This window comes from Podarcis vaucheri (assembly GCF_965113315.1).
Source record: "Podarcis vaucheri genome assembly, chromosome: 17".
Classification (NCBI taxonomy): domain Eukaryota; kingdom Metazoa; phylum Chordata; class Lepidosauria; order Squamata; family Lacertidae; genus Podarcis; species Podarcis vaucheri.
The window spans coordinates 39,678,302-39,790,436 of record NC_138755.1 but is presented as its reverse complement, the minus strand read 5'-3'; the positions used below and the strand labels follow the sequence as shown (position 1 = coordinate 39,790,436).

The window sequence follows — 112,135 nt, the reverse complement described above, 5'->3', positions numbered from 1 at the left end:
GTTTAAGGTGCGTTCAGGCGGCTACCTTGGAAGCCTGGAGATCGAGAGGGGTCGGCGTGCACTGACCCCTCTCGCTCTCCAGGCTTCAGGTTCCTTTCGACCTGCTCTTTGGGGCTGGGGGGGGGGAAGCCCACCACCAGCCCCAAAGAGCAGGTCAGGGAGCAGCAGAAAAGCGCAGCGGAGAGGCTCCTGCCATAGCCGTGCGTCACCTCTCCAGCCGGGAGAGGGTCACGGGGGGCTGCTTTAGCCCCGCGCGCGCTCTCCCGGCTGGGGAGGTGATGCGCAGCTATAGAGGATCCTGCCATAGCCGCACGTCACCTCTCCAGCCGGGAGAGGGTCGCGGGGCTATGGCGTCTTCGCTCCATAGGACGCACACACATTTCCCCTTCATTTTTGAAGGGGAAAAAGTGTGTCCTATAGAGTGAAAAATACGGTATAAGGGCAGCAGGGGGCAGCATATCACAACTTAAAGGGCACCATCTCAATTGCTCAAATGACTTTGGAGACCAACTCTCTCTCAGCATGTTCCACTGCCCCAACTTCACCGAATCTCAGCTAACAAGGTTAAGAGCTTGTTGAAATCTGTTTGCAACCCCCAAGCACAGAGTACAAGAGCTGGAGGGAGAAAGAGATTTGAGTCAAAGGTAACAAAAGGGTTGGGACGCTGGTGGCGCTGTGGTCTAAACTACTGAGCCTCTTGGGCTTGCCGATCAGAAGGTCGGCGGTTCGAATCCCCATGACGGGGTGAGCTCCCATTGCTCAGTCCCTGCTCCTGCCCACCTAGCAGTTCGAAAGCACATTAAAGTGCAAGTAGATAAATAGGTGCAAGTAGATAAATAGTTTACCTTCCAGCAGGAAGGTAAACGGCGTTTCCGTGCACTGCTCTGGTTCACCAGAAGTGGCTTAGTCATGCTAGCCACATGACCCGGAAGCTGTCTGCGGACAAACGCCAGCTCCCTTGGCCTATAGAGTGAGATGAGCATGCAACTCCAGAGTTGTCCGCGACTGGACTTAACGGTCGGGGTACTTTTACCTTTACCTTAACAAAAGGGTTTGCTTTTCTCTGACAAATGCCAGGATTTAATTTGTGTTCCATAACTACAGGTGCTTCCACACTAGAAGCAGGAGGCACCTCAAGAACCTTGTTGGTGGAACATTTGTGATAGCACCGGCGTTGAATTCCACCCTGGGTGGTTACTCCAGAGTCAGCATGCTTTATCGACTCACTTTTTATGATATGATAATCCAATCACTGCCTGCCTTTTATTTTATTTGAGCCCCTTTTCAGACTGCAGAAAAGCTGGGGTTTTTTTGTGGGGGAGAGAGAACAGAACAGCAGAACAGGTATGGATTGTATTAGTCCTACTCTTCCATCTATTTTTAAAGATTTATTTTTACCTGTAGCTACATTGTAACACAAATTCAGTATCAGCGCTATCATCACAGCGTACCTTTTGATCTATTTTTAAAAAATGATATATTCATGTATTAGGGCCTAAATGCATAAGTGTTTAGCACAAATTAAAATGTTGATTCCCACCCCCACCCCAGTACACTCTCTCCCAGTCTTTCTGTTCAGTGCTATTTTATTGTCTCCGTGGGATTTGAACACCACTCTGAATTACAGCAATTTTATTCAGTAGTATTGATGGATCAGACCAAGTAAAGTACTTTAAATGCATGGTGTATATATATAGCCTGAGCTTGAGTGCTGGAAGATAAGAGGAAAAGATTTATTTCTCCACATCATTCGTAATTTTATAAGTTTCTGTCATGTCACTCCTTCCCTTCCTCCATGAGATAACAAAATAAAACAATAAAAAGTCTTCATATTCTCCAGTCATTTCTTGTAGGGAAGGGGCCCAAACCTTTTGATTCTTAACAACTCTGAGAAGATAGGCAAATTATTATCTCCACAGTGCAGAGATTTCTGTGGAGATTTCTGAAGATAGTATCTTGCTTAAGACCACTCAGTGAATTCGTGATGGTGATCTTTGAGTCAGACTTTTTCCCAGACTTTTTCCCAGATGAACTTTAACAGGGAGAAATGTAAAGTATTGCACTTGGGCAAAAAAAATGAGAGGCACATATACAAGATGGGTGACACCTGGCTTGAGAGCAGTACATGTGAAAAGGATCTAGGAGTCTTGGTTGACCACAAACTTGACATAAGCCAAGAGTGTGACGCGGCAGCTAAAAATGCCAATGCAATTCTGGGCTGCATCAATAGGAGTATAGCATCTAGATCAAGGGAAGTAATAGTGCCACTGTATTCTACTCTATTCAGACCTCACGTGGAGTACTGTGTCCAGTTCTGGGCACCACAGTTCAAGAAGGACACTGACAAACTGGAACGTGTCCAGAGGAGGGCAACCAAAATGGTCAAAGGCCTGGAAACGATGCCTTATGAGGAACGGCTAAGGGAGCTGGGCATGTTTAGCCTGGAGAAGAGGAGGTTAAGGGGTGATATGATAGCCATGTTCAAATATATAAAAGGATGTCATATAGAGGAGGGTGAAAGGTTGTTTTCTGCTGCTCCAGAGAAGCAGACACGGAGCAATGGATCCAAACTACAAGAAAGAAGATTCCACCTAAACATTAGGAAGAACTTCCTGACAGTAAGAGCTGTTCGACAGTGGAATTTGCTGCCAAGGAGTGTGGTGGAGTCTCCTTTTTTGGAGGTCTTTAAGCAGAGGCTTGACAACCATATGTCAGGAGTGCTCTGATGGTGTTTCCTGCTTGGCAGGGGGTTGGACTCGATGGCCCTTGTGGTCTCTTCCAACTCTATGATTCTATGATTCTAGGTCATTGGTTGCTTTCCTAGCCACCAGATAAGACTACTTCTTCGGAACTGAGGAATATTAATTCTCTCTACACAGTCACTGGTCACCGCCTTTGTTTCCACCAGCGCTGCTGTGTTTTTAGCAGATGCACAGTCAGCAATGCATGTGCAAGTCGCCTTGAGACCGTGGTTGAGAAGGAGATTGATAAATCACTTGTAATTAAAATTATGATGATGATAAACCCAACCCCTAGTACTGAAGCTTTGCCCATCCACTCCATCTTGGCTGCCGGGAAGCCTGCACCATTTGAATTCCTGCCTTCCAGGCAAGCGCTTGAAAGGTAAAGAGTAGGGGTGTGGGGTGGGGTGCCCTGAAAATCCCATTAGCAGCCCCTCCTTTCCTCCCAACTAGTTCAGGTTGTGTGGACTCTCACAGCATACTGCCTCTTATAAGTGGTATGTAAATGGCTGAAATACATAAAATTCCACTTTCTCTGAATATATATGTATACAGAGACTCCATCTCCTCAGAGTATTGCAAAAGAACGATGTCTTTTTTTAAAAAAAAGTATTAGAAATTTCAACACAATAATTTTAACAAAAATACATCATTGATGATCTCCTTCTACCGGTCCGCAATAGAAAGTGTCCTTTCATACTGCATCACGGTGTGGTACGCTGGTTTGACATCAACGGATAAGAAGTGCCTACAGAGGGTGGTGAGTACAGCACAAGATATTATGGGCTGTCCCGTGAATCCCACGGATGACATTGTGGAAGAACGTTGCCTCAGGAGAGTGAGGAAAATTCTCAGGGATGATTCACACCCTGGCCAGCACTTTCTTGATCTCCTGCCCTCAGGCAGAAGACATAGAAGCATGATTAGTCGCACCAACAGGGTAAAGAACAGCTTCTATCCGTGGGCTGATAGGCTGCTGAATGAAAAGATAACAACAGGGCAACTGAGTTTCGGGTTTGGTGGGTGTGCATCAGTAAACGATGGGAATTAAGACTAAGAGAGCTGAGTGGGGAGTGCTCGTGTAAACTCACTGTATACAAGTTGTACAAGTGACAATAAAGAATTTTTTAAAAAATGCAGTCTGCCTTGGTAAAGGAGAAAACTGAGTTTCCCTGAAAATTGTGGTTGCTGAATGTTCCAAACGGCCAGTAGCCTGGAGTTATGATTTGTGCTGTTGTGAACATTCAAAACAAGCTGCATTCTAACTGCCAAGGAACTGAAAGGAGCTGCAGTTGCTACAGTTACCGGATCAGATGAGCTCCAGTCTTTTCAGATCTTTTAGGTCAGACGCAAGTAAGGAAGAACTGGGAAAAGCCCTTGAGTACTAGAGTGCAGTTGAAGAACCCAGGGTGGGATACAACAGGAATAAAACAATAATTTGAATGGAATGTACATAAGAGCAACAAATTGGATACTGTAATATCCAGGATTGGAGCCATCCCATAGCCACAGAAGTGAACTTGGCATATATTCCATTTTCATTTGCCTTTTATATCTCCCTGAAGTAGTGGAGTGGTCTTTGAACTCAAGTTTCACAGCAGATCCACATGGCCTTCAATTTAGCCTCAGGGTTGGGCTCTCAATTTCCATGACGTTTTCTGGATCAGTGGCCATTGCTTCCTTGGAAGAGTCTATTTCCCTGAATCTCCAGAAATGGGGGTGTGGGGAAGAGAATAAAGATGAAACCTTTGTGTTTTCTGGGCTTGAAGACATTATACAGGGCATTCAAGAAACTGAGCACATTCGCAGTGGAGGCTAATGGCACGAAAGCCTGAGCAATAATCATTTCGGAGGGGAAGGACTCATGATCAGCTAGTTCTGTGCACAGTACGTTTATCTTCTTGATGGTAACTCCATGCAGAGAACAGGTGCCCCAGAGCCCAATCCCTACGAGGCCAGGGCTGCTGATGCCCACAATGTTGTCGACATACCACACCATCCACTGGACACTGGCAGATGCACATAACGCAGCTACGAGAGCCGAGACAAACGCATCTAGTTGGAAGCAAGATAGCCTGCAGAGCAACCATACAGGAAGTGAGCCATAAGCCGCCTCAGGTGATGCCTTAAACTCAGGTATCGGCAAGGTGGGCAACTGAAGGCGTCACACCTGACAGGAAGTGAGCATGGCCACTTTGTACCACCTGGTGAGCCACTTCTGCATGTAGAATGGGGCAAGGAGCCTGTTCCAAACCAGAAGCCACATTCCCCCATGGCAACGTCAGCAGGGGACTGCTGACAAAGTCGGTAGTGCAAAAGATGTGGCAGTTCTCATGGGACAATGGCGTGTGGTCAGTGGACCAGGGGGAGTAAGCTAGTCTCTTAAATGTTTGAGAAGTGTTTCCTTCTCAAAGCCTGGGAAGCTTCTTCCTGGCTTAGGGAGGGAGGTGTGTGACGTCGCTCCCACATCACATTTGCAAACTGTTTCCCTACGAAAAAATTCGGGGAGTCGGGGACTGGAGCAGTCCTTCCAAGGTTTGATTGGCTGGAATGTGTCCTTGGACCATTCGTCTTGCTTGCTTAAGTGAGGGATGGAGCTGTGAGTGCACATGTAGCAGTGGCACGCGGTGAAATTTCTCGTAGGGGAACAGTTAGGGGCAGAGGCACCAGCTTGAGGGCGTGATTGGGGGGAGGCGACGTCACGCGAACGGTCAAGCATGTGGGCATCGTGCCTCCCTCCCTGTGCCAGGAAGAAGCTTCCTGAGCTTTGGGAAGGAGGTGCCAGGGAAACATGAGGGAAACTAGCCTAGTCCACTGACCATATACCGCTGCTCCAGGCTCAGGCTTTGATTTTAACTGGAAGGGGCCATTCCGCCCCAAATTCCTGTATGGTCACTTACTCTGGTCTTGCTTCCCAAATCCCATCCCCACGGCTTCCCACCAGATTTCACTGCACCCCCCTCCGAGGAAGCCTGGTGAAGGTCTCCAAAATGCGTCTCAGTAAAAATTAGTTTCATGCAAGTTTCTGAAACTGGCAATAGTCAGGCTGTGAATTCCGGCAGGGGCTTCTCTGCATCTGAGACTGAAGAAATGAGAAAGCACAACACTCCCGGCTTCTTTGTTTGGCCTTTGGGGCTATTCCCAGGTCACATGCCAGGGCCAGCTCAATATATTTTGGCAGCGGCAGCAGGCAATGTGTTTCTTGGGAGGCTGGATTTGCCCCTGTGGATCCTGCCACCCTAGGAGGTCGCCTCACCTTGTTTCATGGGTGGGCCAGCCCTGCCAGACCATCATTGCAGCTTCTCATCACCTTCCTTGAATGCTTTTGCCCAGCTGGAATGTGTCCTTGAATTGTAATAATGCCTCTTGCTTGCCTGGTTGGCTGGATGTACGTATATCTGTGTGTGTAGGAGTCGGTGACATTTGCATTGCTGGAATGTAACCTAGTGAAGAAAGATAATTGTCACATGCATTGCTATACCGACTTCTGCCTTTGAATCCAGCCACCCCTGGCAGCAAGGGAAAGTAGCCTCTGGCGGAAAGCTCTCCCCCACCTTTGTCCTATGATGGGCCTGCTTTCTCCAGAAATGTCTTCTCTTCTTTCTTAGTCAATATGATCTTCATTGGACCTCAACAATTTGTGCAGAATAAAGCTTCTGATGGAAATTATGCATTCCCTTCAGCAAACCTTTGGTTTGGACTCAGTCTGACCCTTATGTTTCCCTCCCCTTATGGTTTTGATTTTTAAAATGAGGCTGCATTTTAAATTGCATTTTAACCTGTATTTAATTTTTTCTTTTCTTATTTTGTTTTTACTGAAATGTTATTGGTGTTAGGCGTCCTGAGCCCGGCTCTGGCCAGGGAGGGCAGGAGAGGATGTGTGCCAGGAGAGGATGGCAAATGTGGCAGGAAGATTCAGGGGCAATCAAAGAAACATTTAAACATTTCAGTGTAGTCTAGTGTTAACATTTTTTTGTTAATCGAAGAATATGGGTAGATTTCAAAATGAGAGCAATCTGCAGACAATCCTGGTTGTGATGCAAAATTGCCGTTCAAACTGCAGTGCTGGAGAATAGTGTTGGCTATTCTTCTACAGTTCTCCATGACACATTCTTGTGAACGGTGATTTTCAGCCTTGGCAAATCGCAAGGGATCGATGCCTTAGAAGAGCGAGAAAAATTCTCAGGGATGATTCACACCCCGGCCAGCACCTCTTTAATCTTCTACCCTCGGACAGGAGATAAAGAAGTATAATCAGTTGTACCAACAGGCTAAAAAACAGTTTCTATCCATGGGCTGTTAGGCTGCTGAACGGAAAATAATATAGTGCAACTGACATTCGGGGTTGGTGTGTTGTGCGACAAGCACACAGAGTGCAATGAGATTAAGTGTTTGTGCAAGGGAGGCTCTGTTAATTTCATTGTACACAAGTTGTACATTGACAATAAAGGTATTATTATTATTATAAAATAAGAACGATCAGAAAAGAGAGAGGCTGCTTTGCACTGATGAGGAGATGGGAGTTTGTTTGTCTCAAATTAGACCCCACAAAAATGAAATTACCGAACAAAAACAAGCTCACACCTCTCATTGAGTTTGTGTACATACTTAAGGTACATATGTTACAGGCTCGTTCATAATTGTATTTGGGGAAGTGACTCATCTTCTTATGTAGCTGCATCGCTTTATACTTTTTGGACGTCCCGTGATCATATTATGAAGAAGTTGTGTTCTGTGTTACAAGTCAAGCCCTGCTAAGAGTTGTTGCTTCTTGTTTTTCAATGAATCAATAAAAAATTTGGTGAGGCACAAGGAAATTTTTATTCTGGAAGTGTGGGCCAGAGAAAAAAGTTTGAGAACCAATACCAATTTGAGTGGGGGGCTTGTGAGCAGGAGACAGCTGTTCTGTTTTGGGTTTGCCCACCCTTTGAGGGGCCTTTGGTTTGAGTCAGCAGTCTGGTTCCTATGATATTCTTATGGTTGTGGGATATGTTAGCGCTACCACTCGTGTGTGTGTGTGTGTGTGTGTGTGTGTGTGTGAGAGAGAGAGAGAGAGAGAGAGAGAGAGAGAGAGAGAGAGAGAGAGAGACTGCTTGCCGTAACTGAGGCAATACTTACCCACATCCCCCTGAAGGGGTTGCAGTGGAATGCAGCATGAAGTGACAGTTTGTTCTGCTTCGTGCGCCTGAGCCGTGTTCCTGTGAGGCAAACATGCTCATATAACTAGATAGTTGGAGTGCTTGGCCTTTGCCAGCTTATCTGCGTGAGAGACACAGCTCTCGGCTATCACAGGGAGACGGCGTGCTGGAGTGATACAGCTGAAGCAAAGTTGCAACTTTCACCAATGGCAAAGAATTGCAGCGAGGGGCGTGGGAGACGGTTGCAGCAGCTGTAGCATGGATTCGGCTTTGCCTTGCTCACTTGTGTGGGGTCAGAGGCAGTTTTAGGGTAGCACGACTGGTTCGGCCACACTGGGCACCTCGCTGCAGGGGGCACCACAACAGTGCTGTTGAGATTTCGGGGGGCGTAATTTTAGTGCCACACAGAGCGCTGCTGAAATTTGAGATCACAACACCAACCACTGATGGGATACCCGTGTGCATAGGAGCCAACTCCTAGGGGCCAAGGGGTCTTCACCCCCTACAATGAAATATTTGAGATGGCCGACCCCCCCCCCAAGTTGATAGGCATTGCCATTCAAATGGTGCACATGCACTGCGTCATGTGATTATGTGGGTGGGGCTTACATGCCCCCCTCCATATTTTATTCAAGTTGGCACCCCTGCCCATGAGAGTTTTAGGAAACGTTTGAGGAATTTGCTGTTCCTGCAAAGCACTTTCTTGTTTTTCCTTGCCCCTGAGGGCCGCCCCGTTTCCCATCCCCCACGTTCTTCTTTGTATGCACATGAAACTAGAATAAATACAGCCCCATGCTGCGCACTGGGTCACCTGAGTTATTATGGGTACCTTGCGTGGGGTTTAAATAGGGGTGTTGGTGTGCTGTGATGGGGCTCACAGTTCTGCCATATCCTCAAAATGGGGGTGTGAGCGGAACAGTTGGCTGGTGCCCCCCTCTTCCGTTGAGTTTTATAGGAGGGGGTTGAATGTTGCAGTTCTGTTGTTGTGTACAGTTCCACCATTGTTGGGGGCATAGGAGGACGCTGAAGAAAGATAAAACTGAGAATAAGTCTGTTCCCCTCCCACGTTCCCCACATCCCACTGACATCCTTGCCCTGTTCTGTTGACAGAGTTGTTCCCATCAGAAAAGATACACCAGTAGGATGTTGTGCAAGCCTATCATCTGTGGCGCCAACATTCAGTATTTCATGTTCTGCTGGTACAGCAAGTCTTCATAGCCAGTAGCTCAGACTGAGCAACCTAGTCATTTAGCCTAATTTGATGCTGACTTGGATGGGAAATCAGATGCACAGACAGGGCCCCTGAACATAGCATGGCTTAACCTTCTCTGAAAGGTGGAGGGGCCCTTATTTTTTCCACCCCCCACCTGACAACCTTGGTCCTCCTCTGCCTAACTTTAAAAGCCTTCCTCAAGTAGTCATCTCAGAGCTCTGGCAAGAGTGATCTCCCTCCCTCCCCCCCCCCGCACCAGAAGTCTGCTGAGATTGGGGTGTTATGATAATTCTGTTGTTGTTTAGTCGTTTAGTCGTGTCTGACTCTTCGCGACCCCCTGGACCAGTGCACGCCAGGCACGTCTGTCTTCCACTGTCTCCTGCAGTTTGGTCAGACTCATGCTAGTAGCTTCAAGAACACTGTCCCACCATCTCATCCTCTGTCGTCCCCTTCTCCTTGTGCCCTCCATCTTTCCCAAAATCCGGGTCTTTTCCAGGGAGTCTTCTCTTCTCATGAGGTGGCCAAAGTCTTGGAGCCTCAGCTCCAGGATCTGTCCTTCCAGTGAGCACTCAGGGCTGATTTCCTTCAGAAAGGAGAGGTTTGATCTTCTTGCAGTCCATGGGACTCTCAAGAGTCTCCTCCAGCACCATAATTCAAAAGCATCAATTCTTTGGCGATCAGCCTTCTTTATGGTCCAGCTCTCACTTCCATACATCACTACTGGGAAAACCATAGCTTTAACTATACGGACCTTTGTTGGCAAGGTGATGTCTCTGCTTTTTAAGATGCTGTCTAGGTTTGCCATCGCCTTTCTCCCCAGGAGCAGGCGTCTTTTAATTTCATGACTGCTGTCACCATCTGCAGTGATCTAATAATTCTAAGGTCCCAAATATAAAATAAACGTTCATAAATGTACAAGGCAAACACATACATAAGTATATAAACCACGTGTCTGAAATAGTACAGGAGAGCAATCCTGAAACCATTTTGACTCTCCTAAATTGACCTCAAATATTTACCTGCAAGGAGGAAGCAAACGAGAAAGCCTTTCCATTGTCTTTTCCTTACCTGTCTTAAGAGCGTATTTGTGTATGAATAGGGTGAGCCTGTGACCTGGTTTCAGGAATTAAAATATTTACCATCATGAAAGAATGGCCAGGCCACCCAGATAAAACAACCAGTGACCATTAACAGATATCCTGGCAAACAGGATTTCTGCTGCAGACCACCTCCTGTGATGTATTTCTGCTGTAGACCACCCTCTTCTGTGATGTATGTATGATGCTTGGGGAGTGGTGGTCTTGAGCTACAGGGTGGGCAATTTCAAAAGTCTATATAAGGGCTTGCGCACCATTTTTTTTTGTTCCTCCTCCCTCCTGCATGAGGTGAGTGAGAACTCTGTTGCTTCTCAGTATACTCTGGTTGGCCTCTGTTATTTTCTCCTACCAATAGGGGACGCACCTAAGGACTCTATACGGGCTCGGGAATACCCCATGAGGAAAAAGGCACAGGTTTTTTTTCTATAACAGGGGGAAGAGAGAAAGAAAAGGGGGTGGCAGAATGAGAGAAAACGGTATCTGTGCCCCCTGACATATTACCCATATGGCAACCTTATGCAGAAGGCTGGCTGGCTGAGAGGCTAAGGAAGGGTAAGCAGCCTATCTGGAGTATAGAATGATGTTCTTAAACAGCAAGTGAAAATTCATTTTGTTTAAGCATACCTCGGAAGGAAGCCAGGGACAAAAGCTTTAGGGAAATAAGTTTGCTGCTTAATGGGCCTTCCTTTTTAATCAGTATTGCCCTTTTTAAGAATCTGCATTGTTAGGAAATAGCAGAACAGCAGAAGGGAAATAGTTATAAAGCAATAACATGGCGTCGTTTGTATCATCTAAAGCATGCCATTTTTAATTTTAAAATAATTATAGGCCAGACAATTTATAGGCAAGTCAGAATGGACATCCTTGCCTTTAATAAACTGAAGGACAGCATCGGCTGGGATATTCTTTCTCCCTATCATCTCTGCTTCCTGCACATGTTGTTGTTTAGTCGTTTAGTCGTGTCCGACTCTTTGTGATCCCCTGGACCAGAGCACGCCAGGCACTCCTGTCTTCCACTGCCTCCTGTGGTTTGGTCAAACTCATGCTGGTAGCTTCGAGAATACTGTCCAACCATCTCGTCCCCTGTCGTCCTCTTCTCCTTGTGTCCTCCATCTTTCCCAACATCAGGGTCTTTTCCAGGGAGTCTTCTCTTCTCACGAGGTGGCCAAAGTCTTGGAGCCTCAGCTTCAGGATCTGTCCTTCCAGTGAGCACTCAGGGCTGATTTCCTTCAGAATGGAGAGGTTGGATCTTTTTGCAGTCCATGGGACTCTCAAGAGTCTCCTCCAGCACCAGAATTCAAAAGCATCCATTCTTCGGCCATCAGCCTTCTTTATGGTCCAGCTCTCACTTCCATACATCACTACTGGGAAAACCAGAGCTTTTACTATACGGACCTTTGTTGGCAAGGTGACGTCTCTGCTTTTTAAGATGCTGTCTAGGTTTGTCATTGCTTTTCTCCCAAGAAGCAGGCGTCTTTTAATTTCATGACTGCTGTCACCATCTGCAGTGATCATGGAGCCCAAGAAAGTAAAATCTCTCACTGCCTCCATTTCTTCCCCTTCTATTTGCCAGGAGGTGATGGGCTCAGTGGCCAGGATCTTAGGTTTTTTGATGTTGAGCATGGAATACGGAAGAAATCAGGAAAGGGTTCTGGAGTTCAGGAAAGGGCTGTCATAAGTGACTAGGCAATTCATCAGCCTGATCCAATATGCCCTCCTTATTTTCTTACGTGCCTTTTTTTTAAAAAAAAAAAGCCAGATGATGATGATGATGGGTTTTATTATTTCGACGATGAAACTTAATTTCCATTATAATGATGGGTTTTTATTATTCTGGAGATGACGATGGTTTTATTTTAAACACCGGTGTGGAATATATATATATATATATATTCTTTTTCCAGCGGCTGAACGTGCAATGCCAGCCCAAAGGCCGCGCGGCCCCTTCCTCCCGCCTCGTGCCCGACAGTAACCCCGGCAACGCCTCCTCCTCCCTCCCCCCTCCCTCCCTGGGTCTCTCCTGTCTGAAGGGAGCCAATGAGAAGCGGGGATCCGCCTCGCGCTCGGGACGCCGCCCTTCCTCCCCAATAGGAAACGGCTTCCCCCCTCCCTCTCCCCCCGCCCACTCCGAGGCGCCGCCCTCTCGCGTTTTGAGGCGTGAGTAACCTTTGCCTCAGTTACGCTTCGGAGCCGCTCGCTCCGCCCCCTGCCACCTGCTAGCCAATGAGGCGCGGGAGCCGGCGGCCCGGAGGCCAATGGGCCCGAGAGGCGGGGCGCCGCGGTGGGGGGGCGTGGCTTGGGTGAGGGGGCCGCCGCGCCGCCGCCGCCGGTGCTGCCAGTGCCGTTTGCCGGGCGTCGGAAGGGGTCGCCAGAGCGGGTCCAGTCGGGCGGGCGGCGGAGAAGATGGCGGACGAGGGCGGCGGCGCCGGGGCCGGTTTCCACATAGCCACCAGCCTGGCGGAGGTGGCGAGCTCGCTGGGCACTTCGGAGCAGGCGCTGCGCCTCATCCTGTCCATTTTCATGGGTGGGTAAGGGACGGGGCGGAGCGGCGGGTGGCGGTGCTGCTGTTGTGCGAGAGAGGGGGGGGAGCGGGTCGTGGCTTGCGCGCGGGACACCCCGTTCCCACGTACCCCGCGCACACGTGTCTGGCAGGGAGGAGGGCAGGCGGGCCCTTCTCACCTGTGGCGCGAGGGATCGAGCCACGCCCGCCCAAAGCCCATTCCTCCTTCCTGCACATGTTCCAGATGCTCCTATTTTCGTCTTGAGCCCCTGTCGGGGGGGGGGGGTAGCGGTAGGAATAAACAGAATAATTATAACAACCCGCATATTCTCTGAAATGCACTTCCTGGGAAAACTGGGAGGGAGGCTGTAGCAGGTGGTTAACATGCAGAGGAAGTGGGGGGGCGGTTGTTGGGTTTTTTTGGTAGCCCGTTGCATCTGGAGGATCGTAATTGTTTTACAAGTAAAGTTGTAAGAATAAATCTTGAGGAGCAGGTGCTGGGAAAGGACTCTGCTGGAGAGCCACTGCTGCTACTTCTCAGTAGGCCACTGAGAGCTGCATGGAGAAATAGTCTGATTTACCATAAGGCTGCTTATCCTAAATTGCAGTTGCAGTGTGTGTGTGTGAGAGAGAGAGAGAGAGAGAGAACAGGAAATGGTGGGCTGCCCTTCTGTGTGGGCTTCTTAGAAGCATGTGGCTGATCACTTCGAAACAGGGAAAGGTTCTTCTGTTTGATCTAGCAAGGCTGTGTGTGTGTGTGTGTGTGTGTGTGTGTGTGTGTGTGTATATACTGACCTCCATAGCCTTTCTGGTCTCTGTTCCCCTTGCCTTTGTTACAGATGTCTGCCATAGAGATTGGGATCAGCAAGTTGTTTGACTGACTGTCTGCCAAGGAAGGGGGCAGCAAGACTTGCCTACTTTTAATAACTGTGCAGAAGACAGAACTTGAGTTAAGCAGTGTCTTTTCTGAGTCCCATGCAGTGGGTTTCACATACCGGTCTTCTTTCTCGGAATCCATAAAAGCTTATGCTGTAATAAGTCAGCTAGTCTTAAGGGTCCTGCAGAACTCTGCTGTTTGTTTTACATAGCTGTCAAAGCCATGGGAACCCTCCTGTCCTTCATTACATGTATGGCAAAGGTGGGTAGCCTCTAGGCCTCCAGATGTTGTTGCAGATGGTGTGCTAGCTGGGGGGGGAGTACCTCTGCTGGGGGACACACCATGCTCCTTCTGGGGTAGTTTGTCCTGTCCACCTTTGATCTTCACCCTGCACTCAGTTTCTCACCTGTGGCTCCTAGAAGCTGTTGCAATGTGATAGCAGCCACACCCCAGGAAACGGCTTCAACTGGCTGGCTAAACCAGGTGAGGGCAGTTGATGGGTCTCAAATCCTTGGTGAGTTAGGGACTTCCCCTGCATGCGAAGACAGGCTCCGGCGGGCGGAGCAGATCAAACCAATGGTGTGTGCAGTGGTCAAGTAGGCAGTTTCTACACATGCCATAGAGGCAATTGAGGGGCAGATGAAGCTTGTCAGCTTGGAAAGGTAGCCCATCTAGGAGAAGGAAAACTCTGATCCTAAACCTCAGCTGCCTTGCCGGACACCTTCAGGAGATGAAAAGGCTAAGGGGGTAAACCCCACAAATCCAGAGTGGAGTTCCCAAAACAGTTGGATGTTGCCTTGTACACTTCATTTCGGCAACTCCTGCAGCCAACCTGGTGCCCAATGTATTGCTTTGTTTTCCTTTGGACCATATCAGCAAGGCTGAGAAGGGAGTCTTCTCGTTTGGGCAGCCCAGGACCTCCACACACACTGCCCAGGCTTGCGCCCCAGGAAGGCCGCTTCGGTGCTGCTAACGTAGTGGTTTGGCAGACAGACACCAACAACAATTCCCATTATCCCTTGAGCTTTGCTAACTGGAGCTAATGGGAGCTAAGAGTTCAACATCTGGAGGATCTTAGGTTAGCCACTCCTAATCTACAATCACTCCTTGCGTACAGGTGTGTGAAATTAGCACTGATCTGCCATTAAGAGTTAGAGCAGTGAGCACTGAATAAGGGCAGCGTGGCTCCTTTCCTTTTTTCATGATTGCACAGAAGAAGGAAGCAGAAACAGGTGCAGTTACTTTTCACTCCTACAAATGTTCTGTGCAGTTCTTAAAGGTGCGTGAGTTCAGCTGCCTACCTTCTGAATCAGCATTCACCCCCTGGCTACAGGTGCTTGAAACTCCTGGTGGTCTGCCTGCAGCCCAGGTCTAGGGCAGAAAAATATATGAGTGACCTTGGGAGCAGCTATGCATGTCATAAAATGAATAGTGCTGGAGTTGTAACCTGTGACACAGTTCTAAGCCTACTTCCATTGACATATTTCTAAGTAGACATGGTTAGGCCTGGAGAATTTCTAGTTCTGTCTGCCCTATTCCAAGTCCAGCACAACGCAAGAAAAGAAAGGGTGGAAGGATTCCAGGTTATTTTTAGATGAAAGAAAGGTTATGTCTCCAAGCATCAGTGAAGATTGTGGGGGCACCATGTTGAGTGCTGCACATTGCTGGGCTCATGGCACCACATGCAGATTGATAGGCAGGCTTGAAAGTAAAGGATGAGTCATAGCTATGTTTTGGATTTGTGGCTTCCCAACAGCCTTTACAATGGATATGGATGGCTTAGGGTGGTTTTTCTGAATTCTGACAGTCTTCTAAGTCTAATTCACCTAAAACAAAACAGATACCCCAATCACTCTTAGTTCTCTCTTTGGCAGGAAAGTGCATACCATCTTTACACCATTGAATTTGTGTGTGCCATCTGCTGCTGTGCATAAGGATCTGTAAGTTTGGGCATGAATCAAACTTGGCATTAGAAGTGAACAATTACAGGACATCTCAAATTTCCTCCTAAAGCCAGCTAGCCAGACGGCTTGGAGAGGCACTGCTATGGCAGAAACTTACATGTATTCTTTATCTCTCTCCAGCTCTCATGGTTAATATACGTTTTGGTGGCACAAAGCTAAGTTCTGCTAAGAGGAAAGCATATCTGTGTTCCACAGAAGCCATCTTTGCAGTTTTGTGTGTGTGTTCCCAGGCCAAAATAAATAGTCCCTCAATTCAGAGCTGCAACGTTGGAATGTCTTTTTCTGTGTTCCTTTGGATCTCTTGGCATTCTGAAATGTGGATGGTGGACTCTCTTTTTTTCCAGGGAGACCTGTTCAGCTAAATATGAATCACTATCACCAGGCTTAATTTTAAAATGTTTTGGTTTTTAGATGTTTAGGAATGCATATCAAAGGAAAAAGATAACTGGCTGTGTTCAGTTTAACTAGGAGGGCTGTATCTTAATTGTGCAAATGAAAACTAGCTCTGGGTTTATGTAAAGACCTCTGATGGGGAAACCTGAGGTGGTAATACTCCAAGATGGAACCACTGTGCTTTCAAACAGGATAGTGGTGATGCTTCCAATGAAGCAATGCTCTGGGGACCTATTTATGGTCTCTCTGACTTGCTTTTGCCAATCACTTCTAAAAACCAACTACTTCAGTTTAAATTCTCCACATGTCTTAGTCTCAGTTTAGACCAAGCATGATCATGTGTGTTTTCTCAGAAGTAAAAGGTTTGCATTGCACATCCTGTGGAGAAGCATCCAAACCTGACTGGAAACTCTGCTAAGGTGTGGCTGTCTTAACTAACAGGATCGTGTGGGAAAGTTGGATCACTGTTAATTATTGAGTAGGGCGAGGCAGATCTGCTGATCTTGCTATCAACTGATCTCACGTGAGAAGTATTGTGTAAATGTACTGCACTCCAGAGGTTCAGCGTTGTCAAAATGCAGCACATCTTTCTTGAGCCACACAATTCCTTCCTTACTTTGATGGCCAAAAACATTATTGCTAATTTCAGGAGGCTCTTACTAATTTCTTTCTCTTGATCCTCACTTGCAGGTATTCTGGGATGATTTTGTAAATGAAACTGGAACCACTCTCCTCTTACAGAACCTCCCAGTTTGCCAAACCCACAGTGGCCATCCAGTTTCCAGAATGTGCCAGAGCCAGTGACCATGATCAGCATGTCACTTGCACCGCCACACTCTCACACCTTAGGTCAGGGAGTAATTAACTTGTGGTCCTCCAGATGCGGTCCTACTATTCCCAACACCTGTGACTATTCACCATGCTTCTTGGGGCTGATGGGAGTCCAGTAACATCTGGAGGGGGACAGGTACCCACCTCTGCCTTATCAGGTAATGAAATGAAAGAAGACAAGTATCCACCGTGTGGTGTAGTGGTTAAGAGCAGTAGACTCGTAATCTGGTGAACTAGGTTCACGTCTCTGCTCCTCCACATGCAGCTGCTGGGTGACCTTGGGCCAGTCACACTTCTCTGAAGTCTCTCAGCCCCACTCACCTCACAGAGTGTTTGTTGCGGGGGAGGAAGGGAAAGGAGAATGTTAGCTGCTTTGAGACTCCTTCGGGTAGTGATAAAGAGGGATATAAAATCCAAACTCCTCCTCCTTTCCCAAACAAGCTTCTTGCCCTCTTTTCCTTCTCATTGGGGCACCAGATTTCTCCTAACCCCTGACACCTGTCAGCAGTTTCTTCCCACTAAGGCTTGATGCAGAGCACTCCTTCCTTTTTTTTTGGGGGGGTGCTATTCCCTTCTGGTCAGTGCAGAATACTTCACTCCCGCAATAACTTTTGCCATTTCTATCCATGCGTCATGTTTTGATGAACAGTGAGAGAGGAGACTTAAAGGGATTGACAGAATAAATCTTAGAAAAACCACTTGGACCTGTTTTAAATCTAGACCAATCATATTTCAAGCTTTTTTCCTGTATCCGTTTTGAAGTGTGCGCCCTACTCTTGTGTTCCGTACAAAGATAAAATAGCCTGTCTATCTCAGATGTATATGATGCTGGCTACACCAGTCTTCTTTATAAGATTAGTGATGGTGTGCGTTATTGCCTATCTCCTCCTCCACTTGCCAGAGGTGCCTCACCTGCTCTGTCTCTTGCCTTCTGTTCCCTGCCCCAGTGTTTCCCAACCCTTTCCCGACCCTGGCCCCCTTCCCACCTTGTTTCCTTCCTGTGCCCCCCCCCCCGGGGGACAGCTCCTCCTCCAATAAGTAAAAATCAATACAAATCTGAGTTTCTGCCTCCCCCCAACAAAAATCCTGGCTATGCCCATGCCCCGCCCCCATCCTACTGGTAGAAAGGTAGCTATTTAAATGTTTTGTTTGTAAATAGAACAAGTTTTATTTATAATTTTAATAACTGATACAAAACGCAATTACATAAAATGATAGGAACATAATGAAATATTGTTGAAGCAGAAGAACACAGAATCATGGAGCTGGAAGGGACCCCAAAGGTCATCTTTCTAGTCCATCCCACTTCTATGTAGGAAACTCGGCTAAAGGATCCATGAGAGATGGCCAGCCAACCTCTGCTTAGAAACCTCCAAGGAAGGAGAGTCCAGAACCTCCCGAGGGAGATCCATCTTCTGTGAATTATAAAAACTAAACAATGATTATTTGACCCCAGTTATTTGACACAGAGGAGGAAACCTACAGATACAGTCCAAGAGGCGCACAGGGAGTTCTGCGTATATGGGAGAATTTTAAAAGGCTTCACTGACCTGGTGCAAAAAGATCTTGTCATCCGGAGGTGCCCTGGCTGCCTAGATAAAACACTGCAGCCCCAAACACACTTACCTGGGAGTAAGGTCCACTGAATTCAGTACAGCTTTCTTCTGAGTAGACACTTACTTACCAGATGCAAGTCATCAGCATCAGATCCCCCTCTGGGTTGCACCCTGCACTTTGCAGAGTCAGGCCCAGGCTGCCACTGGGCCCAGCACTGGCAGCAGCAGCAACAAGCAGCTCCGGCTCTCCCAGCCCTACCATTGCCACCCCACCACCACGCCTGAGCTTGGGGGCTCTGGATTGCAAGCTCTACTGGTCAAAAGGGGAGCCTCAGCGATTGCCCTCTCCCCCCCCCCCCGAAACAAACCAGGACTGCTCCAAGAAAACACACGTGGCAAAAAGGAGTGCTAGGCCCTGGTGGGCCGCCCCCTTACCCGCTGTGATTGGCCAAGTGGATAGCCAGTTAATCAGGATTTTAAAAAATAATGATTTCCCTCTTCTCACTTCCTTCTGTGGCCCCCTAGGCTGGTGCTACGCCCCCCCCCAAAAAAAAATTGTGCGATTTTATCTTGTGGCCCCCTTGGAATATGCTGGGGGGCCCCAGGGGGCCATGTGGTTCCCAAGTTGGGAAACACTGCTCCGCCCTACCCAACTCCATTGCCTTTAAGTTGTGCTAAGCTAACGGCTCTGCAGGGCTGCATATGTGGGACACTGTGACTGTTCCCTTGTCTGCAAACAGGCAGTTCACTATCTCTCTGCCAGGCCAGGTGGTTGTACTTGAAGGTGCACCCTCAGGAGCCACTGTGCACACGGAACTCCTAGGAAGCATAAGCTACAGCACTTTACAAAATGCCCTGTACAGCCATTCCTTCTGGAAATGCAATCCTATATGGCACAAGCTGTATCGTAATTGGATCTTGCCCTAGCTTCACCTGTGCTTTCAGCACCACACCTTATTGGAGGCAGCTTTACTCATCTCAGGTGAGCGTTGGATTAAAAGTGCATTTATGTCAATGGGCATTGTGTAAGATCTACAGGAAGACAGCATTTTGAACTAATATCCAGCACTGTCTGATCATGCTCCTCACATTTTTACCGAATGAATGCTTTCATTTACTATGTAGTACTTCTGCTTTTTCCATGTCAGGTCTCCAGCTAGCTTCTTAACTGTCACAATTTTCCATATAATAGTTTCTGTATTCATTTGCCGGTAGTGTTTTTGGCCCTCTAGTATAAGGTTATCAGTTTTTTTCCAATGAATCTGGGGACACTTTTCAACTTCGGTGGATTTTGTATGGGGACTGATTTGTAAATCCGGGGACTGTCCCCGGGAAACGGGGACGTCTGGTAACCTTTCTCTAGTACTCTTTTGGTACTTGAAGTGGAAAGTTAGCCTTCAGCACTAGCATGTCGGTTGCCTTTGATGCCCAGCATTTGGGGCTTTCGTTCTCAGCTGTCTAGTGATACTATGATATCGGCATTCTGTACTTCTCACGCTCCTTCTACATGTTTTCATGTCTCTGGATGCATTGATATGGTTGGATGTGAACAAGATTCGCAGTGCACAAAGTCTGCTATGTTTCCACCAACTCACTTTTGACTGTGTGCTCGTTCCACAGCCTGTCCCTGAGAAGAAGGGTTTGCTACTGATAGCTCAGTTGGTTAGAGTGGTGCTAACAATGCCAGGGTTGCAGGTTTAATCCCCATATGGGACAGCAGTGCATTCCTGTATTGCAGACGGCTGGACTAGATTATCCTCAGGCTGTACGATTCTATGATCTTGAGTTGGGTCATTGGTTTATTAGCCCAGTACTACTCACTCTTGATTGGCATCAACTTCCCAAGGTGTTGGAAAGAGAGTGATATTTCCTAGCGCAGGAACCTGGGATGTTTTTACTGGAGGGGCTGGAAATACAACCTGGGACATTCAGCTTGCAACACCTGTGCTGTACCACAGACAGATGACCCTTCCCAGGTGAGCATTGCCAGGTCCTCAGGAAGTCTAATGTTGGATTATATAACATTCTTTTGGATACATGTTGAGGTCAGGGATGGCCATGCCAGGAGAGAATCTGAGGGGGCAGTTTGGGGTCACTAAGAAAGGGATCAGAATAGGAGGAATACAAATTTGACACACAGCGTACAATCGATTGGGGAGTTCTGTGCAAACCCCATTGGCACGTACCGCTGGTGCAGCTCTGAACTGTATCAGATAGGGCCTCGACAGGATAATTTCCCCCAACATTGATCCCTCTTATCTTATTTTTATTACAATAAAGCCCTGCTTCTCAAACAATTCCTAGGGTGACTTACGGTACTGTAATACAAAATCCAATAAAACATTTAAAATGTATGAAAGCACTCTAAAAATATAAGAAGGTAGCAACAAATCACCAGCCGAGATAAAAACTGATTGGGCTAAGAGGCCTGGAAAATAGCCTCGCTGCTGAAATGATTTCAAAGGAGGCACCAGGTCAGCCTCCTTGAGGAGAGCGGCCCACTGTTGGGTGGCCACAGCCAGGAAGGGCCAGTCCCCAGCTGGATGCTGGTCACATCTCTAGTAGAACGGAACCCAGAGACGGACCTCACTGAAGATCTAATGGGAGTGGACAGGGAAGGTGCTAGTAAGATCTCCTCCTGGTCCAGACTGTAAGCAGTGCTCTGTGTAAATACTGCCTGCTTTTTCTTCATCAAGCTCCTAGGCAAAGCCTCTGGTATTATGAGTACATTGGAATCATGACTCTCAGTTTCATGGTATTCAGAGACTCTTAGTTTATGGTTGCTCTACGTCCTCAACTTTGCCAAGAACTTTGCCACCTACCTCCTACCGTCAGGAGCATTCTGAGAATCAGCATTTCTTTTGGAACTCCTTGCTTTTATGGCTGCAAAGATAAGTTTGGAGTGAATAGTGCCTGTGATTAACGGCATCATTGCATTGGCAAGGTGTGTCATAAGGACAATAATCCACATTGCGTACCAGAACACTTGTGTGTGAATTTATCCCTTAAAATTACTGCTTGGTCCTGGATCTTGATAGCTAGTTATTTTTTTAGTTTGAGAGACGAGAAGCAGTGTATCTGTGGCTGCATTAGTTTGTCTTCCGCTTTCCAGGAAAGTTGAAGTGTGACAGCCCTTGTAGCTCAGGGTGCTCTTAGAAATCAGCGCTCACCAACTTATTTCTTTTTATCCTACAACCATTACTGGGAAACTAAGGTTTTGCAGATTTTGTACAGTGCTTCAGAAACTTGTTTCACCAGAGGTGCAAGTGTGCTAAATTGGTGTGTCATGCATCATCTCAGTTTGTTTTTTTAAAAATCTAGTGAGTATCTGCAGTCTAAAAGCTCCCCAGGATGTGGGCTGCTGCTAATTCTGCTAAAAGGATTAGGTGGCACAGAACAAGACTAATGGGATTTGAACCTTTGATTCCATTAGTAAATCATTAAACCTGAGGGTGGGGAGTAGGAAGATTTGAACCTTGAGGCTTGAAGCCTTTGGGCTATAAACTTGTGGATTTGTCGATGTGTTTCTTTAATTTCAAAACAAACAAAATAATGGAGTACAACCTCACAGGATTGGTATGAGGGTAAATGCAAGAGAAGTTGTAGCTGTGCTATATATCTGATATTAAAATAATCCAGAAAGCTCTGTGGGAGACTCATAAATAAACCACTTCTTCAGGGGAAAGGAGTGTGAGATCCAATTACAATGTCACTTGGTTACTAGGTAATATTTATAGCATGGCCGGTTGTACTGGAGAGCAATGGTAAAATATGTCTTGTGTGGTCGATTACACTTACTAGAATCTAGTTCATTGTGCAACTGGCTGAAATGTGCAACTGTCAGTCATGAATGGGGGGGGGGAGAGAGAGAGCAGAGGTGAGGCAAGGGGGAGCTCTTGGTTAGAACAGCGTTGCAGTTCAGAGCGTTGAAGGACCTGATGCAGACTTACAAAACGTTAGAGAGAGTAAAACTTGTGTAATCAGTAAACTGCCTGAATACGAAATAATCGACTCAGGAAATTTTACTGGTAAGTTTATCGTCGGCGTTTTGGAATGAGACGTGTGTGAAACAAATCATTTTAATTTACAAGGGTTCTTTGGGATGGCACATTGCATTTTGGTCTATCCTGTGCACCCTAGAATACATTGCAGCTCATCACAGGTTCTTGGTGAACTCCAGCTCCCCAACATCCAGGTCATGGGGGCGAGTGGGGGTGGCAAGTTTTGCCGCTTCTGCACCAGTGTCTCCAAATGCAGCGCTTCAGTTCTTCCTCCATAGGAATGAACTGGAAAAAAGTAAAGGTGTGTTTAGGGTGTCAGCCAAAGCTTCCCCCAGTCCTTTCTTCCAAAGCTCTGTTTCTTAGTCACTTTAAATTGTTGAGTACAGAAAGAAAGATGTGGCAGCGTCACAGTGAATTGTGCTAAAAGAACATTTTATTATTATCATTAATTATTAAATTTGTATACCACTCTGAAGATCACACCATCACACTTAGCAGAATTAGTATGCCTGGGCAGTGTTCTGGGTGTGTGGAGAAACCAAGGATACTCAGCCATTGTCAACAGCCCAGTTAAAACTGACTCAGGAAGTATCTTATGTAGTGGGTGGAGATTTTTTTCTGTCTCCATGGGGCAGATCTTTATCAGGATTGGCCTTGTGGGTCTGTTAGAAGATTGATGCAGTTTTCCAGGGTTTCTACTTCCAAAGGGTGTCTAATTTTACTTTTTCTCCGATCATTACATAGTGTTGGACATTTGATGTAGTTCTCTTGTCATTGAGAACTGGTGCTCATTTAAAAATGCTGTCATAATTTTTGTATGGTTTGAAGTCTTTATAAAATTTTATCTGTGCCTCTTTCGGGGTTTTTAATTTTGCTTTTTCCCATCAAAAAATGTTTATGGGTTCTCGCATTTTCTACTCATATTGAAATACTGCCCCTCAATGAGTACAAACTTAATTCACAAAATGTTTTGGGGTATGTGTACCCCTGCGTCCCCCAAGGAAAAGAAAAACCCTGGAGCAAGGCACTCTTAACTTCCCTGTTCCTCCTTACAGACTGGGCCGAGTCTAGAAGATAGCCATGAGCTCACAGTAAAGTCTTATTTAGCTAATGTGAGTCCTAAACGGTCAGTTTGGTGCCCCCTCTGCGTCCCCTGGATAGTAGAATAATCAAAAGGGAATGCTTTTTTAGAATCCATTTGTGTTTGTCTGGACTGATCTGTGTTCCTATTCTTTCCCTATAGGATACCCTTTTGCCTTGTTCCAGCGCTATTTCCTTTTCCAGAAAGACCTCTACCTCATACACCTGTACAACACGCTAACGGGGCTCTCGGTTGCCTACTTCAACTTTGGTAAGGGGGGCTGAGAAGATGGCTGCCCGACCAGTGAGTACCAGAGTGGGGGTGGGGGGGCGATGTTGCTTTCCCTTGCGGTTTCTAATTGTCTCACATTTACCTCCTCAGGGCCGCAGTTCTGTCACTCCCTCATATGTGTCTTCGTTCAGTTTCTCATCCTGAGGCTCATGGGCCGCACAGTCACTGCCGTCGGCACTTCCTTCTGCTTTCAGATGGTAAACCTGTTCCTTCTGTGTTCCTCTCTGAGGTTCTGATCTTGCTGTCTTTTGCTCTGCCCAGCAAGAGCTGAGCAGGAGACTGGGGAGTGGGGGCGGGAAGGCAGATAGAGGAAGCAGCGGTTTATCCTCATGGCTAATGTCTTTCAGATATATCTGATGGCCGGCTATTTCTTCACTGCCACAGAGAGCTATGACATCAAATGGACCATGCCACACTGTGTCTTGACTCTCAAGCTGATAGGTAAGCAATTTTGCTCATCCAGTTCTGTTCCATCGCCGTGCTTTGGCGCCACAGATTACCTCCTACGGTCCAGCCATCTTGCTGCTTTAAAACGTATACAGTCATACCTTGGTTTGCGAACGCCTTGCAGCTCAAACATTTTGGCTCCTGAATGCCGCAGACTCGGAAGTGACTGTTCCGGTTTGCGAACTATTTTTGGAAGTCGAATGTCTGATGGGGCTTTCGTGGCTTCCGATTGGCTGCAGGACCTTCCTGCAAACAATCAGAAGGCACACTTTGGTTTCCAAACATTTTGGAAGTCGGAACAGACTTCTGGAACAGATTCCGTTCAAGAACCGAGCTACGACTGTATTGGGAAATCCCAGGGCAGATTACATGGGGCTTCCAGTAGCCTCTCAAGCAGATAGTAACCTGGTTCATACTCACTGAACTGCAACATTGGGTTTTTCAGGCCATTCGGTGGGCTGACTTTTTGTACAGTGTTGGCCTCCTTGATTATATTGGTATCTCTTTCTACCCCTAGGTTTGGTCATTGATTACTATGATGGCAGAAAGGAAGTGGTGAGTGAAATGGAATCATTTTCTTTCCCCCATTCCTCTCAACGGGATTGTGTTCAGGGGAGTTATTGGAGATAAAGGCTGTAGCAATTAGGAAAGGGTCCTGTGGAACAGGCTGGGTATCCAGGAAAGTGTTTTTTTTCAGGGTAGAAACCATCCACTTCTCAAACAGGTTATGAGTGAACCTCTAAATTCCAAACACTTGTACAAACAAGCACAGAGGAAAAATCTGGTATAAGAAGTCAAAAGTCAGGCTGTTAAGAGAATCAGAAAGTTACAGATACAGTGGTACCTCGGAAGTCAAACGGAATCTGCTCCGGAAGTCCGTTTGACTTCCAAAACGTTCAAGAACCAAGGCGTGGCTTCCAATTAGTTGCAGGAAGCTCCTGTAGCCAATCAGAAGCCACAACGGATGTTCAGGTTCCAAAGAACGTTCACAAACCAGAACAATCACTTCTGGGTTGGTGACGTTTGGGAGCAAGGCGTTCGACTTCCAAGGTACGACTGTATTTGAAAGATGAGGCAGTGAAAGCAAAAAAGGTGCAAGTAGCAAACAGAGCTGGCAGACTTACAAAGCCCTGGTTACAAAGAAAATGGGACCAAAATTCCTAAGCCATTTTGATCACCTTAACACTACACACACAACTCACTTAAAGTTATCCTTGGGGCTGAGCAGAAAATGTGCTTCATCCAATCCAAGTGAGACTTGATAAACTTGGCCCATGAGAAGATGACTTGAAACTTCCAGTCTGAGGGGGTGGTCAGCTAGGACGTTGAATTTGCTGAAACACCTATGAAGCATTAATCCACTCACACCTGTCAACGGCAGTATCCAGATCATGATTTGAGGGGGAGGGCAGGACTCCAACTCATGCCTTTGCTTTTGTGCTGGGAACAAGGCCAGAAAAATGAAGGGCTCTTTTAAATGAAGTTTCTTTTAAACAGGCCACAGGCCTGAGGCAAAGATTACAGATAATAGAGTGATGACTTAAGGAAAAAAATAGCAAACAAAGTTGGTACAAATGCTGACTTTGTATCCTCCCGCTCCTTTGCAAAAACCTCCTGCTTTCAGGTCTATCAAGCAGTATTTCTTCAAGTTTGGACATATGTGGGTGGGAGTGGGGGTTAGTTCATTTGAGGAGGTTAGGGAGGATTGGGTAGAGAAATGCTATCTGTTACTGTGCCCTTGAGCTTATCATGGCTTCTTCTGTGCCAGTCCCTGCTTCCATTTCTAGAACTCCAGGGAATAAAGCCAGAAAAAGTTGCAGTTGACAAGTCCTTAGGAAAGCAAATACCAGAACAGTTCGCTGTTAGGATTATGAACGACACTACAAAGCATGCTATGAACCTAGAGATTTCTGTCCATGATTGACCTATGGGATTCCTAATGGTGGATCTTGTTCTTCAGAGCATTTAGAGCAAGTGAGTTAGGCAGCTTTAAGACTAACAAAAAATCTCATGCATGCAAGCAAAAGCAAATTCACGAATGCTGATGCTGTTGTTGGTGTCTTTATTATTTTTCTACAGCAGGCTCTCACTCCTGAACAACGACAGTTTGCCGTTCGGGGAGTTCCTACTTTACTGGAAGTCACTGGCTTCGTGTATTTCTATGGTGGCTTCATGGTGGGGCCACAGTTCTCCATGACACAATATCATAAGCTGACAAGAGGCGAGTTGACTGACGTTCCAGGCCAGAGACCCAACAGGTAATTTTCCTTGCCCCGCTTCCCAGTGCCTGGAGTATTCTTGTCCATAGTGCTACTAATCAAGACTCCAAACATTGTGGGGTGTGGGGCATTCCAGCTTCCTCATGGTGGTGATTCCAAAATCCATGTAAGGGCTATAACTTTATGGGGTCAAGCAAAATATTACAGACTCATGTGCAGTGCCCAAGATTTCAAGTTCTCCAGGGTTCCCCCCAAAAAGGTAGTCATTGTAATTAAAAGCACATAACATTGACCATTTAAGCCACAGTCCACTTTCCCTTTGTTCTGAAATAGTGCACCGCTGGATGACTGATTTCCTCTCTCCTCCCCCCGCTCCCCAACGTTCATTTCAGCTTTGTGCCTGCCCTTAAGCGCCTGGGCTTGGGTCTCTTCTTCATGGTGGTCTACACTGTCGTGGCCCCATACATCCCCGAGGAATACCTTGTCTCAGATGCTTACCTGGTAAGAAGGGCTTGGAGGAGAAAGAGCGGTAACTCCAGGAGGAATAGTATTAGTAATTATTATTATTATTGTTATTGCTAGAGTATTTGTATGTGGTCTAAACCACAGAGCCTAGGGCTTGCCGATCAGAAGGTTGGCGGTTTGAATCCCCGCAACAGGGTGAGCTCCCGTTGCTCTGTCCCTGCTCCTGCCAACCTAGCAGTTCGAAAGCACGTCAAAGTGCAAGTAGATAATAGCCCCTCTGCGACCAGTTCCAGTCAGGCTGGCAGACAGCAGTCCTGAACACCCTTCAGAAACGGGGGTTTGCCTCTCAAGCCCTTCTGAGCCTGGGGTTGGGCCAGGCAAAAGCTACGGTCAGGCAAAGAATCATAGACACCGAGAGACAACAGGACTGCTCTCGGTGCCCCGACTATAAAATTGAAGAAATCGAGAGAGATCTAGCTGCACCGGCAGCATATCTCTTCTTTCTCGTATCCAAAAATGCAAGAAGGGCCTTTACACTCGCCAGAAGCCTGGCTCTGCCCTCGCCGGTCCTGGAAGGATCCTTTAAAAAAGTCCCATATGCTCAGAGACTTTGTGCCTGTTCATTGGGGGATATAGGAAGCCTAGAGCATTTGTTCTTTAGATGTCCCTTTTATGAAGAGGCACATAGTGAGACCATTGATCCCCTGCTGCTGAGTCTCGCTGACCTCCCAGGAAAGCAAAGATTTGACCTTTTCCTGTTAGGCAAAGATCATAAGACGACCCGGATGGTCGCCAGCTTCTGTGTACAGATCTGTAGGCACAAACAATCCCCCGACTCAAACTAGTTTGTTAAGAAAATCCCCGAACTCGGTTCCATGGGTGACTCTGGGTCATCTCTCTGCAGTAGCTTATCTTAAAGTTTTAAGTGTCTATACGCTTATCGCATTTATAAATTTTAAATTTTTTGTTGTACATTGTTTTAAATGTTTGTTTTCCTTATGGGATTGTACCCCCAAGTGTGTTTTATAAGCTGGTCTCTGACCGTAATAAATTATCTATCTACCTTGAGTCCAAGTACTTTCTCAGCTAGAAGAAGCTTTTGTCTCTGCCCCATCTCCATGCATCTTCTTTTTCCATGAACCACCATAAACACTTGCATGAGAATGTATAATTCTAAACAAAAATCTACACTTCCACCCAAAACTACATGAGAAACAACTTGGTTTGTATTGAATGCATTCAAAACATTGCATGCCTTTAAATTTTCCTGCTGCTTTTTTTTATTATGTGTATATATATACATAAATGTGTACTGCTAACTATATGAAAGGCATCCTTAGATATTTTACACATCCTGTTTGCATCATACATCTATGAGAATATTTTAATACTAGTTTTACCTACCACAACCCAGCTTTATATGCCATTTCTCTGTACTGTTGCAACTGCACTCGAGTTTTTTGAGATGAGCCACAGCTTCTTCCCAGAGTTGCATGTTTGATTCATCATTAGGTTCTTGTTTCTTGCATGTTGCAACTGATCAGACTCTCCCATCATAGCAAGTTCATTGAAGTCTTGCCTCTGGTTTCCAGGGCAAAGCTCACCTCACAGATTTATTTTTTGTTTCCTGCAGGAACAGCCCTTCTGGTTCCGCTGTGTTTATATATTGATCTGGGGCAAGACGATGCTCTATAAGTATGTTACCTGCTGGCTGGTCACGGTAAGCCTGGAAGCTAAACTTGGCCTGCAAAACCACTTTCGCCTGTTGAGTAAGGCCAAGCAGTGTCAAGACAACTTGTTAATCTTCGCCGGTTTCGTTGCAGGAAGGAGTCTGCATCATCACGGGACTTGGCTACAATGGAAAGGATGAAAAGGGGAGGCCAAAGTGGGATGCTTGTGCTAACATGAAAGTCTGGCTATTCGAGACAACCCCTTATTTTACAGGCACCATCGCCTCCTTCAACACTAACACCAACGCCTGGGTGGCTCGGTGAGCAATGCTGATAGCTTTTCTGCAGAACAGTTGTCCCCAGACCTGGATAGAGAGGAGGTAGCCTTTTGTACAAGACCAGAAAAAGTCCCGAGGCTATCTATTTTTTTGTGTTTACTACCTTGGCCTACATTTGAAATGTGAGCAGTGTTTAATTGTTTAAAAAAGCATATATCCAGAGCTTAAGGGAAATCAGTAGAAATAACAGTGGGCAAGGACAGGGCTTCTGTGCTCACGATTAGCACAATGTAGTAAGTCTCCTTGTTTGAACTCAGTAGGATTTATTTCTTGATTAGATTTACTACTAAGTAAAGCAATCTTACTTAGTAAATGTATACCCACCATTCTTTGCCCATGGAACTCTAGGTGTAATATAGAGTGTAATATAGAAGGCTCCTTTGGTGGTTTCCCAACCAGGAAGTGAACAAGCCTGAGACCTGCTTAGCCTCAGCAAGGCACAAAAGCACCATGTAGCTTCCCAGCATGCACACAAAATCTCTGGGATGGGGGAACCTGTGGCCCTTCAGATGTTGCCACATGGTGTGGCTCCTGGCCATGCTGTCTAGGGTAGTACCATTTGGGAGTTGAACAACATTTGAAGGGGCCACAGGTTCACCATGCCTCACCTAATGTCTTTGTGCATAATCCATCTGCTCCACAGTAGATTCACATGATTACCTTCTTCAGAGCAAGGTGTTCATCCCCAACCCATTTTTCCTTCTTTACATCACCTGGAGTGGTGACGACTATGCAACTATCCTTATCTTGCAAAATGGCTTGACAAAGTCCTGTTATGAATTACAAGCTGGTAACATTTGGAGCTGGTGGGATTGTGATTTTTAATACCCTGGGTGGTATTCAAATAGGTTTGACTCAGAGGAGACGAAATGAATGGACCTAATTTAGTCACTTTCGTTAATTTCACTCAGTCTGCTCTGAGTAAATCTTAGTTGACTACCACCTTGGCTACTCTGGGAATTGTACAGCACCAATCAAGAAAGTGCTTTTACACATGAAATAGAAAATATCTGCTGCATGCCTATGATAGTGGAAATGGATTCCACACAAAGTTTGAGCCCCCAGAACCGCTCATTGAGAAATTAAGCTGGAACGCAAGTTGTTCAACTTGAGGGTTTTCTTGTGGGCAAATGATGTTTGTATTTACCTAACTGAAAAGCATTCTCCATATCTTTTAGAAACCAGTCCAATAAAGAAAAAAATCCATGCAGTAAAATAAAACCTATATGAAGGTTGTCACAACAAATCTAAGACACAGAACACAAATTATTCTAATAAGTTAGCTAATTAAGAGGTTAGAAGTGATCACCATGGCAGTCTATAGCAATAGATTTAACTTGCACAGAAATCTTGTATATAAAGAAAGCCATAGCACAGTACCAAAGCGTACGTCCCAAGTTTGATTCTTAGCATCTAATTACTTTGTTTGCCCAGTGCCTCCACCCCAATCTAACTAAAACAAGCTTTTTCCATAAAATTGAGATCAAATTATTTCCTCTACATGGAGAAAGATAACTTTGAACCAGGGCCCGCCAGTGTTTTTAAGTGCTGGTTTAAAACCCGTTTCTTTTGCTGTTTGAGCCTCCTGCAGCAAAAAACCAAACCAAAACTTGATGAAACCACCATTACCTTTTTGAGATGACACTGTTTCTTTTCTTGGGAAAACTAAATGGTGATTAATGCCTTCAGGACTGGCAACTGAAAGGATTTATTGTTTTCCATCTACAGCTACATTTTTAAGCGGTTGAAATTCCTGGGGAACAAGTTATTATCTCAAGCACTGTCCTTGCTTTTCCTGGCTGTCTGGCATGGTCTGCACTGTGGATACTTGGTGTGCTTCCAAATGGAGTTCCTCATTGTCATTGTTGAGAGACAGGTGAGGAGCTTTAAATGAGTGGTGTTAGTAGGACTGTTGCTAAAGTCAGCCTCTAGGTCAGGGCGGCCCAACTTTTCATTCCAAGTGGGCTGCAAGAGTGTTTCAACACAGAAGCCATGGGCTGCACACAGCCTTATTTCACTGGAGGTGGGAAGTGAGGCAAAAGCTTTGATGTCCCCTCCCAGCCCTTCTTAAAGTCGCTGCCTTCCCAGAGGCTTAGGGAAAGAGGCACAAGGCTCTGGGAAGGTCCTAAAGCCCACCCACCTACTCCCTAAAGTGCTAACTATACTTAGGGAAGGAGATGGGAGGACTCTAGGACCCTGTCAGAGCCTTAAGGCCTCATTCCCAAAATCTAGAGTCTCACCCAGCTTTGGTATGGCAGCAGGAGGTGGCTCACCTTGATCTAGGTACTATGCCTTTCTTGGAAAGTCCTCCATCAGATCTTATAAATTGGCAACACCAGATTGCCAGGAAGGATGTGGAATGAAGTTTCTGAATTGGAGGTTAGCTGACTTCTTCCTTGTGTGATTCCTCAGTGAGCAGCATCAGTTTCACAAAGGGTCATGTTGGGTTTTGGTTTTTCAGGCTATCTTTTGTGTTCTAGACTGGAGAATGAAAGAAAATGTTTTCTTCTCACTACAGTACCCAAGGCTAAGACTTTGGTTTTCGTAAATGCCAATGAATCAAACCGATTTAAGATTGGGGGCTATAGGTTGACAGCCATATTAAGCAGTCAATTTATTATACATGTCCCTTCGGTGAAATCTAATTCAGTAGGCCAGGCTAGGGTGCCTGTGTTCATCCTACATTTTTGTCGACTCCCAGCTCATGCCCAGCATAGCGCATGGGCAGGGGTGGGGGTTTAGTCCAGCAACATCTGGAGGTCTGCAGTTTCCCCATCCCTGTTTCATGTGTAGTCTGGTTTTAGACCACACAAAACTCTGGCTCATGCTGTCTCAACTCAAGCCTGCCCACAAACTAGCTTTTTGAGGGGTTTACTGACCACTGACAAGCCACAGCTGGGGCTGCTGTTCCACCTTAAGAGCTGCTGCTCATTAGATTCTAGTACTGAACAAATAGAAATCAGAAACACAGTTAAGACCTGTCCAGTCAGTGGAAGCTCGTACTATGGTGTGGGCCCTTAACTGCTGTTAGTACAAAGTAAGGTTTGGTGTTGTCTGATCCTAGCGATGGAGACCAAGTTCTTCTTGTTACAGCTTATTGACCTGGTACACGACAGTCCACCTCTGGCTGCCATGGCCTCGACCACTATCTTGCGGCCTTTCTTCTACGTGATTCAGCAAGCTTTCCACTGGATGTTCATGGGATATTCTCTGGTGCCATTTTGCCTCTTCAGTTTGGAAAAGTGGCTCAAGGTACTGAAGAAGTCTAATCCATGGGGAAAGTGGACTCCCCCCCCCCCGTTACTGTCAGCAGTAGCATGTCTTAACTCTCGCTTCCTCATTCGCTCCTTCTAGGTATACAAGTCTATTTATTTCCTAGGCCACGTGGTGTTCTTCACATTACTGTTTGCAATGCCTTACATGCGGAAAGTACTTGTGCCACGGAAAGAAAAGTTAAAGAAAGCAGAGTAACAACCAAAAGGTAAAAAAAAAAAAGGCATGGGGGTGTGCTACTGCTTCATAAGCAGAATCAGGTGACATGCAGCTAATTAATTTTGCTTCTTTCTCTTCTAGATTGTACCACGCGTGCATTTATTATGGGGATGGTAGAAGCATCACCTGCCAAACTTGCTGTGGTCAAACCCATGCAGAGTGACATTGGGAAAAGAGCACAGGGGCAAAGACCCCAGATTGAGGGGGACTGGGGAACTGGCTGCAAACTCCCTCCCCCCTTCTACAGGTTGCCTTATCTCTCAACTTCTCCCTACGGACACTCCAGTCTCTGGAAATGTCAGATGATTGTAAAGCACTTGACGCAGCTGCCATCTAGGAATGGAGCCACCGCCTGACTTTTTCTACTTTCCAATTCTGTTAGATAAAATTGGTCCCAGTTGGTTTTTCACTTGTGCCTCATCTGCTTTTTAAAAAACAAACCGGCTGGGGAAGCTGGTGCTGTTTCTATCTCCTAGCTTTGTAGGCAAGGGGAAAGATAGGTTGGTGGTGCTCATAAGCTACACAGGAGTATGTGGGACTCCAGATCCACCCGCATTGTTTTAGGTAAATCGAAGGACGATCCTCTGTTGTAACAACTGCTGCGACCCTCCAGCTATTGTTGGACATCTTGGCTATGGGGCCATCATAAAAGGCCAGAGACACTGGGAATGACAGCAGAGCAATATCTGAAGGGCTTTAGATTTACTGTGCTATAGGTATACACACTAAGGTTGCTACTTCATTTTCGTACTTTGCTGCATGTCCTTTCATACAACACCAACTGAGCAGAAAAATCTTTTTCCTGCTATGTTTTAACCCTTCTGCATTGGCAGTCACTTCTTTTTGCCTGCCACCTAAGAGAAGGTAAGCAGGGGTAGACTCCTACTCAGGTTTGTTTTTCCCATCTTACTTTGATCAAGCACAGCTGTATATTCAAATGACCTCTTGCAGTGCCTAATGAGGTGGATACCCAACCAAAGCAACACACAAGTGCCATCCTGCTGCTTACATACCTCTCTACTGAGACTATCCACCACAATAAAAAAACCATTTATTTATGCCTCCCAACAAAACATGAGGCAATTCTTACAGGTAGAACCCTGTAGCGCACATTGCTCCAGGACTTGGAGCAAGCAGTTAAGTCCAACTGCACAAAGTCCACATTGCATTAGTAAGTTCACACCACTCCCCACATCTCTTCAAAGGCTGTGGTGATCTTGGCACAAGTCAAAGCAGCAGAGAGTGGGTAGTTGCTAATAGAGATAGTCTTTTCTGTGTATTCCACATTAACCTGGAAAAGAACCAGCCAGCATGTCAGTGAATGTCTGCATTGTATTTTCTGTACAATACATCTTAAACTCACCAGAGCAACATATGGAAATTACTACCCCCTGAATTATGAACTACTTTATCCTCAAAAATATTCCTATAATAGGGCATTATAATCCTGTAGAGTAGACCATATGCAGCTACATGCACACACTACCTATGAACAGTGCCTTGCCCTAAGGCCAGCTTGTGCATTCAGGTGAGATTCCTGACTTACAACTGACTGATATGGAAATGGGTGTCTTACCGAGCCGTGAGCAAAAGCTCCCACAGTGATAGCTATTGGGTCTGCAGTAGGGACTATGTCACGGACGTCTGTCACAGTAGAGGCTGAGAAGGATGTGCCGATCTTCGCGCAGCCTACAGGGAGGTGATCGGTCACAGGATTCTTAATTACCTAATAGAAGAAAAATGGATGGGCTTGAAAGTAGAAGCAAAAACAATCTTCCAAAGAATCACATAGTGAACTAATAGATTTTGTTTTTTACCTTTAATAACTTCTGAGGCCCATCAGCAGCTCTGACGCTAAATTTGTGCAGCAACTGAACTGAGGAGAAAAAGCCAAGATATATTTACATTGGTATTACAGAATAGAGGCAGACTCTTAAGATAGGAGAAATAAATGGGCAGTTCTCACAACTGAGGTATTAAAAATTGGATCTTCCCATTTTTGTAATACTGTGCATGTTTGGAATAGCTTTTCTCACCCTTGTACTATTGGGGCTCACACATGCAATGATGCTGACTGTTGGAAGATTCAGACTGGAAAAAGGAAGAACTTATTCTACAAAGTGCAATTGTGAACTCCACTAATTGAAGATATCATGGCCACCAGCTTGGGATAGCTTTAAAAGGGCTTTAGAAAAATACATGGAGAATAAGGCTACTATAGATGGCTACTCCCTCTCACATACAACCCTGCATTTATATCCACTGAAAGCATACAAGTTTCTGAGGGGAAAGCAAGCCTGTCCTCTTACCCATGAGGCCACAAAAACGATCAAAGGTGCGAGGGATTCTTGTCTGGGGATTGACTTCAATTAGAACATTCTTTTCTGTATGGATATAAACTTGGAGAAGGCCAGCTCGATTCAATGGACTGTCCATGAGCATCAGGAGGCTCTGGGAAGAAGAGTGAGAAAGAAATAAGCTAAAACTATTCCGAAGCAGGGAAATTCGCAGCAGTAACATCTGTCAGAACCCTGCAATTGCGTATTTTAAAAAGGCAGTGTGAGAATGAAATTCCAGCATGCAAGTTTGCTATGAATCTTCAGTGAAAAGAGTAAAGGAAGCATTTGGGAACATTTGCAATCTGAATAATAATTTTAAAAGTTGCCAACAGTATAAAAGCTGTTGTATGGGAACTAAGTTTTCCTGTCAGAAATGCTTCAGAAATAGCAACACACCACAGAGGCGACTTAAAAGTACACTACTTTGATTATGTAGCAGATACATGAATGTACCTGGTGGGTGATGTCAGGTCGAACTGTTCCAGGGTCCCGGCCACTCCGCAGAAGCAACGATTTATGCTTGTCGCAGGTCAGTAGCTCATAGGTTTTCCCAACCTGGACGAATAATCATTTTATTTGTTTACATGTATTTGGCACAATCTACAGTGAAGTGTACTCAAGACAGCTTACAATAAAATGTAACATGATGCAAAACTTAACACAAATTGGCAATAGAACAGTAAAATGAGGCAGTTAAAATGTGCTAAATTGGGAATTGTACAGTAGATTAAAGGTTCCTTAGGTGCTAGCTGGCAAACAGAAGCCTGGCAAGTGGCTTTAGAAAGCCCACAAGGACATGAAAGTGGCAGCTCCAACTCCTATCAGAGACCCATGTTTAGAGGTACACTACCTTGGAAGGGACGCGGGTAGCGCTGTGGGTTAAACCACAGAGCCTAGGACTTGCTGATCAGAAGGTCAGCGGTTCGAATCCCCATGACAGGGTGAGTTCCTGTTGCTCGGTCCCAGCTCCTGCCAACCTAGCAGTTCGAAAGCATGTCAAAGTGCAAGTAGATAAATAGGTACTGCTCTGGCGGGAAGGTAAAGGGCGTTTCCGTGCGCTGCTCTGGTTTGCCAGAAGCGGCTTAGTCATGCTAGCCACATGACCCGGAAGCTGTACACCGGCTCCCTTGGCCAGTAAAGCGAGATGAGCGTCGCAACCCAAGTCGGCCACGACTGGACCTAATGGTCAGCGGTCCCTTTACCTTTACCTTACCTCAGAAGGTGGGGGCTCCATGCAGTTACCATGGTCAACTGCCATTGATACATTGCCCCTGATGAATATATTATTAAATATTTACTTATACCCCGTCTTTTTCCCTGATGGGACTCAAAACATCTCCCACCTCCCCACCCACAAGGCTTGATCTACACATAAAGCAGAGGTGAAATAATGTGCTGTTTTAAAGTAAATCAATTAAATGCATATACAATTTAAACTGTATTAATGTTTAATTGTTTTGTCAGGGGGTGGGTAAGCAGGGTATAAAACAAAATGATTTCTGAATGATTTCCCTCCGTGAAAAACCACCTACACACCATAGCGTGGCACATCAGAGATAGGTTTGACACCATCCTTTTGGCAAAACATAGGGCTGTGCGGGGCAATTCTTTTTCTTTCATCTGGTGTTGAAGTGACTTCAGAGCAATCCATTACAATCTACTGCAACCTAACAGGATGGCCCTTCTGGAATTCGTCACACACACGAATTTGTAAATCTGTACCTGCCTACCCAGAACTTAAATACAACATCTTTCACACACACTTTCAAACACATGCGTTTATTTGGAGAGGATCCCTACTTTGGCAGAGAGAGAGAGAAGATCTGAAATACAGGACGTAGCATTTTACTATTGAAACGCGGGACAATCCTGTATTATACATCCGTCCTTCCTTGCAGGGGGGCGATTTGATTTTTAAAAGGGGGGGGGGATTCGAGAACGAGCTATTAGCAGTTAATGGCCTTTTAGGCTTCCTCCGCGTGAAGAGTTCACTTTTTGAATAATGAGAATTGTGTGTGTGTGGTGGGGGAGAGAGATGGGGTTTTTAGAGATGCTTAGGTGGGCCATGGCCAGAAAAATAAGGTTGGGAGCCACTGCCTGAGGGGAAATCCCGTTCAGCTTTTTCCCTGGAAGGCGCCCTCGGCCGCCCCTTCGCGGCCGCCCCTTGTCTGAGGGAGCGGGGCGACCTCCAGGCCCCGCACGCGGCCGCCGCCCCGCTTCGTTCTCAGGCCCCCAGCCGCGCCCCTTCACCTTCACGGTCTCCAGCGACGCTCCCTCCAGGATGACCAGCAGCCGCCGCTTCCCTGCGCGCTGAGGGGGCGGCAGCGGCCCCCGCTCCCCTCCGCCCGCCGCCTCCTCGCTCGGGCGCTTCCTCGCGGAAGCCGACGCCATCTTGACGCCGCGCAGGCTCCTCGAGGTCGGCGAGGCTGCTTCCTGTCGCCTGCGGGTCAGGGCAGGAACTACTTCCGGTCCCCCAAGTAACCCCTCCCCTTCGCTTCCACCCTCGTTTGGGGGGAACGAAAAATACAGAGAGCGCAGCGGCGAAGCACCGCTGGAGTTCAAGCGGAGACCCGGAAGTACTGTCCCCCCGCGAGGTTTCACTTCCGGCAGCCCCGCTTGTCTGCCGGGGAAGCATTTAGCGAGCGGCCACTTCCGGTGTCCTTTTCCCAGGTGGGGCAGCGGCGTGCTGGGGAGAGGAGGAAGAAGGAGGAGGAGAAGGTGAGGGGTCTCTGCGCTCCTTCGAGCCTCTGTAGCTTCTGCGAGTCCTTGAGGCGACTCTTCTGAGGGTTGTGCTCCTGAGTAGGGAGGAGCTGGCTTTGAGGAGGCCCCGGGGTGCGGTGCTTCTGAGCATGTCAAGAGCGCAGTTCCATGAAGGGGGAGCAGCCTCTCTTTCGTTTCCCCTTTCAAAAAGTGCTCTAATTTAACCAATTAATTAATTTTTATTGTATATGTGTTTGTGATTGTATTTTTGGTTATCATTCGTTATATTTCTTTTATTTTTATTTTTCTCTTTTATTTTCGTTTCATTGATTTTTATAGTATGTGCTGTGTTTGTATGAAACTTAATATATATTATTGGAAGTCAAAAAGTGCTCTAAACGTAAGGAGTTCTGGCTCGAAATGTTATTCTGCCAGAAGGAAAAGGGGGGGGGAGAGAACTAATTCATGTTTTTAACTCAGCGCTTAAAAATGGTCAGCGCCCCCCATTGGTGCTGCGTGTAAAGATGCAGGATTCATGACTGGGAGGAATCAAAGAGGGACCTTTCTATGTATCCATGCTCAGAGAGCGAAAAATGGAAACATGTGTTTCTGTGTATCGCTGCTTTTCTGGCAACATAAGAGTTTGGATAGGAAAACCTGCAGAGCTGTGTGAAATACATGGCTTTGGTTTTTCATTCTGTGTTTCTTTCCCCATATGAAGGTTGCCATGGCTCAGAGCCTGAAAGACTTCGCTGGGCGCCTGCCCACCGGCCCTCGGGGCATGGGGACGGCTTTGAAGTTGTTGCTGGGTGCTGGTGCTGCAGCCTATGGTATCCGTGAGTCTGTCTTTACAGGTAAGTCGGTGGTATTAGTGTCTGGTCATCTCCTACCTTTTGCACAATGCTTGGTGGTAACTACTGACTGCTTTTGTCTCTCTGTTTCCACAGTGGAAGGTGGCCAAAGAGCAATATTCTTCAACCGCATTGGTGGAGTTCAGCAGGACACCATTCTTTCTGAGGGACTGCATTTCAGGTACCGGGTCAAGAACTATGTTGGAAAGTTTAGAAGAACAGGAAATCCCAAGATGTTGTCATTCCCAGACAAAGGTTTTCTAACAGCACCTCACCTCCAGAGATTCCTCATTATAAAGCATACAAGCCTTAATTTAATTTGAAATTCTTGTAGCATGCCAATATTATTTATCTGATCACAAACTCCTAAGAATCATTTGTCAACTCTTAAGAGGCACCGTATTTTTCGCTCTATAAGACTCACCAGACCACAAGACGCATCTAGTTTTTGGAGGAGGAAAACAAGAAAAAAAAATATTCTGAATCCCAGAAGCCAAAACAGCAAGAGGGATCGCTGTGCAGTGAAAGCAGCAATCCCTCTTGCTGTTCTGGCTTCTGGGATAGCTGCGCAGCCTGCATTCGCTCCATAAGATGCACACACATTTCCCCTTACTTTTTAGGAGGGAAAAAGTGAGTCTTAAAGAGCAAAAAATACGGTAAATGTTTTCTCTCGTGCTGATATAGTTTCTCCTTTGGCTAAATGTCTTACTGTGAAAACTTCAAGAAGTGCTGTTCATGAGAAAGTGAAACCCCAAAATTGAATTGAAGGACACTAAAGATTATTTGTTATTTTAGCGCGGTGTTATCAATGTGAATTGAGTAATATAGTTTACTAAGACATAGTATCAACAGAAGAAAATGCAGTTCTTGGGCAAGTATTGTGGTTTCTGTATCTTATGAGAAAAGAAAAAAAGAATTTGTAGGAATTCTTTATTTCCACATCTCTGTACTGCTTGGTTTTGGACATCTTAATTTGGTACAATCTTCGTTTTCTTCCTAGAATTCCCTGGTTCCAGTATCCAATAATTTATGATATTCGAGCTCGGCCCCGCAAAATCTCCTCGCCAACAGGCTCCAAAGGTGAGGTCATAGAGAAGCACATTGTCTTTTGGTTTTGTATTCCTCTCTTCAATAAACACAGGGTGATGCACATAGTTTATTCTACTTTCCTCTTTTTCTTATTGAATCTTTACAGTAATCCTGTAATGCACGTTAGGCTGAGAGAGCGTGAGTGGATCAAACTTACCCAGTAAACTTCAGTGCAGAGAGGGGTTTTTTCATTTGAGTCTCCCAAGTCTGAGCCCAGCCATTACATCAGATACCACGGCTACTTTATTGTCACTTCTTGAGAAGATGTGTTTTTCCATAGCCAGGTGTAAAGCAAGGGCTTCAGAACAATTTTGTACAGAGCAGCATGAATGGGTGAGATCTGGGTGCACAGTCAGCGTTGGAAGGTGAAGTAAGACAAACCACTGGGACTATGCTTAGTTTGATTCTGTCTCTAGACTTGCAGATGGTGAACATCTCCTTGCGAGTTCTGTCGCGCCCAAACGCGGCTGAACTACCCACCTTGTACCAGCGCCTTGGTCTGGACTACGAAGAGCGAGTCTTGCCTTCCATTGTCAATGAAGTGCTCAAAAGTGTGGTGGCAAAGTTCAACGCCTCACAGCTCATCACCCAGCGAGCTCAGGTCTGTTCACTTTCCATGCAGGCAGACTTACCTGTCCCAACTCCACTTTTCACGGGAGGAAGGGCTACGAAGGTGGGAGGTTGCAGGTTATTGGTGTGGATGCTACATACTTCCACTGCCTCCCTAGTTTTTGATGGTTTAAGCCTTAAGAAATTTTCCATGGGATAAAGTTTGCAAAGTTTGTCATGATTATACATTCTTCCATTTACTGAGGCAATCTTCCCTCATTTCCATGTAGCTCAGTTATTTAGTGAAAGGTAATTAACTTAGTTGGTGTCAGTTTTTAGACATTGCCATGGTAAGTTCTATGGTAAAATCGGGGGTCATTTAGACATACGGCTGGATACAATTACAAAATAATATCATTTGATGGACAACTTTAATCCTAGATTAGACTAAAACAATATGGCATTGGTGGACATAATTGTCTGGTGGACTGAGGAACTGGAAAGCCTTTCCCCAATGAAATGCAAGGGCAGTTAAGCAGTATCAATATGTTTTAAGGTCACTTCTAAATATCAGATAAAGTTTCTAATGAGATGTGATCTGGCCTTTAAAATCTCCAGACTCTTGATTTCCTCCAGTAGCTGCAGTTGGCTCTGGGCCTCTGGAAGTTTCACATAATGTAATGTGACAAGTAAAGTGATAACTCTGTAATTTAGCAAAGTAAGGAAAATTGAGTGGTGCTGCCCATGTTGCAAAAGATAATGTACCACCTTTGGAGATTTAAGCAATCACTAAAGAAAACCTGCTTCACGCATTTGGCAGAAACTAGAGTAAATCACCTGGAGATTATAGGTCCATAAGTCTGTTGGATATGACATTGGTTTCTGTATAAACATGACCTTCTGACCAAATGAGAAGAACGAACTAAATCAACATCATTTTTGAAGCATAGACTGGCTTCAGGTATGGAAGGTGTTTTCTTCTGTGTTCTGAACTATCTTGTTAATAAGTATACTGAGAGTTCTAAGAAATCTCTTTATGTATACTTCCCTAAGAGTATTTAACAGAGCTGACCACAAAAGGCTGTGCCTAGACCTAGAGCTTAAAAATTCCTTTGTCACAATTTTATTTTCTAACACATCAGCCGAGGTGACTGGGCCTGCGCTGACTACTAGCTCTCGTTTTTTCTCATCTGCATGCCAGTGACTTGAACATGAAACTCTAGCTTTTTGAATTGGATGCTTTTCAAAGCTCTTGGGGATTCTCATGACTTTCCCTGGTCTGAAGGAAGTTGCCACCTGCTCAGAATAAATGTGGAGGACAAACTGTTGGATTATTGCTTTAGGTGTCTTTGCTTATCCGTCGGGAGCTGACAGAGCGGGCAAAAGATTTTAGCCTTATTCTAGATGACGTAGCCATCACAGAACTGAGTTTCAGCCGGGAGTACACAGCAGCGGTGGAGGCCAAGCAAGTGGGTGAGTCCAAACAAGTTCTGGTCCTTTCTCTAAAGCTGTGTTTGCATAAAGTCAGCTAGGACTGCTCCACATGCACAAATAGCTGGACATAAGCCCAGCTAAATGGAGTAGGGCTGTTTTTGACTAAATGTGCACAGGACAGGACAGGCCTGCAAATCTTGTAAAGAATGAAAGAAACCCCTGGAAGTGGTTGCAGAGAGATTCTCATGTTCTCTTTGCTCTTCTTCTCCAGCCCAGCAGGAGGCGCAACGAGCTCAATTCCTGGTGGAGAAAGCTAAGCAGGAGCAGAGACAGAAGATTGTTCAAGCGGAAGGAGAAGCCACAGCTGCCCAGATGATATCCTTGCTTTGCTGTGGGGAGACAACCATCACACAGTTTTCCAAGGGTGTGGGAAGTGGTCTCTTGCAGAATCCCCAAACTCCAGATTTTTGAGCTTGGACTGATATAAGAGGCATCGCATTGCACAAGTGAAGGGCATCTGTTTTCAGTTACCTGGAATTGCTGGTGGGAGAATTGGGGGTGCTATTAGGAAGATTTTTGGGTGCTGAGATTCTGAGGAGTTACCCTGCAACAAGAAGTTAAGCAGCAACTAGAGGTTATTCACTCCTGAGGACTCTGCTTCCCTGTCCTCCCCTCTCATACCAGACAGCGTTCAAGTGAATGGGGTGCCCAGTTCTTCTCCATCATATAAAGCGCGTTTCCTTAAATGTGCAGTCCCATTGCCTGCAGAAAGATGTTGGGACTATTTTATGCCAGCTAGTGCTGTGCTAGTTGATGAGAGCTTTGGAGTGAAGCATTAGGGGGAGCACTCTTGCCAAATACATATTTCCCCCCACTGATTCATTGATTCCTGGTGTGTAGCAACAGGATGTTTGCAGTTGTACAGAACTGTCTCCCACAAGACTGTGGCTTCGAGTGGAGCAAAGTAGTGCTGTGTTGATCCCAGGTGGGTGAGTTCAAGGAGGTGTAGGTCCCAAATTCCAAAATCGGGAAATGCCACCTTAGCTTATTCACATTGGTGAAGCCCTCAGCAAGAACCCAGGTTACATCAAGCTGCGCAAGATCCGTGCCGCCCAGAACATATCCAAGACGGTGAGTTTTAGGACACTGGAGTTGCTTTCTCCCCCTCCCCCCCCCCAACAGTGCTTTTCCCGGCCAAGTGATGAACCTAAGGCGAATATGATATGCTTCCTCTGATGTGTCTCTCTGCCACACTTATTTATTACATTGGTCTGTGCATCTTAGCAGGGGCCTTGGAGCCTCTGGCCTTTGTAAAAGCAGACCCACATCATGTTCAATGTGCCATACCCAGCTGTGGCCGCTTACAGACCATAATGTGCCACAGGCCAGGAACAGGCTCACAGGAAAATAAGACACATGGAGAAGCAGAATGAACTGAAGCATTGCAAAGACTGATGGCCCTGGGCTAGGAAAAAAATGTAGGGTAGTAGATCAGAAATAAAATACTCTACATTCATTGTGAAAAAAGGGAGTAAACCTGAGTTCAACTCTTTCAAATCATCGCTGTTGTGGTTTCTTGTCCTTACTAGAACTGTACCCATAGTGGTGCCTTCCAAACTTTTTCCAGAACAGCAACAGCAAAAAGGACTAGCAAATTATTTTTAAAAAAGAGACTTTCTGAAATTTCACCTGCAGCTGCCAAGGCTGTTTTTCTTTTCCATCCCCCTTTAAGCTTTGAGACTTACTTTGGCTAACAGTTTTTACAGTTCAGTGCTGAACGTTAATTCTCTGCCATTTGTTTGGAATTGGTGTCCCCCAAATGCTGGCAGAAGGAAGTTCTCTATTGAATGCAGTTATTTGTACCTCTGGACCTTTGCTTGCACCCTCCTTGATCTGTCCCTTCCTTGCCTTTTACAGATCGCTTCATCTCAGAACCGCGTGTATCTTACAGCCGACAACTTAGTGCTGAATCTACAGGATGAAGGTTTCACTAGGTAAGGGAGTTTGTGGAGATACTTCCTAAAGCTTTTTGCTTCCTTCTGTAATGAGCCTTAGGAGCTCCATCCCCCAAATATGAGTTTCTTGGAGGAATAGCAGAGCTTAAGAAATAAACAATGCCCCTTGTTTTCTGGGTGTTACATAAATGCACATGAACTGTCAGTCATCCATGCACGCTCTCGCTGTGTGTGTGTGTGTGTGTGTGTGAGAGAGAGAGAGAGAGAGAGAGAGAGACTGACAGACACATGGACAGCTGTATTCCCAGATTTGTATAAAGATGAATAAACTGAGACAGGCAAGTCCTATTCATGGTCAGATCCCAGATCTGGGAACTGGTATGCTTACTTGTTCTGGACAGAGTTGCAATTCCTCTGATGGGAACGGTACATAGTCTGGGAGCCCTAGTTCCACCTTCGTCCTACAGAGGTCGATGCCCCTCTAGTGACAGGGGGACGAATTCAGCTAAGTAGTCGGGCTAACGGAAGCCAGCACAATTGGACTATCCCCCTTCTCCTCCTCCTGTGTGTCTGCCACGCCCTCCCCAGATCTGCCCAGGAGGGTTTGGAGAACTGAAACAGTGTGCAAGGGGAGGAGAGGCGAGAGAGTTCTGTTGGGCAACCAGAGATGCTTTCACTACCAGAATGAGCTCCTTAGTGCTATGTTGAATTCCACCCAGACTGCTTATTTCCGGTTATACCCATTCCTGCCCTTTCCACTGTTCCCCGTGCATTGGTAACTTCATTTCTAGAGTACAGAAATGTGCTCCATGTGGGGCTACTCTTTGTTTGGTTCAAGAATTTGTCACTAGTGCACAATGCTGCAACTACTCAGCATCATGTCTTTCCACATTCATGCAACACTGGCACTTAAAAATCTGCAATGGCTGCTTATCTGCTACCAAGCCAAGTTCACGGTTTTATTATTGAGTTTGGATTTGATATCCCGCTTTATCGCTACCCGAAGGAGTCTCAAAGCGGCTAACATTCTCCTTCCCCTTCCTCCCCCACAACAAACACTGTGAGGTGAGTGGGGCTGAGAGACTTCAGAGAAGTGTGACTGGCCCAAGGTCACCCAGCAGCTGCAGGTGGAGGAGCGGGGAAGCGAACCCGGTTCCCCAGATTACGAATCTGCCACTCTTAACCACTACACCACACTGGCTCTTGTGCACACAATGCCCTGAGCAGCTTGGGACCAGGATACCTGGCTGCCTGCCTCACCTATCTGTATACCACAGCAACCTTTGTGATCTTTCACGGCTAGAAGATGGTCAGATGAAACCCCATAGAAACAGGCCTTCTCCCTTTGGGATACACTTAGTTAGTTAGTTAGTTAATAAAATTTATACACTGCTTGGTTGTAAAAAACAAAACATTAAAGTGGTATACAAAATATAAAACAGTAAAACCAAGAAAAAATTGCAACTCTACAGTGGTACCTCGGTTTACGAGCTTAATCCGTTCCGGAAGTCCGAAACCGTTCTTAAACCGAGGCATGCTTTCCCTAATGAGGCCTCCCACCACTGGTGCCCTTTCACCGTTTGGATTCTGTTCTTAGACCGAGGTAAAGTTCGCAAACTGAGACATTACTTCTGGTTTTGCGGAGTTCATAAACCAAATAGTTCATAAACAGGGCTGTTCTTAAACCAAGGTACCACTGTACTTTAAAACATAATACGAAAGTTAAAAAACACTAAAATGGACTAAAATTACCTCAGCTTTGGAAAGTATATTTTTATGGTTAGCAGAGTGATAACTGTTTTACTGTTGGCTTGTCTGTTTTTAATATGATAGATTTTTGTAGTGGGCTTTTTTCTGGTATTTTTAATGTTTATTTCCAGCAATTCCTGATACTTGTAAATCTCTCTGAGATTTTGCTAAAAATGTTGTAGTACATAAATTACCGAAGTTGATAAAATAGTTCTAACTTTCTATGTCTCTCTCTCCCCGCCCCATTCTTCATCACCACTTTTTCGTTGCGCTTCTGGTTACAGAGGAAGGTAAGATAACAATGTTTTAACTTCAAGTAGAGCTGCAACGTTTAACTGAATAAAATTCCCTCCTTCCAGGGAATTGGGGGAAGGAAAGAAAGAGAGACAAAATGGGAGGGTGGTTGCTTGGAATGGAACAAGCAGAGAAAGAGAAACCAGGGCGGGGAGTGAACTACTTCTACTACTCAGAAGACTTCCAAGTTCCTTCCACACACACACCCCTGTTGTTCCTTATGTTTTCTGAGTGGAGCATGTGCTGTTATGATTGACTAAGGCTGTTTCTTCGCTGTTCCTGCTCTGCTTTACTCCAGCCTGATTCTGTTCCCCCAAAAAAGTTTTTGATTTGAGATCCTACTGAAATGAGGCTGCATTTTAATGTTGTATTTTAATCTTGTTTTTCAGTTGTATTTCAATCAATTGTTTTTATACTTTGTGTTAGCCGCCCTGAGTCCGGTCTTGGCTGGGGAGGGCGGGGTATAAATAAAATATTATTATTAGCCCCCCACACCCACGTTGTGTGAATGTTCCTCTTTGGCAACCCCCTTTTTGTTGTTTCTCTTGCAGTGACAGCCTCCTGATCAAGCAGGGAAAGAAATGAACTAGCGGCTGCCTCCCAGACCCATCAAAATGACTGGCAGAATGGGGGTTATGCACAGCCGTGGAAGAGCCTTGCACATCTCTGCTGCCCATAAGTCTTCTCTTTGGCCTGGGCCTTATTTCCAGTTGTCATCTTCACTTCCCAACGCGCCATTAATAAGCCCTTTCTTGGCTCATCATCTGGTTCCTGTTTTGGGGAACTGCCAGCCGTGAAGGCCAGCTGTGGAAACAGACTTCATGCTGAGGTGGGGGGGGGGTAAACTTTTTGCTCCCATGGTCACTGATCCCACCCCACCCAGCCTGAAGGACTGGGTACAGGTGGGCAGAAGAGACCAGCCAAGGGGTTGGTTTTTAAGTAAATCAGATTGTTGCTCTCCTCTTCCTGCTGGGGCTGAATGAGGCCTGAGTACATATAATCCCCTGCCTCCCACGTCAGTGGAGAGTTTGCTATCTTTGCCCCCTCCCCTGCCCCTGGCCCCCGCCGAGCACCTCGTCTCAGGAATAGATGGGGCTTCTGCAAGTGCTGTGATCTCCATTTATGTAAGTTCTTTTGCATCGTGATTCACAACTTTATACAAATAAAATCAGGTCCAAAACTCTTCTGATACCATTGTGAGTGAATGTTCATTTTGTATGGGGTGGATTTCTTAGAGTCAAGACAGAGAACTCATGCAAATGGCTGGGAAGCCACCCATTCATCGCCCTCTAAGTCCTCTGAAAAAAAATTTGCTAGAATAAGCTCCCTAAAGGGCTAAAGAGAGGGCAGGTACGTGATTTAGTTCTCAGTCGACTGCTGTGTTTTCCATCTGCTCATTTAGAACTTTGTTAGAAATAATATTCTCCTTTCTGCAGATGGTTGTTTTCTTTCGTTTTTGCTGTTATGCAAGAGCAGGTGGTGGTCTGTCAAGCCTGTGTAGAATACGACCCATTACCAATTTCCTTAGCACTACTTACATCCCCCCTTCATGTCTGGTATGGTCCTCAGCCGCAGTCATAATTGTTCATATGAAAACAGTTCAGAAATAATTGCTTTAAAAGTGAGGTGGGTTCTTTGCTGTTGCCATTGGGGTTTCTTGTAAAACAGCAACAACAAAACAAACAAGATGAATTTTAACAGGGAGAAATGTAAAGTATTGCACTTGGGGGGGGGAAATGAGAGGCACAAATACAAGATGGGGGACACCTGGCTTGAGAGCAGTACATGTGAAAAGGATCTAGGAGTCTTGGTTGACCACAAACTTGACATGAGCCAACGGTGTGACGCGGCAGCTAAAAAAGCCAATGCAATTCTGGGCTGCATCAATAGGAGTATAGCATCTAGATCAAGGGAAGTAATAGTGCCACTGTATTCTGCTCTGGTCAGACCTCACCTGAGTACTGTGTCCAGTTCTGGGCACCACAGTTCAAGAAGGACACTGACAAACTGGAACATGTCCAGAGGAGGGCAACCAAAATGGTCAAAGGCCTGGAAACGATGCCTTATGAGGAACGGCTAAGGGAGCTGGGCATGTTTAGCCTGGAGAAGAGGAGGTTAAGGGGTGATATGATAGCCATGTTCAAATATATAAAAGGATGTCACATAGAGGAGGGAGAAAGGTTGTTTTCTGCTGCTCCAGAGAAGCGGACACGGAGCAATGGATCCAAACTACAAGAAAGAAGATTCCACCTAAACATTAGGAAGAACTTCCTGACATTAAGAGCTGTTCGACAGTGGAATTTGCTGCCAAGGAGTGTGGTGGAGTCTCCTACTTTGGAGGTCTTTAAGCAGAGGCTTGACAACCATATGTCAGGAGTGCTCTGATGGTGTTTCCTGCTTGGCAGGGGGTTGGACTCGATGGCCCTTGTGGTCTCTTCCAACTCTATTATTCTATGATTCTATGAAAACAACAACCACAAATAGGGCACACATACATTTCCTACCACATCATTTGAGCAATGAAATGAGTTCTCTTAAGAAAACTGGCAACCTTTTTTTTTTTTTTTTTGTTAGGCAGTGAAAAAAGCTACAAGCTGGCAGGGGGAAAAGTTGCTGGTGGCGAAGCTCTTTCAGCAAAGTATGCCACAAATAAATGCAATGATTTTGTGACAGCAAGCCATCATCAGGCCTTTCTCTTGGGGAAATCATGAGTTTGTGCTGTGTCAGGGTTGGGCACCTTCAGACCACAAGTAGATGTTGTGTTATACAAAACAACTACAATTTCTGCACATAGAAAGCCTGTGTATCAGGGAAAAGGTTTGTAGCCTAACCGCCTGGGTATGCCAATTTTCTGTGGGCAGGAATTTGTTTAGTTTTGAAGATGGACGCCCCTGCTTACGTCAGCCTCCCCATCTTATAATTTGAGGATAATACTAAATGACCTTGCAGGACTACAGGAGTTTCTAAAGCAATGTCTGTGAAGCAGTCTGCACAAACTAGAGCACTATATATGCTAAAAGTTGATGTTGCTGGTATATTTTTGTGTCGTACGGTTTCAGTGTCTCCCTAGTCCTGTACAACTGCAGAAATGCCAGGCAGACTGTAGCAACTGTGTCTATGCTGTAGCCAGCCTCACAGCTCCTTTTGCTTGAAAGATTGCTACCTGAAGAGTGGGATTAAAATACATCAGTTTAATAAATGAAAAATAACTCTTAAGCCATCCACGAACCTCCTGCACGGTGCCTGGACAGCTTCCCAACCCAACAGTTCCAAATGCAACGTGGTCTGGCACAAGAGGGCAGTGCTATGTCAGAAAACACGAAAACCTATTCCAGGAAGGATGGAGGGAGGGTGCTGCCCTCTGTGTCCTCTCTTTTTGTTATGGTTCCTTAATTTTTAAGACTGCAGAGCAGGGTCAATAGTGACTCAACAAATGCCTCGCTGCTGCAGTTGTACTGCTGTGGCCTAAGGAGGTTACCTGTCGAGATACAGCAGGCAGACAATTCTCAGCCTCTTGCAGAAGACATATCTTGCCTGAAGACCTTCCTGCAAAGAGCCAAGCCTACATAGCAGAGCCCTGTGAAAGTGCAGTTATTCTTAAATTTCTAGTTCTTCTGCTGGGCTTATAAAAAAGAGGACCTCATTTTAGTCTGTACAGCCTACTGGCAACCTAGATCTGTACCCCAGTTCATTTTTTTTTTTTTTTTTTTGCCCTTAGCAATCTCAAGATTTTTGCTCTTTTTTGTAAACTCATACCAAAGAGCATGGGTAGGCAAACTAAGGCCTGGGGGCCGGATCCGACCCAATCACCTTCTAAATCTGGCCTGCGGACGGTCCTGGAATCAGTGTGTTTTTACATGAGTAGAATGCGTGCTTTTATTTAAAATGCATCTCTGGGTTATTTGTGGGGCATAGGAATTCATTCATTTTTTTCTTCAAAATATAATCTGGCCCCCCACAAGTTCTGAGGGACAGTGTGAGGATGTTTTACCCCTCCCATTGCAAGAATCTGCTGACAATGTTCCAGAAAGGAGGGGGGCAGATTTTGCTCATCGCTTCTCTAGCCTGAGTGTTATCTGTATATAGATAAGGTGACTGCTCAAGCAGCTGTAACACTCATGCAGTCCAGCGTCTCCGATTAGTCTTTAGTTAGTTTATGCAGTAGCTGTAGAGAATAAAAGAAGTTATACTTCAGAGCTGTCGTTCGTGTGGTTCATGCTCTGCTGTGCTCCGCTGACTTTTGGAACTGAGTTTGGTGCTCACAGCTCTAAGTTGTGAGTCCACAGCACTTAGACCTGCTCCCTGCAGTGGAAGGTCTCTGGGAGCGTTTTCACAGCTCGCCTGGCCCTCAAGAGGTTGAGCCCAGTCGTTGGCACTGGCTCAAAGGCGAAGCTGACACAGTGGACCGGCCCCCTGCTGAAAAAGTTTGCTGACCTCTACCAAAGAGCATGCAAAGGGACATGGGTATGTCATATTTTACTCTCGGACGTCCTTGTTGACAACCTTGCAGCATCTGTGCCCAATATTATAAAGCACTTTAGTACTGTCTGGATTTGGGACTTACACGGGAGGTGCTGTGTGTGCCCCACACCCACACCCCAGATTTCACTGCTTATTAGATCTAGGCATCTTTGCATTGGAAGCAAAAATAAATCAAGAACAAAGTTGGAGCTCTCTGAGGCTGGGAGCAGGAAACGGCTTCTGGCATGTGCTGTCCGCAGCACATTGACTGAAGAAATCTCCCTGTTTTCCAGCAGCACCAGTAGATCGTTTCCAGAGTCCCAGCAATTTTATTCACTCTCTTGCAAGTTCAGTATGGAACTCTTTTAACGATTAAAAAAAAAGTCTTCATGCAAATCAAACAAAAATCTGGTTTATTTACAAGTCAAGAAAACCAATCCACTGGATTAGAAAATTATCCATTATTTACACACAGCACAGCGGTAAGGTTCGGTGGCTGAGCAGAGGTTGGCATTTGAGCTGGAGGTTGCACAAGGCAAGGATGGCTTTGACCAGTTAGGTGAAGCATTTGAGCAGGGGAGAGAAAGACAGGGAACCAAAAAGTGAAGTTACAGAAGCAACGTTGATCCCAAGGGCACTTTATACTGCTTCTCAGCCTGACGGGGCTTGCTGTAATGGAATAGCCTAGGCTAGAGGTCATGATAAAAAGAAGACTCAAGCTCTCAAGACTAAGGGACTAAGGGGGAAATGGCAGGAGTGCTAGCCTTCCACCAGTGCGATTGTATACCTGTCTACAGTGTGGTGTAGTGGTTAAGAGCGGTAGTCACGTAATCTGGGAAACCGGGTTCGTGTCTCCGCTCCTCCACATGCAGCTGCTGGGTGACCTTGGGCCAGTCACACTTCTGTGAAGTCTCTCAGCCCCACTCACCTCACAGAGTGTTTGTTGTGGGGGAGGAAGGGAAAGGAGAATGTTAGCCGCTTTGAGACTCCTGAAGGGGAGTGAAAGGCGGGATATCAAATCCAAACTCTTCTTCTTCTTCTTCTACTCTGAAGTGCATTCAGTGGGACACCCAGCTGTGTTTTCTGGGCCCATGGGAATAACCTATTTTTGTTGCTTCTCTTCCCCCAGACAAAGAAAGTCCCCCCCCCCAGACACTTGCTCTCCCAAGGGGTCTAGATAAAAGTGAGATCCGGCTGAATTAAAACCGATCCTTGTGAATTTGCATGTTTTTATATGGAGTCCCACCCACCGCTCTGTCCCGGAAAGAAACCCATCATCAAATCAAAACTTGCAGTGGTAGATGGCACAGCAAAAAGCACAGATTCTGTGCTAGGCGGAGCTCAAAGAACATCAATCCATGGCACTTTTGCATTAATCCTTATGACTGCTGTGTAGAACGACGACAAAACCAGCCAACACATCACAGAACAGAGTGGTGACCTAGGACAGTGGTTTTGAAGGGCTCCCCTGTAGAAATTAGGCAGTCTCATAAGGACCTGTGCTTGGGATCTTATTTTAGGGTCATGGAAACACTGGAAAGCTCAGGATCAGCAGCCCATTGGTCCATCTAGCCAGGGCTTGACTCACCATTAAGCAAAACAAGCCCATGCTTAGGGAAATTTTCCATTGCCAAATTTTTAACTTCAATGCGCACAAATTGCTCAGCAGAGCATTCATTTTTTTCAGCTAAAAATCGCAACTGAACAACTATGCAACAAGGCAGGCTGGATACCTTATCTCTACGAAGTATAGAACAGATCTGTTGTGTAATATTGGTTTTGAGGATCTGATTAAAGGCTTTGCAATTAGAAAAGGTAGGAGATTTCCCCCCCCCCAAATATAAATAAAATGGAAGCGTACAGAAACAAGCATTATTTTCCATCTTACTGTAGGTTTTGTTTCAGTTCTAAACTAATTTTTTTATGGTGTGTGTGTGTGTGTGTGTGTGTGTATAGGCACCAAAATATTTTAAGTGCTTGGGGCCTCTAAAGTTCTTAATCTGCCTCTGCATCTAAGCTCAGAATTGTCAACATTGGCTGGAAGCTGGTCTCTAGGAATTCAGAGAGGGATCTCTTCCAGCCCCATCGGGAGATGCCAGGGATTAAATTTGGGATCTTCTGCATGCAAAGCAAGTGTCTTACCGCTGACCTATTGCCCTCGCCCAATAATTGTTATGGTTTGGACTTTAATGGTGGCTGGGGCATGTTTCAAGCATTCAAAAACTGCCTTTTAGAAAAGGTGAAGGCTGGAACGCCGAATGAATTTGCAAGTGCACTGGGGAGTCCAAGAGGTGTATGGGATTAGTATGTTGGGTCACAGGAGAAGCAGGAGGAATTGCATTCATTAGTAGGAGGCGAATGGAAAGGTGCCATCTGGGTTTCCCACTTCAGGCACCCAAATCTCTTGGGCTAGCCCTCCGTAGCTCAGTAAACCTTTTGGAGGAAGTTCTCAGCAGGGGTGTGGGGGGGAATAGACAATTTGTGTCTGCTGCGAATGGAGCCAGGCGGGTGGAAGATTATCTATGGCATTATTTTTTCTTCAGGGAGCCCTTTGGTTTCTTCTCCTTCCCTGAAGGCCACTGCTTTTGCCCTTTTTCCTCTTTTTTGCCTAAATTCTCATACAGGGTTGCTTCATCCTTCTGCCTGTGAAAGGAGAAAGGGAAGAACAGAAAGCAGAATGAGCACTCTTAACGATAACGGAACCTAGAATAAAGGGAGGGAGGGAGGGAGGAAGTACTGACTGGAAGATGGGGGTGGCTAAGCTGTAAGGCCAAGCCATGGCCTTGTGTTGTTTTATATGCTGCCATCTCTTAAAATACAGTGGACGCTCGGGTTGCAAATGTGATCCGTGCGGGAAGCACGTTCGCAACCCACAGTGTTCACAACCCGCAGCAGTTCATCTGCACACGCACAGGTTGCGATTTAGTGCTTCTGCGCATGCGCGACCCCCAAAACCCAGAAGTAACCCGTTTTGGTACTTCCAGGTTTAGGCGGGTCCGTAACCCAAAAAAACACAACCTGAAGAGTCTGTAACCCGAGGTATGACTGTATGAGGGAAACATATGGCAAAAAAAAACCCTAGTGAAAACAGCAGAAACTGATCGTTGAAATTGTCCATCACATCATACCATGTCCCCTTGGATCCATGTGAAAGATGACATGGTGGGTCAGGGACTGTTATTATGATTATTTTATCATTATGCTGTCTATGATTGTGCTTTGCATTATGCTATTTTTTATTATGCTCCATAACATGTATGCTGCCCTGGGACCTTTTGTCGAACAGCTCTTACTGTCAGGAAGTTCGACAGTGGAATTTGCTGCCAAGGAGTGTGGTGGAGTCTCCTACTTTGGAGGTCTTTAAGCAGAGGCTTGACAACCATATGTCAGGAGTGCTCTGATGGTGTTTCCTGCTTGGCAGGGGGTTGGACTCGATGGCCCTTGTGGTCTCTTCCAACTCTATGATTCTATGATTTATCATTACAACTACAATTTATATACCACCCTTTAACAAAAGGTCCCAGGGCAGCGTACATGTTATGGAGCATAATAATAAAACAAAGCATAATGCAAAGCACAATCATAGACAGCATAATGATAAAATAATCATAATAACAGTCCCTGACCCACCATGTCATCTTTCATGATGATGATGATGATGATGATGATGATGATGATGCTATCACAGCAGGTTGTTGTGTGAGCTCAGCTTTGTAGCTTGGTGCTGGCACACATACTGCTGAGTCAGCACCTGAATCAGCAATTTGCTTTACATGCTGTGAAAATGGGCTAGTCCTTACTCTTGCCCCCAAGCGCTCAAGCTTCAAGTGGACCACGGGTGCCAACTCCACAAAAATTCCCCATGAAGGGGTCATGCAACCCACAAATTTTGGTGTTTGGAGGGAGGACAGGAACGTCATTCCTAAAGCACCATCACTCCAAAAACATTACAGGTTGCCTTCGTCGATGTTCTATTTATCTACACCGTAAGATAGTTACAACTGGGAGAGATGCTCTAACGGCTGCCATGCTTGTGTTCTTACTTAGAGGATTTTCGTGAAGCCTTTATCTTCTGTGCGGGTGGGTAGGTTATATTCCCATATTCAGATTCGCTTGGTTTTCCTTTCGTAGTCTGCAGCAGAGAGAGAGAAATATATGTATAAATCTCTATATAAGGGGATTTATGGCATGGAGCCCAGTGGCGCTGTGGTCCTTTGGGCAACGCAGTGTTTCCTCGCACAGTGAGGGGCCCCATTTAGTCAGGAAGGAGAAGATAAGAGGCAAAGGTGCAGGTGCAACCAAGGGGGGAGGGAGCAGAAGTAGAAAGCCATTCCCCCTTTCTCCTCCCCACTCTGCCTGACCTGCTATCTCTGGGGGAAATCCTTCTCTTCTTGCTGTAACTCTGGGCCTCTCCAGGACATTGGAGGGCTTATGACTGAGTCAAATGCAGACCAAAATGGCCATGTCATTCCTAGCAAGTGTGCAGCTGGCTGCTTTGGGGTCACGCAGGGATTGTGCTTGCACACACACACATGCACACAGATACTTGGGGTACACTTTGCAATGCCTAATTATACAAGGTGCTAGAATCTAAATGTCTGTCCCCGGCAACACTGCCAGAGGAGGTGTGTCACCCAGCTAGGTAAAAGGTAAAGGTAAAGGACTCCTGGATGGTTAAGTCCAGTCAAAGGTGGCTATGGAGTTGCGGTGCTCATCTCGCTTTCAGGCCGAGGGAGCTGGCGTTTGCCAACAGACAGCTTTCCGGGTCATGTGGCCAGCATGACTAAACTGCTTCTGGCACAACGGAACACCGTGACGAAAACCAGAGCTAACGGAAACGCCGTTTACCTTTCCGCCGGAGCGGTACCTATTTATCTACTTGCACTGGTGTGCTTTCAAACTGCTAGGTTGGCAGGTGCTAGGACAGAGCAACAGGAGCTCACTCTGTCGCAGGGATTCGAACTGCAGACCTTCAGATCGGCAAGCCCAAGAAGTTCAGTGGTTTAGACCACAGCTCCACCCACGTCCCTACTACGATCTCCTTGAGGATGTGGGGCATCTTTCATAAAGCAGAAGATGCTAATGATAGTGACCACCGCATGCCAGTCCCATACCTGCATAACATCCAGCTTCTTCTTAGTGGTCTCTATGAACTGGCAGATAGCCATGTAGATGAACTTGTACTGTGCTTCGGTCTGCACCATGCCTGAGCGCTGGGAGCGAACCATCTGAATGGCCTTTGGGATGTCGATATCACAGTCAAACCCTGGAAGGAAGAAAAAGGGGGGGGAGGCAGAATGTGGATAGCTCAGTTGGTTAGAGCTAGGAACTAGAAATTCTTAAGAATAACTGCACTTTCACAGGGCTCTGCTATGTAGGCTTGGCTCTTTGCAGGAAGGTCTTCAGGCAAGATATGTCTTCTGCAAGAGGCTGAGAATTGTCTGCCTGCTGTATCTCGACAGGTAACCTCCTTAGGCCACAGCAGTACAACTGCAGCAGCAAGGCATTTGTTGAGTCACTATTGACCCTGCTCTGCAGTCTGAAAAATTAAGGAACCGTAACAAAAAGAGAGGACACAGAGGAGGGCGGCACCCTCCCGCTATCCTTCCCGGAATAGGTTTTCGTGTTTTCTGACATAGCACTGCCCTCTTGTGCCAGACCACGTTGCATTTGGAACTGTTGGGTTGGCAAGCTGTCCATGCACCATGCAGGAGGTTCGTGGATGGCTTAAGAGTTATTTTTCATTTATTAAACTGATGTATTTTAATCCCACTCTTCAGGTAGCAATCTTTCAAGCAAAAGGAGCTGTGAGGCTGGCTATAGCACCAAGGTTGCAGGTTCAATCCCCGCTTGGGGCTGGACTAGAGGATCCTCAGGAACTGTTCCAACTTTGATTCTACAGTGTAATAAATAAACGGGGGAAGAAGTCATTCAAGACTTACAGGCCAATCGTAAGCAAGTGGCACTGAATAAAACAGGGCTTGCTCGCTCCCAAGTAAGCAGGCATGGGATTGCTGTCTTTATTTTTCCTTGCACACGGCACTAAGAGCAACATATAAGTTATGAAATATAAAACATCGCATTCCATAATAAAATATTCTGTAGCAAGCACGGGAATAATGCAGGCCACGATCCAGCAAAGTACGTTTATGTCCCACTGATTTCATTAGGAGGGATGTGCAGCCCAATCCTATGCATGCTTACTCGGAAGTAGGTCCTGCTTAATTCACCCATGCTTCCTCCCAGAGCTGGCAGCAGCTTTAGACATGAGCTCAAGTCTCCCACTGAGCTCAATGCTCATCCATGAATAGTCGAGATACACCTATCAAAGACATCTAGCTGCTGGAGGTGGGATAATGCTTCCCTGATGTACAAATGTTTGTACAATGTCCTACATTGAAAAATTTTCTGGCAGAAGGTCATAGAGACGGTCGACATGACTGTACGGAACAATCTTAAATTTGCAGAGGAGACTGTCCTTTTGAGTTATATACCCAACACATGGAATCTAAGAAAAGGACAATATAAATGGACTCCCCGAGGCCTTTGTACGGCAAAAATACAGGTATTGATGAACTGGAAAAATAAAGATGAGGATCCCTTTAACAACTGAAGATATGTACAAACTCGCTACACATGAACAAGTTGTGTACAAACGTAGACTTGCCATGGACAAATTTAACAATATTTGGTTAACTACAATAACAATTTCCCCCGCTTTTTTGTATTGTATTGTTGTTCTGTTCTGTTTTCTACATGGGTACTATTTCTTGTTTCTTCTTCTTCTTCGAGTCTTATTTTACTCTGTGCACTTGTAATGTTGTATTTTTTTCTTTTCAATAAAGAATACAAAATAACAACAAGAAGAAGATGCCCATCTTTACCCAGGCTCCCCCCCCACTCCTGCTGTGCTGCTACAATGTTACTTTGCTATTGATTATTGGTTTTAGTTCATGGTTATAATGTAATTTGTACTGGGTTTTAATTCACCCTTGCGTCTCAAGAGGGCAAACAGGGGATGGGAAGTCCTGTGTCATTTACGGGACAGGCTTTGGCTATTCTCGTTTTCCCATCTATGTGACCAGGAAGGCAAGGGGCTTAACCCTGGCCAGCGGCAAAGTGGGACCAAGGAATAGAATGGCCACCAGGATTCAAAACAAGAAGTGACCTAACCTTTGATGGAGATCAAATCCACAATCATATCGATGACTATGATGGTCCCGGTGCGACCAATCCCAGCACTGTAGGGAGAGGTGGAGATTAGGGAGACATGCGGCAGTATGTTCTACATGCAGAAAAGAGACAAGGCTTCCCTTGCTAGAACCTACCAAGCCACAGTTAGTCCAAGACTGTAGTTAGAGCAGCAGTCTCTGGACATTTGCATTTCCCTTCCCAGGTTGCCTTTGTGCCCCCAACATCCAGTATAAAAGTAAAGGGACCCCTGACCATTAGGTCCAGTCGTGACCGACTCTGGGGTTGCGACGCCCATCTCGCTTTATTGGCCGAGGGAGCTGGCGTACAGCTTCTGGGTCATGTGGCCAGCATGACTAAGCCGCTACTGGCAAACCAGAGCAGCGCATAGAAACGCCGTTTACCTTCCTGCCGGAGTGGTACCTATTTATCTACTTGCACTTTGACGTGCTTTCGAACTGCTAGGTTGGCAGGAGCAGGGACCGAGCAACGGGAGCTCACCCCATCGTGGGGATTTGAACCGCCGACCTTCTGATCAGCACGTCCTAGGCTCTGTGGTTTAACCCACAGCACCACCCGCATCCCAACATCCAGTATACTTAGGTATCCATTGCCTCTATATAGGGAGGTTTCACTTAGCTCTTATGGCTAGTGGTTGCTGATAGATCCACCGCCCTCCGTGAATCTGCCTTGTCCTTTCGGAAAATTTATTTTACGTAAACATCCCTGCTTGAGAGATTAACAAATAAACTACAGTTGACATGTGGGTAGATCAAAGAAGATGGCTTTACCCCAAGTGTGGTTTAATTTCATAGCATATGGCAGTATTCCAGAAAATGAAAAATCCCTCCCCCATCAGAATTAGGCTCAATCTGGTTGATCTAAATTTAAACATAGATTTTTATATTCGCTTTGAACCCCCTCCCATGTTCATTAATATACCAACACTTTGTTTCATTGGTAACGCAAGAGGAAAAGTGACTATTACTCATACTTAATCTAAGCACAACAACCACAAGGGCTCCTGATCAGGCTACGCGATGTTGAACGTTATCTGTTAATTTTCTTCTATCCTGTTTCATATTTGTTTTTGTTTAAACCAAGTTCATGAACCAAGAACTTATACACTGACCACTAATAATGAACCTGTCAGGGAACTGACATCAGAGGGAAAGGAGGTGATAGGGCTCCCAGAGACGGGGAGAGACTCAACAGCCAAAGCAGGGACCAGCAGGGGGAGCGCGGGGTCTCTGGAGGAGGATCTCAGTAATACTGAGAGAGACGCAGCAACGCAGGCAGGAAGCAGGGGAGAGAAAGGGGTGAGAGACACGTCCAGCGAAAATAGTGGGGAGGTGTCAGAAGCAACTGCAGGGAGACCCATGCTTCGTCGGAAGCTGTCACGTCGTGAGTCCAGGAGACGTGTTTCCGTTAAGGAACTTCTTTGTTGGAGGCGTTTCCGCAAACAGCCACTGTCGGACTCTAATAGTGACTAGAGCAGACATGTCTGAGGAGCTCTGTCACACACAGAGGTTTGTGGGGCCGCACAAACTCTGAAGGGGCACCATTTTAAGCACAAGCAGCTAATCATCCCCTGATAGCAGTCCGACAGTCTCTGTACGCTGCCTGTGCAGGAGAAAGCATCATGAGCGACCCAGCCGGAGCCGGAGTAGCAGGGGGAGGAGCTGATCCAAGCTTGGAAGAAAGATACCGAGCATTGGAGGTCCAACTGGCGCTGCAGACGGCGAGGCTCGAGGAGAGGAGGGCTCAAGATGCAGACAAGAAGGGGAGAACCACTCAGTTCCCCAGAAAGGTACCAGGATTGGTGCAGAAGTTTGGGGGGGACCCCAAGGATTACCATGCCTTTAGGACTGAAATGCAATATGCCCTGAATGTCCAGTTTGATGAGTTCCCTGATGAGGAATCTCGAGTTGCTTTTGTAATTGGGCATCTTGAGAAGGGCGCGCGAGACTGGGTTCGACCCCTGATGGCAACGCACAACGATATCCTAAAGGACACTATGAAATTCTTTCGTGCAATGGATATCATGTTTTCCAGCGACATTGAGGAAGGGGTGGTGCGCAGACAGTTAATGGCTTGCAAGCAGGGAAGCAGATCTGTCCGTGAGTACTGGACTGAATTTACCATGCTGATTCACAGATTGGGGTGGGATTTATCGGCAGCACCCATTCAGATGCTATTTGAAGAAGGTCTTTCTTCAGCTGTGAAAGACGAGCTGGCCAGGAGCCCCAGGGCGGTGTCTATGGATCAGCTGACCAAATCTGCGCTGACCATTGGAGCGCGCCAGGAGGCAAGAGCCTTGGAGAGGCGGGAAGGGAGAGGGGAACGTTGGAAGGAGTTACGCATTCCAGACATTCCTGAGCCAGCTTTCCCGCCGGCAGAGCCGATGGAAATCGGAACAGCCCGCGCGCGCGCAGTTTCAAAGCCCAGTGAGGGGGCGAAGAAGGAGGGAAAGGGAGCCCGGAAATGCTATCTCTGCCAACAGCCAGGCCACTTTGCCAGAGTCTGCCCCCAGAGGAAGGAATGGCAAGGAATGGTGGGAGCTGTTGAGGGGGAAGAGCAGGGAGAAACGGAGCAGGTAAAAGCCAACGCCTGGTTGCCATCAGGGCACTGCAGCCAGGCCAAAGAGCAGTGAAAGTGCCCCTTCCCCAAGTGCCAGTGCCAGAAGCTCCTCGACCTGCTCTAGTGATTGAAGTGTCGCTAGAGCTGCAAAATGGACACCCCCTAAAAATAAAGGCACTGTTGGACTCAGGCAGCTCCTGCAATTTTATGAGCAAGGAGTTTGCTGCTGAACACCAGATACAGACTATCCCTTTAAGCAACCCCCTGCAGGTGACCACGATCGATGGCAGGGAACTGTTGGGAGGAGGAGTCAGCTTGCAGACCATCCCAATGATAATGAGGGTGGCAAGGCACACAGAACTGATAGCGTTTAATGTGGCCACCTTGGGAGGTGCTCCCATTATTTTGGGAATGAGCTGGCTAGCCCTACATGATCCGCTGGTGGGCTGGCATCAAAGAGTGGTTTCCTTCGGTTCCGCACATTGCTTAGAACACTGCAGGGGGGAAAAGGGGTCAGCAGGGGCCCAAGCCACCCTGGCAGGGACTGAAGTAATGGAGAAGGGGAAGGTGCCACCACAGTATGCTGATCTCAGCGACGTGTTCAGCGAGAAGGAAGCTGACCAACTACCTCCGCATAGACCCTTTGATTGCCAGATCAATTTACTCCCCGGAGCACAGCTTCCTGTAGGCAAGTTGTATGCCATGTCAGACAGGGAAATGCAGGAGTTGCGAGCGTTCATTGACAAGAACCTGAAGAGAGGCTTCATCAGAGAGTCCAAGGCAGCGGGGGGTAGCCCAGTGTTTTTTGTGGACAAAAAACACACGGACAAGCCGAGGCTGGTATGTGACTTTCGGGCCTTAAATGCAGTGACCGAGCCGGCGGCTTTTCCTATGCCCAGGATTGATGATATTTTGACCAGGGTGCGGAAGGGAAAGATTTTTACAAAGCTGGACCTAAGGGGGGCGTACAACCTGATACGTATAAGGAAAGGGGATGAATGGAAGACCACCATGTTCACCCCTTTGGGGGCATTTGAATACTTAGTTATGCCTTTTGGATTACAAACAGGCTCCGCGTGTTTTCAAGCTTTCATGAACCACGTACTGGGGCCTTTGCTCTACAAGAATTGCGTGGCCTTCTTAGATGACGTGTTGGTGTATTCGGAGAATGAGGAGCAACATGTGAGAGACGTCAGAGAAGTGTTGAGCAGGCTGCAAGCCAACAGACTGTGGGTGAAACTGGAGAAGTGTCAGTTTCATACCAAGGAGGTGGAATTCCTGGGGTACCGCTTGTCAGATAAGGGGTTGGCCATGGACCCCGGCAAGGTTCAAGCGGTGCTGGAATGGAAAACACCCAAGACCAAGAAGGATGTGCAGAGGTTCCTAGGGTTTGGAAACTTTTATCGTAAGTTCATCCGAAACTTCGCCCACCTGACGGCGCCCATCACGGACTGTCTCAGCAGCAAAAAGAAGTTTGTTTGGACGGGGGAGGCGGAGCGAGCGTTTGAGGAACTGAAAAGGGCCTTCGCCTCTGACGAACAACTTCTACATGTGGATTTACAAAAAAAGCTGAGGGTCGAAACAGACGCGTCGGACAGAGCCATAGGGGCGGTGCTTCTTCTGCAGCCGGGGAAGGAGGGGTCAGAGTGGCGACCGTGTGCCTTCTTTTCGCGAAAGCTGAACAAGTCTGAGAGGAACTACACGGTGTACGACCGGGAACTTCTTGCAATTTATGAGGCCTTCCGGAGATGGAGGCACCTACTAATTGGTGCACAACAGAAGGTGCAAGTGTGCACGGACCATAAGAATCTAGAGTATTGGAGAACTGCGCGAGTGCTCAACCAACGGCAGTTGAGATGGGCCCAGGAGTTCTCCAAATTTAACTTTGAGATTTGTTACGTACCAGGCCCGGAGAACGTTAGGGCGGACGCTCTCTCACGCAAACCTGAATATGTGGAGGGAGAGGGTGCACCCGAAGAGACCCATGTCATTCCCGAGGACCGCTGGGTGTGTGGGGCGGCATTGGTGGGGCAAAGGGAACTGGTAGAGGGAACGGGGCAGGATGAATACGCCCAGGACAAACTCAGGAGTCTTAGGAGGGAGGGAGACAAACCCGGGGGTTTTGAGGAGAGAAATGGGGCGTTGTACTACAAGGGAGCGTTATACATACCTGAAGGGGAATTGAGGGAAAAGGTACTCAAGCAACTGCACGATAACCCCACAGCAGGGCATTTTGGGCAACACAAAACCATGTGGCTGGTTACCAGGGAATTCTGGTGGCCCAAGGTTAGGGAAGATGTACAGGAGTATGTGAGAGGGTGTGACCGATGCCAACGAGCCAAGGGGGAGAGGCGGGCGCCGGCAGGTTTATTAGAACCACTACCCACGCCGGAAAGACCGTGGGAGGCAGTGGCAATAGATTTCATGACTGATCTGCCCAGGTCCAAAGGGAAAACAGCCATTATGGTGGTGGTAGATCTGTTAACCAAGATGGCCCACTTTATAGCCTGCTCACATGCGGTCACAGCAGAAGAAACCGCCAAATTGTTTGTGGAAAATGTGTTTAGGTTGCATGGCGCCCCCTTGAGGGTGGTTTCGGACCGAGGGAAACAATTTACTTCCAGGTTCTGGAGGAAGCTCATGAGCTTACTGCATGTAGAGGTTAATTTCTCTACTGCCCGTCATCCAGAAACCAACGGGCAGGCGGGAAGAGCTAATGGTGTCCTCCAGCAATATTTGAGGTGTTATGTTAATGACAGAGAGAATGATTGGGTGGAGAAGCTGGCGTTGGCAGAATTTGCTTACAACAATGCAGAGAACGTGTCCACGGGGATGAGCCCTTTTTTGGCCAATCACGGGTGTCATCCCCGAGCCTTCCCAGGGGGGGAGGGGGAGAACTGGAGCGTTCCAGCAGCAGAACAGTTCGTTGAAGAAATGGAAGCGATCCATCGCCAACTCCAACTTAATTTAAACCGGGCGAAGGAGGAATATAAGAGGCAGGCAGACAAAACCAGAAGGGAAGGGGAAAGCATTAGGGTGGGAGACCAGGTGTGGCTGTCCACCCAAGGGTTACCATTTAAAGGAGGTTGTAAGAAGTTAAGACCCAAAAGACTGGGCCCATTTGAAGTCACGCAACAGGTCAACCCAGTGGCTTTCAGACTCCGGTTACCGAACCACATGAAGTTGCACCCAGTGTTCCACAGATCGTTGCTGTCACCGTATATAGGGGACAGAGAGGGGAGGGTCAATAGGGGACCAGCGATGGAGGAAAAAGAACACAGCTACCATGTAGCGGAGATTCTAGATTCCAGGTGGAAGGGAGAGCAAGTAGAGTATTTGGTAATGTGGGAAGGGGAACCGGAGTCGGAAAACACCTGGGTCAGGGCAGAGGATGTAGATGACGAGGTTCTAATTGAAACTTTTCATCAGAGATTCCCTCGTAAACCCCAGCCAGTGGCGAGGTTCCGGAGGGAATACTTCGCCACCACCGACGAAGAAGAGGAGTTGGAGGGGTTCTCTGATTCCGAGGTGGAGGAGGATTCAGCGAGTCGGAACGAAGACCGATGGAGGGAAATGTTCGAGACGTCTGAAGATGAAGAGGATTCGTTTCGGGGTTTCAGCTCCTCACCGCCCAGAGGAGAGGGAGGGGGCGGGGGGGAAGGGGGCCCTGGAGGGGAGGTGGATGTCAGGGAACTGACATCAGAGGAAAAGGAGGTGATAGGGCTCCCAGAGACGGGGAGAGACTCAACAGCCAAAGCAGGGACCAGCAGGGGGAGCGCGGGGTCTCTGGAGGAGGATCTCAGTAATACTGAGAGAGACGCAGCAACGCAGGCAGGAAGCAGGGGAGAGAAAGGGGTGAGAGACACGTCCAGCGAAAATAGTGGGGAGGTGTCAGAAGCAACTGCAGGGAGACCCATGCTTCGTCGGAAGCTGTCACGTCGTGAGTCCAGGAGACGTGTTTCCGTTAAGGAACTTCTTTGTTGGAGGCGTTTCCGCAAACAGCCACTGTCGGACTCTAATAGTGACTAGAGCAGACATGTCTGAGGAGCTCTGTCACACACAGAGGTTTGTGGGGCCGCACAAACTCTGAAGGGGCACCATTTTAAGCACAAGCAGCTAATCATCCCCTGATAGAACCAAATGTTGCAGATATCACTGCGAATTTATTACACTATTTTTGTGATCTACAAATGGCATGAGAAGACTAGGTCTGCTTATTTGTATTATTTATTATTCCTATTATAATGCCCAATAAAAAGTGATTCCAAATAAAAAATAAAATAGCAGTGATCAGCACTTCTTGTGGAATGTACCTATTAAGACTTATGAGCGGTTGCCAAAATTTATCGCTGGTTTATAAACCGGCACTGTGATATTTTCCCAGTTTATTTTACTGATCGTTAGAGAATAGATTCCTGTTTGCTGCATATCTAGCAGTGAATTAACAATGGTGCCAACTCACTCACCTGCAATGAACTATGATGGGTCCAGCTCCAGGGATGCTCTCCTGCTTCTGGTTGACTTGGTCAAGGAAGCCCAGAACTCCTCCAGGCTCACTGGGCACTCCGTGGTCCGGCCAGCTCAGGTACTGGTAATGCCAGATGTCTCGCACAGCCTCACTCTGGCAGGGGGCAACAACATCACACCCTCGTGTGGGTTCATGCCTGCAACTCCTTTGTCTATCCCTCAACCCACCGGCTTGCTCTCTCTCATCACGCTTACAGTCAGAGAGAGCAACCCAACGCTCTCCTAACTCTCAGGCCTGATGCCTAGAGGAATGAGATCAGCCCAGCTCTCTGTCTGTCTCTCCGAGGCTTTGATGACTGTCTCCAGAGAGGGGAGGCAGACAAATCTGACCCCCGAGGGACAGTCCGCAAGCAAGTTCTCCTGCACAAGCCCCATAGGAGGCTGTTATTTCAAGAGGAGAACTTTAGACTGGATGCAACCCATCTCTTATGCCAACTCCCCCCAACTGAAGTCCATCTTAAGAGCCTGGTAGGCCCAAGCAGATTCCTGCTGTCTCCACATATTGGCTATCAGAGGAGCTTCATGTGTTAAGATGCATTTTGTCTGTCTGCTGTACAGTGGTACCTCAGGTTACATACGCTTCAGGTTACATACGCTTCAGATTACAGACTCCACTAACCCAGAAATAGTGCTTCAGGTTAAGAACTTTGCTTCAGGATGAGAACAGAAATCATGCTCCGGCAGCGTGGCAGCAGCAGGAGGCCCCATTAGCTAAAGTGGTGCTTCAGGTTAAGAACAGTTTCAGGTTAAGAACAGACCTCCGGAACGAATTAAGTGCTTAACCCGAGGTACCACAGTAATTGTCCCGGAGCCGATTAGTAACAGCGTCAGTGTTGCACAGGCCTTGAGGTCCCAGATTCACGAAGGTCTTCAGACAAAAATGGTAAAAATAGAAATCTGAACCTCTGGAGTCACTCAGAGAAAAGCAAATGAAGCTGCCCACAGAGGCCTTGTGGGGTGGGGTGGGGAGGAAGAAAGAGGAAACGCAGAACCAGCAGCAGACATTTCAGGGGACTAGCAATTGTTTTCGTTGAATATATATGATTCATGTGCTCTGTTATTACAGAGGATGCAGCTGGCATCACAGCCAAACTGCAGCACCCCAGTGTTTTCATGTTTTGTGTTTTTTGAAAAAAACTTATTTATTAATTTTTCACAAAGAAAAAAATAACTTTGCAAATTTTAAGATACTTTACAAATTTTATATACTTTTAAAATATTAAAAGTATGAGTAGATTGTGTGCCAGAGATGGAGATGGAATAGCAAGCATCCAGGTGCTGGGCAAAGTGCTGGGATATTTTTCCCTGCAGGTCCTTATTTTCAGCAATATTTGTAGCGATCAGGGCCATCTTTACCCAGGTGTACAAGGGGTGCGTGGCACCCGGGCACCAAATTCTGGGGGGAGCCAAATGTATACCTACTGTATACCGGTCCCTCTCGATCGGCGGCAATGGAGCAAAAGTCTCTGCCCCCCTTCTCCATCGCTTTGATACTCCGTAACATCGTTGTTACAGGTGAGCGATTCCCCCCCCCCCAAAAAAAAAGGTCAATGGAAGTTAATTTGGGGGCACCTAAACTCAATTTGGGGGCACTGTACGGATCTTTGTACCCCAGTGGCACATATGCTAAAGACGGCACTGGTAGCGATAATAGTAGTCATTGAACGTTCTGCAGGCTTGGTGTACTCACATTGTGGACTGATGAAAGGCAGAGCTGTCGGAGTTTATATTCTAAGGCATCGTGTTCTCCGATGTTTTCCACAATGTACGGCCCATACTCTTTGCTGCTGCCCACCTCTGGCCAGTAAGGGACACATTTGTTCTGTTAGGAAACAGAAAGCAGGTTTTGATGGGTGGCAGCGGGAACAACTGGGATCTTTGGCAGGCCTTGAATGACTCCTGCAAGGTGACATAACTTATGGATATATTGGATAAGTATAAACTAGATGTTATTCAGGATGCAGTTAATCTAGAATTGTAGAGGGCCCATGTTTGGGTGGTAAAAGGTAAAGGTAAAGGTACCCCTGCCCGAACGGGCCAGTCTTGACAGACTCTGGGGTTTGTGCACCCATCTCACATCTATTGGCCGGGGGCCAGCGCTGTCCGCAGACACTTCCGGGTCACGTGGCCAGCGTGACAACGCTGCTCTGGCGAGCCAGAGCCGCACACGGAACGCCGTTTACCTTCCCGCTGGTAAGCGGTACCTATTTATCTACTTGCACCCGGGGGTGCTTTCGAACTGCTAGGTGGGCAGGCGCTGGGACCGAGCAGCGGGAGCGCACCCCGCCGCGGGGATTCGAACCGCCGACCTTTCGATCGGCAAGGGTGGAGGGAAGTCTTAATACAGTGGTGCCTCGCAAGACGAAAAGAATCCGTTCTGTGATTCTCTTCGTCTAGCGGTTTTTTCGTCTTGCGAAGCAAGCCCATTGAAGGATTAGCGGATTAGCGCTATTAGCGGCTTTTAGCGGCTTATCTGCTGATTGGATCAGCTGATAAGTGGCTTAGCGGCTTAGAAAGGGGGGGGGAGGAGAAAAAACCAGCAGGAACTCGCAAGACATTGTCGTCTTGCGAAGCAAGCCCATAGGAAATTCGTTTTGCGAAGCACCTCCAAAACAGAAAACTCTTTCGTCTAGCGAGTTTTCCGTCTTGCGAGGCATTCGTCTTGCGGGGCACCACTGTACTTTACTATATAATTTTATTTTCAGCATTCAAGCATTTTTTCTTCTCTTTTTGTACATCTCTGATGGGAAATGATAATTGTGATGTATACTAAAAAAAAAATCAATAAAGATGAAATGCCTCCGCCCAAAAAAGAAAGAAAGTGGGGAGAAGATCACAGCTTGTCCTCTTCATCTAAAGCAAAACTTGGAAGGAAATCTACCACAATAACCACCTGAGGATGGTGAGAGTTCAATAACACCTTACATGCAAACAGCACATGGGAAATTAAAAAAACGATTTGACTACCGTACTCCTTCACCAGAGTGATTTGGGGGAGCATCAGGGAGACAGGAAGGAAGTCCTTAAATCAGGGATAGTCAATGTGGTCCCATCCAAATATTGCTGACTATAACTTCTGTCACCTCAGGCAATTGGCTATCCTGGCTGGGGCTGATGGGGATTTTATGTAATTAATTAATTAATATCCTGCCCTTTACCCCAAAGGAGCATTCTAAAAACATCCTCAAAACCAGTGACCTCAGGGCTGCCAGAAACAGTGAACTTTCAGGCATCCAAAGTCTGGGTGTTTATTTATTTATTTACCCCCCCCCCAAGAAGTCAATAATGAGGGAGACAAGCACACCGCACCAGGAACGGCATTTCGAAAATAAGGGACCACCATCAAAAAGGCCCACGTCATCTGACCACTGCATTATTCTCTCGGCTCTTGGTTTGTATCTTTCCACACTCCTGATTTCCCCCCCCCCACTGAAAAGCCCCCTGTCCCCCCAACATCCACTTTCCCACCTTGTGCATGTGAATAATAATAATAATAATAATAATAATAATAATAATAATAATAATAATAATAATAATTTATACTCCACCCTCCCCAGCCAGAGCCGGGCTCAGGGTGGCTAACTCCAGTAAAATTACAGTAAAAACATAATAGGAAGGAAAAAATCAATTTAAAATGCAGGTTAAAATGCATTTTAAAATGCAGCCTCATTTTAAAAGTAGCCCATAGATCAAACCATAAGGGGAGGGAAACATAAGGGTCAGACTGAGTCCAAGCCAAAGGCCAGGCAGAACAGCTCTGTCTTGCAGGCCCTGAAGAAAGATGTCAAGTCTCGCAGGGCCCTAGTCTCTTGTGACAGAGTGTTCCACCAAGTTGGGGCCAGTACTGAAAAGGCCCTGGCCCTCGTTGGGATCAATCTAACCACCTTGCAACTTGGGACCTCCAAAATGTTGTCATTTGTGGACCTTAAGGTCCTCTGCGGGGCATACCAGGAGAGGCGGTCCCGTAGGTACGAGGGTCCTAGGGCTTTAAAGGTCAAAACCAGCACCTTAAACCTGACCCTGTACTCCATTGGGAGCCAGTGCAGTTGGTAAAGCACTGGATGAATGTGATCCCGTGGCAAGGACCCTGTAAGGAACCTCGCCGTGGCATTCTGCACCCGCTGGAGTTTCTGGGTCAGCTTCAAGGGCAGCCTTGTAGAGCGAGTTACAATAATCAAGCCTGGAGGTGACCGTCGCGTGGATCACTGTGGTCAGATCAGGGCGAGAAACCCCACAGGTCAGCAAAGTGGTAGGAAGGGAAGGGTTAACATGAAAAGGTGAAGCAGTTCTCTGCTGGAACTGAGCTTTGCAGCAAAGAAATTGGCTGTTGTGCATCATTTGTGTGGAATGTTTGGCAGCACCTTCAGCCCTAGAAATCTTCCAAGGGAGTTTCTCACAATTCTGGAGGAGATGAAGACCAAGCAAGAAAGATGTAATGTATGCTGAGAAGGTGGAGGAATGGATGGAGAGGAATGTCCCCCCCCCTTGCCCCTCCTTACCCTTCCTTTCTCCACTTCTCGAGTGGTCATCACAATGATGCGTGAGTTTTCTTGCCACACCATCTGCCAGAAATCATTGGTGGTGGCATCTAGGCAACCTTGGCTGGCAATGTAAGTTTTGCTGCATTCCTCGGGGCTGAATAGCTTGTTCTGCAAGTGAGCAAACAGGTAAAATATAAAGGGCCTGGAGCAAAAATCCGCCACCACCCTTCTTTCTGGAAGACATGACTCAGCTCCTCACCTTGATGTAGTTGGCATTTATATAATCTGACCCAGGATCTCTGTCTTGGAGGATGACTCGAGAGTGGTCAACTAAAAGAGGAGGCAGCACAGTTAGTATGTCTCTTAAGGAATGCCCTATGCAACAGGGGCTTTTGCAATCCACTCTCTTCAGGGCTCAAGGCACAAACAGAGGTTGCAGCATGTGCCCTGTGACCGGGGCTGGATTTAGGTTTGACGAGGCCCCAAGTTACGGAAGGTAATGGGGCCCTTTATATGTCCAGCTGCCCTTTGTCAACAACAAATTGTCGCTGTTTCTTGTGTTGAATATACGCTCTTCCCTCCCCCTCCCCTTTCATGAAGATTACCCACTCTGAGACCCCACAGCTAATTCTCCTCTGGCCTCCTCGCTGGCCCAAGTAGGACTAATTCAGCCAGCTAGCCCTGGTGACTATCTAATGCTTATTAGATGGATTTCCCCCAAATTGATTTCTGAACTTTGAATTTTCTTGTTATTTATGTTTTTATTCTGTATTTTATGCTGCTTTTACAAGTAAGTGTTTTAAATTTGTTGTTAGCTGCCCTGAGCCCGGTTTTCTGAACCAGGAAGGGTAGGGTATAAAGAATTATTATTATTATTATTATTATTATTATTATTATTATTATTGTTATTATTATTACTATTATTATTTAATAATGGATCTACACAAGACAAAACACTGTTGCTGTATGTAGGTTTTATTTTATTTGTTTTTTTTATCTTATATTTTGGAAATGTACATCCAGTTTTCCCCCCTTTAAATATTTTGGAGCCCCCCAAGAGAGTGAGTCCTAAGCTATAGCTTGTTTAGCTTATACGTAAATCCGACACTCCCTGTGACCAGTGCTATTTTTCTAGAAAAAGAGGTGCCAGAACTCACCATGAACACCTCCCTCATTCTCCTAGAATGGCAATGGAGCCCACCTGAGAAGTGCTGGAACTGAGTTCTGGCTGAAAAAAAGCACTGCCTCAGACTCCTCTGCCACCTGAGTCTGTGGCCCATGTAGGCCCAGCTTCTGGGTCAAGATGATAGGTGGAACTCCAGACTCACATGGCAAAATGTTCTTATAGCGGTTCTTGCCCTTGTTTTCTGGTCTTTGGCCCTCATGCCGTTCATACAAGTTCTTCGTCTCTTGTTTCTGCAAGCTCTGAAAGGGGAAGAGGCATGGAGGAGTGTTTAATAAGGGCAAGCATGGCTTAAAAACTGGGATTCATGGGTACAGCTTGTCTGTGGGGTTGCTGAGAGGTGCTGTTAGCGCTTGCCTGTGGATTGGAGGCAGGAGGCACAGGCAACGTCCCTCAGGAACAAGAAGTGACCAACCGGAAGCATCTCTCCAGCATGAGGAAGCATCCATGTTTACCCCCACCCCCACCTCCCTCTCTTGCATCAAAATTTAAATAAGAAGTGTCTTGGGCAGGTGTTTTTGCTTGTGATGTGCCATACACATCGGTGACACGGAGATAATCTCCAGCACTGTCGTTGGTTGTCTCCCAAGTTGGCAAGGCTCACTTGACATCAACACTAGGGCTGGACAATACAGTGGTACCTCGTTTTGAGTCTGGGATCCGTTCCGGAGCCCCAGACGCTAGACGAAAAGGACGCACAACAAAGCGCTGCTCTGCGCACGTGCGTGGAGCGGTTTGTGCTTCTGTGCATGCGCAAAGCGCGATTTAGCACTTCTGCACATGCACGAGTGGCAAACCCAGAAGTAATCCATTCCGGTACTTCCGGGTTTACCGCAAACGTTCGACAAAATGAACACTCAACGAGGCGGACTCAAAATGAGGTACCACTGTATATCAATATATCGTCCCAAACCAGTTTGAAGTCCATACTGTGATATTGGTTACATAGTTTTTGACCTGGCAATATATCACAAATCATGATGTGCGCTAGGGCTGGGCGATATATCGTCCAAAACCAATTTCAAGTCTATATCATGAAACTGGTTTTTTTAATATAATTTTTGACCTGACAATGTATTGCAACTCATTGTGTGTGTGTGTGTGTGTGTGTGCGTGCGCTATGCAAAAATCACAATGTGGGGGGAAATGTGAAGCCAGCCAGTGCCTCTACATGGCTCTATCCTTATTTCAGACATTGTGAAAAATCAGTATATTGTAATGTTTAGCTGGTGATACATCACAAAGTTGAAAACCATATATTGCCCAGCCCTAATCAACACAAAATAGACTTTAATGTCATTGGCCTAGTCCTATGCAATGCTCTGGAGGGACGCGGGTGGCGCTGTGGGTTAAACACAGAGCCTAGGGCTTGCCAATCAGAAGGTCGGTGGTTTGAATCCCCACGATGGGGTGAGCTCCCATTGCTCAGTCCCTGCTCCTGCCAACCTAGCAGTTCGAAAGCATGTCATGTGCAAGTAGATAAATAGGTACCACTCTGGCGGGAAGGTAAACGGCGTTTCCGTGCGCTGCTCTGGTTCGCCAGAAGCGGCTTAGTCATGCTGGCCACATGACCCGGAAGCTGTATGCCGGCTCCCTCGGCCAATAAAGCAAGATGAGCGCCATAACCCCAGAGTCGATCACGACTGGACCTAATGGTCAGGGGTCCCTTTACCTTTACCTATGCAATGCTCTGCCATTAAGAGTTTCACCAAGTGTCTTCTGCTTTATCCTTTAAACTCCTGCCAAAAACTTTTCTATTCCACTTTTGCAGGCAATTGAGAATACATCTCTCCATCACAGTTAGTTGCTGCCCTCCAATTTTAATTCTTTTCTGTGCTTTTATTATATAGATATATTATTGTAAACTGCTTTAACTTTTCTTAGGATATGTCAGGATGCAAATGACTTTATAAATGAATGCATTCTAAAAATGCTAGCGGTCGAAACAATAAGGTCTTGTGAATGCGTCAGTACACCACCCCCAGTTGAGGTGGGGATAAGCCGAGAACCAGGACAGGAGTAGGGAGTTCCAGACTCCATAACGCATCACGAGGAAGAGGAAGCCCCACCGTTCGCCACTCACATCGAACTCCTCCCAGAAACCTCCTTTGGCAGCTTCTTCCTCTTGGCTTCTCTTCTCAAGCATCTGCACCCTGTCCTCAATGTCGGCTGCATTCACCCGGGTGGCGTTGAAAGGCTAGCGGGAGGGGAGGAAAGAAGGAAGGAAGGAAAGAAGGAAGGAAGGGGAAATGTGAGAAACATCATCATCAATCTTTATTACGGCCCAGAGACCCAACAAATCATTACAAAGCAATACACAATAAGAAACAAACAGAGGTCTCTCTGGAGACAAGAAAAAGATAAAGTCAAGGAGCAGAGCTCTGCCAGCCACCAAACCAGAATCTGGGCTGCTTATCTCGTTGCTTGGCGGCTACTTTTCCCCATGAGATGGGAGGGGGAATAACGGGGGGGGGGGACATCCACCAAGGAGAGAGAAAAATGATCAGGGGAACATAGAATCATAGAATTGGGGAGTTGTTGTGTGCAGTGATACCTTGGGTTATAGACGCTTCAGGTTACAGACTCCGCTAACCCAGAAATAGTACCCTTGGTTAAGAACTTTGCTTCAGGATGAGAACAGAAATTGCGCGGCGGCAGCAGCGGGAGGCCCCATTAGCTAAAGTGGGACCTCAGGTTAAGAACAGTTTCAGGTTAAGAATGGACTTCCGGAATGAATTAAGTTCTTAACCTGAGGTGTACCACTGTAGTTATGTTTGATGAGTGCAACGGAGAGTCAGAAAGCACAAGTCAACTAGGTGGAAATGCTGAAAGCTGCCTTATACAGAGTCTGATGACTGGGTCCATCTAAGTCAGCATGGTCTACACCAGTGTTTCCCAAACGTGGGTCTCCAGCTGGTTTTGGACTACAGTTCCCATCATCCCTAGCTAGCAAGACCAGTGGTCAGGGATGATGGGAATTGTCATCCAAAAACTGCTGGAGACCCATGTTTGGGAAACACTGGTCTTCACTGATTGACAGTTGGCGCTCCAGGGTTTCAGACAAGGGAGATTCCCAGCTGTACCAAGAGAGACTGAAAATTGATCCTGGGATCTTCTGCATGCAAATCAGATGCTCTACTACTGAGCTACAGCTTTATTTCCACAGCAGAAAACACCTATGGATGTTCTCTCGACAACTGGTGGGGAACGTGGGCAATTCAGAGTCCTTAGCGCATTTCACTGTGTATATTGGGACAACACAAGTTTCTTGCATACACACATAACACACAGTCGTACCTTGGTTTTCAAACAGCATAGTTCTCAAATGTTTGGGCTCCTGAACACCGCAAACCCGGAAATGACTGTTCCAGTTTGCGAACTATTTTTGGAAGCCAAACGTCCAATCACCACCACTTCCGCAACTTCTGATTGGCTGCAGGAGCTTTCTGCAGCCAATCAGAAGCTGTGCTTTGGTTTCCGAACATTTTGGAAGTCGAAAGGACTTCCGGAACGGATTCCGTTCGACTTCCAAGGTACGACTGTATTTTAAAATGAATATTTTAATTCATCCGTAAGAGAAAAACTGAAGGGAAAAGCACATAAAAGAATAAAGGGTCATAGACTATTTCTAATAAATTCATACACTGTATCTTATAATGTGTTGCAATTTGTTAAACTATCTTATCACAGTCACTGTAGCATTTTATGCCATTGCTACAGTGACATAAAAAATGTTAAACACCTCTCCAAAAATAAATAAGCATTCATAACTTACTTTGAAACTTCTTGGCCATTAACCCCGAAATTCATATAAACAGTGTTTCTCCCCATTAAGGCTATGTCCTAAATCTTCACTCTTAATTGTTGAAATACTCACACCCCCCCTTATTGTTAAAATGACTGTGGTTGCTACATCATTTGTTCACCAGTTTTGGAGTTTACTCCAGAGGGATTCTGTCATGTGTGACCATAATTCATGAAATTACTGTCCATAGTTTCTTGTACAAGGGCAACTCCACCAGACATTGTTGCTACCATCTGAAAATTAGCCTCTTAACGTTAATCAGAGACCAGTCTTTCTACTTTCCAGAGCTACAGTTAAAACTGATATTCTACTTCTGCTACTTCCTTATTCTGCTTCTCCATACAGCTACAAGTCTTTCTGATCTAATGCCATCAACACTTCCTTATGTATTAGATAATTTCCCCCTTGCCACTGGCTTTAACAAAATCTGTGTTTAAGATAACTCCAGTTTGCCAATTTGATTCTGCTGCATGATCCTTCTTACAACATAACAATAATACTTGAAAGCTGTGGAAATGTGGCAGCGTTTCCCCCATCCTCATCTGCAAAAAAACTTCATATTTTTTTAAAAAATACATTAGAAATTTTCCACAAATCTGTCCATCTCACTGAAGCCATTTACTTGTATTTCCCCAAACTGCTTCGCAGTCACAATCCCTTAAAAAAAAAATCCAGCTAAAGGAAAAAGGTTTAGGCCCAAACCATAGATATTCCAATTTTTTGAAAAGCCACATAACCGAGATGACTTAAAAACAAAGAAAAAACATATTATGCATCATATTATGTTCCATAGACCACATCACATAACAACATGGGATAGAAAAAGTTTGTTTTTAATTTGAGGGTGCTGGGTTTGACCCCAACAAATAACATTGTCTAAATTCTTTCTCATTAATTGTGTGTCCCTCCAGTTCATAGCTGTCAACGTTTCCCGTTTTTTAAGGGAAATTCCCTTATTCCGAATAGGATTTGTTATGTACTGAGTTGAATAAGATCCAAAAGGCAGCAGTCTGATTGGTCCTAGAACAATAGGATTCAGAATGCAGCTGTCTGATTGGTCCTAGAACAATGCAGCAGTATGATTGGTCCGCAGGAGCCACCCAATCCAGCTCCAGGTGGAAGTGAGTCCGCAACCTGATTGGCCTACAGGAGAATCCCAGAAATAGCCAATCACGTACGGCACATTAATGTATATAAAGCAGATATTTTGGGGGAATTTCCATTCCTCACTACTATGAGCTGAATAAAGAGCATGAAATCCACACTCGACTCCGAGTATATTTCAGGATTCCTCGCAAGAAAAGGGAAAAGTTGGCAGCTAGGCTCCAGCTGTTTTAGAGAAACATCTAACAAACATTATTAATAAGAGAGAAAATAAAAAGGGATGGGTAAAGCAGCCGTGGTCTACACCAGTGTTTCCCAACCTTTTTTGGGCAAAGGCACACTTGTTTCATGAAAAAAATCTCGAGGCACAGCACCATTACAGCCCCATGACGTCAGCGCGCAGTGTCACGCCGGGAGGGACATGAATTGCTAGCAAATTACATAATCACCTCCTTGAGGGCTGGCTCATCTTCTCCGAAGGCAGAACCCCATTAATTAACAGCACAGACTCACACCATAGCCAAGACGAGGGGGGGAAACCTCAGTCATGCACAGTCATGCACATGTGGGGGCTAAATGAGGACGAAGACCGGGCAGAGAGCAGGGTTCAAATCACCCCACCTGGCCAGGACAATCCCTGGGTGCTCCCTTGGGCCACTCGCCTGACCCACCTCGCAGGGCTGTTGTTGCGAGGATAACACGGGGAGAACCACGCGTGCCCCCGGGAGCTCCTTGGAGGAGAAAGCGGGCGATGAATGCAGTGCATGAAATATATGAGAGGCGACCAGGTTTTGCAGGTGAGGGGCCCCCGCCAGCCTCCGCTTCCAACACCCGGCGCAACGACGCCGAAGTTTCCCCCCGGGCTCGGCTCGGGGAGCAGCGCTGCTCCCCCCGGCTCCCCTTCGCCCTCCCGGCTCTCTCTGCCGCCCACTGGGGACCCCCCTCACCTGCCAAGTCCGGAGCGCCGGTGGAAGTTGCATGCATGCATGCAGGGCGCCGCGTTGCCATTGCATTGCACTGCACTCCATGCAACGCCTGCACGCCTGCATTGCCTTGCACGCCCGCCAAGGGGTCTCCCCGCGGTCCGATGCGTCCCCTCCGGCGCGGATGCAGCATTGCAAAAATAACACCCCCCCGACGCAGCCCTACCTGGGGGGCAGCCTCCGCCTCCACCGCTCCGCCTCCGCGGGGATCCCCGGGCTCCATCCTGCCGCCCAATCTCCGCGGGGGCACAGGCAGGCTGCGCGGGGTCTGCGCGGAAGAGCCCCTGCCCGCCCGGCCGCCGCCGCTGCGCTCATTCCATGGCCGGGAGAAGAGCACTTCAAACAAAACGCCCGGCCCGCCCGGCCACGCTGGGAAACGTAGTTTGCGCACCCCGCACAGGCGCGGAGCCCAAGGGCGAGGGGACTATGGATCCCGGCAGCCCCCGCGCCGGGGACGGAGGGGGAGAGGCCGGGTGCAGGGATGGAGGGACGGGTGGGCGAGCGAGTGAGTGAGTGGCAGCCGCCAAGCCTTGGCCGAGAGCCAGGAAGGGCCTCCCCGGAGGAGGAGGAGGAGGGAGGCGCAGAGTGGGAGGGAGGGAGGGAACCCCAGGGGTCATCTAGTGACGGCGCCCCAATCGAAAATTTAACTTTTAAAAAAAAAAATCTTTCAATTTTTTTAATTTTTCCCGCGGCACACCAGGCAACATCTCGCGGCACACTAGTGTGCCGCGGAACAGTGGTTGGGAAACACTGGTCTACACTTCTCTGTGTAGCTCTATATCAGTACCTGTCTCAAATACAGATAGGATCCAGAGGCCTCTTCAATTCCCGTTTTCTTAAAATGCTCCACCAGGTCAGCCAAGCTGCCAAACCTCTCTGTGCCCCCAATTGTGTACTTCCCTTTCTGGAGGGGAAAAAATATAAATTATTAGTCATGTCCCTTATATATGTAACACGCTTCTCCCGTGCATAATTTTTTGCTGATCAGTTGTATTTCCAGTGCTCTGGGAGGTTATGACCAGAACCAGTCGCAAGTAACAACCCTCACATTTAACATGCCTACACCAATTAACACGAGACACAATCGACCAAGACTTTCTGCTGTTGAAATGAATTGGGAGATCTCAAAATACCACTACAGGCAACTGCCATTTTGCATGTGTTTGATGCGCACTGAGCACGCACACGCCATGTTTTGCACTGGAAGAGGAAAGGACTGGGGCGGAATGGGGTGAGGCAGGGTTACGTGTGCTTCACCATAGATGTCAACGTTTCCCTTTTTGTAAGGGAAATTCCCTTATTCCGAATAGGATTCCCTGCAGGAAAAGGGAAAAGTTGACAGCTATGGTGCTTCACCAACACGCACAATGACCCAGAATGTCATCCCTCCATAAATGGATGTGGGTGCCACCTATATTGTTTTCTTACGCAACTCGTATTTGTTTCAACAAGGCTTCCACAGAAGAACCTCATGGTGGTTAGTGCCCCATTCATCTAACGCCCATCCTATTTCCCCTCACAGCTTGGTTGTTTAACCAGCTGCAGCAACAGGCACTTAAGGGCAGTGAGAAGATCTAATACCGTGTGATGGCTTTGCCGGCCTTAAATCGGAAAGAGATGGTTCAAATCTCTACTCAGCCACAAAGCTTACTGCTTGTTCGTGAGCTAGTGACTCCATCCCAACTTACTGCACAGAATTGCTGAGGAGAGAAGTGCAGAATTCGGCAGCCAGGTTGCTCACCAGGGCAAGACGGTTTGCGCATATTACACCGATCCTGGTCCAACTGCACTGGCTACCAGTTAGTTTCCGGGCCCAATTCAAAGTGCTGCTTTTGACCTATAAAGCCTTAAATGGCTTAGGACTGCAATACCCTAAGGACCGCCTCTTCCCATATGAACCTGCCCGGACCCTGAGATCATCTTATGAGGCCCTCCTTCATGTGCCTCCTCCTCGAGAGGTCCGGAGCGTGTCAACACAAGAACGGGGCCTTCTCTGCAGTGGCTCCCCATTTGTGGAATTCACTCCTCAGGGAGGTTCCCTTGGTGCCTTCATTATACACCTTTAGATGCCAGGTGAAAAGGTTCCTTTTTAACCAGGCCTTTGGTTGATCCAATTTTTATTTTTTATTTTTTGTGGAGTGGAGTATTGGGTTGCTGTTTTTATTTTTATTAGGTATTTTGTGATTTTATATCTTGATTTTATTCTGCGAACTGCCTTGAGACCCCCTGGTCTACAAAGGCCTTGGGAGGGGGGATTATTGGTTTTGTTCTGTTCTTATTTTTATTATGTATTCCGTGTGTTTTATTGTATTTTTATATTGTGGGACGCCCTAAGAGCCCCCGGATGAAGGGTGGTATACAAATTGAATATATAATAAGCGGGGGAGGGGGGAGTCCTCACATAAATTCCAAGATGGGAGGCATACAAATGTGATGAATAAAATCGTAATTAAAATTACCGTATTTTTTGCACCATAACACTCACATTTTTCCTCCTAGAAAGTAAGGGGAAATGTCTGTGCGTGTTATGGAGGGAATGCCTACGGGTGGCAGGGGGGATCTGCTGCAGTCTTGAGCAGAGGATCCATGGTTCCCCTTCCTTCCCTCCTCCATGGTTACAAAGCATGGATCCACATGGATCCTCAGGATTTTTGCATTGGGCTACTCCAAACTCACTGTCAGATCACATGTCTGTGGCCACAGCATGAACCACAAAAATCATATATCCACTATTTCGTTTAGAATATTTTTTTTTCTTGTTTTCCTCCTCTAAAAACTACGCGCGTGTTATGGTCTGGTGCGTGTTATAGAGCGAAAAATACGGTAATTAATAAATTTGGCTCACTGGATTCCTAGTTGTCTCTTAATTTTGAAACAACGACAAAGAGAAACATGCCATCTAAGTGTGCTCATGGGAAAGAGGTTGTTTTCTGTCTCCCCGCCCCTCGGCCACCTCTCCACAAGTTTCTCACCTCACACATAACCTTGACATGAGTAACTTTAAGTCGTTCTTTGGGGGTGCTAGCGGCTGCAGTGGCATCGCCCCCAGATTTAGGCTGGTCGGTGAGGACAGACAGCACAAAGTCCCCCGGCTTGCTGAGGCTCTCACGAACCAAGAAAGTCCATGGTGCAGCCTTGGTTTGGAGTAAGGTCTCGGCAGCTGGGCCAGAAAGATGACCATGGTACCACCTGGGGAGAAGGAGGGATGGAAAACAGAATCAGGCCACAGAAAAAGAGGGTAAGCATGGCAGAAGCATCGCTGGGGTAACAGAAGCAGCATACGACAAAGCATGATGATGATGATGATGATGATTTATACCCCGCCCATCTGGCTGGGTATCCCCAGACACTCTGGGGGTCTCCCAATAGAATATTAAAAACACAATAAAACATCAAACATTAAAAACTTCCCTAAACTGGGCTGCCTTCAGATGTCTTCTAAAAGTCAGATAGTTGTTTATTTCCTTGACATCTGATGGGAGGGCGTTCCATAGGGCGGGTGCCACCACCGAGAAGGCCCTCTGCCTGGTTCCCTGCAGCTTCACTTCTCACAGTGAGAGAACCGCCAGAAGGCCCTCGGAGTTGGACCTCAGGGTCCGGGCTGAACAAAGGGGGTGGAGACGCTCCTTCAGGTATATTGATAATAATGATACAGTATTTACCTAGCAATGACAGTGTTATCAATGTGTTAATGATAACGAGTATCTGCATAGCACTGTTCCAACTGCTTTCTGCACATTATCTCCTGCTGTTTTTTTATATAACGAAGTTGGTTAGCAACTCTATTTTAAAGCATTGCTTTCTATCTCCACCCTTGGACTTTGGGTAGCTGGAGTGATGCAGCTGTGGGGGCTGTGTTCTTCAGAATTATCCTGTTGCATGACCACTTGCCATTCCCATACTGGAGAAACGTAAAATGTATTTCGTAATATACACAGGGAGAGGTAACACTTTGGAGGTAAAAAGGTAAAGGATCACTAGATGGTTAAGTCCAGTCAAAGGTGACTCTGGGGTTGCGGCGCTCATCTCGCTTTCAGGCCAAGGGAGCCGGCATTTGTCCACAGACAGCTTTCCGGGTCATGTGGCCAGCAGGACTAAACTACTTCTGGCGCAACGGAACACCGGAATAGAAACCAGAGTGCACAGAAACGCCGTTTACCTTCCCACCGCAGCAGTATCTATTTATCTACTTGCACTGGTGTGCTTTCGAACTGCTAGGTTGGCAGGAGTTGGGACAGAGCAATGGGAGCTCACTCTGTCGCAGGGATTTGAAACACCGACCATCTGACCAGCAAGCCCAAGAAGCTCAGTGGTTTAGATCACAGCGCCACCCTTTTAACACTTTGGAGCAACCATGACAACTGCTCAGGTCATCTCTGCATCATACAACATAGCCAGGGATTTGACATGCGAAATAGCCACACCAATCAGAAAATCCCCATAAGCAATCTGGGATTCATTGGAGTCCGCTAGCCTCTAGAAATGGACTGTTGTAATAGGTCCTTCACCCTTCCCAAAAGGAACAGTTGCTGCAAGCCTAAGCCTCAACAGGAAGTGATTTGATGATGACAAGGGACTCGAAGTAAACCCACTTTCAGATCATCCTCCTTCCCGCTAGAGAAAACCAAACTGACAGTGTGTCCTGCAACATGACTAGAGCCGATGACAAATTGGGACAGCCCCACAGTTGCCATGGCAGCCATGAAGTCTGGCGCTCTTGCAGCTACAGCAGCCTTGACACGGAAGCTGAGCTTCTCCCTTAATGAACTCAGGAGTCTCAACACCAAATGAAATATTCCCTGACAGTGTCATGGGCAGGAGAGTGACTGGTACACCAGCAGATTCCCTCAGTTGTTCAAAGTGTCCAACACAAGATATAAACACTCCAGATTGGCACACAAATTAACAGAAAGCCTAGAAACAATTCTGATAATTTTTAGCAACCATTCTTCACAGCTCTCAAGTCTGGGTTCAACCAGTGTTGAATCAAGCATCCAGGAGGACTTAGCTGGGAGATATTATTCCCCCAACCTCCCAGTATCTCCCCAACTCAGATCTTGTTAATATCAACCAGCTATCCTTCTTGTCTGCAATTAAAACACGGCTGAAGGAGATCTTATTATAAATTGTGCTGGCATTTAATAACAGTATCAGTAGACCAGAGGGCAGTCGGATAAACCAACCATGGACTATCTAGCTGAGAGAGAGAAAGACCAGAAACGGCTACAGGCATAAAGTGTCTTGGTCTGAAAGCTGCAAAAAAAAATTCCCCTGACTATTCCCTCAGGTATACCATTCTGACCCTTTTTTTGGTAGCCTTCTCAGATTCCCTAATTTGTCGAAAAGTTTTGCTGGCCCCCTACTGTGATTCAGTGAAGCCCAAATGTTTGTGAGGACCACTCCCCAAATAAACATTCTCTTTCCCCCGCAATTAAATCCTCATTTTTATACTTGAACAGACCCACTTTGAAAGGTGGCCTACAGAGGGTTGACTGTGGATCAATGCGGCCCCCAGCCCGAAAGATTTAGCCATTTCTGCAGTGCAGGTGCTCCTACGCTTTGAAATACAGAAACAGCAACAGCTGCCACCTTCCCAAAATAGCATTCCTGATTCACTTCTCCTGAAGCCTCCATTTCAGTTTTAACCAAAAGATATGGCGGTTTCATGACACTCATTAGCCGCAATGGATGGGATTCAGCTGAGCTGTCACACGCACAGAGCAAGGTCCTCTCACGCAAAAAGACATCCCTCCTCCTCCCCTGCACGCCCCCCCCCAAATCTGCCCTGGGAGATTGGGGGGAAACCCATAGCATGCTTAAGGGATGCAGGGATCAGACAGGGGTAGTAAAGTCTGGGTGCTCAAGCAGATCTCATTCCCCACCTGCATAACGCACGTAGTCCTACACTGAGCTCCACCCATTGTTTAAAACGAAAGGAGAGTTAAGTTCCCAGCTGATTTTTCCTTCAGCTAGCTATGCATGTCACAATTGTTTCTGAGCAAACTCCAGGCTCTGATGTTTTCAAGCAGTACACGTATAATAACCAAGGCAGCACGACAGGAAAACCAGCAGGACAAGGCACTGAAAAAAGTGTGGGGTGGCCATTGCTTGACACAAACAAATAAACTCAAAATAAATGCTCAATAAGCAGGTTGCCTGGAAGTTACCCAGGCCAGGCCAATGGTTCAATTGGTCCAGTTTCGTCTAAATTAGGGCTGCCATACAGCCGGATTTTAACGGACATTACCGGGATTTCAAAGGCTGAAGTGATGGCTGGGGGGAATTTCCAGAAGGCAGCGGTTTGTCTCGGATTGAAAAATCACATTTATTTATTTTTTGCATTTTCGTAAAAGAAGAAGAAGAAGAACTTTTGGGGTGTCCTGGTTTTTACTTTTTTGAAATGTGGCAAGCCTAGAATTGACTGCCAGCCATTACCTCAGCCATTCAGAGGTCATTCTCAGCCCTGCTAACTGGAGATTCCTGGGGTCAAATCCTGGCTCTGCTACCGAGCTATGGCCAAGAAAGCTTTGAAGGGAGGCATAAGTGAGCCTACTCGGTTGCTGTTATGCTGTTTCAGGGCATCTTCATAGTGGCGTAGCCTGGGGGGCTGTAGACTCCAGTGGCGTAGCGTGGGGGGTGCAGGGGGGCCCCGGCCGCACTGGGCGCAACATCTGGGGGTTAGGGTTAGGGGGCGCAAATCCACGGGTTAGGGGGCGCAAATCCACGGGTTAGGGGGCACAAATCCACGGGTTAGGGGGCGCAAATTACTTGCCTTGCCCCGGGTGCTGACAACCCACGCTACGCCACTGGTGGACTCGGACACATAATACTGTGCGCAACCCACAGCAAGCTCCCTCGCTGAGACCGAAGCACACACAGCATGGACCTTCAGGGCTGTGGTGGCACCTGCTTCTCCTCGTGGCCGGTGAAGGGATGCCCGCCCCTGGGCAGAACCACCCCCAGCCAGAGCCCAGACTTTTCCTGGCCTGCGCCAGTCCTTCCCTGGGGTCTCCCTCCTGGCGTGTGTTCTTGGGCAAGGCAGCACCCCAAGGAGGCAGAGCAGAGAGGAGAGCCACCCACTCGCCCAAGACCCCTTGGCACCTGCCCTTGTGCAGTGTGGCTTAGGAGAGGTAGCTGGGGGAGGGATGCCCTTGGCATCACACCCTGCTCTCCACTGATCTCCTCCTAGGCCTGCTGCAACTGCGGTTCTGGTTCTGCTGGGACATCGCTAAGCCTGCCAAAGAGCTTCAGCCACTGCTCCGGCCAGGAGCTTGGTAAGCTGAGAGGGCAACTGGCGAAGTTCACCTATTGCCTCCACCGTGACACTCGCAAGGAGGTTAGGGAGCGTGGTCCTTGCCTTGCCCCGGGTGCTGTTAATGCATGCTACACCACTGGGCTTCAGTGGGAGGCAGCCCATGAAAAGCCATTCAGCCATGTGCTTGCTAGTAGCACATGCATTATACTGATCTCGTTTTTTGACAGAATTACAAGCCTGGTAGATGAAGGGAACGCAGTGGATGTAGCCTACCTTGATTTCAGCAAGGCATTTGACAAGGTGCCCCATGATATTCTTGTAAAGAAGCTGGTAAAATGCGGTCTTGACTATGCTACCACTCAGTGGATTTGTAACTGGTTGACTGACTGAACCCAAAGGGTGCTCATCAATGGTTCCTCTTCATCCTGAAGAAGAGTGACTAGTGGGGTGCTACAGGGTTCTGTCTTGGGCCCAGTCTTATTTAACATCTTTATCAACGACTTGGATGATAGACTCAAGGGCATCCTGATCAAATTTGCAAATGACACCAAACTGGGAGGGGTGGCTAACACCCCAGAGGACAGGATCACACTTCAAAACGACCTTGACACATTAGAGAACTGGGCAAAAACAAACAAGATGAATTTTAACAGGGAAAAATGTAAAGTATTGCACTTGGACCAAAAAAATGAGAGGCACAAATACAAGATGGGTGACACCTGGCGTGAGAGCAGTACATGTGAAAAGGATCTAGGAGTCTTGCTTGACCACAAACTTGACATGAGCCAACAGTGTGATGCGGCAGCTAAAAAAGCCAATGCAATTCTGGGCTGCATCAATAGGAGTATAGCATCTAGATCAAGGGAAGTAATAGTGCCACTGTATTCTGCTCTGGTCAAACCTCACCTGGAGTACTGTGTCCAGTTCTGGGCACCACAGTTCAAGAAGGACACTGACAAACTGGAACGTGTCCAGAGGAGGGCAACCAAAATGGTCAAAGGCCTGGAAACGATGCCTTATGAGGAGCGGCTAAGGGAGCTGGGCATGTTTAGCCTGGAGAAGAGGAGGTTAAGGGGTGATATGATAGCCATGTTCAAATATATAAAAGGATGTCACATAGAGGAGGGAGAAAGGTTGTTTTCTGCTGCTCCAGAGAAGCGGACACGGAGCAATGGATCCAAACTACAAGAAAGAAGATTCCACCTAAACATTAGGAAGAACTTCCTGACAGTAAGAGCTGTTTGACAGTGGAATTTGCTGCCAAGGAGTGTGGTGGAGTCTCCTACTTTGGAGGTCTTTAAGCAGAGGCTTGACAACCATATGTCAGGAGTGCTCTGATGGTGTTTCCTGCTTGGCAGGGGGTTGGACTCGATGGCCCTTGTGGTCTCTTCCAACTCTAGGATTCTATGATTCTATGATTCTATACAGTCTGGACCAGAGACCGCTTTTCTCTACAAAAGTTACAGTGGTGCCTCGCAAGACGAAATTAATCCGTTCTGCGAGTCTCTTCGTCTAGCGGTTTTTTCGTCTTGCAAAGCAACCCTATTAGCGGCTTAGCAGATTAGCGCTATTAGTGGTTTAGCGGCTATTAAAGGCTTAGCGGCTATTAAAGGCTTAGCGGATTAGCGGCTTAGAAAAAGGGGGGAAAGCGGAAAAAAATCGGAACACTCGCAAGATGTTTTCGTCTTGCAAAGCAAGCCCATAGGGAAAATAGTCTTGCGAAGCAGCTCAAAAACGGAAAACCCTTTCGTCTAGCGGGTTTCCCGTCTTGCGAGGCATTCGTCTTGCGGGGCACCACTATATTTCACACCCAATGACCCAGATTTGGAACGAAGCTCCATGACGCACGTACTTATATGACACATGCTTGAAAACATAGTTGTGCCATAGCAACCTAATATATTTTGAGCTGTAAGTGTAAGCATATTAGGCAGACCTAATGTGTTGACCCATAAATTCATTTAACAAATTGGTGTGGAACGGGTCTGTAATTAGTGATTGAAATAAACCATTAACAAATCATCTCAGCATTTACAAAGCACTTTGAGGCGTTCAAAAACTTCGGACACATGATCACAATGAGTTTTACAACCACCCTGTAAGATAGGTCATTATCATCCTAATCACCATCTGTATCTTGTGGTGAATGGCTTCTTGGGGAGTTCATTGCAGAAGTTAGATTTGAACCAGAAGTCGCAGCCACTGATCTGCACCTGTGTTTGAGAGGTAGATTGTGGATCTCTCTCTCTCTCTCCCAGCTAATTTCCAATATTGTTTTCCTGTATATAATGTAAAGAACCAATAAGATTTCTGTCCCTGATTAGAGAGCACCCCTTTCCAAGTTCTTTGTATGGAAGTTAGTACTTTCCAGAATCTTCCATAGCACTAGCCTGCTGTTCTCCATCTACTATGGAAACTTGGTTTTCTTTCATTTTTTAAAAAATAGCACAACATAGTACACAGTTTTTAAAACACGCTAAAAATGCTACATTATCTGATGAAGGCATTATTGACGGCAGAAGCTATATTTAAAGCAAAAACAAAAACAGAGGATTGCAAGGGAATAAAAGGACATGGAAAACCTTCAGTGGCAAGACTCTGGTGGTCTTGCCAACCCCCCTGGACCAGAGACAACTTGTATGGATGAAAGGATGCATGTCTTCCAAACAGGGGCCTGGCCAGACTCGCTATTATCCAGTGGAAGACAGGAGTGCCTGGCGTGCTCTGGTCCAGGGGGTCACAAAGAGTCGGACACGACTAAACGACTAAACAACAACAACAAGATGTCTTCTTGCATTTGGGGCCAAAATCCTGACATTTTGCTCCTCAGCTGGAAAAACTTACAATGACAATTTGTCACACTTGTTTTGCATCTCAGTCTCATTTTGCCTGACTGAAAAGCCCGAACGTTCATCTGAACTTTAGCATACCTTTTTGCTAGGACACCAAGCTTCAGTCAATAGAATAATGAACTAATATGTCTGTTGATTAATCGGAGGAGTTAAAGCTACACTTGCTTTTTAAGTCTACTTTAGTTTTGGTACGTTGTTGTGACAGGAAATGAAAAATAGCATATTTAAAGATGGCCACCCTTTTTAACTTCTAAGAGGGGTCGGGTTTTCCCCTTGTTAAGTTAAACTTTAGGTTTTCTTACATTTCCTTCACTCTCTTAAAAAGGGGCCTGTCCTAATATTCTGGTAATTTTCAAATATAAATGTAATTGATTAATTAATCACTGAAAATACACAAATCAATTAAGCATTCTTTAATCAACCCAGAGAGCCTCAACTTGTTACAAATGTGTTTTGAAATTATAGCATAAAACCGTGACTATACATCTTTTACGGTCCAAGTTGAACAATGATTGTGAGTGAGGCTCTCTAGGCCACAGAGCAGAGTGGTTAACCAACCCTTTTATTATTATTATTCTTTCTGGATGGTGTTCAGGCATAAGGAGCTTAGATTATTTTAGCCATACGTCAAGGAAGGATGCTCAGAGCCTCTATCTCTCTGCAAAGGTGAAGGAACAATGCAGGGCAAGTGTGTGGTGTGTGTGTGTGTGGTATATGGGTTGGTTGTCGTCGTTAGTTGTGGTGGTGGTGGTTTGTGTGTTTTTTTTTTATAATCATATTTATTAAAATTTCCAATAATAACAGAATAGAAAAGATAAAAAGATAAAGAAAAGAAAGAAAAAGAGAGACTAGCTTAGACCCTTCTTTTCATAACCTTCTTTCTGGGACTTCCTCCTTCCCCTCCCGACTGTATTCCCCTTTCCCTAAGTTGGTTCCACAAGTTCTCATCCCCAAATTTAAGCCTGGTTTGTGTGTTTTTAAGGATACTGTTGACCTGACACAAATCAAGTTCTGTGGAGTGTAATTATGGACTCCTTCTGTTTATTCCATTAGGAAAGAAAACAAGATGGCAGTCTGCCACGGATGCTTTAGTAGTATTAGCAGTAGTTATTTTATTGAATTTATATACTGCCCTATAACCGGAGGTTGAGATCCCTGCATCGCAGGGGGCTGGACTAGATGACCGTCGGGGTCCCTTCCCACTCTACAATTCTGTGATTCTAAGATAGATGTACGCAGCAAATACACTAGCAAATAAGAGGCATCCACAGTGACCGCATCTTTGCTTCTGCTAGCCCAACAGGCACACAGATCAGAAGATAAACATGGGCAGATATGAGGCGGGACAGGGAGAAATTATTGCTCTGCAGCCCAGCAGTTGCCGTATTTTTCGCCCCATAGGACGCACCGCCCCATAAGATGCACCTTTTGGGGGGGGGAATAAAGAAAAAAAATTATTTTCCCCCCCCCAGGCGTGGGGCTGGTGCGGGGGAAGCCCGAGCTTCCCCCAACCCCAGCCCCCAGAACAGGCTGCTGCCTGCAAGCCTCGTGCGCCCGGCAGGACCTCCCACCGGGCGCGGGAGGCTTGCGAACACCTTCCCAAAGCACGGGGCGTCCTCCGGAGGGCACCCCGTGCTTCGGGATGCAGGCTGCCGCCCCAAGCCTCACGCACCCGGCAGGACCTTCCGCCAGGCGTGGGAGGCTTGCGGACACTCGCCCGAAGCACGGGGCGTCCTCCGGAGGGCGCCCCGTGCTCCGGGCTGCAGGCTGCTCCCCGCAAGCCTTGCGAGCCCACGGGAACTCCCCCGGGCTTGCAAGGCTTGCGGATAGCTTCCTGAAGCCTGGAGAGCGAGAGGGGTTGGTGCGCACCGACCCCTCTCGCTCTCCATGCTTCAGCGAAAACCTGCATTCGCCCCATAGGACGCACACACATTTTCCCTTCATTTTTGGAGGGGAAAAAGTGCGTCCTATAGGGCGAAAAATACGGCAAGCTTTTTGTGTGTCTCAAACCCTTAGAAGGGCCACGAGATTAGATAAGGCCTGTGCTGTTTGCACCCTACCCTCAAGACCCATGACAATGGGCCAAAAGTATCGTAGGGGGGCCTTGCGGGCCATTTTACGGGGTTCCTCTTCCTCTCCTGCATGTGAGGGGAGTACCCTGTTGTAACAGATCAATAAAGATCAAGCTTACTAGCTGCTTTCCTTCTCAATATTCTCTGGTTGGCCTCTATTATTCTCTCCTACCAATAGGGAAGCTATGTAAGGACTCTATATGGGCTCTTGGATACCCCATAAGGGAAAAAAGGGCAATTTTTGTTTACAACAGTGGGACCCTCTATGCTGATGCTAACAAGGACAGCTAGCTCCTATAACCAAGAATAAACAGGCAATCCTGTAATATGGTAACTAATTTAAGCTGAAAGCATTTAAATGTGACACTTGTGGGATATACCATATTTTTCGCCCTATAGGACGCACTTTTTCCCCTCCAAAAATGAAGGGGAAATGTGTGTGCGGCCTATGGGGCGAATGCAGGCTTTCCCGGGCTTCCTGCAGCTCTGCACCACCCTCCGGATCCTGGCGCAAAGCCGCGCGGGTCTCTGGAGGGTGGCGTGGAGCTGCCTGCGCTCCAGGGCTTCTTGCAGCTCTGCGCCACCCTCCGGATCCCGGCGTGAAGCCACGCGGGGCTCCGGAGGGTAGCGCAGAGCTGCCTGCATTCCGAAGCCTGGTGCGCGCTGAAGAGCGCCCCCGGGCTTCGCGCACCTCTCCACAAGCCTGGGGAGACCGGCGCAGCTCCCTAGGCTTGCAGATAGCAGGCTGTTCTGGGGGCTGGGGTTGAGGGAAGCTCGGGCTTCCCCCGCGCCTGCCCCGTGCCTGGGGAGGGGAAAAAAATTCTTTATTCCCCCCCAAAAAAAATTAGGTGCGTCCTATGGGGCGGTGCGTCCTATGGGGTGAAAAATACGGTAGTTGGAAAAGAAAAAGCTAAGGAGAAAATCCTACACAAATCCAGAGTGGCATCCCTAAGACAGTTGGGTGGCGCCTTGTACGCCTCTTTCCTGCAACTCCTGCAGCCAAACTGGTGCCAAATGTATTGCTCTGCTTTCCTTTGGGAGGCAGAGAGGGGAGTCTTGCCATTTTGGCAGCCCAGAACCCTCAGACACACTGGCCAGGCTTGTGCCCCTGGAGAGGTCAATTCGGTAGTGCTAACGCAGAAGTTTGACTTCACACCCCCCCCCCACACACACTCCATTGTCTCTCGAGACAGACCGATGCCAACAATTGTGACCCACCTAGAGCAAAAGCTAGATGTGTCCTGTTTCTGCTGCCTGACTTGGACTGCAAAAGTTGAGCAGTTGCTCACAGGTCCAAAGGCGTCTGGCTGGCTGACGAGGTTACACTGGACTCCTAAGTTTTGCATGCCTGGTTTCAGTTAAAGTCAAATGAATCTGACCGAAAGGCAGGGCATAAAACTCAAGAGGAAAATAAACAAGGTACTTCTTGGGGAAATTTTGCAGTTCCTTTGGACTTGATTTTAGAAACTTTTATATATGAAAAGCCCCCACCTGTGGAGCTGCTGTTCTCAAAGCTTTAAAAATGACCCAGACCTGCACTTGTTGAGTGGGCTCCCTCCTCTTCAGGGAGGAAAGAGTTAAGCTTCACAGCCCTCACTAAGGAGGAAGCCACATGATGGAAAATCTTGGGGTGGGGGTGGAGGGAGGAGAGAGCTGAAAAGCTTTCATAAGTGCCTAGAGGGCAGAACTTTCCAACCGCAAGGGAGGAAGCAGTAGGTTCCCTGACCAACTGCTGAGTTTTGGATGCAAAAAAAAGCCACACAAACTGAAGAGAGGACAAAACATACATATTTCCTGTAAGGTGACACCATTGATGAACCAAGAGCGGGAGCACAAATCTATCCAGCACTCCAACCCCGCAATATCAAGCAGAGTGGATTTCCAAAAGCCCATCTGATTTGATAAGAGAAATTCTGTGTGTGAGAGAGAGAGAAGCCAAAAAGGGTATTTTGCTTGGTCAGATAAGACTTCTGCTGCGTATTTAATGCAAGATCTCTGCATCTCACCTACGCCGCAGTTTTCATGCGTGCCAAAAATAGTAAAATCAGAGGAAATCCAGTTTCTAAAAATAAGTTGGGCCGATATTGAAACTTTCACAAGGCGAAAGGCAGATTGTGTGAGATCTACAGATCCGGGGTGGGGCGGATCTCTTCGTACACGAAGGACCGAAGAGTTTTTTTAAAGGGGGAAATATTGAGATGGGGGAAGAGAAATAATCCACCCAGGATAGGGCAGAGGTGGTGCTCAGTTACAGGCAGGGGCGCCGACTTATAAAAAATATTGGGGGAGCCCGCGAAAGCTCATGAATAATAAATAAGCTTATGAATATGCAGATAAAGTGGCGCTGCCTCCTCGTGAGCGAATAGGGGAGAGCGTGCTGCGCCTATTAATCAGCTCCGAAGGAAATTGGGTGGAGCTTTTGCTCAGGAGGGAGGGCAGGAGGCATGCAGCCCGACCCTGTGCATTTTGGGCTGGGGGAGGGGCGGCGGCGGCGCTCTGCTGGAGGGGTGCCCGAGATTATTGGGGGGGCAGAGCCCCCCCAAACGAATTTTTGAGGGGGCTCGGGCCCCCTCAGGCCCCATGGAGTCGGCGCCTATGGTTACAGGCATAAACGGGCCTGCTTTCTCCTTACCTTTCTGTTGTTGGATCAGAGCAGTTCAGCGGATATCTCAGGTCTATGATGGTCCCATCCTTATCTTGCAGGGATCCCTGCTGCTGTGTGTAATATTCAACCAGTTCTGACAAAGTGGCAAACTTCTCTCCTCCATAGAGGTCATAAAAGTCCCCCGTATTCTGGATACGAATGTGGGTTACCTGGTCACCGATCCTGCAAGGAGAGGCAGAAAAGCACCTGGTCAAGAAAAGTTGGAGGTGCTAGAAATTGTGGAGGGGAGTGAAGGGAGGGCAGGATTAAGCTGCTTTCATGGGTTAACTGGGGCGTGTTGTCATCAGCAGGGTTTCACCTCAGCACTCGTTTTAAATGCCAGCACTCGGCCCCAGACAAGTAAAATAACTTCAGCCTTTCATTTAGGCTGCAGACACACTATTATCTTTAAAGCACATTCAAAGCACATCACGCAAACAAGGAATCTTGGGAACTGTAGCTTACCCCCAATGGTGCTACAATTCCCAGTACCTGTACAAACAACAATTGCCAGGATTCATCGGCTGGGGAGTTGAAGATACTTTAAAGGTATTGTGTGTACACACTCTCATAGTGGAGTACAGTGGTACCTCGGGTTAAGTACTTAATTCGTTCCGGAGGTCTGTTCTTAACCTGAAACTGTTCTTAACCTGGAGCACCACTTTACCTAATGGGGCCTCCCGCTGCTGCCGTGCGATTTCTGTTCTCATCCTGAAGCAAAGTTCTTAACCCGAGGTACTATTTCTGGGTTAGCGGAGTCTGTAACCTGAAGCGTATGTAACCCAAGGTACCACTGTACCAGATAATAATTTGTGGCAGGGAAATTGAAAAGATGTTATCCAAAGGATATGGCTCCCATTACGCATGTGCACACTTGACGTTTCTTCCAGATAATAAACAGTGAGAGCTTTCTTTCCTTCTGAAGCAAACCAGAGAATTCTATGGGACATGGAATAGTTACCAAAGGTGTTTTTATTTGAAATGGCATACAAAGCAAATCTGGGGGTTCTGGGGAATTTCTGGATGAAGATAAAAGACTAGTTCAGGTAAGAAATTTCAGTATGATCATAGAACTGTAGAGTTGGAAGGGATCCCGAGGGTCATCTAGTCCAGCCCCCTGCAATGCCGAAATCTCAACTAAAGCATCCATGGAAGACGTGAAACATCAGGAGGAGCTTTCTGAGCGTGAGTCTGTGGTTCTAGTGAAATGTCTCAAGCAGCTGGATTTTCACATCCCTGAGATGGAGAAGAACTAAGCAGACAGCATCTGCCCCAGTATGTGTGTAGCACGACCACGAAGCTGGTGAAGGAAGTCCCCAGCCTTAAGGGAGTGTCTGCACGCTCAGCCCAATGGCAGAACAAGACCTTCCAACTCCAGTTTCTGGCAGCTTTCCAGATGCTGTCAACTTGAGCAATTGGTTGGCAACCGAGGGAGAAGTAAGCTTATAACCTGGGCTTACTTGGCCTAACTAAATCTGGCCTGCCCATTGCTTAGGGGTGGAATGGGGATCTAGTTGCCAGAAAAGTAGGTTAGGGAAGGAGAAACAGCTATTTCGCCCCCCCCACTTGCCCCATTCTCCTCCACCTTAGCTTTAACATACAGAGGTACCTCGGGTTAAGAACTTAATTCATTCTGGAGGTCCGTTCTTAACCTGAAACTGTTGTTAACCTGAGTTACCACTTTAGCTAATGGGGCCTCCTGTTGCCGCCGCACGATTTCTGTTCTCATCCTGAAGCAAAGTTCTTAACCTGAGGTACTATTTCTGGGTTAGTGGAGTCTGTAACCTGAAGCGTCTGTAACCCGAGGTACCACTGTATTGTTTTTTCACTGGCCTCCACCCTGAGCTTACCAAAAACTCTCCCATATCCCCCCATCCCCTGCAAAAAAAAGGGCTATACTTTACTTGCTCTGACCCAGAAAAATTCATTCCCAGATCCTGGAAATCATATGAGTTGGATCATGTATTCATAGAATCATAGAATCATAGGGTTGGAAGAGACCACAAAGGCCATCGAGTCTAACCCCCTGCCAAGCAGGAAACACCATCAGAGCACTCCTGACATACGGTTGTCAAGCCTCTGCTTAAAGACCTCCAAAGAAGGAGACTCCACCACACTCCTTGGCAGCAAATTCCACTGTCAAACAGCTCTTACTGTCAGGAAGTTCTTCCAACCTCCTGCAATTGCAGCTGTCCCATACAGGGATCGAACCTGCAACCTTGGGGTTATCAGCACCACGCTCTGGCCAACTGTGCTGTCCGGGCAGAAGGAGAAGGCAACAAGCCCCCTATCGCCCCACATCTCTCTTTAACCCCTTCATTCAACCCATCCATGCTGCAGTCCCCGCTCTCCCACCCAGACTGACTCTTGAAACTCTGTTTCAGTTTGCCTCAGAGTTTTCTAGATACCACTTTAAAAATTAACTATGAGGACAGGCACAAGCGGCTGTTGCCCCCATCAATTGCAGAGGGAAACCCTCTGTGCGTCTGTAGGGCTGAACTATTTATGTGAGGTGGGTCCAGGCGAATGGACAGGCAGTCCCATGGAGAGGTCCGTGGAAGGGAAGGAGAATGGTGCCCGGACGATTACCTGACAGAAAGGGAAAAATCTCCCTTGTTCTTCCGGCTGGGGCGAGCCAAAAAACTTCCATGAACGCCTCGTGCTTTGAGTAAGACCTCAGCATCGATGCCACTCAGGTCACGGTGGAACCACCTGGATTACGAGGGGGGAGAGAGAGAGAGTAGGAAAATGAGGATATAATAATAAACTGGGAGAAATGGAGGAAGGATACAGTCATCATGAGGAGGGTTCCTCAAGACTACTACATCCCAAGAAGGGCCAGAAGGCAGACATTCTTCTCCCAGAATCCTCTCCCCTCCACTTACCGGTAGTTCCAGCAAAACCCTAGTTTGCACATGCATGTTCAAAGGCAACATCAACCAGTGAGCTTTTCAAGGCGTTCATGTCACACATTCAGCTGTCCTTCATCAATGGCACATCTATACTTTCCTTTCACCCTAAGTGCTCTCTAGACCCAGGTTCACACTTTCCCCAAGAAAAGCTGCTCTTTAATGCTGAATTGGAACAAACAGCAATCTGGGTTTCCCACAGATTGGCGTTTGCTCCAATTCAATGGTAAATAATGTTTGTTTTGTGGGGAAAGCGCCTAGGCAAAAAAAAGCGCTCAGACAGTGTGCTTTAAAGTGTGGAACTGTACCTAGAAATGTGACACAAAAGGCAGTCTGGATGACCCCTATGTAGGGGGTGGAGGGATGGCTAGCTTAGGCATGTGGGAACTGCCTTTGAGGCAACTTTCCTGAGGGAGCAAAATGCCAGCCATGGAGAGCTCTGAACTCTCTCTCAGTCCCAGCCACCAAATCCACAAAGCTCTACACAACTAACAGAACGGCCTCCTTCCACTTCCACTCACGCATAACACAACATCCTAGCTGTAGTCCCGGGGCAGGAACTTTCGAAGTCCGGGATAAAGAAGGGGTTGGCCTTCCATTTGCATTCCCAGCTCTTTCCTTACCTCATTATCGTCGGCAGGCAGCAGGCGGAACCGAAAGAACAGCAAAATAATAGCAACAACTGGAGGGACTCGCTTTAAGATGTTGATAAAGGAGGAGTCGGCATCTACTTGGTGAAGCTCGCTAACTTTAAATGTTCCTTCGCTGCCTCTGTCCACCTACATCACACGCTTCCTCGGCCTCCTGGCTTCCATGTGTCTATTTGGGTTGGTGGGTAGGGGCAGACAGACCCGACCGAGGCAAGTGCACAGTTCAGAGCTGGCGTTCACTATTACAGGAACAGGAAGCATATCTAACTTATCGCCCCTATACATGCAAGCTGCTCTGCATACACTTCTGCTTCTCCTTTTGGGTCCCTCTCCTTCCGTTCCCTCCTCCCCCCGCCACCAGTATTTCTGGGGTTTTTTCGTGGGGAGGGAGGCTGCGAGGGCAAGACGGCACGTTTAACTGACACCTGTGAGGAACGGACACCGGCAACAAATGCAGGGATGATACGAAAAAGTGGTACCCAAGAAAGGTACGGGATACAGGATGGATACAAAGGGCTGTTTGTCAAGGCGCAGCATACCATAGCATGCTCATGTAACCATTTGGTAAACTGGTTGCCCGTACTATTCAGTCCAGAGGCAGGGAGAATTTTGCCACTCTCTGGCTACTTCCCTAGATTTGTGATCAGACGGAGAAGTGCGGTAAGATTTTTCTCACAGCCTGGCAAGATGATATAGGGAAGGAGCCTATCCAGTGGTTATATGCATACAGTGTGGTAAGTTACTATTGGGGGAATTATTGTTTTTTTATTTTATTATTTATTAAATTTGCATCATGTCCTTCATCCGTAGATCTCAGGGCGGTTCACAACATAAAATTACAATATGAAAGGAGGAAGATGGAGTCTGCGGAACTGGCAAGGCTAAGAGCAAAAATGAAGAGATCAAAATGACGAAACATTCTCTGAGGATTGGAGACCTTTTATAGAATATCTAAAGAACTATCATAGTTGCATGAAAACGTGAGCAGGATTTGAAATATGAGCAGCATTAAGGCGAATAATTTAGGATGGATATATGGAGTGTTATAAGATAAAAAATGCAGCATTAAAGGATAAACATAGAACACCATTGAGGGTGAGGGGTTAGAATACAATGCATAAATTAAAGGTAGTGTTGATGGCAAATGTAAACTTTTCAACACTAAATAAGCATTTTTTTATTTTAAAAAATACAATATATAAGACACAAGATCTGAGGGCTAAACCTTGTAATTCTGGACCATATTTTTTTGCAGACTTGACTTCCAGAGACTACAAACTTCCACCAGTCCCAGCCAGAATATCCATATTCTGTGGATATTGGTTGGCCATAATAAAGGAACACTTTAGAAAGAAAGCAAAAAACAAACAAACAGCCCACCTCTGTGAATTCTGTTCTAACAGGTCAGAACAGCTACGTGTGTTTGACCTTTAAATATTTACTGCCCCATGCAACCGCTCAGGTGGATTGTGCAATCGCCTTGGCCTTGTGATTCTGTTGCAAGAACCTCCTTCCGAAGCGATGCTGTCTTGCAAAGCTGCCTTGCTATAACTCTTTGCTGGTCTACACTGAACTGGAACTACACTGAGTGATGCCTGCACAGTCCTTACTTTAAGGGAAGGTATATTTTCAAGAGCTGAGCCAAGGTGGCCTGAAAATGGCAATGGTAAATAGATGAAAAGAACGCTGTTTCAGTTAATCAGACTGAGAGCCAAGGGCTCTATTTAGTGTACAAACATTGCTGTAACCTTTAGATAGGGTTTCCAGGACCAAAAAATGTAGCAAGCCTTCATTCCCACAGAAAGATTTAATAAAGCACTGGTCTTCAGCAGATGGATGGAGGTACTCAGACTGGATCTTGACCACATCTAAGATGGGTTGCACCAGAAGCAGCGAATCCATCACCACTTTCTTCTTCTAAGTGAACACACTTTTTGTTATATAGAGGAGGAACACAGAACAAGAGAGCAAGGAAAATAGATAAATTAGGTCAAAGCACCGTGGAGACTACAAATGGGCTCTGTTTCTCTGCAGACCCACACGAAGAAGACCTTACGCTATCCTAGTCCTGTTAGCTGCTGTTGTGTGTGGCAGGCAGAGAGGAAACGTTCTTTCTGGAAATTATGTATTTATATTTATTTCACAAGATTTATATACGGCTTAGTTATAACAGCAGCAACAACCTCTCATTGCATAGGCTTCATAGATTAGTGAGAATGATGTTTCTGATGAAGGGGAATCTAGCCCAAGAAAGCTTGTGCCATTAAAAATTGTTACTCTTTAAGGTGGAAGTGCTGCACGCCCTCCGAGTGTCCCTATTTTCCAGGAACAGCTGTCCCGGTTTCTGATTTGATCCCAGAATGTCCGACTTATCCTTAGGATGTCCCTATTTTCATTGGAGAAATGTTGGGGAGGGTATGAAGTTATGTGACTCCCAAGCCAAGGAGATAAGGAATTATACAACCTTTAGAAGACATCTGAAGGCAGCTCTGTATAGGGACATTTTTTAATGTTTAATATTTTATTATGTTTTTATAAATGTTGGGGCAACCCAGTCAGGTGGACGAGGTATTATTATTATTATTATTATTATTATTATTGAATAGGATGTCCTTTTTTCATCAGAAATGTTGGAGGTCATGTTGCTGTCATTTTGCTAAAATTGTACTGTGGCCTTCTTCAGTAGTAATAGTAATAAGTTGTTGTTGTTATTGTTATTGTTGTTGTCGTTGTTGTTATATTTATACCTCACCCTGGGCAAAAAAACAACAACACAACAGCCCTCAAGCACCCGGGTGGGGGGCGGGTTCCAGAAAATTTATTTATTTATTCTGTGAGTTTCCTTAAAAAAGAGTGAGAAACTTCAAATTGTTTGCAAAGCTCAACAACTTTGATCCCCCCTTCCTCAAAACAAGCTTCTGTGTCCGGATTTTCACTCTCTGAAATATCACAACTCTGTAAAAATAGTTTTGTGTTATGCCAAGCCCATCATGGCAGCCATTTTGTGACTGGCACTCTCAAAATGTGAAATGCGCCCACTGGTTCAAAAAGGCTGGAGATCCCTAATAGATAGTAGACCGTTCGGATATTGGTTTCAGGTGCCTTATCATTAGGTAAAGGTAAAGGTACCCCTGCCCGTACGGGCCAGTCGTGTCCGACTCTAGGGTTGTGCGCCCATCTCACTTAAGAGGCCGGGAGCCAGCGCTGTCCGAAGACACTTCCGGTCACGTGGCCAGCGTGACGAAGCTGCTCTGGCGAGCCAGCACCAGTGCAGCACACAGAAACACCGTTACCTTATCATTACCCTTACAATAATTACCCTTATCATTAATTTAAAAAGGTAAAGGTAAAGGTACCCCTGCCCGAACGGGCCAGTCTTGACAGACTCTGGGGTTTGTGCGCCCATCTCACATTTATTGGCCGGGGGCCAGCGCTGTCCGGAGACACTTCCGGGTCACGTGGCCAGCGTGACATCGCTGCTCTGGCGAGCCAGAGCCGCACACGGAACGCCGTTTACCTTCCCGCTGGTAAGCGGTACCTATTTATCTACTTGCCCCCGAGGGTGCTTTCGAACTGCTAGGTTGGCAGGCGCTGGGACCGAGCAGCGGGAGCGCACCCCGCCGCGGGGATTCGAACTGCCGACCTTTCGATCGGCAAGCCCTAGGCGCTGAGGCTTTAGCCCACAGCGCCACCCGCGTCCCATCTTACCCTTGCAATAATTTAAACTGCCACCAATCTCATGCCCAGATCCACTAGCTGTATTTTCCATTCAACAGAGTTTAGACAGAAAAAGAGGAAAGGGGAAATCCATCCACAAGCCATCTCCGTTCCCATCACAACAAACTGATGTTTGATGAAATGCTATAGCATTTCCAGACAAGCAGAAAGAAACTGAAGTAATTGAAAAATAAATGTGGGGCCGGATGGGATTATGCAGACCCTCCAAGTGTCCTCATTTTCCTGGGATGTCCCGTTTTTCCTTAGGACATCCCTATTTTCATTGGAGAAATGTTGGAGTATATGGTCGGGCGTCCCTGTTTTCATCGGAGGGTATAAGTAACTATACGACCATGAGAAGATATCTGAAGGAAGCCCTGTTTAGGGAAGTTTTTTTTAATGTTTAATATTTTATTATGTTTTTATGTATGTTGGAAACCTCCTAGAGTGACTGGGGCAACCCTGTCAGATCGGTGGGGTATAAATTATAACATTTTTATTATGGAATAGGACGTCCCTATTTTCATCAGAGAAATGTTGGAGGGTATGGATTATGCAAATCATTGAACAGGGCTGGGATGCTTTGAATTCTATCCTATTGAATCCTAAAAGTAAGTACTGTACACTTGTACCTTGATTGTCAAACAGCTTAGTTCTCAAATGTTTTGGCTCTTGAACGCTGCAAACCCGGAAGTGACTGCTCCAGTTTGCGAACTATTTTTGGAAGCCGAACGTCCAATGGGGCTTCTGCAGCTTCCTGCAGCCAATCAGAAGCCGCGTGTTGGTTTCCAAACGTTTTGAAAGTCAAGCGGACTTCCAGAACGGCTTCTGTTCGACTTCCAAAGTACGACTGTACTAGTCAGTAGATACTGAATGCACAGTGACTGCATCTGCCCAAAGTCGATTCGGGTTTTAAGAGTGAAAACACCCAACAACCGAAAAACAAAAGCAATAAACCCTATCCTAAAGGCATAATTGCCCACTAGGCACTTTGATGGTTATGTGTCATAAATTATCTAATGGGAAATAAGCATATAGAGTTGGATGCTGAAAGACTGCCTTTCTGTTCTGCTAAAAGGTGTGGTCAGCATAGCCTCCCAACATCAAAGCTTATGGTGCCCATAATCTAGAAGGTTAACTAAACTTCCAGATTCAGTTTCCTTACAGGCAGTTTTTGTTTTCCTTCACACGTATAATTCTTCAGTGAAGAATTAGGTTCCTCAACTCTGCTAGGCAAAAGTTTGGAATCCCTGATGGGAGAGAAACATACCTGCAGGATGGCATCAGGACCTCAGAGGTCCCCCACTAAGAAAGCTTGAGAAAACAAGGTACCACGGCCTACAGTCCTTCTGGAAAGAAAGGAGAGAAAAGGAGAGAAAAACAAAATATACAATATTCAGTGAGCACAAAGGCGGCTCACATGACATCAATAATACAGAAATCAGTCTCCAGTAATTTTAAAAAATATATATGAAACTAATATTGTACAATCGCTGTGCATATCTACTCTGAAGTAAGACCTCTTGAGTTCAATGGAACTTACTCCCTGGTAAGTATTACCATCTTCTTCTTTTTTGCCACCTTAAACTACACGAGGAAAGGCAAGGTAGAAGACTTCTAAATTTTAGGAAAGGAATAACGAAAGTACATAAATTGTGTTGTTCCAAGGGGTGTTCGCCTCACAGCAGTCTTTTTTCACTTCTCCTGGGGAGGGCAGGGGACAGTTTTGTTTGTTTCACTGCTCTTTGACAATGTGTAACATGAGAAAATAACAAAAAATCTAAATAGCAAAAATATGTAGAAAATTTGTTTACAATGCAAATGCTCTGTTCACATACTCTTTGACATGCTAGCTACATTACAGTTTTAACAACAAGTGTGCATTTTCCTGAGACTTATCTATGTGTAGATTAAAAAATAATAATCTCGTTTTCTAAGAATTCAAGAGCTGGCTGTATCTCTCAGTATAACTAATTTATTTGCACATTACTGTCACAGTCCAGATCATTCATTCTTCACCTGAAGCTTCTGTTTTTTGTTACAACCATTTAAACACCCCCTCACAATCTAACCACACCAATTTTACCGTTCTTCCTTTTTGCAGTTTCTTTAACCGGTTCGAGAAGCTACGGGGTGGGTGAATGTAAAAGTCGCTACATCCCAACTCTCAATCACATTGATACATCTTCCCAAACAGATTTGTAGAACATTGCGTTGCCACCAGATGTGTAAAAAATTCCAATGTGTGCGTTCTGACATTACCAATACCTGCTTTAAGAGAGAACGATATATGCTCCTACTTTTTGCTGCAGTTACTGGGGCCAAAGCTGGAGGCCCAGAGCAAAGCAAACTTTCCCTGGGGCACCCACATTAAATCCAAACAGAAAAGGCCCAGAACTCACGTTTACCTGCCCGGGCAAGAAGGCTCTTCCTTAGTAACATGGATATAGCAGAAGCAGGAGGAAGCCCCAGTTCAGATGGCTGTTGTAAGCACAAAAGGCTCCATTCTTTCCCCTGGCGAACGTCTCCCTGAGCTATAGTTAATAAATACACAAGGGAGTGTGTAAGGGGGGGGGGGAGGCTGAACCTGAACAGGTAACTAGAGGAGGGACTGTCTGTTCGCTCCACCCCATCCACCTTCTGCGGAGGCCCTGACTGGGTGGATCTGCAAGCAATTTGCAACAGAGACACCGAAAGCAAAAACAGGTTCATCTCTGAGCCAGATACCTCTGTCAAATGCCACTCATCTTTTTTTTCCACGCAGCTTTCTGTTTTAGCCTCAGCACAGATGTCTGCCGCTTTTTCAAAACTCGGGGGCCGCTGTTGGTGGTTTATACAAATGTGCTCGTTTCTCACACAAGCCTTCTTCTCCTTTGCCAGTTTGAATATCGATCCTCCCGCAAAGCTTCTGTACACAAGCGCTATCAAAGGGTGCCTAAGAGGCCGAGAGATCGTTTTTCAAAAAAGTGTTATTTTCCAAAAAAAAAAAAATAGTTTTCACAATCTTACAAACAAACAAACAAACAAACAAACAAACACACAAGACAAACAAACATAAATCATAGCCTTATTGAAAATTACACTTATTAACTTTGTTAAGTGACTTCCTCGCTTCCCCTTGGTTGAATTTCATTGCATGTCCTTTTAACGGTTTTCCAAATCCCAATTCTTATGAAATTTAACTTAAACATTAACATCCTTAAATCTTCACCTTATGGAAGATAAACTTCCATAAACTTAACATAAATAAAATTCTAAGCCTATTAAGTATCTGCAAGCTATTTTCAGTTAATTTAACTTGACAAATTTAGCTAGATAATCATTAAATTTATTCCACTCTTCCTGATACTCCTCCTCCTTCTGGTCGCGGACTCTTCCGGTCAGGTCGGCTAGCTCCGAAAAATCCATCTTCTTCATCTGCCATTCTTCTATTGTTGGTAATTCTTGGGTTTTCCACTTTTTAGCCAACAAAACACTTTCAAAAAAGTGTTTATTGGGATTCCATTGTCACCAAAGTGGCAAACTGGAATCTGGTTTGCGCTATTTCGGACGCCCTGCGATGAAACACTGAACAAAATACTGAACATACACGGACAACTTCCTTGTGCAAAGGAAACTAAGCATGTTCAAAAGAAATTTAGGCTGGAGCGCTTTTCCTTGATGGGTAGTTTTCTAAATGCGGGGATATGTTTTTAAAACTGTGATGGAGAAGCATTCCCTTATGGAAGGCACCACGTGTAGAGTGAAACTGAAATGGTACAGCTCAGGACCAAGATGCAAATGACAGCAATAAGGTCTCCCATAATCTTCCACATCTGCTAAAGAGCTTCTAGGGACCTCCAGTTTGGACACTTCCCCCTTGTACTTTATGTGATTGAAGTACCTCTCCCTCAAAGCTACTATTAACTGCAGGGGATAAAGAGGAACAAGGAGCCCTTTGCCCTTATCCTCTTCGTGCCCAATGTCAACTCTAAGGCAAGCGGGGGGGGGGGGGACAGGACAGGACTTAAGTCAGAGAAACAGTGAAGGAAGTAAGGGTTAACCCATGGGTAGGCAAACTAAGGCCCGGGGGCCGGATCTGGCCCAATCGCCTTCTCAATCCGGCCTGCGGACAGTCCAGGAATCAGCGTGTTTTTATATGAGTAGAATGTGTCCTTTTATTTAAAATGCATCTCTGGGTTATTTGTGGGGCATAGGAATTCGTTCATTTTTCCCACCTCAAAATATAGTCCAGCCCCCGACAAGGTCTGAGGGGCAGTGAAAAACTTTGCTGACCCCTGGGTTAAACCCTTTCCCTGTTTTTTTGCCCAGATTTTAGAAAGGGAAGAGAATTGTTTTTCATGAATTTGAAAGATGTCCAGCTCTGTGACTGGATCTCTCACCTCACGTGTAATTTGGCCATCAGACACACATAATAGGCTTCATTACCTCCGTGAGCATTAAATCCTGTTTGGAGCTATTCCAAGGCGAAGTGCAGAGCCACTCATAAGCAACAACCAATGACAAAAGGAGCCATTTTAGCATCCTTTATGTTAGAATTACCAAGTGGATGGTCACCCACCTCTTCCCTGTCTGTGTAATGGAGGATTTGATTTCCGTATAGTACTGCATTTCCCTCCGTGCAAAGGATTCTGCTCTTCAGAAAACAGGGCACCCAAAGGAGACAATATTTCTTGTTCCTTCATATCTTACAAACATTGATTTATGTCATTATATAGCATTGAGCGTCAGGGACGCGGGTGGTGCTGTGGGTTAAACCACAGAGCCTAGGACTTGCCGATCAGAAGGTCGGCGGTTTGAATCCCCGCGACAGAGTGAGCTCCTGTTGCTCAGTCCCAGCTCCTGCCAACCTAGCAGTTCGAAAGCAAGTCAAAGTGCAAGTAGATAAATAGATTGTTTGTGGACAAACGCCGGCTCCCTCGGCCAATAAAGCAAGATGGGCGCCGCAACCCCAGAGTCGGTCACAACTGGACCTAATTATCAGGGGTCCCTTTACCTTTACCTATAGCATTGATCACTACAGACTATAGCAAATATTTCAAGAATGTGACTTGTCTGTTCTTCCTGTTGCCCTGGTCCTTCAGGAAGTTACTGGGTAACGCAGGTCCCGTCTCCTAAAGGTGCTACGGGGATTTATTTTTGTACGATGTAGCATAACAAGTAATGGCCATGCTGTTGGAAGAAATGCTCACCAAACAAAAGTTGCTCTTGTACATAATAACGATCTTTCAGGTCATACAATATCTTTAAAAAAAAAAAAAAACCTTATCTGAAGTGAGTAAGCAGTTGGCATATTATCAGATACAGATTGCGATCTGCAAGTATTAATAAATGTTCCTGATTACTAGCGGAAATTTGCCCTTATCGTAAACTGATTCAAGTGCGTGAAGCGATAATGGAGCTCCCATGGGCCAGGATTTGCCCCCCTGTGTGGGTCGACATGATGGAGAACTGCCTTTGGATACAAGGCAAATTTCATATCCTGTGCCAACTGTCCTGTTTCTATACATTTCTAATCATCAGGGTGCCTTGGATTACATTCACCCTGAAATTTCAGCCTTCTGCCTCATAGGAAAGTGTCGTAACAGCTTTTCTTTGTTCTTGAATCATTACTATCCCTCTTTATATGTTTGTGTGTATATTCAGGATTCATTCTGGAAGCATTGATACATTTCTGACTGCTATGGCAACCTCTGTCTTCTCCCGCCAAGGGTGATTGATGTGTGTGTGTGACGTGCAACTCCCACAATCCTGCACTGTTTTGTTTATGATGCTGCCCTCTAATGTCCGGTGAATTCATTTACTTTAAAATTAGTTTTTGTTAATTTTCAGAATCACAGAACTGCAAACAAATCTTACCAAAATGAGTAAACAGGAAAAGTTGTATGCAAAACATGAAAAACTATTGCTCATAAACTTATGCTCTTTCCTACAGCATCATTCCACTGCCCATTGTTTCACTGCCCATTCCACAAAAGCACATATGCCATGCTGTGACCCTCTGAAACTCCTCCTGTCCTATTTAAAACAAAATAAGGTCTTCTCATATGGAATAAAACTTGTCCTTTTTTATTTCTTTCCTGAGCAGGTGCAGCTTTTGAGCCAAACCAAAACCCGAACATTAGACTACCAGGCCCCAACAGTGGTTCCCTCAAAATGCTGCCGGAAAGGAATAATTAAAACGATCATTCTTGCCCCCATCATCAGGAAACCAATGAGTTTGTAGTCCTTACGCTCTTTGGTTTTGGCCGTCCCAAATGTTTAGACGCACTACTGCAGCTTTTGGTAAAAGGTATTGCAGAGTAATCTGATCTCCGGAATCCCCTCGAACTATTGCTATGGTAGGAGAACTCCCAAAATAAAATTATTCATGAGGTAAAAGTATTTCTAGGGAGAAATGAACAAATCATTATTCCCCTCCCCTTTTTTGGCCTGGTAATCAGTTTTGCAAGGGACACGGGTGGCGCTGTGGTCTAAACCACTGAGCCTTGGGCTTGCCGATCAGAAGGTCGGCGGTTCGAATCCCCATGACGGGGTGAGCTCCCATTGCTCAGTCCCTGCTCCTGCCCACCTAGCAGTTCGAAAGCACGTCAAAGTGCTAGTAGATAAATAGGTACCACTCCGGCGGGAAGGTAAGTGGCGTTTCCGTGTGCTGCTCTGGTTTCGCCAGAAGTGGCTTAGTCATGCTGGCCACAGGACCTGGAAGAACTGTCTGCAGACAAACGCCGGCTGCCTCGGCCAGTAAAGCGAGATGAGCACCGCAAACCCAAAGTCGTTCACAACTGGACTTAACTGTCAAGGGGTCCTTCACCCTTTTTTTAAAAAAAAAAAAAAAATCAGTTTTGCAGCATGCCTTGAAGAACTAGGTTTTGTATCCTCAATTTCAGAAGATGAACTATGTGTGCACCAAATTTTACTTATCCAAACTGTGGGAAATTGTTTTAACAATTTTGATGGCCCAATAAGTGAGCCTAGATAACAATGTGCTTATTCTCCTTCTCAGGACCGAGCCAACTGATTTTATGAGGATTCCAGGTTGCATATGTGTCGTGTTGAGAAAACAGGAATGGAGCACATTAACCAAACCTCTTCTCCCACCAAGGGGCAGAACTCTGTCAGAAATACGCAGGGAGATAATTTACAAACAAGCAAAATTTATTGACGAGCACAAAAAATACATAATATATGATGCAAAAGAAGGACTGCTCACAGAAGTCAAAAACATCTCTCATGACAATGGAAAGAAGACGATGTCCAAGAATCAAGTTAACACTGCCTCAGGGGTAGCAGCATAATTTAGACAGGAAAAGGCGGCAGAGGTTGCCTGCTTCATGACGCTGCCACACCCCCTGCCCCAGTCCCATGGGGAGGCAGTGTCATTGGAGGCAGGAACATGGATTTTAGCTTCCCAGACATGCTTGCAATCTCGGGATCCTGAGACTCGTACGATTTTATCAATCGGGCAAACTTTAGGACTCCTAGGGAAAAAAGGAGGATAAAGTGAAATCCAATTTATTCACCAGAACACTAACTTTTATCACAATGCTCCCCAACATTGCATGACAAGTAAGGAAACCTCTTTTGGCTCAACCAAGCAATCAATGGGGCACCTTCCTTTTTTTGCCAATTCATTTTCAAAAAATTTAACAAATTAATTCAAATTAAAAACAAATTTAAAAGTTGACTTCCCACCCCTTTCCAGATGTTTCTTTTCTCTCCCTCCTTTGCTGCTCTCACAATAACATACCTTTTCCTAATTTCTAATAATTTCCCATCCTTTCTCAGTTTCCACCTGCTGGGCAGGTTTCGATTCCTGCTTAGACTTTTGTTTAACTATAACATTTCCCCAGTTATTCAAGTGGAGTTATTCTTCCTTCATCTATCCATATAAACCGTAAATCACAATTTTTAAATTGTATTTCCTCCAGTGCAACTTGTTAATCTTGCCTTTATGCATTCACAATGCTATAATTAAAAGGAGTAATTCTATAATCTTCTTTAACCCCAGAATTCTATTCAAACTTCGCAATCCTCACAAACATCTGGGGAGTCTCCTGATCCCACATGTTATGAAGTTCCCTTTAAGCAAATCAAACTTTGACAATATCTATTTCCTCAGGCTTAATCTTCTAGCTGTGTCCATGGTCAAATAATAATAATAATAATAATAATAATAATAATAATAATAATAATAATAATAATAATAATGTATTATTTATACCCCGCCCATCTGGCTGAGTTTCCCCAGCCACTCTGGGCGGCTTCCAATCAAGTGTTAAAAACAATACAGCATTAAATATTAAAAACTTCCCTAAACAGGGCTGCCTTCAAATGTCTTTTATTTCCTTCACATCTGAAGGGAGGGCATTCCACAGGGAGGGCGCCACTACCGAGAAGGCCCTCTGCCTGGTTCCCTGTAACCTCACTTCTCGCAATGAGGGAACCGCCAGAAGGCCCTCGGCGCTGGATCTAAGTGTCTGGGCAGAATGATGGGGGTGGAGACGCTCCTTCAGGTATACTGGGCCTTTGAGGCCGTTTAGGGCTTTAAAGGTCAGCAACAACACTTTGAATTGTGCTCAGAAATGTACTGGGAGCCAATGCAGATCTCTCAGGACCGGTGTTATGGGGTCTCGACTCCCAGTCACCAGTCTAGCTGCCGCATTCTGGATTAATTGCAGTTTCCGGGTCATCTTCAAAGGTAGCCCCACGTAGAGCGCATTGCAGTGGTCTACATGGGAGATAACCAGAGCATGCACCACTCTGGTGAGACAGTCCATGGGCAGGAATGGTCGCAGCCTGCGTACCAGATGGAGCTGGTAGACAGCCGCCCTGGACACAGAATTAACCTGCGCCTCCATGGACAGCTGTGAGTCCAAAATGATGAAGAGAAGAAGAAGAGTTTGGATTTGATATCCTGCCATTCACTCCCTTTAAGGAGTCTCAAAGCGGCTAACATTCTCCTTTCCCTTCCTCCCCCACAACAAACACTCTGTGAGGTGAGTGGGGCTGAGAGACTTCAAAGAAGTGTGCCTGGCCCAAGGTCATCCAGCAGCTGCATGTGGAGGAGCGGGGAAGCGAACCCGGTTCCCCAGATTACGAGACTACCACTCTTAACCACTACACCACACTGGCTCTTGATGGGAGGCAGCTTGCGTTTGTGTCACCCCACAAGGAACGTGAGTCAATCTAGCCCCTTCCCCTCCACTTCAGCACCTTGAACTCACCTTCCCCATCATTGCTGAACCCATAGGCTTTGATCACATCCTGCTGGATCTGGGTAGCCACAGGCAGCAGGAACTGGAGCATCTTTCCCATGTCATTGCAGGCATTGTCCCTCGCCTCCTCCATGCGCTGGGCGTTTTCCGGCGAACCAAACGCCTTGATCACTTCAGCCAGAACCACTGAGGAAGAAAGCAGAAGGACTGTTGCCACTAAGCCGTCACAAACCTGCGAGGAACTTCCAACACTGGAAGACTGGCAGGTCAAGGTGGTGGAACACGCAGAGTTGGCAAAGTTGACGGGGGAAATCCGGAATCAGTGCGATGAACTGTTTCAAAAGGACTGGAGCAAATTTATATTTTATACGAAATAAAATTGTAAACATCTGAAAACGTTTGTAGGTTTGAATTGAAATGTTTTGCAATGTGAATGTAAGGAACTGATTTGCATATAATGAGGTGAAATATTAAAAGAAGACAGAAGGTAAAAAAGTGGTTATAGAAATGCTAAGAATTTAGTTAAAATGTTTGGAAGTCAGAAAGAGGGACGGAAGGAGGTCGATGCTCGGTCTGAGTAATGTATCAGGTTATAGAATTATGTAACAAAATGTGAATATGATAAATATGGAAAACTCAAAAAAAATCATTATGTATAAAAAAATTCCTGTGAACCATACACACAGCAAGTGGAACACGCAAGCCATAGGCACTGACTCTATAGGGCTGAGGTGTCTTCAAGTCCCCACATTGTCTGTTGGGACAGGTTTGCGCCACCCTAGTCTTGAGGGGCCAGGCCTTGCCACGGTGGGCCTTGCAGCTGTGGCAGCAGACCTCACCGGCGCAGCAGACCCTCCCAATGTTGGACAGAATTCGGCACCTCCAAGGCAGGGGCATGCCTCCACTTGCTAATATTTTATCCACGAGGATCAAATCTCACCCTCGTCTCAAATTTCCTGGGATGAGTTACCTACACGCAACAGCCTTGAAGTGAGGCCCTCTGAGAAAAGGTTTCCAGTGAAGGCGATGCCAAGTTCCTGGAATAAGGAAGATTAAAACGAGGAACCAGTGCCACCGTCCCTTATTTCACAGAAGACACTCTGCAACTAAACAGTCCTGTTCAAGAGAGAACTGACAGGAACCGTGGCAAAACCCCAACCCCTCCGTCTCACTGGAAAACCACGGTTAACACAACATTCAGTTTTACACTAGTCTTTCGTGCAATGGCTTTCAATTGTGTGGCTTTCAGGTAATCCTTTCCTTGTAAGCACATCAGCCATGGAACTCCTGTGTGTAGCAGAGGATTCCGGGGAGTGTTTTGAGAGTGCACACTCAAGCCCTGGTCATACATAAATACACACATCCATATTAAAGCGTATCAGGGACAATGCCAAGCTGAATCCTTCCTCCAGAGATGCTCGTTTTGCATGTACACAGATTTATTTGTTCATTAAGGGAGTACCACAAACAGTCAACCTTGAGCCTACAATGGTGCAATGCACTTTACAGCTTTACCATTTGATTCTGCTAAAGCAGCAACTGCTCCCGAGTAAAAGCAGAATGCTTTCTTATGCTCATGCTGGGTCCACCAAGAGAGAAAACGTCTAGAACAACACACATCCACAGGCTTATTTACACATCTGAATGTGTTGTGTTGGTGCACATACCGTCCTTCAGGAAAGCTCGACTGTGATCTTCTCATTAAACACCCCTAATAAGTTTCCATAGAACCAAGTTTCCAAGTCTGAAAAACTCTGCTTCTGTGCAGCGGAGAGAGCCAATCTGCAGTCCACAAATGTGTTCCACAAAGGAATTTAATCTGACCCCTGACTGGCCCCGCTATATTTAAATCAATGCATGGCAGAAGCCTTTTTTCAGGAGATTTTGAAATTATTTTCAGGAAGCTTCCACTACTAAAAACATCACATCTGCCTAGGAAGGGCCATTACTGTGATGCTCTTACTGATTTGAAAATTCTAAAGCAGTGTATATGTTGTTGTTGTTATTATTGTTATTATTATTATAAGCTAACTTTATTAAAGAGCCTCAATATCAAAAAAACAACAACCGAAGATCATGGCCACTGGTCCCATCACCTCCTGGCAAATAGAAGGGGAAGAAATGGAGGCAGTGAGAGATTTTACTTTCTTGGGCTCCATGATCACTGCAGATGGTGACAGCAGCCACGAAATTAAAAGACGCCTGCTTCTTGGGAGAAAAACAATGACAAACCTAGACAGCATCTTAAAAAGCAGAGACATCACCTTGCCAACAAAGGTCCGTATAGTAAAAGCCATGGTTTTCCCAGTAGTGATGTATGGAAGTGAGAGCTGGACCATCAAGAAGGCTGATCGCCGAAGAATGGATGCTTTTGAATTCTGGTGCTGGAGGAGACTCTTGAGAGTCCCATGGACTGCAAGAAGATCAAACCTCTCCATTCTTAAGGAAATCAGCCCTGAGTGCTCACTGGAAGGACAGATCCTGAAGCTGAGGCTCCAATATTTTGGCCACCCCATGAGAAGAGAAGACTCCCTGGAAAAGACCCTGATGTTGGGAAAGATGGAGGGCACAAGGAGAAGGGGACGACAGAGGACAAGATGGTTGGACAGTGTTCTCAAAGCTACTAACTTGATCAAACTGGGGGAGGCACTGGAAGACAGGAGGGCCTGGCGTGCTCTGGTCCAGGGGGTCACGAAGAGTCGGACACGACTAAACAACTAAACAACAACAACAATTATCATCATCATCATCATCATCATCATCATCATCATCACTATTCTTTCCTCTCAAACTCCAAGGGAGGTGGATTTCGCCCCCGATGCGCGTCCTCCTCTCACCTTTGGCTTGCTCGGCTGTTAGGGAGACGGGCTGGGCTTGGGCCGAGGCGGCCACGGGGCGCTGCAGGCTGGACATGCGGCGGCCGAAGAGAGGAGCGGCGCTGGCGGCGAAGAGGAGACCCGGGAGATCGGAGCAGGCGGCGGCGCCGGGGCTCCCTCCGCTGCTGGCTGCGCGCCCGGGTCAGGCGCCGGGAGGAGCGGACGCGCGTCTTCCTCCTCCGCCCCGCCGGGAAGACGCAGCAGCAGCTGCCTTGCAAAGCATCCCTCCCCGCCCCGGAACGTGTGGATCCGCCTTCCCACTTCCGCGCTGCAAAGCGGGTTGGGAACGCCCCGCTCCGCCTCCACCCCCGGCGGCGACGTCACTTGAAAGCTAGAGGGAACCTCCCCGTGCAGGGGCAGTCGAGCTGCAGATTGTTTTGGGGGTGGCAAAGCAGCGCTTGGCTTGATCCCTTTAGCTGCTGTTTCGTTATTTCAGAGATTCTAATAAATGCCCAATTGATTTGTGAATCCTGCAATATGACTTCTTCTCTTTTGCTGTAATAGTGACACATAGGATTTATTTTTTTTAGTTGCTGCTTTGTTCATAGCGCTTTATAGATGATTGTTTTTTGTAATGATTGGTTAATTATTTTGTATGATTTATGCAGGGCCGGATTTAGGTTTGATGAGGCCCTAAGCTACCGAAGGTAATGGATATGTCCAGCTGTCCTTTGTCAACAACAAATGGACGCTGTTTTTTCGGTTGAGTATATGCTATATGGTAATTTATGGACCTAATCGGTATCCAAAGCCATTTGCACATGCAGAATGTAGTCATCCTATATATAGAAATGAGCAAACCAGTGATATTTTAGGGAGCAGGCGGGCCCCATAACTTACATCATAGGAGCCTACACAACACAAAACACTGTTGCTGTAGGTAGGTTTTATTTTGTTTTTTTATCTTATATTTTGGAAACATCCAGTTTTTTACCCTTTGAATTTTTTGGGGGGCCCCAAGAGAGTGGGGCCTAAACTATAGCTTGCCTAGTGTATACATAAATCTGGCACTGGATTTATGCCTTACTTGCGCTGTTCTGTTTCATTCTATTATGCTACTGTTGTTTATTGCTTGTAAGCCGCCTTGGGATTCATAGAATTGTAGAGCTAGAAAGGGACCCCCAAAGGTCATCCAATCGAACCCCCTGCAATGCAGGAATTAATTTGAATGAAAAGCAGCAGAGAAATGCAGTCGGTCGCACCGTCAATCAAATGGGTTGCACAGCAAGATGCTCCTGTGGCCTGATCCTGCAGGGCTTGCTTGATGGTCTGCCGACCTACTGTTTTGCTCCTTCGTCTTCCTCCTCGGGATATATAGAGCGTGTCATTTTGGCTACATGCAGGTTGTGGGTTGTCACAGGGTTCTTGCACTCCATGACCCACAGATCTGTTAGAGCCCCACGCGGTGAATTTCAAAGTAAGAGGCTGACTTACTGATCAGTATTGTTTAAAAGTGTCCCTGCCCCAACAATTGAAAATCCTCAATTCCAGTCTGATCTCATTTATAGGAGCACAATTCAAAGTGTTGGCGCTGACTTTCAAAGCCCTGAACGGCCTCGGTCCAGTATACCTGAAGGAGCGTCTCCACCCCCATCATTCAGACCGGACACTGAGGTCCAGCTCCAAGGGCCTTCTGGCGGGTCCCTCACTGCAAGAAGCCAAGTTACAGGTAACTAGGCAGAGGGCCTTCTCGGTAGTGGCGCCCGCCCTGTGGAATGCCCTCCCATCAGATGTCAAAGAAATAAACAACTACCAGACTTTTAGAAGACATCTGAAGGCAGCCCTGTTTAGGGAAGCTTTTAATGTTCCATAGATTATTGTATTTTAATATTCTGTTAGAGGCTGCACAGAGTGGCTGGGGAGGCCGGGCCAGATGGGCGGGGTATAAAATGATAATTATTATAGGAGACAAGAGAGATGCAGCTCTTGGTTGTACTGCCAATACAAAGGGACATGATCCGAGCGAATCAAGCCCTTCCAGTCCTCATTGACTTAAATAGGAAGATATGCTAAAGAGATGCTTCACGTCCATTGGGCTTGAAAATAAGTTAACTCTAGTGACTATAACGCCCCGAGTGCATTTGCTCTAAACACAATGCATGTTCTGAGGTTCTTTGGCTTTGCTCACAAGGACAGGACTTGTACCCACGCGTGAAAATACTGTATGGGGGAACCCACGCAGGGGCACTGTTTGAAAGCTTAATCCCGCCTCTCTTCCTATTATATGGATACGAAGGAAAGGAAATGCAATGAAAGAACACATAACGGCTTTTGTAATCTGCAGTTTCATCAGATTTAGGGTGGCTCTCCCCAGCTGCAGCAGAAAGCAGGAATCACTCGGAGCAACAAAAAGAAA

The 112,135-nt window shown here is 46.5% G+C and overlaps 5 protein-coding genes and 1 long non-coding RNA gene across 10 annotated transcripts; 2 read left to right on the top strand and 4 right to left on the bottom strand.

The window, feature by feature from the left end:
* Positions 1-12,535: 12,535 nt before the first annotated feature.
* On the top strand, positions 12,536-32,723 carry LPCAT3 (lysophosphatidylcholine acyltransferase 3). Of its 2 annotated transcripts, none has more exons than XM_082206105.1 (13): positions 12,536-12,713; positions 23,555-23,662; positions 23,774-23,880; positions 24,031-24,124; positions 24,648-24,685; positions 26,210-26,388; positions 26,742-26,850; positions 28,448-28,534; positions 28,638-28,804; positions 30,551-30,698; positions 31,916-32,074; positions 32,177-32,303; positions 32,396-32,723. In XM_082206105.1, the coding sequence occupies exons 1-12, from the start codon at positions 12,593-12,595 to the stop codon at positions 32,291-32,293; spliced, it is 1,434 nt and encodes a 477-aa protein (XP_082062231.1). In that variant the 5' UTR covers positions 12,536-12,592; the 3' UTR covers positions 32,294-32,303; positions 32,396-32,723. The 2 variants fall into 2 exon arrangements, with proteins under 2 accessions (XP_082062231.1, XP_082062232.1); XM_082206106.1 differs by lacking the exon at positions 12,536-12,713 and adding an exon at positions 16,645-16,912.
* Positions 32,724-33,351: 628 nt separating this feature from the next.
* EMG1 (EMG1 N1-specific pseudouridine methyltransferase) lies at positions 33,352-37,071 on the bottom strand. Its single transcript, XM_082206163.1, has 6 exons — positions 36,904-37,071; positions 35,107-35,208; positions 34,624-34,765; positions 34,132-34,190; positions 33,891-34,040; positions 33,352-33,605 (listed from the first exon to the last, which is right to left on the bottom strand). The coding sequence occupies exons 1-6, from the start codon at positions 37,042-37,044 to the stop codon at positions 33,492-33,494; spliced, it is 708 nt and encodes a 235-aa protein (XP_082062289.1). The 5' UTR covers positions 37,045-37,071; the 3' UTR covers positions 33,352-33,491.
* Positions 35,209-36,799, bottom strand: LOC309522706. Its single transcript, XR_014215156.1, has 2 exons — positions 35,867-36,799; positions 35,209-35,503 (listed from the first exon to the last, which is right to left on the bottom strand). It is a non-coding gene; the product is annotated as an uncharacterized lncRNA (long non-coding RNA).
* A 186-nt stretch (positions 37,072-37,257) lies between the features above and the next one.
* Positions 37,258-46,463, top strand: PHB2 (prohibitin 2). Of its 2 annotated transcripts, none has more exons than XM_082206146.1 (10): positions 37,258-37,371; positions 38,075-38,207; positions 38,301-38,385; positions 39,205-39,284; positions 39,710-39,894; positions 41,186-41,315; positions 41,548-41,653; positions 42,332-42,407; positions 43,194-43,282; positions 45,832-46,463. In XM_082206146.1, the coding sequence occupies exons 2-9, from the start codon at positions 38,081-38,083 to the stop codon at positions 43,272-43,274; spliced, it is 870 nt and encodes a 289-aa protein (XP_082062272.1). In that variant the 5' UTR covers positions 37,258-37,371; positions 38,075-38,080; the 3' UTR covers positions 43,275-43,282; positions 45,832-46,463. The 2 variants fall into 2 exon arrangements, with proteins under 2 accessions (XP_082062272.1, XP_082062273.1); XM_082206147.1 differs by having other exon boundaries at positions 37,359-37,368.
* Positions 46,464-51,120: 4,657 nt separating this feature from the next.
* PTPN6 (protein tyrosine phosphatase non-receptor type 6) lies at positions 51,121-100,240 on the bottom strand. 3 transcript variants are annotated; one of them, XM_082206082.1, is made up of 16 exons: positions 100,097-100,240; positions 98,959-99,037; positions 93,002-93,124; positions 90,401-90,595; positions 78,562-78,778; positions 76,377-76,493; positions 71,781-71,894; positions 69,843-69,939; positions 68,774-68,844; positions 68,533-68,682; positions 65,724-65,855; positions 63,973-64,127; positions 56,909-56,976; positions 54,850-55,001; positions 53,779-53,867; positions 51,121-52,378 (listed from the first exon to the last, which is right to left on the bottom strand). In XM_082206082.1, exons 2-16 carry the CDS (start codon positions 98,970-98,972, stop codon positions 52,264-52,266), a joined length of 1,809 nt encoding a protein of 602 aa, XP_082062208.1. In that variant the 5' UTR covers positions 98,973-99,037; positions 100,097-100,240; the 3' UTR covers positions 51,121-52,263. The 3 variants fall into 3 exon arrangements, with proteins under 3 accessions (XP_082062208.1, XP_082062209.1, XP_082062210.1); XM_082206083.1 differs by having other exon boundaries at positions 100,091-100,231; XM_082206084.1 differs by lacking the exons at positions 98,959-99,037; positions 100,097-100,240 and adding an exon at positions 93,945-94,201.
* A 4,582-nt stretch (positions 100,241-104,822) lies between these two features.
* Positions 104,823-110,022, bottom strand: LOC309522692 (protein C10). The gene is made up of 3 exons (XM_082206176.1): positions 109,741-110,022; positions 106,913-107,089; positions 104,823-105,166 (listed from the first exon to the last, which is right to left on the bottom strand). Exons 1-3 carry the CDS (start codon positions 109,814-109,816, stop codon positions 105,018-105,020), a joined length of 402 nt encoding a protein of 133 aa, XP_082062302.1. The 5' UTR covers positions 109,817-110,022; the 3' UTR covers positions 104,823-105,017.
* Positions 110,023-112,135: the final 2,113 nt, after the last annotated feature.

Bases quoted from the DNA above. Each gene is read 5' to 3' on its own strand.
- EMG1 (XM_082206163.1), bottom strand. From the start codon at position 37,044: ATGGCGTCGGCTTCCGCGAGGAAGCGCCCGAGCGAGGAGGCGGCGGGC. The intron at 34,191-34,623 runs GTAAGAGGACAG...TTTTCTCCTCAG, and splicing joins TCGTTTTTGTGGCCTCATGG to TTCAGTTGCTGCACAAATTT. The intron at 33,606-33,890 runs GTAAGACACCCA...GTTCTTTTCCAG, and splicing joins GAGCTTTTGCTCACGGCTCG to GTTAATGTGGAATACACAGA.
- PHB2 (XM_082206146.1), top strand. From the start codon at position 38,081: ATGGCTCAGAGCCTGAAAGACTTCGCTGGGCGCCTGCCCACCGGCCCT. The intron at 39,895-41,185 runs GTCTGTTCACTT...TTATTGCTTTAG, and splicing joins TCATCACCCAGCGAGCTCAG to GTGTCTTTGCTTATCCGTCG. The intron at 41,316-41,547 runs GTGAGTCCAAAC...CTTCTTCTCCAG, and splicing joins GGTGGAGGCCAAGCAAGTGG to CCCAGCAGGAGGCGCAACGA.
- PTPN6 (XM_082206082.1), bottom strand. The intron at 69,940-71,780 runs GTGAGTGGCGAA...TTCCCCTTTCAG, and splicing joins GTTTCTGGGAGGAGTTCGAT to AGCTTGCAGAAACAAGAGAC. The intron at 56,977-63,972 runs GTGAGTGAGTTG...CTCTCCCTACAG, and splicing joins CCCATCATAGTTCATTGCAG to TGCTGGGATTGGTCGCACCG.
- LPCAT3 (XM_082206105.1), top strand. From the start codon at position 12,593: ATGGCGGACGAGGGCGGCGGCGCCGGGGCCGGTTTCCACATAGCCACC. The intron at 23,881-24,030 runs GTAAACCTGTTC...AATGTCTTTCAG, and splicing joins CTTCCTTCTGCTTTCAGATG to ATATATCTGATGGCCGGCTA. The intron at 24,125-24,647 runs GTAAGCAATTTT...TTCTACCCCTAG, and splicing joins CTTGACTCTCAAGCTGATAG to GTTTGGTCATTGATTACTAT.
- LOC309522692 (XM_082206176.1), bottom strand. From the start codon at position 109,816: ATGTCCAGCCTGCAGCGCCCCGTGGCCGCCTCGGCCCAAGCCCAGCCC. The intron at 107,090-109,740 runs GTGAGAGGAGGA...TTTCTTCCTCAG, and splicing joins AACAGCCGAGCAAGCCAAAG to TGGTTCTGGCTGAAGTGATC. The intron at 105,167-106,912 runs GTGAGTTCAAGG...TTTTTTCCCTAG, and splicing joins GTTCAGCAATGATGGGGAAG to GAGTCCTAAAGTTTGCCCGA.